The sequence below is a fragment of the Dreissena polymorpha genome, chromosome 6 (assembly GCF_020536995.1).
Source record: "Dreissena polymorpha isolate Duluth1 chromosome 6, UMN_Dpol_1.0, whole genome shotgun sequence".
NCBI classification, from domain to species: domain Eukaryota; kingdom Metazoa; phylum Mollusca; class Bivalvia; order Myida; family Dreissenidae; genus Dreissena; species Dreissena polymorpha.
In genome coordinates this window covers 82,079,392-82,194,558 of record NC_068360.1, presented here as the reverse complement: position 1 = coordinate 82,194,558, position 115,167 = coordinate 82,079,392, and the positions used below count along the sequence as shown (strand labels likewise).

Genomic DNA, 115,167 nt, shown 5'->3' with positions numbered 1-115,167 from the left:
TACCACGATTACCATCATCAACATCACTATAACTAAAACCACCATCATCAGCATCACAATCATCACAACCGTCACCAAATCATCAACAACACAATCACCACCACTGTCACCAATTAATCACCATCACGACCACCACCATCACCACCAATATCACCATCACAACCATCACCGCCACTACAACCACCATCATCACCACCACCATGTTATTCACCATTATCACCACCCCCACCATAGCAAGGACCATCTCCACAAATACCACCACCACCAACACCAATACCACCATCACCATAACCCTCATCACAACCATCAACAAACTCACTATCATCACCACCATCACCACCACTATCACCATTACCATCATCCCCACTATCACCACCACCATAAACACCATAATCTCCATCAACCATAATCACCAACAACACCATCACCACAAACATCACTTTCATGACCATCCCCACCACCATCCCCACCAACACCATAATTTCTGTCACCATCATCGTCGTCATCGCCCACACAACCACCATCACCACCATCACAACCACCATCACAACCACCATCACCCCAAAAACTTCCATCACCATCACAATCACCACCATCACCACCTATATCTCCACCAACACCACCATCACCACTACCAATTCCACCACAATCACCACCACCACCAGAGCCATACCAACAATCAGCAACAACATGACAAATTACCTCCATCATCACCATCATTGTCATTTCCACCACCACCACCATCACAATCACCACCATCACCACCTTTATCTTCACAATCACCACCATCACAAGAACCACCACCACCATTACCACCATCAATACCACTATAACCCCTCTCCACTTCCATCACCACCACCACCATCGCCCCCTTCAACACCATTACCATCATTATCAACCACAATCCCTTTTACCATCTCTACCATCATCACAACCACCATCACCATCTTCCCCATCATCACCACCACTACCACCACCATGACAATCACCACCGCCATCACCTTCACCACCAACAGCACCACCTCCATCACAATCACTACAACCACCGTTATCACAAACACCACCATAACCATCACCATAACGACACCACAACTATCGCCTTCACCATCATCACTATCATCACCAACATCACCAACACCACAATCAACACCACCACCATTACCACCACCGTCACCACTATCAAAACTAACGTCACAACCATTCACCACGTCACAACTATAACCTTAACCATCACCACCACCACCACAAACCCCATCAACAACATCATCGCCATCACCCCATAACATTAACCACGATCATCATCGCCATCATCACCATCGCCAACAACATCACAGCCATCACCACCCCACCACCACAATAACCACAATCACTAGCACTATCACCATTTCAACAATCACCATCAATATCATCATCATCTTGCAAATCATCATTATTTCCTTGTTTATCTAACAAAATGTATTTTCTTATAAATAGTAACTATACATGGACACATTAGGTATGTGTGTTTGTATTTTACGGATTTTTTTGCATATATATATATATATATATATATATATATATATATATATATTATTCAGTCGCTCCAATTTCTTTAATATGCAACGATGTTCAGCCTTCATTGATCGTCTTAATTGAGGAATCTTCATGGCATCCGTAAACGTTGCGCCATACTTCTTCAGCAGTGGAGACGGATCGTGTTAGTGTCCCATCTGACACGAACTGGAAACTGACCTAAACATAAATCAAACGCTACTTTATTGAAAATTAACAATTTTATGTACCTGGTTTTCTCCATCTCCAGATCTTACCCCCGCCGAATACACACATTGAAAAGCAGATCAATGTATTTACACCGCATATAAATGCAAAAAAATAAGAATAAATCAAATCGAATAAACAGTGTTGTCTGTCTGCATAGCATCAGCAGTAATGCTTACCGAAGGAAGTCAACAACAATCGCACATCACAATTATCTCTTTAAGCATACCTGTCTAACGTCATCTTTGGGCTTTAAAAAATGCTATCACATATCTTTGTATTCACAGCAATGGCAGAGATGACGGTCCATACTTCAGTCTGGTATATGTGACATTCAGCGGTTGACCATGGTGTCTCGGAACCCATGTTGAGTTCCTGCCCTTATTCCAATGCACGAACAACTGTTGAACAAACATATGTTAGAGATACAACCACGACGTATATTGGATACAGACAAAGAATACATCGCCAATATTTTTTGTCCAAATATATTGATTAAATTGTTAAGTGTTCCAAATGACCATGCGCTATATTTTTTCCAAATTAGTTGCAGATAAATAACATAAACACGTATAAGCAAATATAGGTAAATTAGAATACGTCAATTTGTAACAAAATGTCAGAGTTTACGTTATACTGCAGCACTGAAAAAGAGATTAGATGATGCAAGACCTTACTTTTTGCCTTTGGTAAACAGTACTACTGTTGGAAAACAAAACGAACACGCTATTGATTAGACTTGATTTTCAGAGCTAAGGCGTTTTAACACTGTTTACACTGACTCGGACTCGCTTACGCACCATCGACCCGCGTCAGTGTGTTTACGCTTGCGGGAAAAAAAGTGTGTCTCTCGCTGTAAACTGAGGAGCCTAAGGTCATCTTTGACCTTTAAAAATGATATCACTTATCTTTTTATTGACAGCAATAGCAGAGATGACGGTCCATACTTTAGTCTGGTATAGGTGACCTTCAGCGGTTGACCATGGTGTATCGGAGCCCATGTAGAGTTCCTGCCCTTATCCTAATGCACGGACAGCTGTTGAACAAACGTATATTAGAGATACCACCCACGACGTATATTGGATACAGACAAAGAATTTGTCCATATTATATTTTGTCAAAATCTATTGATTTAAGTTTAAAAAAGGTTTCAACTTACAATGTGCTGCATGTATATTTTAAAGTATTTCCCTAACCTAAGTCATCAATACAATGGGCCCTTACCATATAAACTGACACTAAATGATCTTCGTGAGTCAGCACATCTGAACTCTACGAGGACTACAGCTTGACTACGCAGAATACGTTCAATCCGGTAATAAAGTCCGAGCCAATCCAACCATGAGGTTACAATGCACCAACAATTAGTGGAAATCGACTTTCCACTACACTCTCCCCCTGTTTATCTTGAAGGTTTCGTTGATATTCTTTTAATTTTCTTTCCAGCCTTAGACTTAGTACTCTTTTCATCGTTGTGAATCCTGTCCTAATCTAGACATAATAAATGTTTATTCAGACTTAAATTACTCACATCTGAAGTGATCTCAAAACAATAACGTTTCCACTCCTGTCTTAATCTGGAAAGAATTATTGTTTAATCAGACTGAAATTACTCAGAACGGATCTGAAATTGAAAAGAAGGACATCCCCTAAGCGTTATATAAACGTCTTGCATTGGTGTTGGCCAAATTTAAGACGTTAGTCCAAGCCACACCACGTATCCTACTGATTCCAGCTGCCACTCCTCCCAGATGACATGGACAACTGAATTGGCCACTGGACGAGAAATACGGTGAATCTGTCTTTAGAAGAAGCTTGTCGTCCGGAATGCTACAAACCGCCTGTCTCTCTGCCTCACTCCTAGCGACCTTAGTCAAGCCAAAGTGTACATTGGGAAACTCCTTGATCCACATTTCCACAGCTAATACACTACCTGTAAAGCAGTGCACATGGATTTTCTGTTCTCCGGAAATCACTCCTTTGAGATGATAGAGGAGCTGTAACATATCGTCTCCTTCTTTATCTTGGGCTCTTCGGTTATGTAAAACCAACACCTGATCAGATCTTAAGAATCCCAAAGCCTTATCTTACACAACGTGTTGTTGTGCCCAATGTATGAGATCTTTTGTATGGTCAATACCGACCTCCCCAAAGACTGTGATTTCAGGCAGAGATATCATCTTCTCAAAGGCTTTCCAATCATCTTCGCTAAAGGAGGATGCCCGACGTGGATGCATTCCAACTGCAGATATCACCCCCCCCCCCTGGGATTTCAACCGGTTAACTTCTTCCAGAGAAGGATATGATGGAGGATCGCAAAATACCGCTACTCCTCCAATCAATTTAACTTGGTATGATTTGTCACCTGGAGTCAGGTTAGCAGCTGCTGCTAGGCTGAATTCCGTCAAACCCGCCCTAGCAAGGGTTCGATCTATATGGAAGTGACTATTCCATGCTTCAGGCCATTCTAGTGGTTCAGCTAATGGAAATGTATCTCTTAACTCCTTGGCTCTGCGTTCCCCTAACAGACCGCATATGACCACCTGAACTCTCCAATGCATAAGAAGACCTGGTGCAGACAATGGGACAAGAGAGAGTGGATTTGTACTTGAAATATCCATATCAGTATGGATTTCCTCAATACTATCCTTGAAATTCAAGACTACTTGTATTTCTCCCTTTCCAATATCTTCTGTAAGATCAACGAACCTCATTAGGGCCTTCAAATCTGGAGTGTGGTTTAGCCACTTAGCACACAGAGTTAAGGCAGTAATACGTCGTGTGGTTACCTTTGGTGTAAGTCGCTGCCCTCAAATATCCCTGCTACGCGCTCAGCCATAGCATGAGCGCGTGTCATTTTTTGTTTGCAACCTTCAATACAGCAGAGCCTAGATGACTCTTTTTCCACCATAGGTCTACTTCTTTGCGCCTTTGAAAAATCAACCGGGCTAACCCACCTTTTGTAAGGGTATGATCGAGTCTTCTCTGAATATCCGCTAGAGCTAACTGGACTACTGGTTCTAGAGCTATCCCTGGATGGTTGCCTTCTAGCAACATACTGGCTATATCTTTCACTCCTACGACACACATGTGACTCACTTGCCTTTTTCTGAGGAATAGCTTTCTCGTGCATTTTAGTCGGCGATGGCTTTCGAGGGGATCTGCGCAATGGTGCCCTTACTTCCGAGATTGGTTCTTTACCGGGATCCAATTCCCTCTTCAGCCTCTTAGGACCTTGGTCATCGTCATCACTTTGCAATAATGCGTCCACCTCATCCTGGCTCATTTCCATGAATTCTTCAACTTTCTCGTAGTCCGCCACATTACTGGCCGCAACAATGGGAATTGTGTTTTCGAGGATTCTAATGTTCTTTGAGGGTTGCGTTGCTGGCATGTTGCTGGGATTTTTTACTCTACGATGAACAGGATGAATGATGTCCGTTATCCATCGTGGTGTTGCTGCGCCTAGCTCATCACAATCCCTCGCAACAATTCTCAGCCAATCAACATTTGTCCTTTTCTTGCCAAATCCACTTGTTGAAGTAATACTTGTTTTCTTTCTTGGCCATTCTCACAAGAGAGAAGCAGATCCCTGACCAAGTGACGCGAGCTCATCAGCCCCCTGCACCGGTTGGCTTCCACTATTTTCTGATAGGCTGTCATTTCAGTCATCTGAAATAGAGAAAAAAACGGTTAATTATTAGAGCAAACAGAACAGAAAAATTAATCTACTGCAAGAGTCTCAGATGGTGTGATATTTACACAGGACCCATAAAACCATTCTTCACATCTCTCACATTGTATCATGAAACGAGACTGCCATGGTTTTTCTACAGAAACAATAAACTTTGTCATCCGTTTCCTGTTCAAACTCATCACTAGGAAAGTTAATCCACTTAACAACCCAAGCCGGCAATTTCCAATCCCTACATGGTTTCATCCTATCATGATTTACAACAAATGTTGAGTTACGTTCTATTGGTTCACCTGCTTGGTACTCTTGCATGGGAACATGACCATATTTATCAGACTTCTTATGTCGATTACATGTCGCACATGTAGCAACATAATTGGATACTAGTATGTCAGAGCTCATAGTGTACCAGTAGAATTTCTCCTTGACACGGGCTTTGGTTCGAGCTATCCCTTGATGTCCTGCAGACGGTAAATCATGGTTTAACCATATAGCCTCTTCTTTTAAAGACTTTGGGATCACTTCTCTCCTTCTTCATCCCGTTGTCGATAAAGCATTTCATCTATGAGAAAGAACTGCTCTGTGTTGAGCCAATATGCTTAAGCTCACTTATTTGCCAGTAAGGCTGTTGGAAGTGACCTTATTTCACTACAATTTATTCCAAATTAGTGGTTGCGCGAAAACTTTCCGTTTACGATAATTGACAGTGTTGAAAGTTCAAAACTATCCGTTTAAGTACACATACACATTTAGGCGCACGTGTGAATTGTTTAATACCTATATTTTTTCATGGGAAATATAAAACACATATAAATATGGTTTTAAGTTATGCTCCTTTTAATTAATATCATCATGCTTGTTTAATACTTCGAGTGGTAAATTAGTTAGCTAAAACTATTTTGTTTCAACAAGTTTTACATCTTCATTATGTATTATAACTAAGGCACAGTCTAAAAACGTATCTTTCTCACAAGCACCGTCTCAATTGTCAAGCACCTCACGATACAGCATGCGTAACACAACTTCATATTTACCTTATCAGGTGAACTACACATCCATCAGATTAAAAATCCCGACAACCAATGGTCTAACAATCAAGTTTCACACCTTACCGTATCACCTGATCACATCTTAGAAAGGTGCAATACGCCATTAGAACAAATCAATAGATGAAGTGGTGGTGCATATTTAACCCTATACCATTTAGGAACGTATTTTGACGTACGTGTAGTCCCATAGAAAGTTAAATTAAATTTAAGACCGTTTTACTAAATTCAAATACATGTATAAAGGCTTCATCTCCAACCCTTAGATTGGAGCAGCAAACAGCATAAAACATGAACAGACTGCGAGTTACTCGCAGGTTGTTCTGGTTTTATGCTGTTTGCACATAGGCATCTTTAATTTGCTTCTGAGTGGGAAAGAGTAAATCGAGTGAAGTTTTTATGCGGTAAAACATCGTCCGATTTCGAATAAGATCGTGTTGGCATCTTGTGCCAGGAAAAGCACTGAGCAATGTTCAGTTATCATCTAGGTATCGGGCAGATATAGGACGGCCACCTGTACAGAAATCAGTATTTAATGTTTAAAAAACACTACAGAAATAGTACAATTTCATGTCGATGGAAAATCGTTTAATTATCTAACCACAAATGTTTGCGTACTCGGTCAGCAAAATCGTTCCTGAACGCCTGAATAGGCTACCATTATTTGCCAGTTTGCTACATTTGCTTTTTTGAATTCAAATTTATATCGAAATGCAGTGTGCTAAAATGTGCCATTTACATCTCGCAATGAGATAGAAAAAGACCCGCGTCATGCGAAAATGGGTCATATGCCATTATGCGCCCATCATAGCTTAAGCCCACACAGTCTGCGCATCGCTCAGTCTGGTCAGGAGATACATAATGAGACCATAAAACACTAAGTGATTTTATAGCGGACAGCATCGCCTCTGACCAGACTAAGCAAATGCACAGGCTGGGCTTGAGCTGCGCTGGCCGAAACGCCGTAAGATCCAATTTCGCATGACGTGGCTATGAATGTTTGAATTGAATGTTTCGAAAGAAAACTACGTATTAAATATTAACATACGATTATATTTCAATGGTGTAGAAATAAACTCATAATAAACCATATGTGGACACATATGATGTGAACTACCGAAGTATAATTTGTATTTACTTACACTTATGTGTGGTCTGACTATGATAACACACATTTCATGCGGTGAATATGCGACTTACAGGTGAAAACACACACACAATAGTTTAACTTTTGTTTTCAGTTAAATTATTTAGAAACGAAAATTTCACTTTATTTCATTGTCAGCATTTTTGGCACTCATGTTTAACGAGTTATAAATTGAGAACTGTGAATATAAACAAGCATAACCTTCTACTAGTGCGTTGTTATCATCCGTGCAATTGAGAATACAAGTGAAATTATCGCTACCTGTTGAGAACAAAAGAACGTTTCCCGCTGTAGTAGCAAGCACTAGTTTTTGCAACAGACGTGTGATAGTGTATTGGACTCTCTATATAAATACTTGTTGATCAGCAGAAAATGTATTTTCCCGCATCTATTAATAGCCTCATATTATAAATGACCAGTGCTGAGAAAAATACCACGTGATTAAGACGCAGCAGAAAGTAGACTATTTTTAATCATTCATAAACATTCTCTTCCGCGACACGTATATTTCTAACACTGTTTATTGATTCTTTTCTATATATGCTCCGTTCAAAATTATTCAATTTAACACGATATTCACATTATATTTTTATTTGTGAATTAATATTGTTGAAGAACGCAAACCTCTTTCTCGGCGCGGATACGGCAGATGCGGCAGTTATCAGGTTTATCGTAGTTACGAAAACTGCAGCACGTCTGGAAATCGTTCCTAAACGCCTGGATAGGCTGCCCTTATTTACAAGTTTGCTATTTTAAATTCAATTTTGTGTAGAAAATCATTGTGCTAAAAGGTTCCATTAACGGTTCGACAATGAAGATTTTTAATGACCCTCGTCATGCGAAAATGGGTCTTATTCCATTTGCGCCCATCATATATATAGCCCACTCAGTCTGCGCATCTCTCAGTCTGGTCAGGAGATACATAATGAGACCATAACACATTGAGTGATTTTATAGCGAACAGCATCGCCTCTGACCAGACTGCGCAAATGCACATGTTGTGTTTAAGATACGCTTGCCGAAACGCACAAGACCCATTTTCGCATGACGCGGCCACAGGTGGGTAGCATGTGGCTATGATATTAATTAGTGAAAACATCATTTTGAATGATAAATAATCATATTATAACGAAAAATAAACTTTTCTGAAAAAAAAAAAATTCACTATTAAATATATATATAACAAGGTATGCAACTCAAAATCACCCGAAAACGGGGTGCATCGCTTTGAACAACCATATCTTCATCAATTGGGCAGCGATTTTCACGATCTCGGTCTTATTCAACGCAGAAATGAATTTCCTTTCTGAAAATGTATATGTCTTGCAATATTTTTACAAATGCTGGGTCAACTTTTAAGAAATAACACGATACACAACACGCATGACCCAGTTGACAGTGATCATGCTGTCTTTATGAATGAAATCTTCACGGAGTAAAGGGCAACTTCCCTACAAAGTTCATGTAGTTCGATACCATAATTCAATAAAACGTATGAAAAAAACATTATTACCGTTCTTGTCGATACATTCTGCATCAAGACTAACTGTCCAGCGCCGTTTGAAACCTTTGTTTACATACATTTCAACTAACTGACATTTTAAACATACGAGTGATTTCATTGGTCCAATGCGGAGGTGTGTCTTTACAACTGAAGATTTCATTCATAAAGACAGCATGATCACTGTCAACTGGGTCATGCGTGTTGTGTATCGTGTTATTTCTTAAAAGTTGACCCAGCATTTGTAAAAATATTGCAAGACATATACATTTCCAGAAGGGAAATCATTTCTGCGTTAAATAAGACCGAGATCGTGAAAATCGCTGCACAATTGATGAAGATATGACTGTTCAAAGCGATGCACCCCGTTTTCGGGTGATTTTGAGTTGCATACCTTGTTATATATATATATTTGATAGTGAAATATTTTTTTTCAGAAAAGGTAATTTTTCGTTATAATATGATTATTTATCATTCAAAATGATGTTTTCACTAATTAATATCATAGCCACACGCTACCCACCTGTGGACGCGGCTATGAAAGTGTGATGTAAATGTGTCGAAAGAAAACTGAGTTTAAATCAAATATTAACATACGATATATTTCGATATTAAAGAAATATATTCATAATAAGGCATGTGAGGACACATATGATGTGCACTCCTGTAGTATAATTTTTATCTACTAAGTCTAATGTGTGGTTTGACAATGAAAACACACATTTCATGCGAAGAATATGCGACTTACAAGTGAAAACAAAACAACACACAATAGTTTAACTTTTATTTTCAATTTACTTATTTAAAAACGTAAATTGCAAACTTTATTTCATAGCATTTACGCCGACTTCCATTTTAAAAGATATGTATTGTTATATTTAGTGGTTATTTTTAATATTCGGTTTTAGCGATTATAAAGCATTTTCGAGGTTGCCTATAGTATACCTATAGTAATTGGTGATCTCATTGTCAAAGAAATAGGGTTGTTTTTTTTTGTGTGTATATGTTAATATAGTTAATTAGAATAGCAAGTATAAATGTTACTATAAACCGGCTGCGGGATACACATCCAAGAGTACTGAAAGCCCTGAAATCATAAATCATACGGTCAAATCTAATGGTAAATTTAGGGTCAGTTCTGGGGTATGGGGATACTTTTGTTTATTCAAGGAAGCCTGGTTAGTGTATGGGAGAGTTCGAGAGTTTTCTGTGTGTTTCTGAGTCAGTTGAATTTAGGCTTAAGACCAGAGCGTTTGTTGTTTGGAAGGAGGTGCCATCAGAATTTCTGATCGTCGGCCACATTGTGGAGGCATCTAGAGTGTTGTGTTTATAGAAGGAATCTAAATGGGGTATGTTATTTAACAATAATCTTTCTCGTCCAACATATGCATTATTGTAGTAATCATTCTGTCTTGTTTTGTTTTTCTGGTAAAACTTGTAGTGCTTGATGTTACGGAAATATTATGTTATTGCAATGTGATTTTGATAAGTAGTAAAATGTGGTATAATTGAAAGCTGTTATAAGGGATTAATCATAAGCATAATGATCTGAATGGATATTCTTATATCCTTGTAGATATTCATTTTTGTTGGTGTAAGAATTACGATGAAGAAAGTTGATGGAAAAGGGGATAGAAGATAGAAGTTTAATAAGACGTATGTTGCATACTAGAACTAGTTGAATATTGATGAAGAAAGTTGATGGAAAAGGGGATAGAAGATAGAAGTTTAATAAGACGTATGTTGCATACTAGAACTAGTTGAATATTGATGAAGAAAGTTGATGGAAAAGGGGATAGAAGATAGAAGTTTAATAAGACGTATGATGCATACTAGAACTAGTTGAATATTGGCCATCAGTTTCATAAAGACAACTACAAATAAATTATACAGAGAAACGCACTGACAAGAAGGAAGCATTCATATCATAGTAAACCTCAAAAAGTGTAGCAGTGATGTGTACTGTGTAGTTCCCATCGGGTAACTGGAAAGAACTGGACCTGAGAACTGAATATATGTATGACGTATACAGCGGAGCACAGCAAGAACATTTGCTTTTAACATTTGACATTCGATCATCAGGGATAATCTAGACTATAATTTCTTATTTGTTTTTAAATGTGCATGAGATTAGAATAGAAATTAAAGCACGAAAATTAAATAGATAAATAAACTTTGTAATCCTCTTTGCGGTATTGTGATTTGCATAGACCCCAAAATGTCAAGTCCTTTCCTTCTATCTGAGGGACATTGGTGGACTTTTGTTTACATTCAAAGTTTATAGTTAGTTGGCTCAACTATACTATCAAAAATCTTTGACAAAACTGGTAGTACAGAGTTCGAGAGTTTTCTGTGTGTTTCTGAGTCAGTTGAATTTAGGCTTAAGACCAGAGCGTTTGTTGTTTGGAAGGAGGTGCCATCAGAATTTCTGATCGTCGGCCACATTGTGGAGGCATCTAGAGTGTTGTGTTTATAGAAGGAATCTAAATGGGGTATGTTATTTAACAATAATCTTTCTCGTCCAACATATGCATTATTGTAGTAATCATTCTGTCTTGTTTTGTTTTTCTGGTAAAACTTGTAGTGCTTGATGTTACGGAAATATTATGTTATTGCAATGTGATTTTGATAAGTAGTAAAATGTGGTATAATTGAAAGCTGTTATAAGGGATTAATCATAAGCATAATGATCTGAATGGATATTCTTATATCCTTGTAGATATTCATTTTTGTTGGTGTAAGAATTACGATGAAGAAAGTTGATGGAAAAGGGGATAGAAGATAGAAGTTTAATAAGACGTATGTTGCATACTAGAACTAGTTGAATATTGATGAAGAAAGTTGATGGAAAAGGGGATAGAAGATAGAAGTTTAATAAGACGTATGTTGCATACTAGAACTAGTTGAATATTGATGAAGAAAGTTGATGGAAAAGGGGATAGAAGATAGAAGTTTAATAAGACGTATGATGCATACTAGAACTAGTTGAATATTGGCCATCAGTTTCATAAAGACAACTACAAATAAATTATACAGAGAAACGCACTGACAAGAAGGAAGCATTCATATCATAGTAAACCTCAAAAAGTGTAGCAGTGATGTGTACTGTGTAGTTCCCATCGGGTAACTGGAAAGAACTGGACCTGAGAACTGAATATATGTATGACGTATACAGCGGAGCACAGCAAGAACATTTGCTTTTAACATTTGACATTCGATCATCAGGGATAATCTAGACTATAATTTCTTATTTGTTTTTAAATGTGCATGAGATTAGAATAGAAATTAAAGCACGAAAATTAAATAGATAAATAAACTTTGTAATCCTCTTTGCGGTATTGTGATTTGCATAGACCCCAAAATTTCAAGTCCTTTCCTTCTATCTGAGGGACATTGGTGGACTTTTGTTTACATTCAAAGTTTATAGTTAGTTGGCTCAACTATACTATCAAAAATCTTTGACAAAACTGGTAGTACGGGTGGGGTTATGCTATTCAATTATCACAGAGAAATACTGCAGTGAGGAAATAAAAGCTCGTCTGTAAATTCAAGAGAAATTTTATCTCTGTTTGCTGTGCTGTTAATACCTGGGTTGTTATCTCTAAGGGCAATTGCTACAGGTCAGTGTGAGGTCACAGGCACTGATCAGGTCAGGCAAAGGGGAGAAACTGTTTAAAGGGGCCAGCAGGTTATTATAAGAGTTAACTTCCTTGTTAAATCCCTTATTCATTGGGTTTGATTTTCACCATGTCTGATTTGGAAAATCTTTTTCAAATGGGTGAAAAGTCCGGTTTGTCCGGGGAAACTTTGCTCTCCTTTATAAGAGAAAGAGAGGAGGTAGAAAGGAAAGAAAGAGCTTATGAGCGTGAAGAGAGAAGTAGAGAGAGAGAATTTAAGAAATTAGAAATGGAGAGAGAAATTGAGATGGAAAGATTACGTAGTGGGTCACAGAGGGGTGATAGTCGTACTACTAGTGAGAGTGGTACTAAGGCTAAGTTGCCAAAGTTACCCAATTTTGATGACAAGCGTGATAGCATGGATGCATATCTCAAAAGATTTGAGCGATTTGCAGAGAGTGCTGGATGGAAGAAGGAATGTTGGGGTGCAAATTTGAGTGCACTGTTGCAGGGGCGTGCCCTGGATGTGTATTCGAGACTCACAGTTGCTGAGGCTAATGATTATCAGAAACTTAAGGATGCCCTGCTAAAAAGGTTCAATCTGAACGAAGATGGTTTCAGGGAAAAGTTTCGTAGTAGTAAATGTGAATCAGGGGAGACAGCGTCTCAATTTGTAATTCGATTGGGAGATTACTTAACCAATTGGATGTGCCAGGCTGGGTCTGACGAAACCTATGATGGTTTAAGAGATTTGATTTTACGTGAGCAATACTTGAATGGGTGCTCAAAGGGACTGCAAGTGTTCTTAAAGGAGCGTAAGTTTGCTTCAGTAACAGAAATGGCCGATTGTGCAGATCGGTATATTGAGGCCCATGAGGGCAATGGCAAAACGGGGAATGAATCTAGAGATGGTGTGAAAGGTAAGGCTTGCTTTGTTTGCAATGGACCACATTTACGTAGAGACTGCCCGAGGATAAATGGTCGGAACACCATGTGCACAAACAACCACAGGGGTGGTAACCTATCAGGCCAGTATTCAGGTAATGGTTTCAAAAGCTGGGAACCAGCAAGAGGTGGAAGAAGACCTGAAGGCAAGTATGACCGAAAGGTAAGTAAATCTAGTTTGTCGGCGTGTGGCCTATCCAAAGGAAAGGTAAGTCTGTCAGGTGGTCACCATTTACCTGTCAGGTCGGCAGCGTGTGATGGACCTATTCGGGAAAATATGCCGGAGTGCATAGGATGGGTCAACGGAAAACAAATTCGTGTCTTGAGGGATACTGGATGTTCATCAGTGGTGGTAAAGAGGTCTCTTGTACCAAACCACAGTTTTACTGGGAAAGTTCAGAATTGTGTCTTACTTGATGGAACAGTGAGACAATTTCCCACGGCAAAAGTGTTTGTGGAAACACCTTATTATACAGGTAAGGTAATTGCCATGTGTGTTGAAAGTCCAGTATACGACTTGATATTGGGGAATATTGACGGAATCAGAGGTATTGCAATTGGAGAATATGCGACCATATCAGAAGAGAAGAAAGTGGATGAAACGGTGAACGAACAGGCAGCAGTAGTCACAAGAGCTCAGGCTTCAAAAGAAAAGGTAAGCAAAATCAAACCGCTAAAGGTGCCAACACAGATCAAGGGGATGAATCCACAGATGTTTCAAGAAGCACAGAAAAGTGACCAAACTCTTCAAGCTGCCCGGGAACAAGCAATGTCGGAAGAGGTAAAGCAGTGTGGAAAACTGAATACTTCTCGGTATTATGAACGCAATGGATTCTTGTACCGTGAATTTACGTCTCCAAAACATAACAAGGGAGAACCTGTTTGTCAGCTTGTTGTCCCTAAGGAATTTCGAGATGAAATCATGAAGATAGCTCATGAGAGTTTATTAGGAGGACATCTAGGAATGCAGAAAACATTGGATAAAGTACTGTCACAATTTCATTGGTCTGGGGTAATGTCAGATGTGAAACGTTTCTGTACCTCCTGTGATACCTGTCAGAGGATGACATCAAAAGGAAAAGTTTCCAAGGTTCCGTTGGGAGAAATGCCATTAATAGATACACCATTTAAACGCGTGGCTGTTGATCTAATTGGACCTATTACACCAGTAAGTGACAGAGGAAACCGGTACATATTAACGGTGGTTGACTACGCTACAAGATATCCGGAGGCGATGGCATTGAAGAACATTGAGACAGAAATCGTTGCAGAGGCATTAGTAGACAATTTCACTCGAGTTGGAGTTCCACAAGAAATGCTTAGTGACATGGGAGCACAATTTACATCTGGACTCATGAAGGAGATAAGTAGGCTGTTGTCAATGAAACAGTTAGTGACTACACCATACCATCCCCAGTGTAACGGGTTAGTGGAAAGAATGAATGGCACGCTGAAGTCAATGATAAAGCGTATGTGTACAGAGCGACCCAAGGACTGGGACAAGTACATTTCGCCAGCCTTGTTCGCATACAGAGAAGCCCCACAGGCAAGCACAGGGTTTTCTCCATTTGAACTGCTCTACGGGAGAACAGTAAGAGGACCAATGCAAATATTAAGAGAGATGTTGACACAGGAAACCCTTAGTGCAGAGGTAAAAACTGTTTATGAATACGTTTTGGACCTAAAGGAAAGGCTAGCAGAAACAATGCAATTTGCACAAGAAGAACTGAAGAAATCTGCTGGAAAATACAAGAAACACTTCGATAAGAAAGCGAGGCAAAGAACATTTTCAGTAGGAGAGCGAGCTCTAGTTCTGTTGCCAACAAACCGAAACAAATTGCTCATGCAGTGGCAAGGGCCATATGAAATTGTAGAGAAAGTTGGTGAATCAGACTACCGACTTGACGTCAATGGTCACGTGAAGACATACCATGCCAATATGTTGAAGAAATATGTGGAGAGAATTGGCAATGAGGCTGAAACTGGTCAGGCTGGATTACTGATAAATATCGCAGCGGCCATTATTGAAGACGACAAGGTACCAAGTGGTGAGAAGGACTGTTTAAGTGAGTATGGTCGATTTAATGAAGAGATACAATGTCCTATAATAGAACAATCAGAATCTGTTGAAGATGTCAAACTTGGTGAAAACCTAGATGCCAAACAATGCGAATCTTTGCAAACATTACTTCAAGACTTCCAAGACGTGTTAACTGACATTCCTGGGAAAACCAATTTGGTAGAACACCATATTAAAACAACTACAGATGATCCAATTCGTTCAAGGCCATATCCTGTTCCACATGCTGTGAAGGAGACCATAAACAAAGAAGTTCAGGAGATGTTACGAATGGGTGTCATTGAACCATCAGATTCACCATATAGATCACCAGTCGTTATAGTGAAGAAACCAGATGGCACTAATAGATTTTGTGTGGACTTTCGCAAGTTAAATCAGGTCACAGTCTTTGATGCTGAGCCAATGCCATGTCAGGATGACATTTTTGCAAGCTTATCCCACTGTCGTTACTTTTCGAGAATTGATTTGTCAAAGGGGTACTGGCAGATTCCAGTTTCCGAGGAAAGCAAAAAGTATACTAGCTTTGCAACTGACACCGGGCTATGGCAGTTTCGAAGAATGCCATTTGGACTGGCATGCGCACCCGCTGTCTTCAGCAGAATGATGAGAATGTTGCTGAAAGACCTTAGTGGAGTGGATAACTTTTTAGACGATATGTTCCTGTTCACCGAGACATGGGAGGAGCATCTTACATTGATTGCAGAAGTCTTAGGGCGCCTGCGAAATGCTGGACTGACGGCAAAGCCTAGCAAGTGCATGTTGGCTTGTGAGAGACTTGATATCTTAGGACACCAAGTAGGGCACGGAAAAGTGGAACCAAACCCACAGAAGGTTACAGCAATAGCTCAAGCCGTAAGACCACGAACCAAGACTGAACTTCGATCCTTCTTAGGGCTGGTAGGTTATTATCGTTTGTTCATACCAAACTTTGCCGCTGTGGCTGTACCACTTACCGCCCTCACCAAGAAAGGTAAACCCAATACCTTGGTTTGGGAATCACCTCATGAAAGGGCATTCAATGAATTGAAGGAACGAGTGACGATGTCACCAATTCTCCGAATGGCAGATTTAGGTAAGCCATTTATTCTACTTACAGACGCCTCTAATGTAGGTTTAGGGGCAGTACTTCTGCAAGAACATGAGGATGGTAAGTTTCCGGTAGCATATGCTAGTCGTAAATTGCTGCAAAGGGAAAGAAATTATTCGGTGGTTGAGAAAGAATGCCTTGCAGTTGTGTGGGGAGTACAGAAATTCCACACATACTTGTATGGTAAGAAGTTTCTGTTAGAAACAGACCACATGCCACTGGTCTATCTGAACAAGGCAAAGGATTCTAATGGCAGAATCATGCGTTGGGCTCTTGTCTTGCAGGCTTACCGGTTCACTGTTGTTGCTATAAAGGGAACTGAAAATGTCGGGGCTGATTATCTCAGTCGAAAATCTGGGACATGAGTCATGAACCTAGTCTTGACACAAATCCAAAAGGTTGAGACAGAAATTGGGAATTTCATCTTAAGCAGGGGGGTGTGTCAAAGAAATAGGGTTGTTTTTTTGTGTGTGTAAATGTTAATATAGTTGTTTAGAATAGCAAGTATAAATGTTACTATAAACCGGCTGCGGGATACACATCCAAGAGTACTGAAAGCCCTGAAATCATAAATCATACGGTCAAATCTAATGGTAAATTTAGGGTCAGTTCTGGGGTATGGGGATACTTTTGTTTATTCGAGGAAGCCTGGTTAGTGTATGGGAGAGTTCGAGAGTTTTCTGTGTGTTTCTGAGTCAGTTGAATTTAGGCTTAAGACCAGAGCGTTTGTTGTTTGGAAGGAGGTGCCATCAGAATTTCTGATCGTCGGCCACATTGTGGAGGCATCTAGAGTGTTGTGTTTATAGAAGGAATCTAAATGGGGTATGTTATTTAACAATAATCTTTCTCGTCCAACATATGCATTATTGTAGTAATCATTCTGTCTTGTTTTGTTTTTCTGGTAAAACTTGTAGTGCTTGATGTTACGGAAATATTATGTTATTGCAATGTGATTTTGATAAGTAGTAAAATGTGGTATAATTGAAAGCTGTTATAAGGGATTAATCATAAGCATAATGATCTGAATGGATATTCTTATATCCTTGTAGATATTCATTTTTGTTGGTGTAAGAATTACGATGAAGAAAGTTGATGGAAAAGGGGATAGAAGATAGAAGTTTAATAAGACGTATGTTGCATACTAGAACTAGTTGAATATTGATGAAGAAAGTTGATGGAAAAGGGGATAGAAGATAGAAGTTTAATAAGACGTATGTTGCATACTAGAACTAGTTGAATATTGATGAAGAAAGTTGATGGAAAAGGGGATAGAAGATAGAAGTTTAATAAGACGTATGATGCATACTTGAACTAGTTGAATATTGGCCATCAGTTTCATAAAGACAACTACAAATAAATTATACAGAGAAACGCACTGACAAGAAGGAAGCATTCATATCATAGTAAACCTCAAAAAGTGTAGCAGTGATGTGTACTGTGTAGTTCCCATCGGGTAACTGGAAAGAACTGGACCTGAGAACTGAATATATGTATGACGTATACAGCGGAGCACAGCAAGAACATTTGCTTTTAACATTTGACATTCGATCATCAGGGATAATCTAGACTATAATTTCTTATTTGTTTTTAAATGTGCATGAGATTAGAATAGAAATTAAAGCACGAAAATTAAATAGATAAATAAACTTTGTAATCCTCTTTGCGGTATTGTGATTTGCATAGACCCCAAAATTTCAAGTCCTTTCCTTCTATCTGAGGGACATTGGTGGACTTTTGTTTACATTCAAAGTTTATAGTTAGTTGGCTCAACTATACTATCAAAAATCTTTGACAAAACTGGTAGTACAGAGTTCGAGAGTTTTCTGTGTGTTTCTGAGTCAGTTGAATTTAGGCTTAAGACCAGAGCGTTTGTTGTTTGGAAGGAGGTGCCATCAGAATTTCTGATCGTCGGCCACATTGTGGAGGCATCTAGAGTGTTGTGTTTATAGAAGGAATCTAAATGGGGTATATTATTTAACAATAATCTTTCTCGTCCAACATATGCATTATTGTAGTAATCATTCTGTCTTGTTTTGTTTTTCTGGTAAAACTTGTAGTGCTTGATGTTACGGAAATATTATGTTATTGCAATGTGATTTTGATAAGTAGTAAAATGTGGTATAATTGAAAGCTGTTATAAGGGATTAATCATAAGCATAATGATCTGAATGGATATTCTTATATCCTTGTAGATATTCATTTTTGTTGGTGTAAGAATTACGATGAAGAAAGTTGATGGAAAAGGGGATAGAAGATAGAAGTTTAATAAGACGTATGTTGCATACTAGAACTAGTTGAATATTGATGAAGAAAGTTGATGGAAAAGGGGATAGAAGATAGAAGTTTAATAAGACGTATGTTGCATACTAGAACTAGTTGAATATTGATGAAGAAAGTTGATGGAAAAGGGGATAGAAGATAGAAGTTTAATAAGACGTATGATGCATACTAGAACTAGTTGAATATTGGCCATCAGTTTCATAAAGACAACTACAAATAAATTATACAGAGAAACGCACTGACAAGAAGGAAGCATTCATATCATAGTAAACCTCAAAAAGTGTAGCAGTGATGTGTACTGTGTAGTTCCCATCGGGTAACTGGAAAGAACTGAACCTGAGAACTGAATATATGTATGACGTATACAGCGGAGCACAGCAAGAACATTTGCTTTTAACATTTGACATTCGATCATCAGGGATAATCTAGACTATAATTTCTTATTTGTTTTTAAATGTGCATGAGATTAGAATAGAAATTAAAGCACGAAAATTAAATAGATAAATAAACTTTGTAATCCTCTTTGCGGTATTGTGATTTGCATAGACCCCAAAATTTCAAGTCCTTTCCTTCTATCTGAGGGACATTGGTGGACTTTTGTTTACATTCAAAGTTTATAGTTAGTTGGCTCAACTATACTATCAAAAATCTTTGACAAAACTGGTAGTACAGAGTTCGAGAGTTTTCTGTGTGTTTCTGAGTCAGTTGAATTTAGGCTTAAGACCAGAGCGTTTGTTGTTTGGAAGGAGGTGCCATCAGAATTTCTGATCGTCGGCCACATTGTGGAGGCATCTAGAGTGTTGTGTTTATAGAAGGAATCTAAATGGGGTATGTTATTTAACAATAATCTTTCTCGTCCAACATATGCATTATTGTAGTAATCATTCTGTCTTGTTTTGTTTTTCTGGTAAAACTTGTAGTGCTTGATGTTACGGAAATATTATGTTATTGCAATGTGATTTTGATAAGTAGTAAAATGTGGTATAATTGAAAGCTGTTATAAGGGATTAATCATAAGCATAATGATCTGAATGGATATTCTTATATCCTTGTAGATATTCATTTTTGTTGGTGTAAGAATTACGATGAAGAAAGTTGATGGAAAAGGGGATAGAAGATAGAAGTTTAATAAGACGTATGTTGCATACTAGAACTAGTTGAATATTGATGAAGAAAGTTGATGGAAAAGGGGATAGAAGATAGAAGTTTAATAAGACGTATGTTGCATACTAGAACTAGTTGAATATTGATGAAGAAAGTTGATGGAAAAGGGGATAGAAGATAGAAGTTTAATAAGACGTATGATGCATACTAGAACTAGTTGAATATTGGCCATTAGTTTCATAAAGACAACTACAAATAAATTATACAGAGAAACGCACTGACAAGAAGGAAGCATTCATATCATAGTAAACCTCAAAAAGTGTAGCAGTGATGTGTACTGTGTAATTCCCATCGGGTAACTGGAAAGAACTGGACCTGAGAACTGAATATATGTATGACGTATACAGCGGAGCACAGCAAGAACATTTGCTTTTAACATTTGACATTCGATCATCAGGGATAATCTAGACTATAATTTCTTATTTGTTTTTAAATGTGCATGAGATTAGAATAGAAATTAAAGCACGAAAATTAAATAGATAAATAAACTTTGTAATCCTCTTTGCGGTATTGTGATTTGCATAGACCCCAAAATTTCAAGTCCTTTCCTTCTATCTGAGGGACATTGGTGGACTTTTGTTTACATTCAAAGTTTATAGTTAGTTGGCTCAACTATACTATCAAAAATCTTTGACAAAACTGGTAGTACAGAGTTCGAGAGTTTTCTGTGTGTTTCTGAGTCAGTTGAATTTAGGCTTAAGACCAGAGCGTTTGTTGTTTGGAAGGAGGTGCCATCAGAATTTCTGATAGTCGGCCACATTGTGGAGGCATCTAGAGTGTTGTGTTTATAGAAGGAATCTAAATCGGGTATGTTATTTAACAATAATCTTTCTCGTCCAACATATGCATTATTGTAGTAATCATTCTGTCTTGTTTTGTTTTTCTGGTAAAACTTGTAGTGCTTGATGTTACGGAAATATTATGTTATTGCAATGTGATTTTGATAAGTAGTAAAATGTGGTATAATTGAAAGCTGTTATAAGGGATTAATCATAAGCATAATGATCTGAATGGATATTCTTATATCCTTGTAGATATTCATTTTTGTTGGTGTAAGAATTACGATGAAGAAAGTTGATGGAAAAGGGGATAGAAGATAGAAGTTTAATAAGACGTATGTTGCATACTAGAACTAGTTGAATATTGATGAAGAAAGTTGATGGAAAAGGGGATAGAAGATAGAAGTTTAATAAGACGTATGTTGCATACTAGAACTAGTTGAATATTGATGAAGAAAGTTGATGGAAAAGGGGATAGAAGATAGAAGTTTAATAAGACGTATGATGCATACTAGAACTAGTTGAATATTGGCCATCAGTTTCATAAAGACAACTACAAATAAATTATACAGAGAAACGCACTGACAAGAAGGAAGCATTCATATCATAGTAAACCTCAAAAAGTGTAGCAGTGATGTGTACTGTGTAGTTCCCATCGGGTAACTGGAAAGAACTGGACCTGAGAACTGAATATATGTATGACGTATACAGCGGAGCACAGCAAGAACATTTGCTTTTAACATTTGACATTCGATCATCAGGGATAATCTAGACTATAATTTCTTATTTGTTTTTAAATGTGCATGAGATTAGAATAGAAATTAAAGCACGAAAATTAAATAGATAAATAAACTTTGTAATCCTCTTTGCGGTATTGTGATTTGCATAGACCCCAAAATTTCAAGTCCTTTCCTTCTATCTGAGGGACATTGGTGGACTTTTGTTTACATTCAAAGTTTATAGTTAGTTGGCTCAACTATACTATCAAAAATCTTTGACAAAACTGGTAGTACGGGTGGGGTTATGCTATTCAATTATCACAGAGAAATACTGCAGTGAGGAAATAAAAGCTCGTCTGTAAATTCAAGAGAAATTTTATCTCTGTTTGCTGTGCTGTTAATACCTGGGTTGTTATCTCTAAGGGCAATTGCTACAGGTCAGTGTGAGGTCACAGGCACTGGTCAGGTCAGGCAAAGGGGAGAAACTGTTTAAAGGGGCCAGCAGGTTATTATAAGAGTTAACTTCCTTGTTAAATCCCTTATTCATTGGGTTTGATTTTCACCATGTCTGATTTGGAAAATCTTTTTCAAATGGGTGAAAAGTCCGGTTTGTCCGGGGAAACTTTGCTCTCCTTTATAAGAGAAAGAGAGGAGGTAGAAAGGAAAGAAAGAGCTTATGAGCGTGAAGAGGGAAGTAGAGAGAGAGAATTTAAGAAATTAGAAATGGAGAGAGAAATTGAGATGGAAAGATTACGTAGTGGGTCACAGAGGGGTGATAGTCGTACTACTAGTGAGAGTGGTACTAAGGCTAAGTTGCCAAAGTTACCCAATTTTGATGACAAGCGTGATAGCATGGATGCATATCTCAAAAGATTTGAGCGATTTGCAGAGAGTGCTGGATGGAAGAAGGAATGTTGGGGTGCAAATTTGAGTGCACTGTTGCAGGGGCGTGCCCTGGATGTGTATTCGAGACTCACAGTTGCTGAGGCTAATGATTATCAGAAACTTAAGGATGCCCTGCTAAAAAGGTTCAATCTGAACGAAGATGGTTTCAGGGAAAAGTTTCGTAGTAGTAAATGTGAATCAGGGGAGACAGCGTCTCAATTTGTAATTCGATTGGGAGATTACTTAACCAATTGGATGTGCCAGGCTGGGTCTGACGAAACCTATGATGGTTTAAGAGATTTGATTTTACGTGAGCAATACTTGAATGGGTGCTCAAAGGGACTGCAAGTGTTCTTAAAGGAGCGTAAGTTTGCTTCAGTAACAGAAATGGCCGATTGTGCAGATCGGTATATTGAGGCCCATGAGGGCAATGGCAAAACGGGGAATGAATCTAGAGATGGTGTGAAAGGTAAGGCTTGCTTTGTTTGCAATGGACCACATTTACGTAGAGACTGCCCGAGGATAAATGGTCGGAACACCATGTGCACAAACAACCACAGGGGTGGTAACCTATCAGGCCAGTATTCAGGTAATGGTTTCAAAAGCTGGGAACCAGCAAGAGGTGGAAGAAGACCTGAAGGCAAGTATGACCGAAAGGTAAGTAAATCTAGTTTGTCGGCGTGTGGCCTATCCAAAGGAAAGGTAAGTCTGTCAGGTGGTCACCATTTACCTGTCAGGTCGGCAGCGTGTGATGGACCTATTCGGGAAAATATGCCGGAGTGCATAGGATGGGTCAACGGAAAACAAATTCGTGTCTTGAGGGATACTGGATGTTCATCAGTGGTGGTAAAGAGGTCTCTTGTACCAAACCACAGTTTTACTGGGAAAGTTCAGAATTGTGTCTTACTTGATGGAACAGTGAGACAATTTCCCACGGCAAAAGTGTTTGTGGAAACACCTTATTATACAGGTAAGGTAATTGCCATGTGTGTTGAAAGTCCAGTATACGACTTGATATTGGGGAATATTGACGGAATCAGAGGTATTGCAATTGGAGAATATGCGACCATATCAGAAGAGAAGAAAGTGGATGAAACGGTGAACGAACAGGCAGCAGTAGTCACAAGAGCTCAGGCTTCAAAAGAAAAGGTAAGCAAAATCAAACCGCTAAAGGTGCCAACACAGATCAAGGGGATGAATCCACAGATGTTTCAAGAAGCACAGAAAAGTGACCAAACTCTTCAAGCTGCCCGGGAACAAGCAATGTCGGAAGAGGTAAAGCAGTGTGGAAAACTGAATACTTCTCGGTATTATGAACGCAATGGATTCTTGTACCGTGAATTTACGTCTCCAAAACATAACAAGGGAGAACCTGTTTGTCAGCTTGTTGTCCCTAAGGAATTTCGAGATGAAATCATGAAGATAGCTCATGAGAGTTTATTAGGAGGACATCTAGGAATGCAGAAAACATTGGATAAAGTACTGTCACAATTTCATTGGTCTGGGGTAATGTCAGATGTGAAACGTTTCTGTACCTCCTGTGATACCTGTCAGAGGATGACATCAAAAGGAAAAGTTTCCAAGGTTCCGTTGGGAGAAATGCCATTAATAGATACACCATTTAAACGCGTGGCTGTTGATCTGATTGGACCTATTACACCAGTAAGTGACAGAGGAAACCGGTACATATTAACGGTGGTTGACTACGCTACAAGATATCCGGAGGCGATGGCATTGAAGAACATTGAGACAGAAATCGTTGCAGAGGCATTAGTAGACAATTTCACTCGAGTTGGAGTTCCACAAGAAATGCTTAATGACATGGGAGCACAATTTACATCTGGACTCATGAAGGAGATAAGTAGGCTGTTGTCAATGAAACAGTTAGTGACTACACCATACCATCCCCAGTGTAACGGGTTAGTGGAAAGAATGAATGGCACGCTGAAGTCAATGATAAAGCGTATGTGTACAGAGCGACCCAAGGACTGGGACAAGTACATTTCGCCAGCCTTGTTCGCATACAGAGAAGCCCCACAGGCAAGCACAGGGTTTTCTCCATTTGAACTGCTCTACGGGAGAACAGTAAGAGGACCAATGCAAATATTAAGAGAGATGTTGACACAGGAAACCCTTAGTGCAGAGGTAAAAACTGTTTATGAATACGTTTTGGACCTAAAGGAAAGGCTAGCAGAAACAATGCAATTTGCACAAGAAGAACTGAAGAAATCTGCTGGAAAATACAAGAAACACTTCGATAAGAAAGCGAGGCAAAGAACATTTTCAGTAGGAGAGCGAGCTCTAGTTCTGTTGCCAACAAACCGAAACAAATTGCTCATGCAGTGGCAAGGGCCATATGAAATTGTAGAGAAAGTTGGTGAATCAGACTACCGACTTGACGTCAATGGTCACGTGAAGACATACCATGCCAATATGTTGAAGAAATATGTGGAGAGAATTGGCAATGAGGCTGAAACTGGTCAGGCTGGATTACTGATAAATATCGCAGCGGCCATTATTGAAGACGACAAGGTACCAAGTGGTGAGAAGGACTGTTTAAGTGAGTATGGTCGATTTAATGAAGAGATACAATGTCCTATAATAGAACAATCAGAATCTGTTGAAGATGTCAAACTTGGTGAAAACCTAGATGCCAAACAATGCGAATCTTTGCAAACATTACTTCAAGACTTCCAAGACGTGTTAACTGACATTCCTGGGAAAACCAATTTGGTAGAACACCATATTAAAACAACTACAGATGATCCAATTCGTTCAAGGCCATATCCTGTTCCACATGCTGTGAAGGAGACCATAAACAAAGAAGTTCAGGAGATGTTACGAATGGGTGTCATTGAACCATCAGATTCACCATATAGATCACCAGTCGTTATAGTGAAGAAACCAGATGGCACTAATAGATTTTGTGTGGACTTTCGCAAGTTAAATCAGGTCACAGTCTTTGATGCTGAGCCAATGCCATGTCAGGATGACATTTTTGCAAGCTTATCCCACTGTCGTTACTTTTCGAGAATTGATTTGTCAAAGGGGTACTGGCAGATTCCAGTTTCCGAGGAAAGCAAAAAGTATACTAGCTTTGCAACTGACACCGGGCTATGGCAGTTTCGAAGAATGCCATTTGGACTGGCATGCGCACCCGCTGTCTTCAGCAGAATGATGAGAATGTTGCTGAAAGACCTTAGTGGAGTGGATAACTTTTTAGACGATATGTTCCTGTTCACCGAGACATGGGAGGAGCATCTTACATTGATTGCAGAAGTCTTAGGGCGCCTGCGAAATGCTGGACTGACGGCAAAGCCTAGCAAGTGCATGTTGGCTTGTGAGAGACTTGATATCTTAGGACACCAAGTAGGGCACGGAAAAGTGGAACCAAACCCACAGAAGGTTACAGCAATAGCTCAAGCCGCAAGACCACGAACCAAGACTGAACTTCGATCCTTCTTAGGGCTGGTAGGTTATTATCGTATGTTCATACCAAACTTTGCCGCTGTGGCTGTACCACTTACCGCCCTCACCAAGAAAGGTAAACCCAATACCTTGGTTTGGGAATCACCTCATGAAAGGGCATTCAATGAATTGAAGGAACGAGTGACGATGTCACCAATTCTCCGAATGGCAGATTTAGGTAAGCCATTTATTCTACTTACAGACGCCTCTAATGTAGGTTTAGGGGCAGTACTTCTGCAAGAACATGAGGATGGTAAGTTTCCGGTAGCATATGCTAGTCGTAAATTGCTGCAAAGGGAAAGAAATTATTCGGTGGTTGAGAAAGAATGACTTGCAGTTGTGTGGGGAGTACAGAAATTCCACACATACTTGTATGGTAAGAAGTTTCTGTTAGAAACAGACCACATGCCACTGGTCTATCTGAACAAGGCAAAGGATTCTAATGGCAGAATCATGCGTTGGGCTCTTGTCTTGCAGGCTTACCGGTTCACTGTTGTTGCTATAAAGGGAACTGAAAATGTCGGGGCTGATTATCTCAGTCGAAAATCTGGGACATGAGTCATGAACCTAGTCTTGACACAAATCCAAAAGGTTGAGACAGAAATTGGGAATTTCATCTTAAGCAGGGGGGTGTGTCAAAGAAATAGGGTTGTTTTTTTGTGTGTGTAAATGTTAATATAGTTGTTTAGAATAGCAAGTATAAATGTTACTATAAACCGGCTGCGGGATACACATCCAAGAGTACTGAAAGCCCTGAAATCATAAATCATACGGTCAAATCTAATGGTAAATTTAGGGTCAGTTCTGGGGTATGGGGATACTTTTGTTTATTCAAGGAAGCCTGGTTAGTGTATGGGAGAGTTCGAGAGTTTTCTGTGTGTTTCTGAGTCAGTTGAATTTAGGCTTAAGACCAGAGCGTTTGTTGTTTGGAAGGAGGTGCCATCAGAATTTCTGATCGTCGGCCACATTGTGGAGGCATCTAGAGTGTTGTGTTTATAGAAGGAATCTAAATGGGGTATGTTATTTAACAATAATCTTTCTCGTCCAACATATGCATTATTGTAGTAATCATTCTGTCTTGTTTTGTTTTTCTGGTAAAACTTGTAGTGCTTGATGTTACGGAAATATTATGTTATTGCAATGTGATTTTGATAAGTAGTAAAATGTGGTATAATTGAAAGCTGTTATAAGGGATTAATCATAAGCATAATGATCTGAATGGATATTCTTATATCCTTGTAGATATTCATTTTTGTTGGTGTAAGAATTACGATGAAGAAAGTTGATGGAAAAGGGGATAGAAGATAGAAGTTTAATAAGACGTATGTTGCATACTAGAACTAGTTGAATATTGATGAAGAAAGTTGATGGAAAAGGGGATAGAAGATAGAAGTTTAATAAGACGTATGTTGCATACTAGAACTAGTTGAATATTGATGAAGAAAGTTGATGGAAAAGGGGATAGAAGATAGAAGTTTAATAAGACGTATGATGCATACTAGAACTAGTTGAATATTGGCCATCAGTTTCATAAAGACAACTACAAATAAATTATACAGAGAAACGCACTGACAAGAAGGAAGCATTCATATCATAGTAAACCTCAAAAAGTGTAGCAGTGATGTGTACTGTGTAGTTCCCATCGGGTAACTGGAAAGAACTGGACCTGAGAACTGAATATATGTATGACGTATACAGCGGAGCACAGCAAGAACATTTGCTTTTAACATTTGACATTCGATCATCAGGGATAATCTAGACTATAATTTCTTATTTGTTTTTAAATGTGCATGAGATTAGAATAGAAATTAAAGCACGAAAATTAAATAGATAAATAAACTTTGTAATCCTCTTTGCGGTATTGTGATTTGCATAGACCCCAAAATTTCAAGTCCTTTCCTTCTATCTGAGGGACATTGGTGGACTTTTGTTTACATTCAAAGTTTATAGTTAGTTGGCTCAACTATACTATCAAAAATCTTTGACACTCATGTCCAACGTTTTATAAATTGAGAACTGTGAATATAAACAAGGTTAACCTTCTTCTAATATTGCGTTGTTAGCACCCGTTAGTACAAAAGATCGCCGCTATCTATTGAGAACAAAAGAACGTTTCCCAGAAATATCAAATTTAACCCCGCTGTAGAAGCATTAACGAGGTTACGAAACAGATAATTCTTGTAATATTAAATAGTCTTTTATATTCGGTTTTAGCGGTTATCAAGCATTTTTGTTGTTGCCTATCGTATCCCTGAAGTTATTGTTGAACTCATGTTCAACGTTTTATAAATTGAGAATGTAAACAAGCGTAATCTTATACTATTGCGTTGTTTTCCCGAATCTATTAGTAGTCTCAGATTATGAATGACCTGTACTACGTCATTAAGACGCAGCAGATAGTGGACTATTTAATCATTCATAAACAATCTCTTCCGCGACAAGAATAATACAAACATTGTCTATTGATTCTTTTCTATATAAGCTCCGTTCAAAAATATTCCATTTAACACGACATTCACATAGCGTTTCCATTTGTGAATGAATATAGTTGAAAAACTCAAACCACCCTCCCCTGGATGGGTATGAGGTTTGCTCAAACTGGAATATGCATATGAGAGAGGCTTATCAGCGGCGTATAATTAACAAGTAATACAACTGACAACACAGTGTGATACCTGGCTAATTTATAGCATTCTTCGCTGGGAGCTTAGGAAACAGAACTGCAGATAAAATATCATAATTAACCCTTTGCATGCTGGGAAATTTGTCGTCTGCTAAAATGTCGTCTGCAGAATTTCTAAAATTAGCATTTTCTTCGATTTTTTTCAAAGAATACTATCAGAACAGCAAACAGTTTGGATCCTGATGAGACGCCACGTTTTGTGGCGTCTCATCTGGATCCAAACTGTTTGCAAAGGCCTTTAAAATCCGGTTCCCGCACTGAAAGGGTTAAGTCCATACAACACTGGACAAGAAAAATGTGAATGCACAGTCATTTTAGTCTCTAACAATATGTGTTTTTCATTTTGTTTTCATTTTGTGTACATGATGAGAATGCTACATTTGAAGATTCAGCAGGTAAGTGCTTATGCGATATTTCTTTTTGCAAACTTTAATAGTAATCAAGTTATTGATGTTGATAGTTAACCGACTGGGGTTAAATTACTGAGTATTTAGCCCGATGGCACTTTTTTTCATTAAAATGAACAAGATTTGTTAGTTTTAATGATTTCTCTTTAAAACTATTTTACCATATATATAAGTAAAAACCACCAAGTTACAACATACTTTTAACAGATATTCCTTTATACAGGTGGTTTCTATGTACATTTATAGAAGGAATTCCATGTGTCGTATTCGAATATTTAACATGATAAAATAGTCGTAAAGTGAAATTATTAAAACTAACAAAACTTGTACATTTTTTATGAAATATATCTTGATTAGGCTGCATTCAGTAACTGAACCCCATGCAGCCTGTGTTCAAGTTCAACTTTCTTTCAAATACAATATGACAGCCAGAATTAAGCCTGCATTAAGATGCGTTAATATATGTTTGTACATTTTAAGTTAATTAACCCTTTCAGTGCGGGAACCGAATTTAAAAGGCCTTTGCAAACAGTTTGGATCCAGATGAGACGCCACAGAACGTGGTGTCTCATCAGGATCCAAACTGTTTGCTATTCTGATTTTAGAAATTCAGCAGACAACATTTTAGCAGAAGACAAATTTCCCAGCATGCAAAGGGTTACCGGTAACAGTAAAAATAAATCGGGCATAATCATAACTATATCATTTCCGAAGTTAATAAATCACATTTTCTTAACCAGTGTGCAAAATCATTGATTATCATTGTTTATGTTTAATTATTTCAGATTTGCTGCAGATATCATAAGAATGAAATTTGCAAGGACTTTTGAATTGTTTAGTTTTGAAAACTGTGATCAAAAATACATATATTGTGAAGATTTTTGTGACTTTTTAAAACAGAAAGATAACAGTGTTAGGAAATTTAATGTACAGAGAACACTAAAAGCATATAAAGGGGCAATATACACAGTTTGCGGTAGAGAGGTGGTCAGTGTTCAATCTATAATCAAATATATATTTAATTACGCACAATCGTGTACAGGATGTAAATTACTTGCAACTTGTGTTGAACAGGAGCTTGTGGGAAATCAAAAGATTAACAAAGCTACAAAAACATCGTTTGACCTTTACCAGAAAATAGCAAAATTTGATTTCAAACAATCACAATTTCCAAATGAAAATATAAAAATAGAAGAGTCTATACTAGAAACATTAGTAGAACACCATAAATCATCATTTACATCACTTGAGTGACAAAAGATATGTGTCTTGTGAGAGCCACGGAATGTGCTCAGACACTAAAAGGCATAACCCCAAAGAACATAAAGGACAACTCGTGTCGGATTGGAAAATCAAATGTTGAACATAGTGTAGAGTTAAATTGCGAAAAGACACATTGCCCATACCAGAGATATTGGCATTCTCTCTGTTTTACGGAAGTATTGAGGCAACAAAATACAGAACATAGTCACATTTGACACAACTCATTCAGTCAAAAACAATTCCATCCAGGAATGCGCAGACTGGACTGGAGCTACGCTGTCAGCATATTGCATAAGACCCATTTTTGCATGACGCGGGTCTTTAAAAATCTTATTGTGTCTTGTAAATGAAATTTCAAGAATGTATTCCTCTGAAAAATCTAAGAGTAAAAATAAAGTATAACATCATATAAGAGTATTACAATTAATGAAGTAAAATATCTAAATAAATGTGTGAGGCGTACCAAAGTGAATAATAGTAAATTAGCAAAAATATTAAACATTTAAGGCATAAGACAAGGTTTAGTAAAACGAAAAAAAAGAATTAATTTTGATGCAATTATTACAGTGGAACGATTTTCAAGTACCTGGTAATAAGAAATAAACAAGATTTCGTTGAAATGAATCTTCTGACAAAAATTCATGAAGATTAGAAATTAATGTGGCCTCTCTGGTGTTAACAAGGAAAATGTTGATGCCACACGAGGCACAACGCACGGCGGACAAAAAGCCATCACAAAAGCTCACCATAAGCACATTGTCCAGGTGAGCTAAAACATTTCAATATGTTGCATGGTACAAGTATTGGAAACAGCTGATAGAAGTTTTGGCAGTTTTTACAGGTTTTTAAAGAATTTATTCATACGTTTGTAAGAAATATAATCACAATGCATGAGCAATTTATGTATTTATATATACCTGTATACAAATATACAGAAATCATGTGAATATAGTCAGAATTCACAACACATTTACAAATGTATACAACGATAAAACAATGGTAATACTATCCAGTAAGTTTGCAATTCAATCTTACAACAATACAAGTAGTTAAATTGTGTATAAAATGTGTGTTAATTGGAATTGGAAAATTATTGTATACAGATAAAAATCTATAACAAGAAACCGTCAGAGACGGGTGATGCTCCCCAAAGTTTTTTTTGTCACAATATTGCACTATATATTCAGATCAAAGGAAACGTCTAGAGGGCACAGTAGTTGGGGGGACAAGATTTTTTTTATATAAAATTTCAAAGGGCCATAACCCTGTGAAAAATTATACGACCAGAACTCGCTGATAATATGCACATCTCCTCTTGGTAGTGAGCTTCCCATAAAGTTTCATTGAATTCCGGTCATTAGTTGCTGAGAAATAGCCCGAAACAAGAATTGCACTATATGTACAGTTAATGGAAAATTGCAAATGGCCAGAACTCTGTGAAAAATCATCCGACCAGAACCTGCTGATTATATGCACATGTCCTCTTGGTAGTGAAGCTTCCCATTAAGTTTCATTGAATTCCGGTCATTAGTTGCTGAGAAATAGCCGGGACAATAATTGCACTATATGTACAGTTAATGAAAAATTTCAAAGGGTCTTAACTCTGTGAAAAATCATCCGACCAGAACACGCTGATAATATGCACATCTCCTCTTGGTAGTGAAGCTTCCCATAAAGTTTCATTGAAATCCGGTCATTAGTTGTTGAGAAATAGCCCGGACAAAAATTGTGCACGGACGGACGGACGAAGCGGCGACTATATGCTCCCTCCAAAATAAATTTTGGGGGAGCATTAAAAGACAGAAATGTACAATTTTTATAAAGACAACATTGTTGTTACAAAATGTAAGTACAACTGGGTATAATATGATAACAAAATAGGAACGTACAAGGTTTAAAAAGACAATGTTCAACCCTAAATGTTCCAACTAACAAGTAGTCAGCTAGGGCACAATGTCAAATCAAATCCGAAAAAAGGTAACCCTTTATCACTTAGATACGTATTTTGACACATTTGTAGCCCCATAGAAAGTTAAACTTATTAAATACCTTTCTTACTAAATTCAAGTTTTAAAGGATTCATTTCAAACTCTGATGAGCAGCAACCAGCATAAATCCCGAACAGACTGCGAGTTACTAGTAGGCTGTGCTGGTTTAATGCTGGTTGCAAAAGCCATTTTCACTTTGCTCCTTAGGGGGGAAGGGGTAAAACAATTATTATGAAATGCAAGTTATTCAAATAGTTTCACATAAGATTGTTTAAGACTTGTTAAACAATTTGTAACTTTAATACAACTTATCGCATGATGACATTTACAAAAAGTCTTCATAGAATCCTAACAATGTAAAACAATGCATACGTTTAACTCACAGTGTTTTAAACATGCTTAAGCAAGAATGCATGTAAGAACATCGAAGAATTTCAAAGATGTCAAAAAATGCATACCAGCATCTTAAATTGTTGGAATTTTATTACAAGGATGGATGCACCATTCTTCCAATGATAACATGTCCTTCTAATGATAACATATCCTTCCAATGATAACATATTCTCCCAATGATAACATATTCTTCCAATGATAACATATTCTTCCAATAATAACATATCCTTCCAATGATAACATATCCTTCCAATGATAACATATTCTTCCAATGATAACATATACTTCCAATGATACCATATTCTTCCAATGATAACATATTCTTCCAATGATAACATATTCTTCCAATGATAACATATTCTTCCAATGATAACATATTTTTCCAATGATAACATATTCTTACAATGAAAACATATTCTTCCAATGATAACAAATTCCTACAACATTTGGAAGATTACAATTCGCAGTTGATTTAACTTAATAGTAATAGGTGTACTTGTTTCAACAGATATGAGACATGTACAAAAACTATTAGCCCTTTCCCCCATAAGAAGCAAAGTTAAAAAGTGCAAACAATATTAAACCAGAACAGCCTGCGAGTAACTTGCAGTCTGTTCAGGTTATATGCTCTATGCTGCTCATCAGTATCAAAGGGTTGGAAATGAAGCCTTTAAAACTTGAATTTAGTAAGAAAGGTCTTTAATTAAATGTAACTTTCTAAGGGACTACAAATGCTTCCAAATATGTATCTAGGTAGTAAAGGGTTAATGACAGTCTTATAAAGGAATACATGAAATAAAAACACAATTTGCTGCTTCACTTGAGCCAAAAAATAGCACAGGGACATCACAAACAGGCAAGCAAATGTATATGTAGCAAATGCTAATCATCTTCTACAAAGTACTGATAACTCTTTTCTAATAAGATACATATTTTGACACATTTGTAGTCCCTTAGAAAGTTACAGTTAATTAACTAATTTTCTTAGTTAATTCAAGTTTTAAAAGTTTCATTTTGAACCCTTTAGTACTGATGAGCAGCAAACAGCATAAAACATGAACGGACTGCGAGTTACTCGCAGGCTATTCTGGTTTGATGCTGGTTCAAAAGCCATGTTCACTTTGCTTCCGATGGAAAGTGTTAAACATAAAACGTTCCTGATACAGAAATAAGGATTTCCGAAGATATCATATGTTTATGAGTTAAAATATTTGAAAAATAAAACATACAAGAAAATGAAACATTCGATTCGACTTAAAGTTTTCACTTCAGCTACACATAAGAATCAAAACAAGAGATTGCCAAGCAATATGGTCCCCTACCGGTGAAACTCCAACATTGTCAGTATTTTTTAAAAATCTATTTGTTGCCATAGCAACCAGAATTTTTGAAGTAGGAACAAAATGAAATGACGTGCATAATTTCTATATTGCCATCTATCCATGTTTCAAGTTTCATGAAAAAAATATGAAGAACTTTTAAAGTTATCGCAGGATCCAGAAAAGTGTGACAGACTGACTGACTGTCAAAATAATTATAATTTGCGTCATTTTGAAAAAGAAAACAACAACAAGACAAGACCAACGTTAATCAATAAGGAGCTCAAAATGGACCAAACCAGTTTTGTCCATAAAGTTGTGCTCTATGTTCTTAGCATATATCTTGCAGGTGATCATGAACAGTTGTGCCGGCCCGGGATTGTCAAACCTGACAAAAACGACAGGCGCGCGATACCCCTGCTGGTTGCGGAATGGAAAGTACTTGTAGTGGAACCCATTGCTTGGGTAGTAAAGGATGGGTCCGAGCATGTCTTTGTCAGCCGGGGTCTGAAATAAAATGTTTTCAATGATGTATTTCAGGTCGTTGTTGAATTAAGATGATCACACGTTTATTGTGTAAGTGTAAACTTGCTCACTTTATCTAATAGAAAATGAAATAGTCGTAATCTCAAATACCTTTAATATCTGAGTGATTTAATATTGTCAATAAGAAAGTTATTGTCCTGTTTTAAGAAGAAATAAGGGAAAACAAGTCATAAAATGGTAATACAACTTGTTAGGGTCTCTATTAACCACAACCGTTGGAGTGGAAGAGAGCTGATATTATCATCACATTCAACAACATCTCGAACTCTGAGGACCACATACCTCTCCCCAAGCTACAATCTCAATCTCTGAGGACCACATACCTCTCCCCAAGCTACAATCTCAATCACTGAGGACCACATACCTCTCCCCAAGCTACAATCTCAATCTCTGAGGACCACATACCTCTCCCTAAGCTACAATCTCAATCTCTGAGGACCACATACCTCTTCCCAAGCTACAATCTTGAACTCCGAGGACCACATACCTCTCCTCAAGCTACAATCTCAAACTCTGAGGAACCACATACCTCTCCCCAAGGTACAATCTCAAACTCTGAGGACCACATACCTCTCCACAAGCTACAATCTCAATCTCTGAGGACCACATACCTCTCCCCAAGGTACAATCTCAAACTCTGAGGACCACATACCTCTCCTCATGCTACAATCTCAAACTCTGAGGACCACATACCTCTACCCAAGCTACTCTCAAACTCTGAGGACCACATACCTCTCCCCAAGCTACAATCTCAAACTCTGAGGACCACATACCTCTCCCCAAGCTTCAATGTCAATCTCTGAGGACCACATACCTCTCCCGAAGCTACAATCTCAATCTCTGAGGACCACATACCTCTCCCCAAGCTACAATCTCAAACTCTGAGGACCACATACCTCTCCCCAAGCTACAATCTCAAACTCTGAGGACCACATACCTCTCCCCAAGCTACAATCTCAAACTCTGAGGACCACATACCTCTCCCTAAGCTACAATCTCCAACTCTGAGGACCACATACCTCTCCCCAAGCTACAATCTCAAACTCTGAGGACCACATACCTCTCCCCAAGCTACAATCTCAAACTCTGAGGACCACATACCTCTCCCCAAGCTACAATCTCAAACTCTGAGGACCACATACCTCTCCCTAAGCTACAATCTCAAACTCTGAGGACCACATACCTCTCCCCAAGCTACAATCTCAATCTCTGAGGACCACATACCTCTCCCCAAGCTACAATCTCAATCTCTGAGGACCAAATACCTCTCCCCAAGCTACAATCTCAATCTCTGAGGACCAAATACCTCTCCCCAAGCTACAATCTCAAACTCTGAGGACCAAATACCTCTCCCTAAGCTACACTCTCAAACTCTGAGGACCACATACCTCTCCCCAAGTTACAATCTCAAACTCTGAGGACCACATACCTCTCCCTAAGCTACAATCTCAAACACTGAGGACCACATACCTCTCCCCAAGCTACAATCTCAAACTCTGAGGACCACATACCTCTCCCCAAGCTACAATCTCAATCTCTGAGGACCACATACCTCTCCCCAAGCTACAATCTCAATCTCTGAGGACCAAATACCTCTCCCCAAGCTACAATCACAAACTCTGAGGACCAAATACCTCTCCCTAAGCTACACTCTCAAACTCTGAGGACCACATACCTCTCCCTAAGCTACAATCTCAAACTCTGAGGACCACATACCTCTCCCCAAGCTACAATCTCAATCTCTGAGGACCACATACCTCTCCTCAAGCTACAATCTCAAAATCTCAGGAATACATACCTCTCTCCAAGCTACAATCTCAAACTCTGAGGACCACATACCTCTCCCCAAGCTACAATCTCAAACTCTGAGGACCACATACCTCTCCCCAAGCTACAATCTCAAAATCTCAGGAATACATACCTCTCCCCAAGCTACAATCTCAATCTCTGAGGACCAGATAACTCTCCCCAAGCTACAAACTCAAACTCTGAGGACCACATACCTCTCCTCAAGCTTCAATCTCAAACTCTGAGGACCACATACCTCTCCCCAAGCTACAATCTCAAACTGTGAGGACCACATACCTCTCCCCAAGCTACAATATCAATCTCTGAGGACCACATACCTCTCCTCAAGCTACAATCTCAAACTCTGAGGACCACATACCTCTCCCCAAGCTACAATCTCAAACTCTGAGGACCACATACTTTTTCCAAGCTACAATCTCAATCTCTGAGGACCACATACCTCTCCCCAAGCTACAATATCAAACTCTGAGGACCACATACCTCTCCCCAAGCTACAATCTCAAACTCTGAGGACCACATACCTCTCCCCAAGCTACAATCTCAAACTCTGAGGACCACATACTTTTTTCCAAGCTACAATCTCAATCTCTGAGGACCACATACCTCTCCCCAAGCTACAATCTCAAACTCTGAGGACCACACACCTCTCCCCAAGCTACAATCTCAATCTCTGAGGACCACATACCTCTCCCCAAGCTACAATCTCAAACTCTGAGGACCACATACCTCTCCCCAAGCTACTCTCAAACTCTGAGGACCACATACCTCTCTCCAAGCTACAATCTCAATCTCTGAGGACCACATACCTCTCCCCAAGCTACAATCTCAATCTCTGAGGACAACATACCTCTCCCCAAGCTACAATCTCCAACTCTGAGGACCACATACCTCTCCCCAAGCTACAATCTCCAACTCTGAGGACCACATACCTCTCCCCAAGCTACAATCTCAAACTCTGAGGGCCACATACCTCTTCCCAAGCTACAATCTCAATCTCTGAGGACCACATACCTCTCCCCAAGCTACAATCTCAATCTCTGAGGGCCACATACCTCTCCCCAAGCTACAATCTCAATCTCTGAGGACCACATACCTCTCCCCAAGCTACAATCTCAAACTCTGAGGACCACATACCTCTCCTTAAGCTACAATATCAAACTCTGAGGACCACATACCTCTCCCCAAGCTACAATCTCAATCTCTGAGGACCACATACCTCTCCCTAAGCTACAATCTCAAACTCTGAGGACCACATACCTCTCCCCAAGTTACAATCTCAAACTCTCAGGAATACATACCTCTCCCCAAGCTACAATCTCAAACACTGAGGACCACATACCTCTCCCCAAGCTACAATCTCAAACTCTGAGGACCACATACCTCTCCCCAAGCTACAATCTCAATCTCTGAGGACCACATACCTCTCCTCAAGCTACAATCTCAAACTCTGAGGACCACAAACCTCTCCCCAAGTTACAATCTCAAACTCTCAGGAATACATACCTCTCCCCAAGCTACAATCTCAATCTCTGAGGACCACATACCTCTCCCCAAGCTACAAACTCAATCTCTGAGGACCACATACCTCTCCCCAAGCTACAATCTCAATCTCTGAGGACCACATATCTCTCCCCAAGCTACAATCTCAATCTCTGAGGACCACATACCTCTCCCCAAGCTACAATCTCAAACTCTGAGGACCACATACCTCTCCCCAAGCTACAATCTCAAACTCTGAGGACCACATACCTGTCCCAAGCTACAATCTCAAACACTGAGGACCACATACCTCTCCCCAAGCTACAATCTCAAACTCTGAGGACCACATACCTCTCCCCAAGCTACAATCTCAAACTCTGAGGACCACATACCTCTCCCCAAGCTACAATCTCAAACTCTGAGGACCACATACCTCTCCCCAAGCTACAATCTCAAACTCTGAGGACCAAATACCTCTCCCCAAGTTACAATCTCAAACTCTGAGGGCCACATACCTCTCCCCAAGCTACAATCTCAAACTCTGAGGACCACATACCTCTCCCCAAGCTACAATCTCAAACTCTGAGGACCACATACCTCTCCCTAAGCTACAATCTCCAACTCTGAGGACCACATACCTCTCCCCAAGCTACAATCTCAATCTCTGAGGACCACATACCTCTCCCCAAGCTACAATCTCAAACTCTGAGGACCACATACCTCTCCCCAAGCTACAATCTCAAACTCTGAGGGCCTCATACCTCTCCCCAAGCTACAATCTCAAACTCTCAGGAATACATACCTCTCCCCAAGCTACAATCTCAATCTCTGAGGACCACATACCTCTCCCCAAGCTACAATCTCAATCTCTGAGGACCACATACCTCTCCCAAAGCTACAATCTCCAACTCTGAGGACCACATACCTCTCCCTTAGCTACAATCTCAAACTCTGAGGACCACATACCTCTCCCTAAGCTGCAATCTCAAACTCTGAGGACCACATACCTCTCCCTAAGCTACAATCTCAAACTCTGAGGACCACATACCTCTCCTTAAGCTACAATCTCAAACTCTGAGGACCACATACCTCTCCCCAAGCTACAATCTCAATCTCTGAGGACCACATACCTCTCCCTAAGCTACAATCTCCAACTCTGAGGACCACATACTTCTCCCCAAGCTTCAATCTCAATCTCTGAGGACCACATACCTCAACCCAAGCTACAATCTCAATCTCTGAGGACCACATACCTCTCCTTAAGATACAATCTCAATCTCTGAGGACCACATACCTCTCCTTAAGCTACAATCTCAAACTCTGAGGACCACATACCTCTCCCCAAGCTACAATCTCAAACTCTGAGGACCACATACCTCTCCCCAAGCTACAATCTCAATCTCTGAGGACCACATACCTCTCCCCAAGCTACAATCTCAATCACTGAGGACCACATACCTCTCCCCAAGCTTCAATCTCAATCTCTGAGGACCACATACCTCTCCCCAAGCTACAATCTCAATCTCTGAGGACCACATACCTCTCCTTAAGATACAATCTCAAACACTGAGGACCACATACCTCTCCCCAAGCTACAATCTCAATCTCTGAGGACCACATACCTCTCCCTAAGCTACAATCTCAAACTCTGAGGACCAAATACCTCTCCCCAAGCTACAATCTCAAACACTGAGGACCACATACCTCTCCCCAAGCTACAATCTCAAACTCTGAGGACCACATACCTCTCCCTAAGCTACAATCTCAATCTCTGAGGACCACATACCTCTCCCCAAGCTACAATCTCAAACTCTGAGGACCACATACCTCTCCCCAAGCTACAATCTCAATCTCTGAGGACCACATACCTCTCCCCAAGCTACAATCTCAATCTCTGAGGACCACATACCTCTCCCCAAGCTTCAATCTCAAACTCTGAGGACCACATACCTCTCCCCAAGCTTCAATCTCAAACTCTGAGGACCACATACCTCTACCCAAGCTACTCTCAAACTCTGAGGACCACATACCTCTCCCCAAGCTTCAATCTCAAACTCTGAGGACCACATACCTCTCCCCAAGCTACTCTCAAACTCTGAGGACCACATACCTCTCCTCAAGCTTCAATCTCAAACTCTGAGGACCACATACCTCTCCCCAAGCTACAATCTCAAACTCTGAGGACAACATACCTCTCCCCAAGCTACTCTCAATCTCTGAGGACCACATACCTCTCCTCAAGCTTCAATCTCAAACTCTGAGGACAACATACCTCTCCCCAAGCTACTCTCAATCTCTGAGGACCACATACCTCTCCCCAAGCTACAATCTCAAACTCTGAGGACCAAATACCTCTCCCCAAGCTACAATCTCAAACTCTGAGGACCAAATACCTCTCCCCAAGCTACAATCTCAATCTCTGAGGACCACATACCTCTCCCCAAGCTACAATCTCAATCTCTGAGGACCACATACCTCTCCCGAAGCTACAATCTCAATCTCTGAGGACCACATACCTCTCCCCAAGCTACAATCTCAATCTCTGAGGACCACATACCTCTCCCCAAGCTACAATCTCAAACTGTGAGGACCACATACCTCTCCCCAAGCTACAATCTCAATCTCTGAGGACCACATACCTCTCCTCAAGCTACAATCTCAAACTCTGAGGACCAAATACCGCTCCCCAAGCTACAATCTCAATCTCTGAGGACCACATACCTCTCCCCAAGCTACAATCTCAATCTCTGAGGACCACATACCTCTCCCCAAGCTACAATCTCAAACTCTGAGGGCCACATACCTCTCCCCAAGCTGCAATCTCAAACTCTGAGGACCACATACCTCTCTACAAGCTATAATCTCAATCTCTGAGGACCACATACCTCTCCCCAAGTTACTCTCAAACTCTGAGGACCACATACCTCTCCCTCGCACTTGAGGGTCACATAGTACTCATGCCAAATATTGAGAGGTGCACCGGACTCGTCCTTCAAATCGGCAGGCAGTGTTGTGTTGTCAAACGGCTCTGGTACCCAATCATAGATCTAATGGAAATAAACAATGTGTTTCAGAATGTTTATTTTGGTTGGCAAAAACAAAAATCTATCAATAAACAAAGATTTGTGTCATCGCAAGTTACCATAGTTTCTTAGGGCAACCAATATTTGTTTATTCACAGATCTTTGGCTTAAATGCCATCAAGCCAATCAAAGTTCAAATGAAAATAAACAAATATGTATATATATTTTGTTGGCTACATTTCCAGACATCAAGCCAAAAATATGAGAAATCAAACTACCTTTTAATCAATTTTATCATTTTATTGGTCGAATCGCTGCGTTATATACGCCCTTTCAGTTATTCAAAGTTTGTATTAATTACATCCCCTGCATGAGGTCATTTGAGTATACCCGATTGTATGCAGAAATCAAAGAAGGATAATATTTGTTGTTCATTATATACGTGTAGGGAAAACAAGTAACCCATACTGTGTGATGAATTTAGACCCCAGGAGTATGACCTGCACAAACGCGGAATAGGACCACCATACGATTACAAACACCAAATACCAACCCTTGACCCTAGTGGTTTCAGACAAGAAGGTTTTTTAAGTTACCAGGAATTTACTTTATTAACCTTGATTCTCCTAGTCCTTGGCATGGCTGGTTTTGATCCAAGAGACACAGTGTTTATTTTTCACCATTTTGGGAATGGGACCCGGTCCCTTTAGATTGGAAAGAATCGCGTTCTTTTGGCTTAAATTGGGAAATTAGTGTTGCTATCTTTTTGTTAACAAATGCTTGAAAATTGAGAATAAAAGTGGTGTGTATAAATCTGCTAAAGTTTAACTTATTGAGCTAGATGGGAGATGAACAAAAATAATGTTGATATTAAATTTTATTTGTATTTTTTAACCTTTAATTGGGAATTTGTGGATCCCTTTTGGGAAAAATATATGTTTTGTCATTGGGAATGGGTCCTCCTACAGGCCCAAAATTTGAACGAAAAACGTACTGAGGCATGATTTGAAAAAACATACAGTACCACCGTATGATAATACATGCCATATACCAAACCTCTTGCGGTACCAGGGAAGAGGAATTTTTAAGTTTTTACTTTTACTATATACATATAAGAAAAACTAGTTACCCCCAGGGCAGGGTCAATTTTGACCCCATGGGCATTCTTTGAACAAAACTTGTAGAGGGCCATCATTCAATATCAAACACTTTTGGTTTTGCAGAAGGATTTTTTAAAAGTATTCAACTCTAGCAGAATGCAAGGCTATCCAGTCCAACCCTACATTGTTCAACTCCAGCAGAACGCACTCTATCTTGTTCAACCCCAGCAGCATGCACTCTACTTTGTTCAACTTCAGCAGAACGCACCCTACCTTGTTCAACTTCAGCAGAACGCACCCTACCTTGTTCAACTTCAGCAGAACGCACCCTACCTTGTTCAACTTCAGCAGAACGCAACCTACCTTGTTCAACTACAGCAGAACGCACCCTACCTTGTTCAACTTCAGCAGAACGCACCCTACCTTGTTCAACTTCAGCAGAACGCATGGCTGCCCGTCCTGGTAGCCAAACAATGCCATCTCCTTGACGCAGATGGTCCCTAGATTGTAACTGATGTCAAAGCGGCATGCCTTGTCCCAGTCGTCCTTGTGGCGGTATTGTGTCACCGACTCGCAGTCTATAATGACCCCAGACTCTGTGGTCTGGAGCTCGTTCTCGTAGTCTGGAAAATTCTTTTTCGTCATTACGCTGGTTTTACTATAACTAAAAGCTCAAAGGTAGGGGAAGAATAGCCTCAAAATCATTAAAAAAAAACAAGACAATTGCCAATATGGTCCCCTACCGGCAAAACTCCACCATTTTCAGCAATATTTCTAGTCTATTTGTTGCCATAGCAACCATAATTCTTGAGATAGGAACAAAATAAAATGATGTGCATAATCTCCATATTGCCATCTGTCCATGTTTCAAGTTTCATGAAAAAATATGAAGAACTTTTAAAGTTATCGCAGGATCCATCATTTTCAGCAATATTTCTTGTCTATTTGTTGCCATAGCAACCAGAATTATTGACGTAGGAACAAAATGAAACAACGTGCATAATCTCCATATTGACGTCTGTCCATGTTTCAAGTTTCATGAAAAAATATGAAGAAGTTATCGCAGGATCCAGAAAAGTGTGACAGATTGACTGACAGACTGACTGACAGACAGAGCGCAAACCATAAGTCATAATAATAATTTCATAATTTCAGTCCGCACAGGTTAATCAGGGACAACACTTTCCGCCTAAACTGGATTTTTGCTTAAGAGACTTCATTTTAACGAAAAATGTCATAAAAGAGGAAAGAGTCGTTCCTGATTAGCCTGTGTGGACTGCACAGGCTAATTTGGGACGACACTTGACGCACATGCATTATGCCCAGTTTTCTCTGAACACGACTTATGACTAATAAGTTAACCCTTAAAGCGCTGGAGCTGAATTTTAAAGGCCTTTGCAAACAGTTTGGATCCAGATGAGACGCCACAGAACGTGGCGTCTCATCAGGATCCAAACTGTTTGCTATTCTGATAGTATTCTTTGAAAAAAATCGAAGAAAATGCTAATTTTAGAAATTCTGCAGACGACATTTTAGCAGACGACAAATTTCCCAGCATGCAAAGGGATAACAGTGAATGTGCAGTCTAATACCCTACCAACTAATCCGAGTTAGACAAACAATTGCAGAAGAAATCACAATCACGTATTCTTTTCTTGAAAATATTAAAACTACAATACACCATGCAGGTATTAACAAAAAGTATTAACATTTAGGCCTTTATGATTGGCTTCAGTCCTTTTAACACCACTATTAATTTAACTAGCCAATGGCTTTAAGGGAACACGTTTTGCAAAAGAAAAATGTTTGGCTGCTTATTGATTTTTTGATGTTCTTAAAAGCCAATCAAAAAAGCCAAAATAAAAACAATTTTACCAAAAGACAAATAACGCGAAAGAAAATTTTGATCCAGATCAAACTTCAAAATGTTTTTTATAAAATGCTACAGTAATAACAACAAGAGCTGTCAGAGGACAGCGCGCTCGACTATTCGAGTGCTTGACAGTATAACGTAAGCCATGATGGGGATATTGTTCATATTCAATAATTTATTAGACGATCTTTCAAAAATAAACAAGAGCGCCGCATGACAGAGCAATATACGCCCGATTCGTGTGCCATTGGAGATGATACACTGATGATTGATGTATTTGTTTTGGAAATAAGCAATATACCCCCATACCACTTTGACGCAGGATAAAAAGTTGTTTAAAAGTTTCGGATGAATACAATTTGAATTAGAGTCCGGACAAAGTGGCGCCGTTGAAAATGCACTAATTGACCCTATGACCTAGTTCTTGACCCGACATGACCCATATTCGAACTTGACCTAGATATCAACTAGATGCAACTACTGACCAAGTTTGGTAAAGATCGGATGAATACAATTTGAATAAGAGTCCGGACAAAGTGGCGCTGTTGAAAATGGACTAATTGACCCTATGACCTAGTTTTTTACCTGGCATGACCCATATTCGAACTTGGCCTAGATATCAACTAGATGCAACTACTGACCAAGTTTGGTGAAGATAAGATTTATACAATTTGAATTAGAGTCCGGACAAAGTAAAATGCACTAATTGACCCTTTGACCTAGTTTTTGACCCAGCATGACCCATATTCGGACTTGACCTAGATATCAACAAGATGCAACTACTGACCAAGTTTGGTGAAGATCGGATGAATACAATTTGAATTAGAGTCCGGACAAAGTGGCGCCGTTGAAAATGCACTAATTGACTCTATGACCTAGTTTTTGACCCGGCATGACCCATATTCGAACTTGGCCTATATATCAACTAGATGCAACTGCTGACCAAGTTTGGTGAAGATCGGATGAATACAATTTGAAATAGAGTCCGGACAAAGTGGCCCCTTTGAAAATGCACTTATTGACCCTATGACCTAGTTTTTGACCCGGCATGACCCATATTCGAACTTGGCCTAGATATCAACTAGATGCAACTGCTGACCAAGTTTGGTGAAGATCGGATGAATACAATTTGAATTAGAGTCCGGACAAAGTGATGCCTTCCGCCCGCCGCCCGCCCGCCCGCCCGCCAAGGGGTTTCACATAATACGTCCCGTATTTTATACGGGCGTATAAAAAAGGAAAAAAAAATATTTTTTTAGGGGGGGGGGGGGTAGGGGTTGAGAGGGGAGTATAATGTGGGGTGGGTTCATTTATAAGATGATCTTTCAAAAATAAAAAAAGGAAAAAAAATGTTGTTGTTTTTTAATGGGGGGGGGGGGGGGCAGGGTTTCTGGTTGGGGGCCAGGGGTATTGTTAGGGTGGAATCCATTGTGGTTTTCAGGTAAGTGTTGTTTTGTCAAAGTATTAGTAAAATCTGATCATAAATAAAGAAGTTATGGCAATTTAAGCAAAATGTTCAATTATCTAAGTATAAAAGGGGCCATAATTCTGTCAAAATGCTTGATACAGTTGTCTGCTTTTGTTTATAAGTTGGGGTCATGATGGTTAACAAGTATGCAAAATATGAAAGCAATATGTCAAGGGACATTGAAAATGGCAGGCATGGCGAAATTAGAAAAAATCTGCCGGTCATCCGGACAGGCATTTCAGAAAATGTGCCGGTCCGGAGAAAATTTAGCCGGACCGTAAAGCAACAACAACTTAACTAGAAAATTCAAAAATGGCAGCGATCACATCTTGATCTCTTTATTCAACCGGCCGTTAAATTGATTTTAATCGCTTAGAGGTTACACTGGCAGCTAATTGGTGTTAATCGGTTGTGTAATGTCAATCATGTTGTGAAAAATTCGCGTGTCAGTTTTTATTACATGTATTCCCTATTAGAACGGTTCGGTGCGATAATTTCAATAACGTATGTGCAAGCCGAATAATTATCAAATTAAAGTTATTCGAAACGATTTAAACATTCTTACTTTAATATGATTGCAGTTTGGAGCGGCTGTTAAAATATACTGCGCACAGTACAAAACACGTTACCTGACATTTAATGATTAAGGCATTTCATTTTTCAGAACGTTTACTAGTAATTAATTAAATAAAAAAGACGATTTATTTACATTTAACGCAGTGTAATTGTTAACAGAGATTCATTTTCATTTTTGACCAGTATCAGAAAGTCCCCGGGAAGCACGTTTTTTTACATGGCACTGCATATAATGCAATAAAAACATTTCTTTGTACATGTATCGTATTGCATTCAATCTAAATTTAAATTCGCTCGTCCAATGAAAGCTCTGCCCCATAATGCACTGTACTCTTTACACTTATGAAAAATGGCGTATGCATATGGTTGTGTTGATCACGATACCATATTTTATTGTCCTTATCCTACTCGAAAAATATGTAAAAGCTATCAAGATCTTTTTTGTTAGAACGCAGTTGGCGATTTTGCAAACGAGTTTAAAGTAGGTGTTGTGTAACAAGTTGGATTTGCTAATTGTACGTAACAAACCTACAGCAAACATCAAAACAACGAGCGATTTCATGTTCACGATGTAGTAAGCGATTTGCTCTTCAAATTTTCAACTTGAAAAAAAAAAGATTTGTTTGCAATCATTTCACATTTTGCCGGTCACCAGGAACGACATTCTTGTTAAACCTGCCGGACCAAATTGAAATCTGCCGGTCAGGACCGGCGGACCGGCAATTTCGCCAAGCCTGAATGGTTGGGGTAGTACGCAAACTTTAACATTTGCTGCATATTCTAAGTGGAAAAGGGGCCATAATTATGACAAAATGCTTGATAGAGTTGTCTGCTCCTGTTTATAGGTTGGGGTCATGTTGGTAAACAAGTACGCAAAATATGAAAGCAATAAGTCAAGGGACAAAGAAAATATTTGGGGTAGTACGAAAACTTTAACATTTGCACGCTAACGCAGACGCTCACGCCGACGCCGGGGTGAGTAGGATAGCTCCACTATATATATTTCATATATAATAGTCGAGCTAAAAAGTCATAATGTTTTAATGTAATCTAAGCTCTTGACACCTTTGAACCAGATCGGCACATTAAGATGAACATAGGGATCATATTATCTGGTAAACACTGCGTAAAAACATACACTATTATTATAAGTTAATATGTACTTTTCAAGGATGGCAAAACCTTAAGATACTCAACATGCGACCTGTTTTTGTCAAATGATGTGACAGTGCTCTTTTCTAGCCTGGTATCTAATTTCTCAAAATTTGCAGATCGTTGTCATAAAGAAAAAGCATGAAAGAAAAAAAAAATGATAATCATTATAAGGTGGCTTAAAAACTTCTTTGTTCTTCAAAACCACCGCAATTCACATTAAAAATACAGGTTATCAATGAAAATTGAAGTTATTGTTTTACTGTAGATCATTATGATATACGATGTTTTTGAGTTGATCATAAATGCATGCAAGTCATATAATACTTGCTCATTTGCATGTTACAAAATACTGTTGATACTTTCGTAACATCTTCAGAGTAAGATAAACACAATGTTTTCACGAGGTGCCAGTCTCAACTGGTTGATTATTATACGCAATTTTTGCTGTTACTTTTCTTTAAAGAATGGTGTCCATAATTTTCTCACAAACCATGGCTATGAGTCTTGATTTTGAACCCTTAGATACCGACGAGCAGCAAAAAGCATAAAATCTGAACAGACTGCGAGATACTTGCAGACTGTTCTGGTTTTATGCTGGTTGCAAATAGCCATGTTCAGTTTGCTTTGGAACCGATGAGCAGCAAAAAGCATAAAACCTGAACCGACTAAGAGAGACTCGCAGACTGTTCTGGTTTTATGCTGGTTGCATACACAGATACAGCCATTTTCACTTTGCTTTGGAAAATGGAGAAATTAACAGCTACTTACATTGTAAGAATGCAGCCATGTGGTCGACAAATGGGAATATGGTGGACGTACGGGCCCTTTCAAAGCGGATCAGAGTTGTACTTACATCAGGCATTGGGCGGAACGCAACACCTATACGTGAAACAGAAAATACAAATAATATTATTATAGAAGCAAACTTTAGGTGTCAATGTAAACTTGTGATGTAATTGCCTACTTGCCTTAACACTGCTACGTATGTAAATGGCAGACTGCAAAAACTGGAGAAGAGAAACCTGATTTCCCTTGGCGAGTAAAGTCCTCAGTAAGATACTTATTACCAGGATACAAACAGAAGTGAATTCTTTACTCAGGAAAGAACAAGTCAGATACTGGGAAGGCAGAGAAACTGTCGATTCATCATCAAAACATCATAGATCAAGTTAACACCATCTTATGCATCAATTTTGTTTCATTTGAAAAGGCATTTTATTTCATACACAGAAACAGTCTTTGGGTCATCATGAGTAATAACGGAATTCCCCAAAATGTGATCCAGATGGTCAAGAACCTTTATTTGAACTTCATTGCTCTGTACTAGACAACAGAATGGTTCCTAGTGTTGACAGGAGTGAAGCAGGGGAGCTGCTTGTCAGGAGTTCTCTTCCCTTTTGTAATTGACTGGGTCTTTGCGGGACCTGTAGAATGTGGAGAACTGGAATTTGATGGAACTTCAAAAAGTATTCTAGAGGAACTTGACTTTAAAGACGATGTAAAACTGTAATCATTAACAATAAAACATTTTAAACACATGACAACAACTGGAAGAAAATGGAGCTAAACACTAACATCTGCTCTGTGTCGGAGACACGTGTCGTCTCCAAACAGGGCCTTGACACAGTATTGTTTGCAACAAAACTGACTTTAAATAACGATTTTCACACTTATTGTGACAGTGACCTTGACTTTTGACATAGCGAACCCATTTCAATAGGGGTCATCTACTGTCAAAGGCCAATGTACATAGGAAGTATCAAGCCAATCGGTGAATCAGTTGACGAGTTATGGACTAGAAACGATTTCACACTAAGGGGGACAGTGACCTTTGACCTAGTGACCCAAATTTCAATAGGGGCCATCTACTGTCCAACGCAAATTAACATGGGAAGTATCAGGCAAATCGGTCCCTCCGTTCACAAGTTATTGATCAGAAAGATTTCACTCATAGTGTGACAGTGATAATGATCTTTGACCTAGTGACCCCAAATTCAATAAGTGTCATTTACTGGCAAAGACCAATGCTCATGGGAATTATCAAGTCAATTGGTCAATCTGTTCACAAGTTATTGAAACAATTTTCACTCATAGTGGGACAGTGACCTTGACCTAGTGACCTCAATTTCAGAAGGGGTCATCTACTGGCAATGGCCAATGCACAAGGGAAGTATCAAGCCAATTTTTTCGGCTATCTGTTGACAAGTTATTGATCTTAAACAAACTGGTCTTTTGACAAACAGACAGGCAGGCAGGCAGCCAGACAGGCAGGCAGCCAGGCTGCCAGGCAGGCAGACAGGCAGGCAGGCAGACAGACAGACAGACAGACAAACAGACAGACAGACAGACAGACAGACAGACAGACAAACAGACAGACAGACAGAATCAACCAACATCCTGCAAAACAATATACCCCCTCTTCCTTGAAGGTGGACATAAAAAACGCAAGGTCACAAAAACCAACAGTATGAATGTTGGAGACAAGGAAGTAGAAGAGGTGGAAAGCTTCATATAATAAGGCGCAACTGGTACATAGGATGTCAAAAAAGACAACACTGGCAGGAGCACAGTTTGAGCAGCAATTAAACATCTGGCACTCTGGTGACAACGCAAAAACACCAAATCATCACTGTTCATGAGCCATATCTTGGAAGTACTACTATGGGATTCAAACATGGAAACTAACAAAGGATGAATGACAGATCCTATATACATTCCTTAAAAAATATCTGTGGAATATCTTCAAAATCGGCAACAGCATGTGCCTAACAAAACCGTTTCACAGATGACTGAAGCAGGGAAGATCAACAAAGAAGTGAGAAAATATATTGGCTTGGATATGTTTTGAGAAAAGACACAACAGACACCTGCGTTGTGACCTTAGGTGGACACCAGAAGGAAAAAAGGAAAAGAGAAGAACCCAGAACTACTTGGCGCAACCGTAATGGAACGGTGTAAGCTGGAACTTCTTGATTTAAGAAAGAAAAAAGACAGGGCCCAGCTTTTTTATCCCCGTAAAATACTGTTATTTTGTAAAATCATGATCAGAAAAATTGCTACTTAATCTGTACTTACCTGGATTCAGTTTAAGCAATGAATCGGAGCCCTTCAATCGAGGTTCATTCCAGTCTAGTGTGTAGTAGAACACAGCCAACATACCAGCGAAAAAGCCAGCAAGGCAGGTGTAGAAGACCAGATAGAACAGGCCAATCTGGGCTGAAAGCAAACAGCAACACTATAAACATGAGCATGTAATAAAGGACAAATAAACAAAAGTGGTTGAAATGAGCCCAATGTCCAAAACTCTGCATGGGCCTATTCTGAACTCATACCAGGGCTGTCATAGAATGTGCTTGTTATTAACACTCAAAGTTCCAGGCATGCTTGCTAATAACATTAAATGACTGCTCTCAGTTTGCAATCATTAACAGACAAAGCAAAATGTCTTGATCTAGCAACATTATAAGAACTTATAGTACCTTGAATAGCATGAATGAATTATGTTTCCATACCCTTGGAATGTCAGTGTGATGGTTTATAGTTAGCATGTGAAACCAGTCCAAATTCCATCAGAAGTCTTTTATTACACAGAAAAATAGCCAGAGATATGATGTGGTGCAGGCCTTACCCAATGCCAGGCCCAGTACCACTTAAACTGCAATTCAACAGGTCTGTTCTGTCAAGTTAGATACTAATTTGTTTCAAAGACAGTTCTGCCGTCTGGATTTTGTGGCATCAGTCTTGGAGTGTGGAGTACTTAAGGTCATCAGATAACATTTTAGAAAAACCTATAACCAATCTAGATTTCGAATGTTTGTCACCCGCAACTCAATCTAGGTCGACTGGTCGAATGGTAGAAAAGCCTTATTACAACTCTAGAGCAAACATGTATGACTAATTATTGATATAACATGCTTAAAGTGTTAAATCTTGGTCAGTAGCGTCTGAAAACTAGGTTACAAGATCAAATGCTAGATAAACCTTGCTACAACTCTAAAGGTCACAATTGTGACTAAATCTTTACGAAACTTTGTAAGAATGTTTAAGTCAATGCCTATGCCGACTGACAATCTGAGGCATGTGTGTTCGAAAACTAGGTCACATGGTCAAAACTTTGAAAAACCCTTTCACCAATCCAGAGGCAATCGTTTTGACTTAATCTGGATGAAAATGGGTCTAGTTGTTGTATCTTGACTTAATCTAGACCGCCTTTTCCAATGCAATACCAGACTTTTCAGACTCAACTGATGTTAAAAATATTTTATCCCATCATCAGACGTGCATTGTCGAAATAAACCACTGTGGAATAAATTTTCCTCTATTTCAGCAGTGCTGAAATATAGCTGTCACGCGCGGCGAAGAATGTTCATATTACTCAGAATCACTATAAAGTTCTCATTTTTAGTAAAATCAAATCAGATTCAACAAAACAAACAATTTGATACCAAGATGTAATATATTTTAACACATTATGCAACTCAAAAAGCAAATAAACATTATTAACAAATATTAAGTGCGCGTACTCGTGACGTCATTATTAACACGTCATACGACACAATGCATGTTGTTTCACGCTAAAGATGCAGTTGTATAGTGTCTTTTTTTCATTATTTCTTAAAAATCGGGGACGTAGAGGTATGATAAACAGAAAAACAGGTTAGTTACTATCTTTTTGTAATGTATTAGGCTCGACACGATTAAAATAATGAAACAATGTTTGCTTAAAATATCTTTGAGATTTTCCGTCTAGTTCGATTTTCCTATTCTATTTTTAAAGAAATAATTTACGACTAAGAAAATTGATGGGATAAATCGAATACTAGGTCGGTGCCAAATAAAGCAAAGTTTATCTTGCTCGGCACGAAAATCTGAACCACTCGCCAAGGCTCGTTGTTCAGATTTTCTAAGCCTCGCAAAATAAACTTTGCTTTATTCGGCACCGACCTAGTATTCTCTATATCAACAGTTACTAACCATATATTCTCTTTTTATGCTCTCTGCTGCGCTTTACTGTATGTTAAAGATGGTTTATGGCAAAACTGGCCATGGTCAAACATGGCCAAATGTTCAATCCGCCCAGTCCCAACCAGTCACACTGTGAGTCAAAACCAGCCACAAAATGTCAAAATCTGCCAGTCATGATCAATGTACCTATGAAGTTTCATGATCCTAGGCCTAATTATTCTTGAGTTATCATCAGGAAACCATTTTACTGTTTTGAGTCACTGTGACCTTGACCTTTGACTTAGTGACCTGAAAATTAATAGGGGTCATCTGCCAGTCATGATCAATGTACCTATGAAGTTTCATGATCCTAGGCCTAAGCATTCTTGAGTTATCATCCGGAAACCACTTTATTATTTCGAATCACTGTGACTTTGACCTTTGACCTAGTGACCTGAAAATCAATAGGGGTTATCTGCCAGTCATGATCAATGAACCAATGAAGTTTCGTGATCCTAGGCCTAAGCATTCTTGAGTTATCATTCGGAAACCATCTGGTGGATGGACCGACCGAAGGACCGACCGCAAAACAATATACCCCCTCTTCTTCAAAGGGGAGCATAAAAATACCCATCCAGTCTTCAGTAATTGTTATAAAAGCAGCAGTGCTATTTATGACATATTGACATGACCTTTCTTACTAGATTCAAGTTTTAAAGGCTTCATTTTCAACCCTTTGATACTGATGGGAAGCAAACAGCATAAAACCTGAACAGACTGCGAGTTACTCTCAGGCTGTTCTGGTTTTATGCTGTTTGCAAAAGTCATTTTCACTTTGCTTTTTATGCAGGAAGGGGTTAAATAAGATTCTGTATATATTGCCACGTATTTTAATTTGTTCTTTGATTGATCTGTTATTGTAAATGTTGTGCGGGCTGTGAGGACTGAATTATTGAAGCTTTTACTGTTTTATTTGAAGGATTTTAGGGTGTTCCTATAAAAGACATGTTTACTTTAACCATGGATTGATTACATTTGATGATTTATTCACAACTTTCAAAGAATCATAGACATATGACTGGTTGAAAAATGTTATCTTTATATCAATTGAAGTGTTTGTCATCCATAAATAACATTTGTAAGGTTACACCTCAAGTTGATCAAAAGAAAACCTTTGAAAGAGTAATACACTTGCTGTTTATACTTGACATGCCAATAAAAACCTCCACTGCAGCTATACACTTCGCTGCATGGTGATAAAAAAATATGTTTAATCTATAGCAAAAGATCTCTTAAAAGGTTTCTTCATTGCTAACCTATGAAATAAAATTGATTTTAATTTTTTCTTTAAAGAAATGTTTTATTTTATTACAATGTTGGTATAAATTGTCATGATGTTGCAAATTTTGGTAGAAATAGATCAATCTAACAATCTTGAAAGTAAATGAGACGCGTTCTGAGAAAACTGGATTTAATGCATGTGCGTAGAGTGTCGTCCCAGATTAGCCTGTGCAGTCCGCACAGGCTAATCAGGGACGACACTTTCCGCTTTTATGGTATTTTTTGTTTAAAGAAAGTCTCTTCTACACAAAAATTAAGTAATGGCGGAAAGTGTCTCCCTGATAAGCCTGTGTGGACTGCACAGGCTAATCTGGGACTACACTTTACACACATGCATGAAACCCAGTTTTCTCAGAACGCGACTCAAATAATCATACTTAAAGCAAAACAGGGCACGCTAAAGTGACCGTGCCATTGAGGCTGTCAGGAGAAAAGCTGGATGGACAATGTGAAAGAGTGGACGGCCCCCTCCATGGAGAAAAGCTGGATGGACAATGTGAAAGAGTGGACATCCCTCCCCATGGAGAAAAGCTGGATGAACAATGTGAAAGAGTGGACGTCCCTCCCCATGGAGAAAAACTGGATGGACAATGTGAATGAGTGGACATCCCTCCCCATGGATAAAAGCTGGATGGACAATGTGAAAGAGTGGACGTCCCTCCCCATGGAGAAAAGCTGGATGGACTATGTGAAAGAGTGGACGTCCTCCTCATGGAGAAAAGCTGGATGGACAATGTGAAAGAGTGGACATCCCTCCCCATGGAGAAAAGCTGGATGGACAATTTGGAAGAGTGGACATCCCTCCCCATAGAGAAAAGCTGGATGGACAATGTGGAAGAGTGGACGTCCCTCCCCATGGAGAAAAGCTGGATGGACAATGTGAAAAAGTGGGCACCCCTCCCCATGGAGAAAAGCTGGATGGTCAATGTGAAAGAGTGGACATCACTCCCCATGGAGAAAAGCTGGATGGACAATGTGAAAGAGTGGGCGTCCTCCCCATGGAGAAAAGCTGATCCAGCTTTTCTCATAGGGAAGGACGTCCACTCTTCCACATTGTTCATCGAGCTTTTCTCCATGGGGAGGGATGTCCACTCCCCATGGAAAAAATGTGGATGGACAATATGAAAGAGTGGACGTCCCTCTCCATGAACAAAGCTGGATGGACAATATTAAAGAGTGGGCGCCCTCCCCATGGAGAAAAGCTGGTTGGACAATGTGAAAGAGTGGACGTCCCTCCCCATGGAGAAAAGCTGGATTGACAATGTGAAAGAGTGAACGTCCCTCCCCATGGAAAAAGGCTGGATGGACAATGTGACAGAGTGGACGTCCCTCCCCATGGAGAAAAGCTGGATGGACAATGTTGAAGAGTGGACGTTCCTCCCCATGGAGAAAAACTGGATGGACAATGTGAAAGAGTGGACGTCCCTCCCCATGGAGAAAAGCTGGATAGACAATCCGAAAGAGTGAACGTCCCTCCCCATGGAGAAAAGCTGGATGGACAATGTGAAAGAGTGAACGATTCTCCCCATGGAAAAAAGCTGGATGGACAATGTGAAAGAGTGGACGTCCCTCCCCATGGAGAAAGGCTGGATTGACAATGTGAAAGAATGAACGTCAATCCCCATGGAGAAAAGCTGGATTGACAATGTGAAAGAGTGAACGTCCCTCCCCATGGAGAAAAGCTGAATTGACAATATGAAAGAGTGAACATCCCTCCCCATGGAGAAAAGCTGGATTGACAATGTGAAAGAGTGAACGTCTCTCCCCATGGAAAAAAACTGGATGGACAATGTGACAGAGTGGACGTCCCTCCCCATGGAGAAAAGCTGGATTGACAATATGAAAGAGTTGACGTCCCTCCCCATGGAGAAAAGCTGGATGGACAATGTGAAAGAGTGGACGTCCCTCCCAATGGAGAAAGCTGGATGGACAATATGAAAGAGTGAACGTCCCTCCCTATGGAGAAAAGCTGGATGGACAAAGTGAAAGAGTGGACGTCCCTCCCCATGGAGAAAAGCTGGATGGACAATGTGAAAGAGTGGACGTCCCTCCCCATGGAGAATAGCTGGATGGACATTGTGAAAGAGTGGACATCCCTCCCCATGGAGAATAGCTGGATGGACAATGTGAAAGAGTGGACGTCCCTCCCCATGGAGAATAGCTGGATGGACATTGTGAAAGAGTGGACGTCTCTCCCCATGGAGAAAAGCTGGATGGACAATGTGAAAGAGTGGACGTCCCTCCCCATGGATGAGCTACTCATAGCAGCTCACAAAAGATCTGGCAGACGGAGCATCCCTTTGTCGATGTCTCTCATTTTGCCCAATGTCTATACCGGTCAAAGTAAAGCTGAAGATGTAATGATGATGATGATGATGATGATGATGATGATGATGAGCATAATATATTGTATAACAGTGTATTTCAATTCAATAACGATCATCAGGTTAGCTGAAAATTGCCACTTGCTTTGAAGGTTTGATTTAGTGAAAATTGATAACAATTCTATATTTTATGTAGATATAAAGATAAACTTCCAAAGCCACTTTAAAGGGTGTTTAAATAACTAAATGCAACCAAGAATATTTAAATGACACTACAGAAACTTTAAGGGTTAGCTTAATGTAGATATACAAGTAATATGATGTAAATTATCTCACCGCCCACTGCATCAGGCTTTATGCGCAAACAACTTTTAAAACATCAATTATTTACTCAACATTACACTTCAAAGTGCATTCGAAAACAGTAATTGCTTTATATGCCAATAAAAACATTGACAGCAGTTATACGATTCCCTGCATTGTAATTAGAAATATGTCTAATGTGTAGAGCAACATCTCTTAAAAGGTAGCTTCATTGCTAACATAAAATGAAATAAAATTGATTTTTATTTTTGCTTTAACCTATTTATGCCTAGCTTCTAGAAAAAGGCCTTGGCAAACAGCGTAGACCCAGATGAGCCGCCGCATGATGCGGTGTCTCATCAGGGTCTGCGCTGTTTGCTTAAACGAATTTCTGTAAGAAATATTCTAAATAAAGAAATAAATATACTAGACATCCTTAATTTTGGAAATAAATTGTTCCGATTTAGAAGGATGGGAGTCTCCACTAGGCATAAATGGGTTAAAGAAATGTTTTCTTTCATTACATTCTTAGTATTAAGTGTCATGATGTTGCAAATTTTGCTAGAAATAGATCAATCTTGAAAGAAAATAAATCATAGTTTAAACCTATTTATTTTAGCTCATTGCAAAGAAAGCCTAAGGCTAATTTGAAACAGTCTCGAGTGCATTTCCTGGGACAAGAACCAGTACTTGATGTCTATGGGGTAAATCTAAAGAACGATCCCAAAGTGGGGGTCGAACCCGTGACCTCTCGATTGTAAAGGCAGACACCATATGCACTACATGTACACCACTGCGAGCTTCAACAATCATCCTTAAAGCCAAACTGACAGAATGGCAGAACTGGTTCAAAAACTTTTTATTCTCCCTTTAGTGACCGTAGACATTTGCACAAGTTACGGGTAGTTTTTAACTTAATAAACACAATTCAAGGACCATTACTGCGCCAGATTATTGTTAAAAGAGTTCATTATTGCAATTTTATTAAGTTTTGATTGTGTTTGTCAAAAATTGTCAATTAATATGGACAAAGTAAGTTTTCTATTTTGAGCAGCTTCCATCGCCTTTGATTTCATAAAAATATTAAATACTTTTTTCTATTTTGCTCGCTTGTTCAAGAATCTGTTATACAAGTGATAACTTTGTTGAGGCCTTACAGTGTTTTTGTATTATAAAATGTTAAAATTTCGAGAAAATATCCAAGGTTTCTGCCACTTTCCATGGTTTTGTCTGAACACACATGGGATGATACCTCAAGCTTTAAACCTTATTGTATATTGTTTTACAATTCATGTAACAATCAATTTGGCCACGCTACAACTCTGTATGGTATCAGTTTCTGGTGTCTTTTAAATCGATGTAAACATTAACAAGCAATAACGAATAAGTTTTTTATCAAAACACATACGTGTAGCTGTTTTCCGCATATGGTCGGTCTTTGGCATTTTTATACTTGTTTATTACTTTATTTTCCACATTGTCAATAGTTTGTTTTTCTCCGGCCAGACATTAGAATACCCACCCGCCCCCGGACGCTAAACAGTGAATCCAATTTGTTTGGCCTCATTGTCCTGTCCCACTTGCAATCCAGCAAATAAATCAATGCTCTTAATTGCAATAAAGTAAACCTTATAATATCTAATCGATTACTTGGTTGGTTTTCTATATCTTTCTTAGACAATTTTTATATGAGAATGTAAACATATTTTCTATGATTTTACGATGTGATAAATTTATGCTCTTTGGCAATCAAGTAAATCCTATCTCATTGATTACTTGGTGGTACATGTATTTTGTATCTTTCTTAGACAATTTGTATATGAGAATGTATACATATTTTCTATGATTTAATGATGTGATACACGTTTAATGTCAGTATAAATTTAAAGTGTATCCTATGTAAACAAAATTATCATTAAATCATAGGAAAGTTAAATATTCTGAGATACAACTTGCTAAAGAAAAGTTCAGAATACACTACAAAATGGTTTTTGTCGAGTTAACCCTTTGCATGCTGGGAAATTTGTCGTCTGCTAAAATGTCCTCTGCAGAATTTCTAAAATTAGCATTTTCTTCGATTTTTTTTCAAAGAATACTATCAGAATAGCAAACAGTTTGGATCCTGATGAGACGCCACGTTCTGTGGCGTCTCATCTGGATCCAAACTGTTTGCAAAGGCCTTTAAAATTCAGCTCCAGCGCTTTAAGGGTTAAAAAGTCATAACATGCATATCTAAACATTAGTTAATCCAATACTGTTATATAAATGTTAATCTCATTTATTTAATGAAATGTGAGCGTGCTTTATGGTGTCATTTTTTATATTTTTTTAACCACAATTTCTCATTAAACAAGAGCTGTCTCCATAGGATGACATATGCCCCCAATCAACGCTTTGATAGAAGTTATTGAAATGCACTAAGTGACCCCGTGACCTAGTTTTTGACCCGACATGACCCATATTCGAACTTGAACTAGATATTGTCTAGATACAACTTCTGACCAAGTTTGGTAAAGATCGGATGAAAACTATTTGAATTAGAGAGCGGACACGAAAAGTGTGACATACTGACCGACGGACAGTGCGAAAACTATATACCGCCTTTTCTTCGAAAGGGGTCATAAAAATCTAAAATAAATATACAATATCGTGGGTAAGCTAAAAATAAAAATCATAGACATTCTTTTCTTAGCCGAAATTATTCAAATTTCCATAGTAATATTTTCATTTCATTTTGAAAAGGTTTATTTTGTTTGTCACATGTCAATTGAATATATGTTTATTGGTGTATGTTTTCATGTTCTGGTAAAGTCATACTTTTTATGTTTTTTAATCTTGTCCATATTTGGCCATTGGGTATTCAGGGTTGTTACAATTTCATTTGTTTATGAAATATAATGCCACTTGCTTGTATGTTATTATTAGGAAATTCTTTAAATAACTTTCACACATTTCTCATATTACAAACAATGCCCATAGATTATTATCTAAACATCATAGATTATTATCTAAACATAACATCATTTTGCAGATGGCTGTTTCACCTTTCTAACATCTCTAATATTATCAATAATGCATTTCAAAGATTATAATATAATATTAAATCCTTTGACAACTTCACAGCTTGTCAGCTTTAGGTCTAAGTCACAAAGATCATATTATTTTAGAGATCTATCTGACAGCCTGTTGATGGCACTTCAATCAAAGCACCTTCTGATGTCAGGTATTTTGGAGTTATTACCTTATTGTGGGTCAGGGCAAGTTTAAGAAGTTGTTACCATAGCAACACCAGATAGTATTAACCAAATAAATATGAACCTGGCTCTGCGGAAAGGGGGTTTAACCCTTTGAATGCTGGGAAATTTGTCTTCTGCTAAAATGTCGTCTGCTGAATTTCTAAAAATAGCATTTTCTTCGATTTTTTTCAAAGAATACTATCAGAATAGCAAACAGTTTGGATCCTGATGAGAAGCCACGTTCTGTGGCGTCTCATCTGGATCCAAACTGTTTGCAAAGGCCTTCAAAATTCGGTTATCGCACTGAAAGGGGGTTTTATGCATGTGTGTAAAGTCACTAAAGTGTTGTCCCAGATAAGCCTGGGCGGTCTGCACAGGCTTATCAGGAACCACACTTTCCGCCTAAACTTGATTTTTGCTAAAAAGAGACTTTCTTAAACGAAAATTATCATAGAGCGGAAAGTGTTGTCCCTGATAAGCCTATTTTTGTATTCAATTTTTTATCCACAAAGAAATATGGAAAAAATATTTGGCCATGGTCTCATGGGGCCCCTAAAAGTTGCAGGGCCTACTTTGCCTAATGGGAAATCTGGGACCAGTAGTTTTTCACCATTTTGGGAATGGGGCCAGGTCCCTTTGGATTGGGAAAATCACGGCATTTTGACCAAAATTGGGAAATTAGTCTTGTCGTTTTTTTGCTAACAAATACTTCAAAAATGATAATTAAAGTGTTTTTAATATTATATTTAATAAATTGTAACTTACAGAGCTGGATGGGAGAGAAACTAAATGTTGATCTAAAAAAAGTTTTTGTTCTTTTGAAAACATTCAATTGGGAATATGTAGGTTGCATTTGGGAAAAATATATACTTTTAAACATTGCGAATGGGGCTGGATACCAGACCCGATTTTGAAAAAACAACAACACTGTGGACTGATCTTGCCCAACCAGTATGATAAATGTACTGCTCATTATACCAATTGCCACAACACAATACTAAGATTACTTAAACTGGTACCTGACACAACAGAATGAAAACTGGACTCAGCGTAAATAATACTTTACCTAAAATAATGACAACTTGACTCATAAAAAGGCAGACATGCCTCAAATCAAGGCCAACTGACCAAACATTTCACCCCTTTTTCAACAAAAGGCTGATTTGGCATTCCATAAATATCAGAGACGTAGATAACCGTAGATAACAGATATCGGTTATCTACGTCTCTGTAAATATTGAAACTTGCATATGCTAAATTCACTTGTGATAACACAAGATAACATAGTGCACCAATAACGATCTATATTATAGAATGCTATATACTTTAATTTATCACTTATCATCAACAATAATAACGATCTATGTTATATAATGCTATTTACCTAAAATTATCACTCATAATCACTCGTGAAGAGATTTCAATATACATACCTAAAAAGTTCAACAAGCAAAAAGGCAGATTTTTTTTTCAGCTGCATAAAAATTATTAAAATTCTTCAATTTTGTCATTCAATATAGATCTAAAAAACTTTCTTAAAATGTAAAAAAGAAAATTAACATAACATTGAAATAGTGCAGTGTATTTCGCATGTAATAGATCTTACAGTAGTGTTATGGTTGATTTAATGCATCTCTTAAACTTTGGATCATTCTTGAAAAATAGCACACACAAGCAAAGCCATATGATTGCTTTTAACCTTTTAATTTATTGAGGTCCTTGTATGCCTTACATACACAAGTCAGCTGATTTATAGCTTAGTTTTGTGAGTGTCAAAGTTAGTACACCTGTACTCTGATGCTAATGACTAAATCGTATTTTGTATAAAATGTAAAATGTGTTACTACCAGTAAATAAGATTACATTTATTTATATGTATACAATAGAGCTACTGTTACTAAACTCTGTTGCTAATAACTAAGTCGTATTTTTTATAAAAAATTAAATGAAATTTTAAACACAATATTGTTACTAAATAAGATTACATTTTATTTACATGTATACAATAATGTTACTAAATAGCATATATTTAAATTATTTATAAGTAGTAGTAGTAGAAGTTGTAGTAGTAGTAGTAGTAGTAGTAGTAGTAACAGCAACAACAACAACAGCAGTCGTAGTAGAAGTAATAGTAGTATGTTATGTTATATGAACTTATATAAGATTCTTGCCTGCTTTGACCAGCTATATATATGCGTACAGAATATTTACACATGTTACGCAAAATTTGATTGGCTGACTAACTCGGGATCTCGAGATGACGAAAATTCTCTCCTCTTTTATTTAATGCACTCTGCCTTTATTTACTGCACCGCTCTTTTTTTAATTGCACTCCGCTTTTATTTAGTTTTGGTCTCCTCTTTTTTCTATCTCGTGGCCACGAGTTAGCTATGTCGTGGCCACGAGAAAGAAAAAACAGGAGAGCAATTTAAACAAGAAATATCTTTAAAAAAGATATACGGCGTAAATAGTTTAATGAATGAGATCAAGGATAGCGAATGTCTTTTTCTGTGCAGTTCTTAGCTGCATCACACGCAGTACGGGATGTTACGGGGAGTTTTCGCGGCTTATTTTACATTATAACATATTGCTGGTCATAAACCTATAGATACAAAACAGAAAACCAAAAGAAGAATGGAAGTGAAATTTAAACATGAGTCAACCGGCCACACGAGAACAAACCTGTTTTAGTGGTCTGTCGGGCATTGCTATTTGATTCGATGATTAACAGTATCGAGAATCATCGTGCTCATGCTTAAAGTGATATTATGGGCATTTTGCACTGTTGAATTGAGCTGAAAAGAATTAACAGGTCAAAATAGTTAGTTAAAATGTGGTTACTGATCAATTATCTGCAACTCACCTTGCTACCAGTTGTTTATAAAAATATATTTTATATTCGATATTCTTACGTGACCCACCCAGTCCTGTAAGCCGAAATGATCCGTAAAACAATATTGTGTCTTTGTGTCGTATGAACAAATCTGCACTAAAACTAAATTTAGGTTCAACTCGTAAACGCATGATCAGTTGTCAAACGAAAGTACGGTTAATATTCAAATGCATTATTTTTCTCTTTCTGGTATATTGTTTTAGTATGTTGATGCTGCATTAATTACTATAAGTGTATATGAAGTAGAAACATCAAAAATAATCAACGGTTGCGATAGACACCTATAAACTGTTACATGCTCATAATATCACTTTAGTACATTAGGCAATATGGTGGAATAATTATTGTTAAATTTATTAAAAATAATATTTATCATTGTATTGTTGAAAACACATTAAGAATCTATTATTGACATACCATAATTATATTGCTGAATATCTTCTTTTAACATATTTCTTGTTACCCGAGCAGTTCACACGGTGTCAACAACGCTAACATAAACATAGGTATAGAGCACTAATGCGCTTTTAGGCGAAGCTGTTTCAGTTTTCATCTTAGTGACTTTAACATAACGCCAACAGATACGCATGAATATTTTCGAATATTTAATAAGCTGATTCGAGATACAACCTCTGAATTTTTGCTACATCACTGCGTATGTGCTCAATTCAAAGGATGTAGCACTGTTCAGTGTAAGAAATTCCGGACTACTCTCTGTATGCTCAAACGACACAAATTGTGGCCCTGTTACAATTACGCGTTACAATCCATCTCGCAGAATTTCAATTTCGCCTCCAAGATGAGAAAACAATCATTAGCGAAATAGTATAGTGTCACGATAAGAGAAAATCGTTTAATTATCATACCACAATGTTTGCCGTACTTGGTCAGCACGTCTGGAAATCATTCCTTAATGCGTCGATAGGCTGCCATTATTAACAAGTTTGCTATTTTGAATTCAATTTTGTATCAAAAAGCATTGTTTTTAAATGTGGGATTTTCAATTCGCAATGAGATTTGTAATGACCCTCGTCATGCGAAAATGGGTCTTATTCCATATGCGCCCTTCATATAAATAGCCCACTCAGCTATCCCTCCTTCTGGTAAGGAGAAAAATAACATATTGAGTGATTTTAAAGCGAACAGCGTCGCCTATGGCCTGACTGCGCAAGAGCACATGTTGGGTTTAACAAACGCTTGCCGAAACGCATAAGACCCATTTTCGCATGACGGCGCTATTGACGTGTGATTTAAATGTGACGAAAGAAAACTGCGTTTAAATCAAATATAAACATACGATATATTTCGATAATGAAGAAAGATACTCATAACAAGGCATATGAGGACACATATGAAGTGCTCTCCCGTAGTATATTTTTTATTTACTCACACTAATGTGTGGTTTGACGATGCTAACACACATTTCATGCGGTGAATATGCAGCTTACAAGTGAAAAACACAACACAATAGTTTAACTTTTGTTTAATTGTATTCAATTATTTAGAAAAGTAAATTGCTAACTTTATTTCAAAGTCGGCGTAAACGCCGGCTACATTTTTAAAAGACATGTATTGTTATAAATATATTTAATATAATATATTTAGTTGTTTTCGCGATTATAAAGCATTTTCGAGGTTGCCTATAGTATGCCTGAGTAATTGATGAACTCATATCCAACTGTCAATGTATTGAGAACTGTGAATATAAACAAGCTAACCCTTCTACTAAGCTTCTACTATTGCGTTGCTAGCACCCGTAAATACAAAAGATCGCCGCTATGTGTTGAGAACCAAGAACGCTTTCCAGAAATACCCGATGTAGTAGCTTCAACGAGGTTATGAAACAGGTCATTCGTATTATTATTATAAATTATTTGTTATATTCGGGTTAAGCGATTATGATTTTTTTAGTCTATCGTATCGCTGAAGTTATTGTTGAACTTATGTTCAACGTTTTATAAATTGAGAATATAAATAAGCGTCAACTTTTTCCCAAATCTCTCAATTTACGACCTGTACTACGTCATTGAGTTGTATGTGAGAGCGTAATCTATTGCGTTGTTATCGCCCGTAAACTTTCCTTTGTTTATCGACAGGCGCATCTATTAATAGCCTCATATCATGAATGCCAAAACACCCGCGAAAAAGAACCACGTGACCAAATAGGACGCTAAACGCAAATACCATGCGACTACGACTTTAATTATGTAAGAACGCTCCGCAATTCCTCTGAAGCCGGGGCCTTGTGATTGCTTTTACGTAAAGAATTGACCTCTAACTGAAGTAAGCAAAGGAAACGCAGCACCTAATTGACCCATTCCTTCTATGTGCGAAGGCAGATTGAATTTTACTAATGTATGGTTTGCCTATTATAACACACATTATAATGCGGTAAATATGCGACTAAAAGTAAAAAAACACTATAATTAAACTTTTGTTTTTAATTAAGTTATTTAGAAACCAAAATTCCAAACCTTATTTCAAAACAGCAAGACTACATTTTTTAGATAATATTCTTGTTATATTTAAATGTTTTTTAACAGTTTCAGCGATAATAAATCATTTTTATGTTGTCTATCGTATCCCGGTAATAATTGTTGAACTCGTGGTCAACGTGTTATTAATTGAGACCTGTGAATATAAACAAGCGTAACCTTATACTAGTGCGTAATTCTCACCCGGACTCCCCTTTGTTTATCGCCAGCCTCAGATTTATGAATGAGATGAGCGAAAATACTACGTCACGCAGACGCAGCAGAAAGTGGACTATTTTAATCATTCATAAACAATCTCCTCCGCGACACGTGCAATACGATCATTGTTTTTTTTATTCTTTTCTATAAAACACCATTCGAAACTATTGCATTTAACACGATATTAATATAATGTTTCCATTTGTGAATAAACATAATTGGAGAACTCAAACCTCTTGCATAAATTATACAACTCTTTCTTCGCGCGTAGTGTAAGCGGGAATTGGGCTAATCATACCCAGGCCGTATCGACCTGAATTTTACATCAAGCACATTAGACGGTCGCTAAAGCGACCATCTAAAAACTGTTCTATCTATTAAGCCTTTTCATTAGAGATAAAATTGTTTCAAACAGTAAAACAGTGGTACAAAGACGCGGATATGTTTCCAATGTTCTGGTGGTATACTCAAATCAGCCAATGGAATAAATGAAGTGTATTCATTCGTACCTAGCCGCGGGAAATTTTATTTGAATTTTATTGGACACTTACAAAGGTCAAGTCAGGGTGAAAAGCTGGCTTATGCAGCTTACGCCGAAAAAAAGAGAAGTGAATGTCCCTCTATGCCACCGTAGACATTTTGAAATCACTCTGTGCACGCATGCAGAAACACCGAATGAACGCAGTGACAATCGAACGGTCTATAAGAAATAATTTCAATAGAATCGTTTTGTGAAACGCGTGCCAACTGGGCAAAATTTAAAAAGCTATTGAAGAATGACCATAAATCGACCGGCTAAAACGTTAAAAACATGTCCCACGCTATAACTGTAACAACTTACCCCAGCTTTTTCCAGTACGCCCGAGAAAAGTCCCGTTGTCCGCATTGTATAAAAACGTTTTAAAATCATGAAGTCTCTGGTGCAATACTCCATTTTGTTGTCCAGAATATTGGCTATTTACGGCCGTGCTTCCAGCTGTAGATGTCATTTTCTAGTTCTTGCTACCATAAGTTTAAAATTAATCCGACTTTTATATGTTTTCAGATTTAAAGCGACATGTTTTTTTATAGGTTTTTGGCTGACGTTAGTTTTCCGCTAATATATTCTAGTATAGACCAGTTGATTGTTTTGTTACAATATACGGGTGACTAGGAAGCGCAGACAATAAATACAAGTGGAAAGCGCAGTAAAGCGGTCCGATACAAATGGAGAAACTAAGTATATAACTGTAGGTGGATGGTCCACGGCCGTCCACAAGCTCAAATGACCATATATGGAGAAAAAGGCGGGACCAAACCAAATAGGCTTGCAATGCGCATGCCCAAGCAAAACCGATTGTAAGCCATCTTGAATTGTTAGCGTGAAAAGAAATATATACTACATTTATTGGATATTTTAATATGATGAATATTCTAGGTAGAGAATATGGATAGTATTAGCATTATTATTATTACGTCAACATTAACTCAACAATTGTATTGTTGACATGAAGAAAAAGCTATTTCGAGGTTGTTTTGACCATTGATTGCTAAGTAGGTCAAACTCAAAGTTTTAACTTTTATTGATATTTTATTTAGTTAAGGAATCTTCGAGTAATAGTTAAAAAAAATCTTTCGCATTCTAATTCTATAGCTAAATCATGTGTTGTTGCTATATTATAAACTTTCGTGCATGAGCCATTTAAATCCGTTTGCATTACTTTTTAGTTGTTTCCCCTGGAAAATTCTCTTCTTGCTAGCCTTCGCCGAGTTATTCAACAACATCGCTATATTGCTGATTTTTGCTGTTGTTTTTTTGGTTAAAGCTGCATGCTTTTGTTGGATAATGTTTAATTTATCATTCACGTTTTACATATGATTCTGTTTAAACCATATTTAATCGATGTTTTGGTGAATTTCGCGCATGCTTAACTTGCCTGATTTCGGACGTAATTTACTTTCGGATACATGCTCCTCTTGTGTTTTTTTTCGATGTTTTCTTATGTATGCAGATTTAAAAAAACAGCTCATGCTTAAATGTGTTATTGAGCAAGTGACTTCTTTATACTATGGCAGGAATAAAAAAACTGTTATAAAATTATAAAGGAAGTTTAGTTACATGTATAAACTCACAGTCACAAGTGTGTAAGTATTACTGTTACATTTATTTATATTTACTAAAAGTAAATATATGCTCACATATCAGTAAGTATTGTAAAGCCCTAAATTATATTAAATACACCCATCTAGGCAGTTAATTCATATATGTGCTGGCTTTAATTTACATTCATGTTATCACCCTGCAATAGGCGGAGGGATATTGTTTTGGCCTTGTCTGCCCGTCTTTCCGTCCATCCGGCACTTTTGTGTTGGGAGCCATATCTTGGAAGTGCTTTGGTGGATTTCATTGAAACTTGGTATGAGTATATGTATAGATAAGAGGATGATGCATGCCAAATGGCATTGTACACTATCTGTTAATAACGGAGTTATGGCCCTTGGAACCTAAAAAAATGCTTTTTTACCCGAGTGTCAAATATAACACTTTTGTGTCCAGAAGCTAATTAGCGGGGGATATCAATTCAATGAATTTGCTTGTTATTAATTGAAGGGAAATAAACCTGTTATTTTGTCTGTCATTATGGTGTTTAAAGTCACATTTAATGGCATCCAACCTACTTTATTTCAAATACAGTAACACCTGGCGCCGTGACCTGGATGCAGATTCTAAGCAGATGGGCCAAAATGGGGGCAGCTAGAGAGACTCGCCTGGAACTGACAAGCCTGGAGGGAGCTGGTTGACTGTTGGCGAGATGGGACAACAGACGAAGAATAAACGAACCTACTTGATTTGATAAACATTTTTGTAAGTCATTCAAGAATCGAGCAAACTTTTTGTTTCCAATAAGCAGTCCTGTATATATCCGAAATAAAATAAAATGTTTCACTCAGGTTCCTTGATACTCATCTTGGTATTTAAGGGACCTTATAACAGATTATGGCATGTATTGAAGTTTGTCATTAAATGCGTTATATTTATAAATGTAAACATTAAATCTAAAAAGCTCAATTAAAAAACAAGAACAAATTAAAAGAAAAAGTAATCCTCATCTGGGCTCGAACCACTGACCTCTGGAGTAAAAGTCTAACGCTAAGACGGCCATCCATGCTCATACAATATTTTATACTTTTAGTTTCTATAAGCAAAGCTCGTAGTGTCACAAAAAACGACAACAGAACTCCAAATTATTCAATTGTTTTGCTTTGCAACGATTTATCATTTTCAGGTTGTTAATGTTAAGTATAACTGTTTTCTCACAAATATCATAACTGCAACAAAAATGTGCAAGTCTGAAACAATTTTTATGCCCCCTTTCAAAGAAAAGGGGGCATATAGTTATCAGACTGTCCGTCTGTCGGTCCGTATTTCTGTCACACTTTGCGTTTAGGTTTCGAAAAATGCTCATTACTTCTATTTCCCTTGAGATATAACCTTCATATTTGGTATGCATGTGCATATGGACAAGAACTTTCCATACGAACACAAATTTTTACCCCTGTGACCTTGAACTTAAGGTCCGTGTTTAGGTTTCAATATCTGCGTTTAGGTTTTGAAAAATGCTCATAACTTCTATGTCCCTTGAGATATAAACTTCATATTTGGTATGCATGTGTATATGGACAAGGCCTTTCCATACGCAAAAAAATTGTTACCCCTGTGACCTTGAACTTAGGGTCCGCGTTTAGGTTTCGAAATCTGCGTTTAGGTTTTGAAAAATGCTCATAACTTCTATGTCCCTTGAGATATAACCTTCATATTTGGTATGCATGTGTATATGAACAAGGCCTTTCCATACGCACAAAAATTTTACCCCTGTGACCTTGACCTTGAAGTAAGGGTCCGCGTTTAGGTTTCGAAATCTGCGTTTAGATGTTGAAAAATGCTCATAACTTCTATGTCCCTTGAGATATAACATTCATATTTGGTATGCATGTGTATATGGACAAGGCCTTTCCATACGCACACAAATTTTGACCCCTGTGACCTTGAACTTGGGGTCCGCGTTTAGGTTTTGAAATCTGTGTTTAGGTTTCGGAAAAGCTCATAACTTCTATCAAGCATTTATAGGGGGCATAAGTCATCCTATGGTGACAGCTCTTGTTTTATTTTGTCAATTTACCAAAAAATGCAAAGGCACCTTAAAATACATGAAGTAATGTTTACAGTTGTCCATAACCACATATTGAAAAAGAATGTGCAAGCTCTATCTATTGGCATACAAACAAAGCCAATCTGTTGGATTATTACTCATGGCAAGCAATATGATCTTAGGTATACCTTCTATAATCAGGTGTTTGCACTTTAATCACATTAAAATTTGAAAAACTATAGAAGTACAAAAAGGTCAGAATGATAACAAACAGGTTTGTAATGGACATCATCTTGCAATTGCTATTTATGTGAGTGGGATGGTACACAAATTCTGAATTTGTTATATGTAGGACATTTAGTAACTTAGCAACCCATGCATGTTGCAAGGGTGTTAATTGTCCGGATTATTTGGAAATCCCGATTTGAGCCATTCAGGATTGAATTTTAGATCAGTGTAAATCCGATGATTTGTTTTAAGGGGGTGTGAACAAATATTGTAATTGCTTCATTGGCATGCCGGGCATGTGTGCTTAGTATGGATTTTTCCTGGTCTTTTTAACAAGGTTTTCCAAAGAAAAAAATGGGTTATTAGATTGGCAAATGCCGGCTGGCGGGCGGACGGAACAAGCTTGTCCGGGCCATAACGTTGTGGTTCTTGGTGAGAATTTAAAATCATTTGGCACATTTGTTCACCATCATTAGACGGTGTGTCGCTCAAAAGAATACCGTCAATATATCCAAGGTCAAGGTCATACTTTGAGTTCAAAGGTAAAAAATGGCCATAAAAGAGCTTGTCCGGGCCAAAACTATGTCATACATTGTGAGACTTAAAAATGATTTGGCATATTTGTTCACCATCGTGGGACGATTGCACTTTAGAATTACGTCAATATCTCCAAGGTCAAGGTCGCCACAACTAAAAATATATTTATTTTGAAACAAAGGGGGTTAATTATAAACAATCAGTTCAGTTTTAGTTGTCTCCCTCTATCAGACTTTTTTCTACATTGAAAACCTGGTTTTGTGAAATTTTGTCCCTTGTTTTACTATTGTCTGATTGGTTATCCGCTGACACGGACATAAAAGGTAACTGACCTAACCCAGTGCTCCAGCTAGAATTTGAAAAGGGCAGGGTGGCTTTTTTGTCAAAAGGGCACTTTCGACGCGCAGTATTTTGTGAAAAGGGCACGTTCGAGCGCGCGGGTGTTTCTGGAATGCTTTCTATTGCATGTTAATTTATATGTTATAAATAATTGTATTATTCCCATTATTATCAAACCATTCAAATATAATGTCTACAATGAGGATTAAACTAATTACAATGTAATAAGAGATTTATGAATCATCATATGTAAAAAAAAAAAAAAATATTTATTTTTTTTTTTTTTTTTTTTGTTGAGGGGGGGGGGGGCAGGGCGGAGGTTCGGGGGGGCAGGGCGGAGGTTCGGGAGGGCAGGGCGCGGCGCCCTTCGATTAAGGCCTAGCTGGAGCACTGTAACCTCTTGGCTACTTTCCAGAAATCTTACATACTACAAAATGTAGCATTAAATTTCCATTTTCTGCTGTCAAACTAAGTGCATATATTATTTCATTTGCAAAAGACATATCTGGATATATTTTTGGACAGTTGTTTTACTGTATGGTTAGTGGATTAACATTTATTATGCCCCCCTTCGAAGAAGAGGGGGTATATTGCTTTGCACATGTCGGTTGGTCGGTCTGTCGGTCCGTCCACCAGGTGGTTTCCGGATGATAACTCAAGAACGCTTAGGCCTAGGATCATGAAACTTCATAGGAAGATAGATCATGACTCGCAGATGATCCCTATTCATTTAGAGGTCACTAGGTCAAAGCTCTAGGTCATGGTGACCCGAAATAGTAAAATGGTTTCTGGATGATAACTCAAGAACGCATATGCCAAGGATCATGAAACTTCATAGGTAGATTGATCATGACTTGCAGATGACCCCTATTGATTTTGAGGTCACTAGGTCAAGGTCACGGTGACCCGAAATAGTAAATGGTTTCCGGTTGATAACTCAAAAATGCATAGGCCTAGGATCATGAAACTTCATAGGTAGATAGATCATGACTCGCAGATGACCCCCTATTGATTTTGAGGTCAGTAGGTCAAATGTTAAGGTCACAGTGACCCGAAATAGTAAAATGGTTTCCGGATGATAACTCAAGAACACATATGCCTAGGATCATGAAACTTTATGGGTAGATTGATCATGACTCGCAGATGACCCGTATTAATTTTGAGGTAACTATGTCAAAGCCAAATGCACGGTGACCCGAAATAGTTAAATGGTTTCCGATGATAACTCAAGAACGCTTACGCCTAGGATCATGAAACTTCATGGGTACATTTATCATGACATGCAGATGACCCATATTGATTTTCAGGTCACTAGGTCAAAGGTCAAGGTCACGGTGACCCGAAACAGTAAAAAAAATCCGGATGATAACTCAAGAATGCTTTTGCCTAGGATCATGACACTTCATAGGTACATTGATCATGACTCGCAGATGACCCCTATTGATTTTCAGGTCACTAGGTCAATGGTCAAGGTCACAGTGACAAAAAACGTATTCACATAATGGCTGCCACTACAACGGACAGCCCATATGGGGGGCATGCATGTTTTACAAACAGCCCTTGTTATCGATGTTCTTCATAACATTTATATAAAATGACAATTACACATCGAGTGTTACTGGTGGTCTGGCTTATAATATTTTGCATTTTACTCACCAGAAATAGCAACTAAGACTATAAAAAGAACAATGAACTATGGCTTTGGGGGGCTCTACCTGTAAGGGACCTACAGCCTCAGACTCCAGACTTTATCATAAGGATTTCAAATTTGGGACATTTGACACCCCTGATGTTGTGCCATGTATCAAAGCCGTCTATATATAAACATTAATTTTATTAATTGGATATGTTGAAGATTTGGTGATGCATTGGATTTCATTTTGTGTTTTGTTGACCTACTTTTAATTTTTAGGCTCAGCAGAACTATGGCTGTCAAAACACAATTGTATTAAAATGAATAGTGCTTCAAATTATACAAGAAGTCACTTTCTTTTTGTTTTAGATGTTTTTCAGTTTCGTCGGAAGACATTTCCCACCAACCATCCTGTCTTGAAAGAAATAACTTTTGAACCCGATTATCTGGTAATACTATTTTTTTTACATACAGTTATTAGTGAATTATGAACATTTCATAAGGATCTCAAGGGTCACAACAGGTATATATATATAATATATATATAATCAAGATTTTCCATAGGCAGTTAGAGCACAGCTGGCCCGAATAGCATGGACAAGTTAACAATTTTTTTTTTAAATATCAAGTGTGTAAAAATTACTTTGCATTGCAGAGAACTTTAAGATCATTATATTTCTGTAAAAAATGTTCAAAGTTATATCCTGAATGATTTTAGGGCCTTAAATTATATATGGAAACAAGCATATTTAATAATAAAAAGGCCTGTTGAGTTTTGAATTTGTTCTCTTAAAGATTTACAGAAAGACCCTTTTTAGCTCGACTATTATATATGAAATCTATATAGTGGAGTAATTCTACTCACCCGGCGTTTGCGTTAGCCTTAGCATTGGCGTTAGTGTGAGCATGCAAATGTTAAAAGTTTGCGTACTACCCCAAATATTTTCAATGTCCCTTGGCATATTTCTTTCATATTTTGCATACTTCTTAACAAACATGACCCCAACCTATAAACAAGAGCAGACAACTCTATCAAGCTTTTTGTAATAATTATGGCCCCTTTACCATTTTAAATATTCATTTTATTGATAAATCTATGTTAAAGTTGGCGTACCACCTAAAATATTTTCAACGTCCCTTAACATATTGCTTGCATATTTTGCAAACTTATTTACCAACATGACCCCAATCTATAAAGAAGAGCAGACAACTGTATCAAGCATTTTGTAAGAATAATGGCCCTTTTTCCATTATTATATGCATATTGCTTAAGATTCAACCCAATAATATCTTTGACAAGTTTTTAAATGACGCCGGTTGGATGAGTTTGAAAATGGTTTTGGTTGCTTTAAAAACATGGCCACCACTCTAGAGGCCGCATTGTCCAATCTTCGTGAAATTTGGTCAGAAGATTGGTCTCAATGATATCTTGGATGAGTTTGAAAATGGTTATGTTTGCTTGAAAAACATGGCTGCCAAGGGGCGGGGCATTTTTCCTAATATGGCTATAAATGGCTATAGTAAAATCTTGTTAACACCCTAGAGGCCACATTTATTGTTGGATCTTCATGAAACATGGTCAGAAGATTCATCCCAATAATATCTTGGACAAGTTTAAAAATGATGCTGATTGGTTGAAAAACATGGCTGCCAGGGGGCAGAGCATTTTTCCTTCTATGGCTATAGTAAAACCTTGTTAACATTCTAGAGGCCACATTTATTGTCTGATCTTTATGAAACTTGGTCAGAAGATTTGTCCCAATGATGTCTTGAATGAGTTCGAAAATGGGTATGGTTGCTATAAAAACATGGCCACCAGGGGGCGGGGCATTTTTCCTTATAGGGCTTTAGTAAAACCTTGTTAACACTTTAGAGGCCACATTTATTGTCAAGCTTCATGAAATTTGGTCAGAAGATTGGTCTCAATGATATCTTGAAAGAGTTTGAAAATGGGTACATTTGCTTGGAAAACACGACTTCCAGGGGGCGGGGCATTTTTTTCATTATATGGCTATAGTAAAGTCTTGTTAAAACTTTAGAGGCCACTTTTATTTCCGATGTTCATGAAAAATGGTCAGAAGATTCATCCCAATAATATCTTGGACGAGTTCAAACATGATGCTGATTGGTTAAAAAATATGGCTGCCAGTGGGCTCTGCATTTGTTCTTTTATGGCTATATAGTAAAACCTTGTTAACACTCTAGAGGCCACATTTATTGTCTGATCATCATGAAACTTTGTCCGAAGATTTGTCCCAATGATATCTTGGATGAGGTCAAAAATGGTACAAATACCTACAGACTTTAATGATAAACACAAGTCTGGCCAATGTCGTCTTACAAGCTGGTATATACACTCACTGCTAGAGCAGAATCATTTGTCATCTGTTGCAGACAGGCAGTGGTGATCGTTCTTAGCAAATTGAGTTGCGGTTCTTTCCGTAGCTAAGGCTTCTAAGCACACACTGATTTGCAAAATATGCTCTGTAAATTCTAAAATGCGACCAACTAAAAACAAACCCTTTGCCAACTTCTAGGTCAAAGGTTAAGTTTGAACATCGTGATTCCTTTTAAATGGCAAATGATATTCGCGTACGATCTTACAACTGTAACTCCCTATTCCCAACTCGGCATTTTCATCAAAGGGCATGAAGGGTGTCCAAGGTTGACAGGTCGGAATCTTTGAATGGCAGGGTGCTGCGCCCTTCCATTCATGCCAAGCTGGAGCACTGGTTTTGATGGTGTTTCACTTGTAACACACTAAGCAGTATGACCCATTATATTTATCAACATGGCTAAAATGAGGCCAAAATAAATGCCCTTTGTTTATTTCCAAAGACATGGATGGATCATCTTTGTCTCTGAATATATTATAAATACTCGTGTTGTTGATTTTGTCCTGTTTGCTTATTGCAGGAAAACTGTTAACGCATTATGTTGTGAAGACTCCTCTGTAATCAGACAGCTAGCAGTATTATGATTATCAAATATTAAAATTTGACTTAACAATATAGCGCTTCAAATTATATAAGACTTTATTTTTGTTTCAGATATTTTCCAGTTTCTCCTCACAACAATTTGCATCAAACCTCTTGTCTGGTAAGAAATTTCCATTGAAACCAACTGCTGGTAATACTATCTTTTTGGTTATGGGGGCTATATAGGAACCACTTTGTCGGTCCGTCAGTCTGTCCCGAAATTTCATCAGATCTTCACCCAAACTTGGTCACAAATTGTATCTAGATGATGTATAGGTCAAGTTTGAATATGGATCATGCCCGGTCAGAAACTTGGTCATGGGGTCACTTATTGTGTTTTAAACCTGAAGTTTGTCTGGGCCATAACTTTGTCATTTATTTCATACAGTATTTTAAATGATGGAACAGTTCATAATGATTTCAAGACATCTTCTGATCCCTGGAAGATAAACTAGGGATTGATCTGTCTGTATATAACAGTTCAGAGACTTCCAATCTAGCGTGAGAAGATGTAATGATAATGTAAAATGGAAATTACATATAACCATACATGCCATAATTTTTCAGACCAATTCCGGGACATTGTGTTAAATTGTCCGGGACTTTTGCCGATTTTCCGGGACATGTATAAAATGTAGCGATATTTATAGACATATGCATTTTTGGTATGTTTTGTTTTGTTTCGCATCGTTAATTGCAAAAGTTCGAAAGCCTATCCGAAATAAACTTGATCTATCAACGTCAAATTAAACATTACTAGTTCCTTTACTAGATACAGGCCAAGTGTTTTCAGTGTAAGCGTTCTAAACATAGATGGTGACGTCACTGCGTTATTGTTATTAAGACCGGTGTGTAACGCGTAGTTGTTGATACGCCTTTATTCATTTATAACATTAATATAATAAAAAATACAACAATACAGTACCGTTAGATTGTCAACTCAAATCAATTCACAATACATACAACCAATCACATAAAACAAATACAACAAAACAGTACCGGTAGATCGTCAACTTAAAATCCGTACAGTCACACATTAGTTACACTCTTGTTTCGATGTAGATATAAGTCAATTAACAACCAAAACAATGCCGCCTTTTCGGTTTGACAGCGAACGTGAGACAATCAATATGATAACAGGACCCCTGTTAATTGATCGATTTTGACACGTAGCGTAGTCTGCCTATTCGGGTAGGCATTGTCATGGAGACGCTGCATATATACACAGATTCGAGGTGCAGTTAAGCCTAAGATAAGGTACATGTATATATGGATTTTGTAAATTCAGGGACATTTGACAGACAATCCGGGACGCATGGCATGTATGATATAACAGTTCATACAGTTTAAGAAATACAATACATTTTATACAATGTCGTTTTTATGCCCCCGAACCAGCGATTTTGAGGGCATATAAAAATCGCTCCGTCCTTTAGTTTGTTAGTCCATCCGTCCGTCTGTAAGTTAGTAAGTCCGTCTGTCAATCCATCCGGATTATTTTCCGTTCAATAGTCTAGCAATTGTCATCAGATCTTCACCAAACTTCATGAAAATGTGTAAGGCAATAACATCTAGGTCAAGTTAGATAATGGGCCAAATAGACCCAGACACCCCTGAGTTATGGCCCTTGAATCATAGTAAAATAGGGTTTTTAGCTCGACTATTATATATGAAATATATATAGTGGAGCTTTCCTACTCTCCCCGGGGTTCCAGTGTCCGTGAGCGTTGGAATGAACTATAGTGGGGGACATATTGTTTTCGCCCTGTCTGTTGGTCTGTCTGTTGGTTTGTTTGCTCCAACTTTAATATTTTGCCATAACTTTTGCAATATTGAAGAAAGCAACTTCATATTTGGCATGCATGTGTATCTCATGGAGCTGCACATTTTGAGTGGTGAAAGGTCAAGGTCATCCTTCAAGGTCAAAGGTCAAAATATACCTAGAAAGGTGCAGATTTGCTTCAGTTTTGTGTTCAGGTTCATTTTATTCCTAAAATATCACAGCTATTACACTATGCCTCCAAACAATATACGAAAGCTTGACCCAAACCAAGACACTCTTGATGTAAGTAATGGTAGGTGAACGTAAGAATTAAATGCTGGCAATTCACATGAAATTTACATGAGGGTTTATTAATTATCCATGGTCCTGATCCCTTTAATATCTGAAATCCCTGTTTGTGCATATAACATAATGTGAACACCCTTTGGGCGACCTAACTTTGTATTTCAATCAGTTTCTTGTTTTGACCATTATTTTTACATTATTATCAAAACTTGTTAGTTTCCTACCCTTGAAAAAGGAGAGGGACTTACGGTTTGCGCTCTGTGTCTGTCAGTCTGACACTTTTCTGGATCCTTCGATAACTTTAAAAGTTCTTCACCCATTTACTTCAAATTAATACTGAACCTCTCTTATGACAATACGGTCAATCTCAACTATGTATGGCCCCATTACCAACCCTGGGGTGCCCCTCCCACATAGGCCACGCCCACCCAAAATTGCCTTTTACTATAATTTCTTCATTTCTACACCGATTCACTTCTAATTGATACTGAACTTCTCTTATGACAATACGGTCAACTATGCATGGCCCCATTACCAACCCTGGGGCGCCCCTGGGTCAAACATGCGGCGTGGGGATATGCGTCGGTCTCTGCCGCGCCATTTCTAGTCAACATTGGAGACATTGGCATCTTAAAGGAATAAATTATGTATGAGCCCAAATTTTGCAGAACTATGGCCCTTGCTCATTTTTGTTTAGCTCCTCAGCTGAAATCATCATCTAGCAGTCACAATAGTTGAGCGGTTGGAGAGGCATGCATTGCGTCCTACTACTGCTCAGACTATATTATGGTAATGCCTTATCCAAATAACACAAGTATTCACCATGTGCAAATGTCTTGTTGTCTGTATAACTCTCTCTATTAGCTCAAAGTAAAAAGCATTTGAATTTGCACACTTTGGTATTTTAGTTTAATTTTGTTTGGACATTACAATTGTTTTGAAACTAAAGATTAGTGTTGGGGCATTACACTTCTCTTTAAAATGTTTATTTGTGATTATTATTTTTTTCAGTTTGGCAGACAAAACATGCTGATCAAAAAGAATGTTTACCACAGGGGCCAGTGTTTCCATTTGAGTGATTGACAAGAAGAAGAAGAGATGAGAAATGTTATCATCATATTTTAGTCCCTACATTTATAGTGTACAGCTCAATGTATTGAACCGGTGTTGTAGAATATAATTGGAGATACATTTGAACATTATAACATTATATATAAGATGATATTTCAAAAGCAATAAGAAATAAAAAGTATAAAAAGGTCAAAACAGTAAACCGTGTGTTTACAGTGGACAGGTTTAAAGTGGAAGTGACTAGTTAATTGTTGATCATAAGCTGCACTGATGGAAAAAATAGTGGGAAATTACTATCTAGAAAACTGTTTAACGTACGACAACAGTTGTGGAACTTCATAAATGACCGTATGTAACAGGGCTGGGCAGTTTTCCTTATATAGCTATAGTGAAACCTTTTGAACACTAGTGAAGTCACTGTTTTTTTTCCAATCTTCATGCATTTTGGTCGAATATTTGTTCAAATGATGGCTCAGTCCAGTTTCGAAATTTTTATGTCTATTCAAAAAACATATCCACTAGAGCACGAGGCAATTGTCTTTATATGGCTATAATGAAACCTTGTAAATTCTCTAGAAGTGACATTTTTAGCCATATCTCCATAAATTTTGGTCAGAATATTTATTCTAATGATAGCTCAGTTGTCGAGTTTGTAACTGGTTCCGGTTTGTAGACTAACATGGCTGCCAGTGGACATGACAGTTTTTCTTAATGTGCTAGAGTAGAACCTTGTTAACACACAATTGGCCTTTTTTATGTGCATTTTTCATGAAAGATGATCAGAGCATTTGGCCCAATGTAATCTCAGCTGACTTTGAAACTGGATCACATAACGTCAAAAAGTCGGTCAAAATGCCAAATTAAAAAAAGCTTGTAAACACTGGAAGTTGCATTTAAAATTGTGTTCCTTTTTTATGTCCCCCACTATAGTAGTGGGGGACATATTGTTTTTGCCCTGTCTGTTGGTTGGTCTGTTGGTTGGTTGGTTTGCGCCAACTTTAACATTTGCAATAACTTTTGCAATATTGATGATAGGAACTTGATATTTTGCATGCATATGTATCTCATGGAGCTGCACATTTTGAGTGGTGAAAGGTCAAGGTCATCTTTCAAGGTCAAAGGACAAATATATGGGTCAAAATCGCTCATTTAATGTACACTTTTGCAGTATTTCAATATTCAAGATAGCAACTTGATATTTGGCATGCATGTGTATCTCATTGAGCTGCACAATTTGAGTGGTGAAAGGTTAAGTTCATCCTTCATGGTCAGATGTCAAATATATGTGTCCAAAATCGCTCATTTTATTATACTTTTGCAATATTGAAGATAGCAACTTGATATTTGGCATGCATGTGTATCTCATGGATCTGCACATTTTGAGTGGTGAAAGGTCAAGGTCATCCTTCAAGGTCAGAGGTCGAATATATGTGGCCCAAATCGCTTATTTTATGAATACTTTTTCTATATTGAAGATAGCAACTTGATATTTGGCATAAATGTGTATCTCATTGAGCTGCACATTTTTAGTGGTGAAAGGTCAAGGTCATCCTTCAAGGTCAAATATATGGGTCAAAATTGATCATGTAATGTCACTTCTGCAATATTGAAGCTAGCAATTTTATATTTGAAATGCATGTGTATCTCATGGAGCTGCACATTTTGAGTGGTGAAGGGTCAAGGTCATCCTACAAGGTCAAACGTCATATAGGGGGACATTGTGTTTCACAAACACATCTTGTTTAAAGTTTGTCAAAACATTTGCTGTAATGATAAGCAAAGTCAAGTTTATAAATAATAATTTGTCTACAAATTACATATTTTTCATTAAGTTCATTTATTATTCTAAACTACACCCTCTCAGAATAGTTTAGTTACTTCTGGTCACAGTTGAGCACCTTAGGGCTCTTGTTCTATAATTTGATTGTTTTGGAAAATTGTCATTTTGCCAAAATGTGAGCAAGTCCAAATTTAATTAACCCTGCTTTGTAGTATCTTGTTTTCCTTATATGTTAAAAGTGGAAAATTATCTATGAATCTGACTGCATAGATATTTGGTATTCAGCAAAGCATCGTGTAAATGTAGTAAAACTAAACACAATTGTGTTAGCATAAAACTGGCCATGCCATGGGGGTCAAATGGTTAATACAGACTTGTAGGAAAATTTTTATCCGTTAAATATATTTTGTGTACATAATGATTAGCTTTTTCCTTCAACTTATCGCTTTCATGGTGTAAAGAAAACATGCCGACTTACTAAGTAAGTCGGAGATCTGGGTTTGATTCCCAGTGAAAGTCAAGTCACAAGGAAAAATGCTTATTGTTGGAAGGATTTATTAGTTATTCAAAACGTAAGATTTTTTTCTTTGCTCGTTCAGTTACAAATAACAGCAAATGATCTGAAAGTATTTGTTTATAACGTAGAAGTTAGTGTCATGAATAGTAAATTGGAATAATGCACTTAATAGAAACTTTACATATTGTATATAAGACTAAAATACGCAGAAATGAAATACCAGGAGCATTATTAATACATTTTTATACCCCCACAAACGAAGTTTGTCGGTCCGTCTGCCTGTCTTGTCTGTCGGTCCGTATTAAGTGTCCGCTCTCTAATTCAAGTTGTTTTTACCCGATCTTCACCAAACTTGGTCAGATGTTGTATCTATATGATGTCTAGGTCAAGTTCGAATATGGGTAATGCCGGGTCAAAATCAAGGCCAAGGGGTCACTTAGTGCGTTTTAAACTTTGAGCATGGTGTCCACTCTCTAATTATGCACCCCTTCGAAGAAGAGGGGGTATATTGTTTTCCACATGTCGGTCGGTCGGTCCGTCCATCAGATGATTTCCGGATGATAACTTGAGAACGCTTAGGCCTAGGATCATGAAACTTCATTGGTACATTGATCATGACTGGCAGATGACCCATCTTGATTTTCAGGTTACTAGGTCAAGGTAACAGTTATTCCAAATAATAAAATGGTTTCAGGAAGGTAACTCAAGAATGCTTAGGCCTAGGATCATGAAACTAAGGATCATGAAACTTCATAGGAACATTGATCATGACTGGCAGATGACCCCTATTGATTTTCAGGTCACTAGGTCAACGGTCACAGTGACAAAAACGTATTCACACAATGGCTGCCTCTACAACTGACAGCCCATATGGGGGGCATGCATGTTTTACAAACAGCCATTGTATATACTACTACCCCATGCTCGTATATAAGTAATGCCGTATCAAGCCAGTACTATACTAGCGAGTCATGTATCGGATATATCCTACTACCCATGCTCGTATATAAGTAATGCCGTATCAAGCCAGTACTATACTAGCGAGTTATATAGCGGGTATATCCTCCTACCCCATGCTCGTATATAAGTAATGCCGTATCAAGCCAGTACTATACTAGCGAGTCATATACCGGATATATCCTACTACCCCATGCTCGTACATTAGTAATGCCGTATCAAGCCGGTACTATACTAGCGAGTCATAGCGGGTATATACTACTACCCCATGCTTATATATAAGTAATGCCGTACCAAGCCAGTACTATACTAGCGAGTCATATACCGGGTATACCCTACTACCCCATGTTCGTATATAAGTAATGCCGTATCAAGCCAGTACTATACTAGCGAGTAATATAGCGGGTATATCCTACTACCCCATGCTGGTATATAAGTAATACTGTATCAAGCCAGTACTATACTAGCGAGTTATGTACCGGGTATATCCTACTACCCCATGCTGGTATATAAGTAATGCCGTATCAAGCCAGTACTATACTAGCGAGTTATGTACCGGGTATATCCTACTACCCCATGCTGGTAAACGAGTCTTATACCGGGTATATCCAACTACCCCATGCTCGTATAAGTAATGCCGTATCAAGCCAGTACTACATTAGCGAGTTATATACCGGGTATATCCTACTACCCCATGGTCGTATATAAGTAATGCCGTATCAAGCAAGTACTATAATAGCGAGTCATATACCGGGTATACCCTACTACCCTATGCTCGTATATAAGTAATGCCGTATCAAGCCAGTACTATACTAGCGAGTCATATACCGGATATATCCTACTACCCCATGCTCGTATAAAAGTAATGCCGTATCAAGCCAGTACTATACTAGCGAGTCATATACCGGATATATCCTACTACCCCATGCTCGTATATAAGTAATGCCGTATCAAGCCAGTACTATACTAGCGAGTCATATACCGGATATATCCTACTACCCCATGCTCGTATATAAGTAATGCCGTATCAAGCCAGTACTATACTAGCGAGTTATATAGCGGGTATATCCTACTACCCCATGCTCGTATATAAGTAATGCCGTATCAAGCCAGTACTATACTAGCGAGTCATATACCGGGTATATCCTACTACCCCATGCCTTTATATTAGTAATGCCGTATCAAGCCAGTACTATACTAGCGAGTCATATACCGGATATATCCTACTACCCCATGCTCGTATATTAGTAATGCCGTATCAAGCCAGTACTATACTAGCGAGTTATATAGCGGGTATATCCTACTACCCCATGCTCGTATATAAGTAATGCCGTATCAAGCCAGTACTATACTAGCGAGTCATATACCGGGTATATCCTACTACCCCATGTCTTTATATTAGTAATGCCGTATCAAGCCAGTACTATACTAGCGAGTCATATACCGGATATATCCTTCTACCCCATGCTCGTATATTAGTAATGCCGTATCAAGCCAGTACTATACTAGCGAGTTATATAGCGGGTATATCCTACTACCCCATGCTCGTATATAAGTAATGCCGTATCAAGCCAGTACTATACTAGCGAGTCATATACCGGGTATATCCTACTACCCCATGCCTTTATATAAGTAATGCCGTATCAAGCCGGTACTAAACTAGCGAGTCATATACCGGATATATCCTACTACCCCATGCTCGTATATTAGTAATGCCGTATCAAGCCAGTACTATACTAGCGAGTCATAGCGGGTATATCCTACTACCCCTTGCTCGTATATAAGTAATGCCGTATCAAGCCAGTACTATACCTGCGAGTCATATACCGGGTATATCCTACTACCCCATGCCTTTATATAAGTAATGCCGTATCAAGCCGGTACTAAACTAGCGAGTTATATAGCGGGTATATCCTACTACCCCATGCTCGTATATAAGTAATGTCGTTTCAAGCCAGTACTATACTAGCGAGTTATATACCGGGTATTACCTTCTACCCCATGCTGGTATAAAAGTAATGCCGTATCAAGCCGGTACTATACTAGCGAGTTATATAACGGGTATATCCTAATACCCCATACTCGTATATAAGTAATGCCGTATCAAGCCAGTACTTTACTAGCGAGTCATATACCGGAAATATCCTACTACCCCATGCTCGTATACCCGGTATAAGTAATGCCGTATCAAGCCAGTACTATACTAGCGAGTCATAGCGGGTATATACTACTACCCCATGGTCGTATATAAGTAATGCCGTTTCAAGCCAGTACTAAACTAGCGAGTCATATACCGGGTATACCCTACTACCCCATGCTCGTATATAAGTAATGCCGTATCAAGCCAGTACTATACTAACGAGTCATATACCGGGTATATCCTACTACCCCATGCTCGTATAAAAGTAATGCCGTATCAAGCCAGTACTATACTAGCGAGCCATAGCGGGTATATACTACTACCCCATGCTCGTATGTAAGTAATGCCGTACCAACCCAGGACTATACTAGCGAGTCATATACCGGGTATATCCTAATACCCCATGCCTTTATATAAGTAATGCCGTATCAAGCCAGTACCATACTAGCGAGTTGTATACCGGGTATTCCAACTATTTTTTTAGCTCGTATATGTTGTTATACAATTGTATTAAACATGGCCATTTAAGTCTTTCATAAGATTCTAACTAAACAAATGAGTTTTAATTTCTTTTAAAACTCTTGATGCAAGCAAACGATGAACGGCAGTATTGGGGGAAAAAAACTGGCAGACAATATGTATTTGACCATCAAAACTAGAGAAGACTGAGATAAAGATATGCAGAAAATGAAGCAACACCAGTTCATACACAGTGCTAAACTCACATCATAGAGATGTTTAAGTTCATGGATTTCTAGACTATTAAAGCTCAGGACTTTGGTACAGTCTCCCCATCTACAGCATTTCTCTTGAACCACATGAGAGATGATATGTGCATCTTGCTGTCCTATGGAGTGGAAGTCTTCCTTGCAGGATATCCATTTGCACGAATACTCCTATAACAAGCAACTTTGTAAACTGCAGATTGGAAGCCAAAGTCAATTAACTTACAGTGTCCACATTTTTAACTTTAGTTATAATCATTGACTAAGTTTTTCACAAATGTTATTTTTGATTGAAATGTTAATGAAAAGGCAAAAAAAAGAGATTTACTGTGAAATAAGTCAATGGAGATAAGCCTACTAATAGCTCTTGGTGTGTATTGTGGATTTCACCATGATTTGTTTAACTCTATTTTTGTTTTATTTATCTATATATTGATATTTTCTATGAGTTCTTTACGCAGATACACATCTAATCAGAGCCTCTGTTAATGTAATAAAAGTATGTTACTGTTCTGTTCTTCTGTTAATAACTAATCTAAAAAGAAAGAAAACAAGTAAATTTGCACTATTGTATGAATATGGCATACACTTATTTTTCCATGTTGAAATCTTATTAAATTCATGATATGAAGCCCTAAAATGTTTGTAACAAACAGATGGATGGACTGACAGACTGCCGATGGAAAACGCCAACACTATATCTCTCTGGCTTTGGAAAGGATAATGATTCAACAGAAAGTAGAAATCATCAATAAAAACTTGATGCATCTAAGTTAACTTAGCAATTAGTGGGTTCAATATGTCCTTTAACTGAACAAAAAACAGATGTTTCAAAAACTTAACATGATTTGTCATTTGTTGCAAATATTAAGAAGCACTTACAGGTCCTGGGTTTCAATCACCAACATATGATAAAATAGTTCTCAGTAACAAAAGGCACAAAAATGCAAGAAAAAAATCACTTTAATGTTAAAATAAATATATAGAGTTATTCAATAAACGATGTATATTTTGTCATAAAGTACCGGTCCTGGATTTTTCTCAACATCATTTAAGAGCATCAACATCCGCTGGGACAGGTTAACATGTTGTTGAATACACAGCTGTATCATGATGTAATGAAGACCACCTTGTCCACACATACGACCCAGAATCATCAGCCCAAACATCTTGATCCACATGGTGGGTGGGAAATGTTTGTATGTTCCTAAAGAACAAAACATGTTAATGATTTATCATTTCAAGTATAAAAGGCAAGCCTTAAAATTCTTAGAAAGCTTTAACATCTGAAGGTTAATATCACCCTGGCTGTGCAGATCTTGGTAATATACCCATTTAAAAAACATTCCTTAAAGCCACACACCTTGAAATGAAATATCTGGCATAGTAAATTTGGATATAAATAAGAAACATATTTTATCTTTGCCAATTAGAATATATCTGGTGGTTGCAAGGTAGAAATCCGTCTTTCTTGTGCTTTAAAACTTAAAAATAATTGTGTTTCTCGAATTGAACATGTACGTATACAAATCATACATTCAGTTTTAAAATAAAAAAAAATAAATTACTTGCTAACTAGGCTATAGATTTAATGACAATTTTGCACACTTTCAAATTGCATCTATATGTACTGAGTAACATGTATTTCATTTCAAGGTGTGTGGCTTTAATGTAATAAACAAGAGTGCTAAACTGTCACAAGATACACCCGTTTGAAGGTTTTGGACACCATGCTAAACGCTGGAAATGCACTAAGGGACCTAGTTTTCGACCCGGCATGACCTATATCTGAACTTGACTTAGATATCATTAAGACACAACTTCTGCCCAAATTTGGTGAAGATCGGATGAAAACTCTTTCAATTAAAGAGCTTACACCATGCTAAATCCTTGAAATGCACCCTGTGAACTAGTTTTTGACCCAGCATGACCCATATTTGAACTTGAACTAGATATTGTCTAGATACAACTTCTGACCACATTTGTTGAAGATCAGATAAAAACTACTTCAATAAGAGAGTGGACACCGTGCTAAATGCTTGAAATGCACTAAGTAACCTCGTGACCTAGTTTTTGACCTGGCGTGACCCATATTTGAACTTGACCTAGATAACATTTTGACACAATTTCTGACCAAATTTGGTGAAGATCGGATGATAACTACTTCAATTTGAGAGCGGACACCATGCTTAATCCTTGAAATGTACTAAGTGAACCCCTGACCTTGTTTTTGACCCGGCATGACCCATAATTGAACTTGACTTAGATATTGTCTAGATAAAACTTCTGACCAAAGTTTGTGAAGATTGGATGAAAACTACTTCAATTAGAGAGCAGACACCATGCGAAATGCATGAAATGCTCTAAGTGACCTCGCGACCTAGTTTTTGACCCGGCATAACCCATATTTGAACTTGACCTATATATCATTTACACACAACTTATGACCAAATTTGGTAAAGATCAGATGAAAACTACTCCAATTAGAGAGCCACCAATGCTAAATCCTTCAAATGCACTAAGTGACCCCGTGACCTAGTTTTTGACCTGGCATGACCCATATTCAAACTTGACCTAGATATTGTCTAGATACAACTTCTGACCAAGTTTGGTGAAGATCAGATGAAAACTATTTGAATTAGAGAGTGGACACTGTTATGGACGCCGCCGCCCGCCAAGGGTGAAACTATAATACGTCCCGTTTTTTCAAAACCGGCGTATAAAAATAAGTACTATCCCTCACAGGGTTCAGGTCACACAATTAACTTATAGACAATAGGCAATACTTAATTCATTCACTTCAAACTGTTTCTCTTGACAGATAACAAATGTTCAATCAAATTTTCATTCAAGATCATTTGGTTACAAATTTGAAATATACTAAAATTTGCCTTCATAATGGAAACTTCTATTTTCCAAGCATGCCTTCCACTTCCTTGAGCTGACTTCGTTGAGTTCATTATTAGCAGATGCAATCTGTAAGATTTACTTATAAATAACTCTAAAATAAGTGATTGTTACCCAAAAAATAAAAAAATATAAATTCTTTTGTCTAATTACACACTTTCACATACATAAATGTGACACACGCATAAAGGCCCATAACCATCCAATCAAAATATTCAGAAATAGAGGTGCTCATTATACTAACAGTAATGACTAAGTTTGTATACATGTATGTTTTTTCAACTATGTTTTGCAAAATATTCTCATGCAAACCAGGGTTTCCAATTTAATAAGCCACATGTACATTGCATGTAACAGGGGTAAGACAATGCTAACAAGAAATGTGGTTGTCAGAAACACAATGCCCCCTAATGCGCCACTTTGATTTTTTTTTTTACCTTTGACCTTTAAGGATGACCTTGATCTTTCACCACTCAAAATGTGCAGCTCCATGAGATACACATGCATGCCAAATATCAAGTTGCTACGTTCAATATTGCAAAAGTTATGAAGAAGGTTAAAGTTTTGGTTAAAGTTTTTGAATTATTTTTTTTGACCTTTGACCTTGAAGGATGACCTTGACTTTGACCTTTCACCACTCAAAATGTGCAGCTCCATGAGATACACATGCATGCCAAAAATCAAGTTGCTATGTTCAATATTGCAAAAGTTAATATGAAGGTTAAAGTTTTGGTTAAAGTTTTGGGACACACACACACACACACACATGGACACATACAATGACAGACAGGCCAAAAACAATATACCCCCGATCTTTCGATCCGGGGGCATAACAATAATCCTGGTTGTGTTTTTCAAGCAATCTAGCTAAAACAAAAAGGTTTAATAAAATAGAAAGATTAACTAAAATGAACATACCAGTTATATAGGGCTATAACTATCATATTGAGTATGTCAACACAAAATCGTGTAATTAGTTGCTAAAAGATACAGAAAGCTTTATATGGGAAAGTGCATGTGTTGACCTCCTTTTTTTGTTACTTTATTTGTACATAAAATGCTTGTCAAGCAAACACAAGTTAGTGATTTAAAGTCATACCATTGGTGAGCCTATCAGCTTAATTTTACTCTCTTTTCCAGTCTCTAGTTGCTTGATGTGGCGACTGCAGAAGTGGCTCAGCAAAGCGTCTTCGTTGGAGCAAATAACCCTGCATTCTGGACACCGATTGTGCGCCTCCTTTAAATATAAAACTTTGTGAAACATAAAAATATATTAAACATTTATTTTTCATCATTTTAACCAATAAATACCTACTAAACAAGAACTTTGACATTAACTTAGATAAGAAAACATATATATTATTTTCAATTAAATTGTTAAACAAGAGCTGTCTCCATAGGATGACGTATGCCCCCAATAAATGCTTTGATAGAAATTATGAGCATTTTTCGAACCCTAAACGCGGACCCTAAGGTCAAGGTCATGGGGTGAAAATTTGTGTGGGTATGGAAAGGCGTTGTCCATATACACATGCATATCAAATATGAATGTTACATCTGAAGCGACAAAAGAAGTTATGAGCTTTTTTCGAAACCTAAACACAAAGTGTGACGGACAGACAGACATCAGACAAACAGACAGAAGGACAGTTCGATCACTATATGCCCTCCTTCGGCGGCATAAAAAAAGTTAATCCAGAAATGCAAAATAAGTCCCAAACTAGAGAGCGGACACCATACTTAATCCTTAAAATGCACGTAATGTAAGCAAGTAAGTTCAAATAACAATGTACACAATTTCAATACTTTCTTAAAGTCAGTTCAAATAACAATGAACACAATTTCAATATTTTCTTGTCACTTAATCAATAATTATTATTTAAAAAAAAACATCCTGACAGTCCCCTCACATTTATGTGACTGAACTATCAGTCAAAAAAACGTTTGTTAGCTAACAGGGAGATATCTGTTATGGGAGAAGGTTCAAAATATTTTTGCCATTTCTTATATCACACTGCAAGTGTCAGTGCTACTGGCTCTGGGCATTTTCTATTTTTATCAAACCACTAAATTCAATGTATTTTATTCAGAAAACTTTGCAAAAGACAACCTCAGTGTCTGGAATGACCTGATGCACCAAATCGCACAAGTCAGCTACATCTCTGAAATTATTTCAATACAATCATTTTCATTAATAAAAATAGATAACAAGAGCTGTCAGAGGACAGCGCCCTCGACTATTCGAGTGCTTGACAGTATAACGTAAGCCATCATGGGGAAATTGTTCATATTCAATAATTTATTAGATGATCTTTTAAAAATAAAAAAAGGAAAAAAAATAAAAATTTGGGGAGGGGGTAGGGGGGTTGAGAGGGGGGTATAACATGGGGTGTGGTCATTTATTAGACGATCTGACGATCTTTCAAAAATAAAAAAAGGAAAACAAAAAATTTGGGGGGGTGGGGGGGGGGCAGGGATTCTGGGTTGGGGCGTGGGGTATTGCAGTGCTGCAGCTAGGATTTAAAAAGGGCAGGGGGATTTTTTGTCAAAAGGGCACTTTGGACGCGCAGTATTTTGTCAAAAGGGCACTTTCGAGCGCGCGGGCGTTTCTAGAATGCTTCCTCATGCATGTTAATTTATGTGTTATCAATAATTGTAAGAATGAATTATTCCCATTGTCATTAAACAATTCAAATTTAATTACTACAATGAGGAATAAATTAATTACAATGTATTTTAATAAGAGATTTATTAATCATCATATGTAAAAAAAAAAATTTAAAAAAAAAAAAAAAAATTTAAGGGCAGGGGGGGCCCTAGGAAGGTCAGGGCGGAGGTTCGGGAGTGCAGGGCGGGGCGCCCTTCGATTGAGGCCTAGCTGGAGCACTGGTATTGCACGGGTGGAATCCATTGTGGTATTCAGGTAAGTGCTGTTTTGTCAAAGTATTAATAAAATCTTATCATAAATAAAGAAGTTATGTGAATTTAAGCAAAATGTCCAATTCTCAAAGTAAAAAAGGGGCCATAATTCTATCAAAATGCTTGATTCAGTGGTCTAATCTTGTTTATAGGTTGGGGTCATGTTGGTAAACAAGTATGCAAAATATAATAGCAATATGTCAAAGGACATAGGAAATATTTGGGGTAGTACGCAAACTTTAACATAGATTTATCAATGATATGCATATTCTGAGTATAAAAGGGGCCGTAATTCTATCAAAATGCTTGATTAAGTGGTCTCCTCTTGTTTGTAGGTTAAAGGTCATGTTGGTAAACAAGTATGCAATATAACAAAGCAATATGTTAAAGGACATAGGAAATATTTGGGGTAGTACGCACAATTTAACATAGATTTATCAATAATAATTAATATGCATATTCTAAGTATAAAAGGGGCAATAATTCTGTCAAAATGCTTGATACAGTGGTCTGCTCTTGTTTATAGGTTGGGATCATGTTGGTAAACAAGTATGCAAAATATGAAAGCAATATGTCAATGGACATTGAAAATATTTGAAGTAGTACGCAAACTTTAACATTTGCACGCTCACGGAAACGCCAACGCCGGGGTGAGTAGGATAGCTCCACTATATATATTTCATATATAATAGTCCAGCTAAAATACAGTCAACAATTAAAGAGTTGTTGTCACTGGGAATGTGATCTTGCATATATACACTTCATGTTGACAACATATTATTTTCAATTAAATTGTTAAACAAGATCTGTCTCCATAGGATGACGTATGCCCCCAATAAATGCTTTGATAGAAATTATGAGCATTTTTCGAAATCTGAATGCATTTTTTGAACCCTAAACACGGACCCTAAGGTCAAGGTCATGGGGTAAAAATTTGTGTGCGTATGGAAAGGCCTTGTCCATGTACACATGCATATCAAATATGAATGTTACATCTGAAGCGACAAAAGAAGTTATGAGCATTTTTCGAAACCTAAACACAAAGTAAGACGGACGGACAGACAGACATCAGATAAACAGACGGAAGGACAGTGCGATCACTATATGCCCTCCTTCGGCGGCATAAAAAACGTTAATTTAGAAATGCAAAATAAGTCCCAAACTAGAGAGCGAAAACCATACTTAATCCTTGAAATGCACTAAGTGACCCCGTGACCTAGTTTTTGACCAGGCATGACCCATATTCGAACATGACCTAGATGTTGTCTTGATACAACTTCTGACCAAGTTTGGTAAAGATCAGATGAAAACTACTTCAATTAGAGAGCAGACACCATGCTTAAACCTTAAAATGCACTAAGTGACCCCATGGTCTAGTTTTTGACCCGGCATGGCCCATATTCGAGCTTGACCTAGATATTGCCTAGATACAACTTCTGACCAAGTTTGGTAAAGATCAGATGAAAACTATTTGAATTAGAGAGCGGACAAGAAAAGTGTGACAGACAGACAGACAGTGCGAAAACTATATACCCTCTTTTCTTCGAAAGGGGGCATAAAAAATGTGGAGTAAAATATATACAAATGTGTTCTTTTTCTTTGCAGACTGACTTACCTATCAAAATAGTTACATAAACAAATATGTATAATTATATTGTTAATATTATGCGCATAAATAAAACATTTGCTATTTCATGTAAAATTAATTGTAGACAGCAAATAATGAAACAAGAAACCGTTTGAGACGGGTGATGCTCCACAAAGGTTTTTTTGTCACAATATTGCACTATATATTCAGATAAAAGGAAACGTCTTGAGGGGCATAACTTTGGACAAAATAATACAATGGATGGTTTAGTAACTTAAAAATTTCAAAGGGCCATAACTCTGTAAATAAATCATCTAACCAGAACCCACTAATAACATGCGCATCTCCTCAAGGTAGTTAAGCTTCCCATAAAGCTTTATTGTATTCCAGTCAGTAGTTGGGGAGAAATAGCCCGGACAAGAATTGCACTATATGTACAGTTATTAGAAAATTTCAAAGGGCCATAACTCTGTGAAAAATCATCCGACCATAACCGGCTTATAATATGCACATCTCCTGTTGGTAGTGAAGCTTCCCATAAAATTTCATTGAATTCATGTAATAAGTTGCTGAGAAATAGCTCGGACAAGAATTGCACTATATGTACAATGGAAAATTTCAAATGGCCATAACTCTGTGGAAAATCATCCGACGAGAACCGGCTGATAATATGCACATCTCCTGTTGGTAGTGAAGCTTCCCATAAAGTTTCATTGAATTCCCGTCATTAGTTGCTGAGAAATTGCTCGGACAAGAATTGCTCTATATGTACAATGGAAAATTTCAAAGGGCCATAACTCTGTGAAAAATCATCCGACCAGAACCCGCTGATAATATGCACATCTCCTCTTGGTAGTGATGCTTCCCATAAAGTTTCATTGAATTCCAGTCATTAGTTGCTGAGAAATAGCCCGGACAAGAATTGCACTATATGTACAGTAAATGGAAAATTTCAAAGGGCCATAACTCTGTGAAAAATCATCCGACCAGAACCCGCTGATAATATGCACATCTCCTCTTGGTAGTAAATCTTCCCATAAAGTTTCATTGAATTCCGGTCATTAATTGCTGAGAAATAGCCCGGACAAGAATTGCACTATATGTACAGTTAATAAAAAATTTAAAAGGGCCATAACTCTGTGACAAATCATCCGACCAAAACCCGCTGATAATATGCACATTTCCTCTTAATAGTGAAGCTTCCCATTAAGTTTCATTGAATTCCGGCCTTTAGTTGCTGAGAAATAGCCCGGACAAAAATTGTTCACGGACGGACAGACGGACTGACGAAGCGGCGACTATATGCTCCCCCCCAAATTTTTTGGGGGAGCATAAAATGTCAAATTAACATGGATAATAGAAAATATTGTGAAATGCTTTATTTATAAATTAGAAACTAGATAACACTTCTAAAATGATTGCAAGTTTCCATGACTCATTGAGGAATAAACCATGTAAAATGTTAGTTTTGCAAATTTATATAGTTATGGGAAACAACTACATTAAATTTAAATATCAAAGCTTTTTTTTATAATTGTATATGTACCGGTAAAACACCGCTTCATTCGTAAGAATGTCATTTGAACCTAGATGAAGATACAGCTGTTGAACATCCATCTTCCGCAAGTCTCTCAACAATGCATGGCGAAAACGATCACAAGAAAATTTGGCACCTTTGAAAACAGAGTTGGCGAATGTCTGTGTAAATAAATCACAAATATACATGAATGAATACACAAGGAAAATTCATGCTTTGCCTCAAGATTAAAATGAAAAGTTTGCAATTACAATTCCCTACAATCTGTAAAATATTCCACACGCTTAAATAAAATATATAACCATGCAAATTAGTTAGAAAACGCAATGATGCCAATAATTGCACCTCAGCATAATAAGTTTAACTTTATATTGATGACAAATACTGTAATCATACGAAGCTTAGGACTTGACATTTGAACTGTTTAAGTATAAAGAAATGAAATAATTACATCATTTATAGAAACTATGAGTATCACGTTTAAATGGTGGCATTTCGTGTTTTCTCAAAAATGTTTACAAAAACAGTAAACATTTAAACGACTGTTGATATCAACATAATCCATTTTAGTTCATTACGTTACAATGTTGCAAAACTTATTAAAAGCTGTTAAAAAAAGACTGGTATACATTTGTATCATGTGTGCCAGATGGCCCTTATTCACAACAGCGTAAACATAACAAAACACCATGTACGACCTAGACGGCTTGAATATTTGACACACGTCGGCACAAAGTGCTCGGGAAAATTTTCCAGCTATTTGTTGCATGATCATTCCCCGAATTGTCTTGAACATTTGACGCGCGTCAGCACAACGTGCATGAGGAAATTTTTTCTGACATTTATTCATCCGCATTCATTTTTAATTTAATAAACAGATACTCGTTTTTATGTACATCTTGTTAGGTAGAAAACAATAAAAAATTTACACAGGTGTAGTCTTATTGAAGAAATGTGGGATCAATATTTATTTGTCTTTGTTATAAAATACTACGGCATGTAAGTAGAAAATGTGTACCCAATGACTCAACAACGGCAAGAACAGTTGGTTTTAATATGACGTCATTGCCCAAATGGGTTATGATCTGAATATAACTTCTGGAAATAATCATTACTTTCAGTTTGGAAATGCGATGTCAATGACGCTTTTATAACTGACATTTGGATATCGTTTAAACGGTAACCTTTTGTTTATTTCATTAATCATTTCGTTTTAACGTTTAGAAAAATGTGTACATGTGATACCATTAATAGAAACAAACCTGAAACTGTAATTACTGTTCTATACCATTGTCATTACATATTCTCATCAGAGATTGGCAGGCATTTGACAGCTATATCATCAGGAAGAATATCCTTAATCCGATGAGCATTGGAGTCCCCAGCAATACGGTTCACTTTTCTCCTGTCTTGGGCACCTGAAAAAATAAAAGGAAAATGCTTCCTGACACAACACTGCATCCTGTTCAAAAGAGCCTGCGTAATAAATCTACTAATTATAAAAAGACAAGTCTTAACAACCCAAATACTACCTTAACAATACTATTGCAACAAGACTAATAAGGACGACTAAACTTGTCTTATGTGTATCTAACTACACAAAAAGAATATAAACAAAACAGATCAATCACGCTTTAATAAAAATAAAGGTCACACAAGTTAAAAAGCACTAGTTTTCAATAATCAATAAGTGTCAAAATTGCAATACACTGGTCAGTGTTCAGTGCAAATATCACTATGAACATGTCAAAAGTGTCAATTATTGCACTAGTGTGTAACACACTCAGTGCTCCAGCTAGCAATAAATAGAGGGGCGCTGCGCCCCTCTAAAATTTGCCCACTTAAAAAGCGCCCCTCTATTTTTCTGTCAAATGCCTTTTTGATCTCTAAATTCCTGCTTTCAGGCCGTATAAATCGCCAGAAACATTGACATGAATACACAGATAACATGACTGCCTGGGGTGTATTAAGTCAACACATTGTGAACAAACAAGCCCCAAGGCCATGGTTTGTTATCAGATCACTAATTAGCCTTTTGTTGCAGACGATAGTAACATGCTGTGAAAGATTATCTCTGAGGTCACGCTTGGTTAGGCACAATCACACTCGAATGAAATCAAACTCAGCACTACTGAATTTTTTAAACTTCTGAATTCTTTGGCTATAATTTTTTGTTTGCAAAAATAGTGATTTTAATTCAAAATACCTATGAACATTTGAAAATTAATCATCTTTTTTTAATGCGAATATGCGTTTAATATTTAATCCGAAATTAAGGAGTGGAAAACATATTTGTGTTTGGATTTTATTTCTGAACTTTAAAACACTGTCTGTCCTCATTCATGATGAATTTTAACATGAATAGGGGCAGACAGTTGTTATTTCAACAAATAAAGAACTTGTTTGGAAGGAGGATTTATCACTCTGCGAGTAAAATGTAATGTTGATATTGTCATATATTTTCGCGACGTAACAAAACTGTCAACGTTGTTGACATAAGTTGAAATAACGTGTTGTGAAATAAATATATCCTATTACATGTATTAACAATAACAATGTTTCATTTTAATCTCCAGACTGGATGTTACTTCATGGTGACATTTATCATTGTTTAGACTTTAAATTTGTCAATATAGATTTTTGTTTTAATTAATATTATTATTGTGGACAAACATTGGCTCAAAGTTATTTAAAGCAACGAATTTAAGTAGTTACAGTCACAACGTTTTTTTGACCCAGTGAAACCCCTGAATTTATTTCATGTTGTCATTTCATTTCCTTCTAAAAGGCCACTGATGCTGAAACTGGAACCTGAAAGATTAACATGCAGTACAATGATGATAGGTGATAAAAAAACATCAAAATCCCCCCCACACACACACCAGAAAGAAATATGATATCTACATATCTCTAATGCGTGTAGTCCGACGCTAGCCCAATTCGGTTAGGAAATTGGCTACTAAGTTGTTTTCCTTAGCACCAATGTAGATAGTAATATATTTATTGTAATTTCATTACACAAAATGAGGAACAGCATAAAATTAGTGAAGTTATCCAATGCACAAGTGTTTACAACTAATAAGTATATAGTATAACCGATGTATATACTTAAGTATATTTATAACCAAATGCCCTATTTTCCAAAATTACGCGTGAAATGTGCCCTTTTTGGGGAAGCTCCCCTCTATTTTGAAAAGCTGGCTGGAGCACTGACACTGAATGTGTCCAAATGCGCGAAGCACCTGTTTTTTTAATAATTAGTATTAAAGTGTCACTCAAAATTGCAATCCACTGGTAAGTGTTCATTCAATGCAAATATCACACAGTCACTATAAACACATCAAAAGCGTCAATTATTGCACTAGTGTAAAACACACTGTAAGTGTCCAAATGCGCGAAGCACGTGTTTTTAATAGATCACAAAATGGGTAATAAAACGCACAGTTGAACTTAAGATGAAAAGTAAACACAAATCCTTCGTTCACTCACACCGAGTTACTAGGACTTGGTCGCGAAAATGAATGCCACTTTGAATCATACACTTTACAACGTCGAAATACACCAAATCACAATTAAAAGATAGCTATTGCAAGTTCAAAAACAAAACTGAAATATATAAGCGCCGAAATGACTTCGTGATCTCAAAACAAGGTCACAAAGTGAAACGTATACAATACCGGATCTCAACCGTTTGAAAGCTCGTGTGCAATCAAAAGGGGAGATTATTCCAACGATGTTTTTTTCTTGTTTCTCCATTCGGTACCCCTCGCACGTTATTTGATTACGCTTTCTTCATATATGGTCATATTACACTCATTCTAAACGTTTATTTATAGATGTTTGTGTTGTGACATATATGGTTATGATTACCATATAAGGTAAAGACGGACAGGGACCAGAGTCGCTCTGATAATGAACACGCATAAGATAATGGTTTCACGATCGTTTATCATTATGTATTAACCTCAACGAAAAAGCATTATTAGGTATTTAACTTAATAAAATATTTTAAAATTGACTGTAAATATATTTTTGATTTATGGATCTTGGTACATTTAAGTTGACTATCATACATTTTGAATTGAATCGTGTTACTGCTGTAGTTTATTTCTTATAAGTGTTAAAAGCGCAATAAATTAATAATCGTTAAAACGACTTGCAAGTTGTTTTACTTTTAATGTTTTATTTTTATGCCCCCGAAGGAGGGCATATAGTGATCGCACTGTCCGTTTGTCCGTCTGTCCGTCAGTCCCTCCGTCTTTCCGTCACACTTTGCGTTTAGGTTTCGAAAAGTGCTCATAACTTCTATATCGCTTCAGATGTAACATTCATAATTGATGGACAAGCCTTTCCATACGCACACAAATTTGACCCCCTTGACCTTGAACCTAGGGTCCGCGTTTAGGTTTCGAAAAAATGCGTTTTGGTTTCGAAAAATGCTCATAACTTCTATCAACGCGTTTATCGGGGGCATGTGTCATCCTATGGAGACAGCTCTTGTTTATTGATTAAATGTATGTGTTACCATGATAACTGCCTGTGTAAGAATAAAACTATTGGGCTGAAGTGTAACTAAAATGATTAAAACAACCTTCTTTCATTTTTCTTTTATTGCAAGTATTCAATCATAAAAAATAATGCAGCATTAAAATACCGCATTATTTATATTTTTTATACTTGTCTGGTGTCCAATCTAAACTGTCTAAATTGTATTTGTAACATTTCTTTCGTTGGTACCAGTCTATTTTGTTCTACTTTTCCCAACTTTTTGGACTTGTTTATTGTTTATTTTATTGTTTATTGAATACCACTATTGCACGCCGGGTATGCGGATACTTTGAAAACAGATGGCACTTCAATACCAGAGAACAACAAAAGCCACGCTCGAGAGGAGAGCTCTTCAGCTTTTTTGCATTTCTGTTCTGTTCATTTGGTTTTCAGACACGGGACATTGTTTGGTCGTTTAATGGTATAGCACTTCGTATTTTACCGTTTTTTTGCGAATTCATTTCTTCGAAATTATATATATATATATATATATATATATATATATATATATATATATATATATATATATATATATATATATATATATATATATAATCAGTTTACATTGGATGATCAGTACATGTTTTAACAAAATAAAAAAACTTAGAAATAAACCAAGAACGTGCTTACTTTTGGAAATAAAAGTTCAATATACCCAATAATGTGACAACATGTTACATTTTAATTTACTAACGTATTTGAGAAATCCAAATGTTTAAAGAGTCGGATGCCAAATTTTCATGGGCACCTTTTAAACCGATCATCTCAATGGCAATGGTACTTCCATTCCCTATAAGTCGACACTTACCAAATATAACACACTCTTTTAAGTGAATCAGAAATGCAGAATTCGCTGTGAAATACTGTTATAGTAAGCAGGCAATACATAAAAATGTATGTACTGAAGAATTAAAAAAAAATGAATTACCGAAACATTTTCTTACCCCTTTGGAATATGCCTATGATTTTGTATAAATGTGAAAGATAAATGTGAAACTAATCGATATATCTGATCAACACCGTCTATTTGACCAAATATACTCAGTTTTCGAGTCACCCAACGGCCGGATCTTCTCATAGTACACACTTTTAATTAACGTTCATTGTAGCGAAACGGTTGATCTAAGGCATGTATAATATAATTATGTCCTCATAAAGGTACTAAGGTCATTTACTTATATATTAGATAACATGTCATGAAACATCATTCTGCTAAAACTGCTACTTACAGATAAATATCAGCAGCGATGCAGGTCCGAAATTCTTTTATCTCTACCAATAAAGTGATCTAGGGTCAGATAAATCGCACTTCGATCTTACGTTATCATTGCGTGAAAATAAGTGCTCTCTATAAGCAGAGCTCAATATAAAGGGAGTGTTCAATTCTCTTATTAATTGGGTTGCTACGCATTAGTATCGTCTTTATGAAGCGATTGTAATGAGCACCAACGACATAATATTTTATGAATAACACAGGTGTATTTGCCTCTTAAAAGACCCATTCGCTCCCGTTATTTAGAGCCCTGCTTTAAGAAAATTAAACACGATCGTGTTTATCCACATGATCCGTTGTATTTTCTTCTCTCTGAATTTCAAGTTGCTACTCAAAAACCAGTTCATTATGTTGACAATTATTTCTGACCGTCTCTTGACATATATTTCTTCAGAAATAAGCATTTTAATCTTATTAAAAAAATTCAGTTATACTATTAATATTATTAATTAATAGCAATGCGATTTTTGAAAATGAACAACGCAATTGGTTATATTCCACATGTGTCTTTAGCTCGACTTTTAGAAGAAAAATGATATCTATACTACTCGCCCCGGCGTCGCCGTCGCCGTCGGCGTTGGTTAAAGTTTTTTATAAAGTCAAATAACTTTAACACTATCAAAGATATTTAACTCAAACTTGGAATGCTTCTTTATGGAAACAAGACAATTGCGTATGTCAAGTTACATAACTCTGTCAGCATTATTTTTAGAGTTATGCCCCTTTTTATACTTAGAAAATTTAAAATTTGGTTAAGTTTTGTGTTTAGGTCCACTTTATTCTTTAAGTATCAAAGCTATTTCTTTCATACTTGCAATACTTACTAACTATCATGAGGGGACTGTGCATGCAAAGTTATGTAACTCTGACTGGCATTTTGACAGAATTATGGCCCCTTTTATACTTAAAAAATTGAAAATTTGGTTAATTGTTGTGTTTGGGTCGATTTTTCTTCTAAAGTATCATAGCTATTGCTTTCAGACTTGCAAAACTCGCTAACTATCATACGGGGACTGTACAGGACAAGTTGCATAACTCTGGTTGGCAATTTGACGGAATTATGGCCATTTTTGACTTGGTAACTTTGATTTTTTTTTAATTTTGTGTTTAGATGCACTTTACTTCTGAAGGATCAAGGCTTTTGCTTTCAAACTTAAAATACTTTCTTACTATCATGAGGGTACTGTACCTGGCAAAGTTGACCTTGACCTTTGAATGACCTTGAATCTCAAGGTCAAATAAATAAATTTTGCCATAACTTCTTTATTTAGGATCAGATTTGATTCATAGTTTGACAAAACAACACTTACCTGACATACCACAATGGACTTTACCCAAAACAATCCCCCACGCCGCAACCCAGAACCCTCCCCCCCCTTATTTTTTTTTTTTCATTTTTTTTTAAATATCATAAATGACCACCCCCACATTATTTCCCCTCTCCACCCCCCCCCCCCCCCCACACACACAAAAAGAATATATTTTTTGAAACATGGTAAACAATACACACACATATTTATTTTTTATTATTTTATTTTGGATTTTTTTTGCTTAAATTGCCATAACTTCTTTATTCATGATCACATTTGATTCATACTTTGACAAAACAACTCTTACCTGACATACCACAATGGACTCCACCCAAACCATCCCCACGCCCCACCTTGACATATTGCTTATATTGAAAGATATTCTAATAAATGACCACACCCCCACATTATATTCACCCCCTCTCTCCACCACCCCCTACCCCCACCCCCTCCTTGCCAAAATTTTTTTTTTTTTTGAAACATGGTAAAAAAACAAAACAAATATTTATTTATTTCATTTTTGAAGGACCGTCCATCGATCCAACACAAGCTGTTGTGATCAAACTTGAAATAAAATCTTATTAGTTGGTTTTATGTCTTCACAAATGTTCAATAGATTGTGGAAAATATACCTGAACTCAGAATCGTCTATAAAGTACAACTTCTTTAAAACCTAAGCGATCAATATGTTTCAATTATGGTCCTCTCTTTCACTTAGAATATGCCTATATTGCCTTGACCTTATTGAATATGAATAATTTCCACATAATGGCTTACGTTATAGGGCCAAGTGTCAAGCACTCGAAAAGTCGAGCGTGCTGTCTTCTGGCAGCTCTTGTTAATTAAGTTATGCATAGATTCACAACGTGTCGCGCTTGACTATGCACATTGATTCGTACTTCAAAATGTTTGGTAAGAATAGCCATAATAAACATAAATGCATTTCAAGTAGAAGATAAAACTCGGTTAAAAGTCTCTGTTATCCGAAGTGTCTTTTATCGGGAATTAAAGTGTCTGCAACTTCATGAATACCACCTATTAAAACACGCCCTATATTCGTTTATATTTTATTAATATTTTATTAAATACTATAAAAAATTCATTATTTGATGCACAGTGATTACTCTACATGCTGGTATATCAATTAATTACTTTTAGTATTTCTAAGTGTGTTTTTTTTTTGGTCAAATTTTAACTGTTCGTCCAGTTCATGTTGTTTTCCGACCGAATGTTCTTATTTTTGGGCAAAAACCTACCACTTTTCCGTGATTTTTTTCTTTTCAATAGAAAAGGATACAACATTTAAAAACTCGACCGTGTGCCTTGTCTAAAAAAATTATCTTTAGGATATAACTTAAAAAAACAACTGAGGAACTTACCTCTTGCGCGTGGCTTTCGTTGTTCTCTGTTATCGAAGTGCCATCTGCTAAGCCAAAGTCTCACTATTGCCGGTAGAGCCCCGGTCCATCCCGGGTTGCTAACGCCGGTCGACCGGCGAGAACCGGGATGATTCGTAGATTTTTTCAAAACTCGGTCACACTATTTCCCGGTGCCGCCCCGGTTGAAGCCGGTCAACAGCCCGGCAGAGTCCCGGTCAACCCCGGACTGGCTACGGTTTATCCCGGTGAAGCCCCGGCAGAACCCCAGTTGTCGCCGGTAGCGTCCCGGCAGCGTCCCGGCAGAGCCCCCGGTGTACCGTAACTCCGCCGGCAATCACCGGGGCTATACCGGCATCAGACTCCCGGCAGAGCTACGGCAACGCCCCGGTTTAACCCCGGTCGTCGCCAGTAATGCCCCGGCTGAGCCCCGGTGAATGCCGGTGGCCTCCCGGCAGAGTGCCGGTTAACTTATGTACCGTAGCTATACCGGGACTCTGCCGGCATTCACCGGGGCTCCACCGGGGCGTTACCGTAGCTCTACCGGGGTCTTTATGGGCCGCGGTGGAGCTACGGTGCCGTCCCGGTTGTTTCCGGCGTCGTCCCGGTTGTTCCCGGTGCCACGCCGGTCGTAGCCGGTCCTTCCCGGTTCATCCCAGTTCATCCCGGAGGTATGAAACATTTTAATACTTACCCAGTGGAGCCCCGGTTGTTCCCGGTCATCCCCGGTTAATCTCGGTGGAGCCCTGGTTCATCCCGGTAGAGCCCCGGTTTATCCCGGTAGATGCCGGATTACGCACCGGGGCTCCGCCGGCATCATAGTGAGACTGTGCCTTTATCAAAGTATCCGGATTCAGTGTGCGGGATCACGTGACTTTTTGGGGTTCCACCTTTTAACTTTATTGGATTGATACACGACGGTAAGTGGTGCTTTATTTCAAATAACTTTTTTCAATCAAGTTTTCTTAAGAATTTCAACTAGTGCATAACAGACAGATTTTAATGCTGCTTATGGCAATGCGAAATACATCAGAATTGCTTTATTAAATAAACATGTGTTCTTGTTAAAAAATTCCATTTTACTGCATTCATTGAACGAGAATTTTTTTCACCGATTTCATACGTGGAATTCAAGGATTTAATCTTATACCTTAAGATATCGGCACAAACTGCAAGGAAAAAAGCTGCCTTTTGCACTATAGATTTTTGCAAATTTATTTCAATAACTTGAGATATTTGCAAAAAAAAAAGTTCTTAACATTCTGCCCAGCCCGGGTGTAAACGCCTGAAAACCCTGTTGATTCTGCACCCTGCATTTCCAGCGTGTTATTGAGGCCCATACATTTATTCACTTTTGATGTTAATATTATGATATAAACTTGCCATTAGGTGTTTTAGTGTGGACAGTTAACGCAGGGCCTCTATTTTACTTGTAATGCATGAAATTCTCATGGGATCTATTGTTTCAACTAATATAAAAGCCAGTGTGTAGACTTAAACTGGACTCTTTTTGGCTCAAGAACACTAGCGGTAATTTTACCTACGTTGCCGAGCAAAAGCCACTCTCTCTTGTAAATTCATTAATGGGCCAAATAATTTTATTATGAAACATCTTTAAAATGTAACTTAGTGTCATTTTGGTAGTTCTGGTAGTTTTGTTTGTATTAAATAAACAACATATCATGGTAAAACTTTCTCTGTTTTACTTACACAAATCCGGGGTAACAGTAACAAGAAATATCTTTAAAAAAGATATACGGCGTAAATAGTTTAATGAATGAGATCAAGTATAGCGAATGTCTTTTTCTGTGCAGTTCTTAGCTGCATCACACGCAGTACGGGATGTTACGGGGAGTTTTCGCGGCTTATTTTACATTATAACATATTGCTGGTCATAAACCTATAGATACAAAACAGAAAACCAAAAGAAGAATGGAAGTGAAATTTAAACATATGAGTCAACCGGCCACACGAGAAGTATCCGTATTTATAGGCGCGTTCTTCGAACAAACCTGTTTTAGTGGTTTGTCGGGCATTGCTATTTGATTCGATTATTAACAGTATCAATTATCATCGTGCTAGTGCTTAAAGTGATATTATGGGCATTTTGCACTGTTGAATTGAGCTGAAAAGAATTAACAGGTCAAAATAGTTAGTTAAAATGTGGTTACTGATTAATTATCTGCAACTCACCTTGCTACCAGTTGTTTATAAAAATATATTTTATATTCGATATTCTTACGTGATCCACCCTGTCCTGTAAGCTGAAATGATCCGTAAAACAATTTCGTGTCTTTGTGTCGTATGAACAAATCTGCACTAAAACTAAATTTAGGCTCAACTCGTAAACGCATGATCAGTTGTCAAACGAAAGTACGGTTGATATTCAAATGCATTATTTTTCTCTTTCTGGTATATTGTTTTAGTATGATGATGCTGCATTAAGTAATATAAGTGTATATGAAGTAGAAACATCAAAAATAATCAACGGTTGCGATAGACACCTATAAACTGTTACATGCTCATAATATCACTTTAGTACATTAGGCAATATGGACGAATAATTATTGTTAAATTTATCAACAATAATATTTATCATTGTATTGTTGAAAACACATTAAGAATCTATTATTTACATACCATAATTATATTGCTGAATATCTTCATTTAACATATTTCTGGTCTAAAGAAAATTCCAGGTCACCTAGTTCACGGATAGCGTCTTTATTATATAACGATTATTTTACTGGCCGCCAACTCCGGTGATGACCTGTATATAAACTCTGAATGTCCGCGAATTGACCCGATACACCTCGCGGGTTGAAATGCAATGCTTTAAAGTGAGGCCTCGCTTCCATTGCTCTTTATACTTTTACATGTTAACATGTTGACAGGAATAAGGAAGTAAGTACTTAATATGAGAACATAGCCTTTTAAGTATAAACGCTCTTGCGCTGGTAATACTCTGAAAATAAAAGGTGTACGCACAAACTGTATTGATGTCGAGAATTGAGTGTAAAACTGTTCTATCTATTAAGCCTTTTCATTCGAGATAAAATTGTTTCATACAGTAAAACAGTGTTACAAAGACGCGGATATGTTTCCAATGTTCTGGTGGTAAACTCAAATCAGCCAATGGAATAAATGAAGTGTATTCATTCGTACCTAGCCGCGGGAAATTTTATTGGAATTTTATTGGACACTTACAAAGGTCAGGCTAAGGTGAAAAGCTGGCTTATGCAGCTTACGCCGAATAAGAGTTAGCCTGTTACCCGTGTATTATGACGAGCTCTGTTCGGCGTCCGGCAAGCATCGTGCGGAGGCCATCCGGCTATTAGACGGTCGCCGGCCGATGTACATGTCCCTGGGAAAGCCTTGATTTTTGCCGATACACGTACAATGAATCCGATGTCGGGCGCTAAACGGGCAATTTTTGTTGTAGTTATGATATTTGTGAGGAAACAGTAATAATGAACATTTGCCATGCTCTAAAATAGCCATTACATGCATCTGTTCACGATTTAAAAACATAAAAATTATAAAGCGTTGCAACGCAAAACGATCGAATAATTTGAAGAGTTCTGTTATTGTAGTCATATTTTGTGGCACTACGAGGATTTATATAAATTATAAATACATCACATAGTGTGTAAGAACAGCTTGTCGAGTGGTCTAAGCGTTAGAGTTTACTCTGGTGGTCATTGGTTCGAGCACAGTTGAGGGTTACTTTTTTCTTTCTTTAATTTAATTCTTGTTTTATTTAATGAAGCTTTTAACATTCAATGACAAACTTTAATATCTGCCAAAATCTGCGAAATGGTCTCTTTTAGGTTACAGAAAACTAAAGAATTGAAATGTGAAATCCTCTCTAAAGAAAGTCAGCTAGATTTACTGAAAGACAATAATACATATTTGCTAAAATACATGTTTTTAGTTAATGTTACTCTTTATGTTATTATGTGTTCTCGACCCATGTGCAAGGAAAGTATTGATTTTCATGGAGAAAGCACTTTCAGGGTTTACAGGCACCGGGTTTGCACATGGGAATCGTGCCTGCCACCTCATTGCTGTTACTCTTTTTTTTATGCAACCAATGAAGTCACATGTTCGATTTCCAACAGAGACAACCTCTCGTGCTTTTTAGCACAGTAATTGTTCACTTACGTCCCTTGCAGTGAATAAATTGTATTTCAAAGGACTTACCTAACCACAGATTGGAAAAGTGACGATTTTCAATACCAGTTATGCCTCCTTCGAAGAAGAGGGGGTATATTGTTTTGCACATGTCGGTCGGTCCGTCCGTCCGTCGGTCCGTCCGTCCTTCGGTCAGTCCACCAGATGGTTTCCGGATGATAACTCAAGAACGCTTAGGCCTAGGATCATGAAACTTCATAGGTAGATTGATCATGACTGGCAGATGACCTCTATTGATTTTCAGGTCACTAGGTCAAAGGTCAAGGTCACAGTGACTCGAAATAGTAAAATGGTTTCCGGATGATAACTCAAGAATGCTAACGCCTAGGATCATGAAACTTCATAGGTACATTGATCATGACTGGCAGATGACCCCTATTGATTTTCAGGTCACTAGGTCAAAGGTCAAGGTCACAGTAACTCGAAACAGTAAAATGATTTACGGATGATAACCTTAAGAATGCTTATGCCTAGGATCATTAAACTTCATAGGTACATTGATCATGACTGACAGATGACCCCTATCGATTTTCAGGTCACCAGGTCAAAGGTCAAGGTCACAGTTACAAAAAACGTATTCACACAATGGCTGCCACTACAACTGACAGCCCATATAGGGGGAATGCATGTTTTACAAACAGCTCTTGTTGACATAGATTCAAAAAGAATGTACACATTATGCTGAAACAAGTAAAATAACACTCCTGATTAATAAAAATATTAAAAATATTGGTTAATTTCTAGATTATACTCGTCCGATATTGGTAAAACATTAAGAATATGTATATGCTGGTCCTGAATAATACGAAAAAAACATTGAGTACCAACAAAGCGTTAATGATTCGCTGTTTAAATACTCAAGCATACGCCGTTCAAATCCCGATGAAGGCAATATTTTTATTCAACTTTATTTCTTGCTATTATAATTAGTTGAGACTGCACTATAGACTTGTTTGTAACAAAGATAATGGCATTCTTTTCAAAAATACGAAAACCTGTGAACAAGTCTCTTTAACAACCTTACTGTCTTCAATCCACCAGCTCTGGCGTTTTAACTCTTTATTACCATAGTAACTATCTCTTTAGTGTGATATGCACATGCCACTCTGGATGGGCAGAACAACTATTTTACAAATCAACCCTATGCAGGGTGCAGGATCACGTGACTTAACGGGGTTCCCAATTAACGTTAATGGATGCAGGGACCTATACAAACATTTGTACAATGTTTGTATAGGTCCCTGATGAATGTAAACGCACGTCAAACGTCAAATAAATTTTTAAAACTTTTTTTTTTCTTAAGAATTTCATCTGGTTCATAAAAGACGGATTTTGTGCTGCTTTATATTTCAATGTGAAATACATCAGAATAACTTTTTTTAAATAAGCATGTGTTTTTGTTAAAAAGTTCATTTTGTACTGCAAAATGCTTCACGCAACGTGAATTTATGTCACCGATTTCAGACGTATTCAAAACTGTCTCTCATGCACGAAAAATCTTTGCAATTATTTCATCTACAATGCACTTAAGATATTTGAAAAAAATAAGTTCTTAACGGTGTGTTAACATTCTGTCCAGCCCGTGTGTAAACCCCTTAAAACACGGTTGATTCTGCACCCTGTATGCAGGATTCCTTAAACACTGAAATACTAACACTGATGTAGTAATAGTAGTAACTAATCCACAGGCGCGAGTTTGCCGAACTTCTATCGCATAATGACGAGCAAAGCTTCTAACTACTTAGGTGACTCCGTGAAAAAGACAGTGTTGTTATTTGGTCGGCAAAATTTAGCGATGCGAGGAGAAAGATATGACAATAAATACCGTTACATGTTTTAAAGAAAGAGTTAAAGGGAAATTACTGTGTTACATAGAATGCTAGATCCCGTTAGAGTTGTCTCTACTGCTTCTTTCTTTTAATATGATTATTCTTCATAGTTTGCTGTACACTTGTATCTTGGGTATTAATGAATAATCATATAGCCACATACGCCGTGCGTTATATTAATTACACAGACTAGACAACAACAAATACTTTGGTGAAGGAAAAAGAAAACTGGGAACTTCCAGCCACTTTTGCAATCCGGAGTTTATAGAAGCGATGATATTTTGAAACTGCTACCCAAAATGTTACCTAGAGATAAAAGACATTACAACTTTGAACATTGAACTTAAACTGTTTCAAGAAATTAGGGGGGAATAACATCAACATGGCGGATGGTTTAGTGTCTTAGCTGACGAAGTGCAATATGTAAACAACAGAAAGACGTAACCATTGTCAAGAACAACTGCCCAACTGCCGATATAGGTGCGTGTGGGGGGGGGGGGGGGGGAGGGAAAAGAGCCCTGAACATCCTAGACAATTGCATCGAAACCTTCATCAACAGCATCCATGAAGTCCTGCTGTCATTGGCCGAAGAAAAGAGAGAAGGAAGAACAAGTCATAGTGACGACCAAAATCATGGACCTCTTCGACAAACGAATAGAGCTGAGGCACGAGAAGAACACAAGCCTGGACTAACTGAAAGCAAGGAGGAAAATGAGGGAGAAGATTTAAGAGGCCAAGAAGGCTTGGATTGAGGAGCAATGCATCAATATTGACAAAGAGATGACCACAGGCAACAGTGCGAAGGCCTACAGCACCCTCAAGACCCTCACGAAGACCAGTCAGACTCAGGGAAGAGTTATATCTGACGGGAACCTTCTGACCAAGAATGCCGCAGTCCTGAACAGGTTGACCGAATACTGCAGCGGTCTGTATAACTACCTGCTTTAACTCGACTCCAGTCTCCCTCAGAACGATCCCAGCCCAGAAGCCGACGACGAACGTCCGTCCACACTAAAGGCAGAGGAGGAGGTTGTTCGCTGTTTTGAAGCAGGTAACCGTAATTTACCGGTAGTGAACAATGTCCCGTTCGCGCTGATTTAGCATGACACTATGTCAGACGATCTGGGAGGAGCAGGGGTTTCTCAATGAGTGAACCCAGTCTCTGATCACCTCCCCCTAACCGAAAAAGGGGCAATATCAAGCTGTGCGAGAATTACCGCACCATTGACTTCATCAGCCATCCCAGAAAAAGTCATTCTACGCGTCATCCTGAAAAATAAAAGTAAGGACGAAAAATTACTCGCAGGTTGGATACTCAGAGCTGTATGGAGCACAGTGGCACACAACTGCAACTTCAGAGAACACCTGCAACACCAACGTGAATGGAGGTCAGCGCGGAGAAGTCGAAGATAATGGTGAACAGCACGCAAAACGCTAGATGAGACATTCTCATGAACGTCGAAAAGCTGGAATAGCTAAAAAGCATAAAGTAGAACGATCCTGTCCAAGGATGGTGCAATACCATCGAGTTCTTACTACGAACTTTTGACCTTGAATTGTGGGCTTGACCTTCGACCTTGGTACCAACATATACATATTTTCAATTAAAATCGATTTTGTTATAAACGTATTAAAAGCTTTTCTTGGTTGCCTTATTACTTGTAAATTAAATATGTGAAATTTCAATTATCCGATATTGTTTTCCAATGAGATTTGTCACTCCATAATCCCATCTTATTTTAATACCATTTGTCAAGCGTTGGCATCATTATTTTTTAATTGCCCATTTGGAACTTGTCGGAATTGTTTGCATGAATTGGTAAATTATCTAAATTGAAATGTGAATATGCTATATCACATACATTTTACTTAAGAATCCTTTATGGTATTACCTTAATGTTATAAATATATATCACGTCAATGTCTCTAATAAAGGATGGCACTAGTTCACTATTTACCTATAAGCAAAACAATTTACCACTAGTGCGATACCAACTTTGACTCCAGGGGCATGATTTGATTAAGAAGAGGACCACCATACGATGTAACACACCAAATATTGTATATTAAACATTTACCCCTCTGGTCAGAAGAAGATTTTACTAGTCTTGTGATCTCTGGGGTAATGTGTTAGTTATTATGCTACTATGACGCATGTGTTACGTGACATCTTGAAGGGGCCTTTTCTCAGATTTTGGCATGTATTGAAGTTTTTCATTTAATGCTTTATATTGATAAATGTAAACATTGGATCTAAAAAACTTTAGTAAAAAACAAGCATAAAATTAAAGAAAGAAAAACGTGCCCCACATCTATCGCTTAGTCCACTCTGCCATCCGTGCTCATACTATAACTACTGTATTTTATGCTTTATATGAGCTCGTAGTGTCACAAATTTAACGTCAACAACAAAACTCTCCAAATTATTTAACCGTTTCGCGTTGCAACGCTTTATAATTTTCAGGTTTTAAACTCGTCAAAAGATGCATATAATATATATTTTTGAGCATGGTAAATCTTCAGTATTTCTGTTTCCTCACAAATATCTGAAAAACAACGAACATTTATAAATAATTAATTTTATAATTTTGTAAATTTATCTACTTAAACGTGAAAAGAGCCCTTTAAAGTAGGACATACCTGCAATTCCTGGTCACAAAGCGGTATTGTGCTAAACCCATGATTTGTCAAGTAACGTTTATAAAATCTATGTATTTAAAGATCCTTGGCTTAACCAAGATTATGACCTTATAATAATTTATTACACAAGGTGAGGCAGCAATAAGTCGACTGAATTCCAGTCTCATAGAAAAATCACTAGTCTAACTTGCATTGTTTCTCGTTGGTGACACTTTAGTAACGCTCGATTGGTCATTGTCGGTTCGGGTACTACTTACATATACCCCGGGTACTCTTAAGTATACTTACATGTACCCCGGGTACGGTAAAAATACGTACCTGGTCGACTGTATCCGAGTTGTATTCCCGCCCAAAATCCGATGTCGTAAAACGCGCTACCGATTACCTTAAAACGATATTGTTTATCTTAAACAGACTTCTCTTTAAAAAAAAAATGCACCAACATGCTTTTTGAGTATGAGTTTCGATAATAAGGCCAATAAACAGACAATTGACATAAATGTGAACATAGTTATGGAAGATGGCATAATTTTAAAAAATAGCCGACAACGATCGATTTAGCGTGAACAATTCCCGGGTACGTTTTAGTACCGGGGTACATGTGCGTATACTTAAGAGTGCCCGTGGTACATGTAAGTAGTACACGAGCCGACAATGACCAATCGAGCTTTAGCATCGAGTAACACAGTGCCACTTATCACAATGGTTTAGGTTTATTTTGTTTACTTAAATGTTTATTTAGTTATTATTCATAGATAATAATTATAAAGTGACCGCAAAACCTTAGCAGGCAATATAAGCCTCTATAGAACGGCACTTCGCGAGCCTCTCATGTACGAAATTGCCCCAGAGGGGACCTGTACATTACTGGAAGAAGAAGAAGAAGAAGAAGGAGTTATCGATACATTGTTGCAAAGTGATGATCGCTGAAAATTGGTATTGGAAAACTATTCTATCACTCAGGGAAACGTCAGCTACTATAATTCGTTGTTGTTTTACTAAAATATATATATTTGGCGTGGGCGAGTGATGTTGATGAGAAGCCGGAGTACCCGGGGGAAACCACACCTGTCCGGTATGGTGACCACCAATCAAACTCACATGCGCCGGGAAAGTGAATTGAGCCCTGGTGGTCGCCTAGTCCAAATAATTAGACGTAAGCTACCCCGCTTACGATGTAAATCGACCTCATATTTATACGGGCAAAAGCCCGCGAAGCGGGCGTTGACCGTTCATACATATGGGAATTTAGACATAAAATTACATAGGAATACCACATATGGATACGTCTCAAAAAAATTTGCCACGCGACATATATTTTCGCGATGCTATTTATGACCTTGAACAAATCAAAAACACTTTGACATATGCTAAATCACATGTAAACACATACCTCAGGAAAAGTTATATCAATGACATCATAATTGTGTAGCGAATCGCACTAAATATTCTCGCATTATTTGTTTTTCTTCGCAACCGTTCCAGAATTAAGTCATTACTAAATTATCTCCCCTGAATGCTCTTCTTCAGTGGGTATAAGCCAAAGACTGGTTTACTACATATAATGACAGTCTTTACCAAACACAATTTAGGTGAACATAACCCGTCTTTAATATATTGCCGAATCTCAGATTTCTGTCGAATTTATTTGCTTTGATCTTTTCGATATCTTATTGTTATTATTATCCTGGCAAATCACAAACGCTTGTTAAAAAATTATTTGTTTTAAACATTATAGTTGGCATCTCTATTCTTCAAGTATTCTCGCGGTATTTCAATAACGACACCCTACTGTTTATTTGTCAGAATATGTGACGCATTTTCCATTCGCTCTCAGAAAGCATTCTATACATAGATGCTGACGTCACTTCGTTATTGTCAGTAAGACCGGTGTGTACAAAATGTCTCAGAAAGAAGTTTTACGTGTGATCATGAGCAATATTCTGGCAAGTTGTCGTTGTTATCCACCAGAAACACATTTATTCACAAAATTTAAAGATATTCCGATCTAACTTTTTAATCTTTTAGCTTTAATTTTTAACGTATTTACACCTCGTCTGCTCGCACTTTACCGATATCCCCGAAAGGTTACATATCACTATAATAAGTTTAGGCCTAAAACCACAAAGTCCGATACCGTTGGACTTTCGTACCACAATCTTACGTAAAAAATCGCCCAGATTCGAAATCAACAAAAAACAAGACATTTATAAATTAAGACATTTATAAATTGTCTGCATTATTGATCAAATTTTAAGATATTTGTTGGTTTTCCGTTTTTAGAAGATGTTCTGAAAAGACAAGAGCTGGGCATCATACAAGCCATTCTATCCAGCAAAACTGACAGTTTTGGTTTACAGAAATCAACAAAGGAGGGATTCCTGAACTATCAAATTTCCAAGCTATACACACAGTTATTATCTGTGGTGATCTTTATTGGTTCTGTTTGTTTACTTGGATGGAACATGTGTGAACTTTTATAGAACTTTGAAAAGTCTATATATGTCTATCTATACACAAAAATCAGCTATTGTATAATAAGATCAGATGTGCAAACAATGTCAAAGGGTTGTTAAATTAACCATTTGAAGGCAATTATGCTGAAAAATATGAGAGTTCCCATGCAAATTTTGTCTGTATATCAACACGTGTCTGCCGATAATTGTCAAACTAGTAATACAAAACTTACCACAAGTATGTAAAAGCACTAAGTACCTGTGATCATTTTTAGTAAGATAGTGTAATTCTTAACAGTAGCAAATAGCTTGTTTAGTAAATGCATAATGCAATTAATATGATTTCCGTTCTATTGTGTAATTAATAAATTGGTTGTTACTTGTTAATCCATGATAAATGTTTTATGGCTAGTACAAAGCCAGCAATGTTAATTTAGTAAAAGGTAATACAATAACACCACTTTGTAATTTCATATACGTAAATATTCTTGAAATGTAGGTTGATGACAGTGTTTTAGTTTTACTTATTTTGTAACTATTATTTTATGTGCAAATAAATGATGTGAAGTGTTTTGTATCTCCACACAATACCACATACCTTTTTATATATGTACTGTGTTATGTGTTATTTGAATGTTTAAAAAATATGGATGATATAACATGATGCATTCTAATATTTGCATTCAAATTGTAACTATAGAGCTAAGTGTATGCAGTTTAGACTGTGATTTTAGAATTGCTACAAAATGGCTAGTTTTTTAGTGGCGACAAAATTTAAACTTTTCAACAATAGTTTGGGAAAGAAAATTAGAAACCTGCAAGATACCTGTATTTATTTAAATATTTTAATTGCGAATCAAGTATGTTGTTATGCTGTTACACATAATTATACATTGATAATAAATAAGAAGACAATTAGTGGTGTTAACGTTTCCCAACAGTAGAAATCATTCTTCTGATGAAGTCAGTGATATACAGACGAAAGCTCCAGGTATGGCTTTCAATACGTAGTGTGTGTTTATTTGACAGTCTAAAACTTATTGGATTAAAAAAAAAGTCCTGTCAAATTTATCAATCAAAATTGATTTGACACATCACATGATTTTGATTATGTTACATCAGTGTACTGTATGCTAAATGCAACTGCTTTAGCAAGCTGTCAAGTTGAATTGAGACATTTGATGAAACAAACTGTTTCCTGGGTAGGACCAGTACTTAGTGTCTATATGACGTACCATGACGTCGAAAGAGTACAAGACCTGCTAAGTAGAACGAGAAATGTACTTCGACGTACAATTTTCACCGACACTTGAGTGTTAGCCAATCAGAAGACACCTTACGTCTGTTGCTTTTAGAGATTTTTGACATTGAACATTATTATTATTATTATTTATACCGAATTATGCGACTATCGACCGCTTACTCATAGAAATTGTGCGTATTTATTAAACATTACTATTATTATAATTTATACCAAATTATGCAACTATCGACCGCTAACTCATAGATATTGTGCGTATTTATTTACCTGGCGTGGCGGAATTAACCTCTGACTTATGCTAGTTATGGTTATCACAAAATACGACCAACGGGGAGTTTAAAATACATTATTTATCCCATTAATGCTTGGTAACTGGTTACCGTTGGAAATTTCCTACACAGTAATGCGCTGGACGGTCGTGATACTCCGCCCCGCATGATCATTTCATACACACAATATGCTGAATAATTTTTATTTTAAAAAGGTAACAATTGAATCTTCTTCAAATTTGTATATAATCTATTTAAATGCATTAAATACTTGAAACTTCTGTGTTGTTTTTTTGCCATTCTGATATTTTTATTCATTTTGTCCTCAACTAAAAAAGAGATTTTAAACATTTATTATGAATAAATCTGAAGGAAAAGCGGCTCAAGAGACTAGTGTTTTGATTGGCTGTTCAGAAAATATGTACGTAGAAGTACAAACATGTATGTCGAAGTACAAATTGTACTTTGACGTACAAATATATACTTCTAAGTGTATTTTATATTCATGTCGACGTACAATTATTGTACTTCGACGTACATTTCTCTTTTTAACGTGTAGGTCTTCTTGACTTTCAACCCAAATGGTACGCCATAGTATGTCTTTAGGGTTATCTAAAGAATGCTCCCACTTAAAGGATCAATACAGAGACCTCCCAGTGACTAAGCCAGTTAGCAGACACCCCATCCACTATACCACAGACACCGAACCAGCTATAAATTCCTGTGGCTAGAATTTAGAAAAAAAATAAAAAAATATAAGATGCTAGATCTTTAAGCTTGGAACATGTAACTCGTTTTAAGATTGACTTTTTTGGATGCATTACTCAATTATTGCAACAATTATCATATTTTGAACACAATCATGTCCATATATTTATTAAAAATACATGGTTATCAAAAAAACTTAAAAAGCTTTTGCCCGTAAATTAGGTAGCACCTATAATCATATTAGGAGTAGTGGTCGCCTTGGT

General features: G+C 37.6%; 4 protein-coding genes and 1 long non-coding RNA gene across 14 annotated transcripts; 3 read left to right on the top strand and 2 right to left on the bottom strand.

Annotated features, from left to right (window-relative positions):
- Nucleotides 1-12,920: 12,920 nt before the first annotated feature.
- LOC127835858 (uncharacterized) lies at nucleotides 12,921-17,240 on the top strand. The gene has a single exon (XM_052362284.1). The coding sequence runs from the start codon at nucleotides 12,921-12,923 to the stop codon at nucleotides 17,238-17,240; it is 4,320 nt and encodes a 1,439-aa protein (XP_052218244.1).
- Nucleotides 17,241-22,408: 5,168 nt separating this feature from the next.
- On the top strand, nucleotides 22,409-26,500 carry LOC127835857 (uncharacterized). Its single transcript, XM_052362283.1, has one exon. It carries the CDS (start codon nucleotides 22,409-22,411, stop codon nucleotides 26,498-26,500), a length of 4,092 nt encoding a protein of 1,363 aa, XP_052218243.1.
- A 3,872-nt stretch (nucleotides 26,501-30,372) lies between these two features.
- Nucleotides 30,373-66,180, bottom strand: LOC127834365 (sodium/potassium-transporting ATPase subunit beta-like). The gene is made up of 6 exons (XM_052360140.1): nucleotides 65,828-66,180; nucleotides 50,328-50,468; nucleotides 48,021-48,131; nucleotides 42,604-42,803; nucleotides 40,982-41,104; nucleotides 30,373-34,730 (listed from the first exon to the last, which is right to left on the bottom strand). The coding sequence occupies exons 1-6, from the start codon at nucleotides 65,973-65,975 to the stop codon at nucleotides 34,491-34,493; spliced, it is 963 nt and encodes a 320-aa protein (XP_052216100.1). The 5' UTR covers nucleotides 65,976-66,180; the 3' UTR covers nucleotides 30,373-34,490.
- A 356-nt stretch (nucleotides 66,181-66,536) lies between these two features.
- On the top strand, nucleotides 66,537-80,194 carry LOC127834369 (uncharacterized). 2 transcript variants are annotated; one of them, XR_008027877.1, is made up of 6 exons: nucleotides 66,537-67,110; nucleotides 67,661-67,831; nucleotides 72,223-72,302; nucleotides 74,904-74,952; nucleotides 77,597-77,688; nucleotides 77,911-80,194. It is a non-coding gene; the product is annotated as an uncharacterized LOC127834369 (long non-coding RNA). The 2 variants fall into 2 exon arrangements; XR_008027878.1 differs by lacking the exon at nucleotides 77,597-77,688 and having other exon boundaries at nucleotides 66,540-67,110.
- Nucleotides 80,195-80,288: 94 nt separating this feature from the next.
- On the bottom strand, nucleotides 80,289-96,859 carry LOC127834367 (uncharacterized). Of its 9 annotated transcripts, none has more exons than XM_052360149.1 (8): nucleotides 96,718-96,859; nucleotides 94,303-94,458; nucleotides 93,050-93,201; nucleotides 89,107-89,158; nucleotides 88,096-88,233; nucleotides 86,981-87,065; nucleotides 85,115-85,296; nucleotides 80,289-84,260 (listed from the first exon to the last, which is right to left on the bottom strand). In XM_052360149.1, the coding sequence occupies exons 3-8, from the start codon at nucleotides 93,118-93,120 to the stop codon at nucleotides 83,937-83,939; spliced, it is 852 nt and encodes a 283-aa protein (XP_052216109.1). In that variant the 5' UTR covers nucleotides 93,121-93,201; nucleotides 94,303-94,458; nucleotides 96,718-96,859; the 3' UTR covers nucleotides 80,289-83,936. The 9 variants fall into 9 exon arrangements, with proteins under 9 accessions (XP_052216109.1, XP_052216110.1, XP_052216105.1 ...); XM_052360150.1 differs by having other exon boundaries at nucleotides 93,050-93,176; XM_052360145.1 differs by having other exon boundaries at nucleotides 94,329-94,458.
- Between the last annotated feature and the right edge of the window lie 18,308 nt (nucleotides 96,860-115,167).

Coding starts and splice junctions, on each gene's coding strand:
- LOC127835857 (XM_052362283.1), top strand. CDS start 22,409: ATGGGTGAAAAGTCCGGTTTGTCCGGGGAAACTTTGCTCTCCTTTATA.
- LOC127834365 (XM_052360140.1), bottom strand. CDS start 65,975: ATGACATCTACAGCTGGAAGCACGGCCGTAAATAGCCAATATTCTGGA. Junction 42,804..48,020: donor CATGGCTGCATTCTTACAAT/GTAAGTAGCTGT, acceptor AGAATTTTCCAG/ACTACGAGAACGAGCTCCAG. Junction 34,731..40,981: donor CCCTCAAGTGCGAGGGAGAG/GTATGTGGTCCT, acceptor ATTTTATTTCAG/ACCCCGGCTGACAAAGACAT.
- LOC127835858 (XM_052362284.1), top strand. CDS start 12,921: ATGGGTGAAAAGTCCGGTTTGTCCGGGGAAACTTTGCTCTCCTTTATA.
- LOC127834367 (XM_052360143.1), bottom strand. CDS start 93,228: ATGTATATTTGTGATTTATTTACACAGACATTCGCCAACTCTGTTTTC. Junction 89,159..93,049: donor AATGAAGCGGTGTTTTACCG/GTACATATACAA, acceptor AAATAATTTCAG/AGATGTAGCTGACTTGTGCG. Junction 84,261..85,114: donor TTGAGAAAAATCCAGGACCG/GTACTTTATGAC, acceptor TGCTTGTTATAG/GAGTATTCGTGCAAATGGAT.